Genomic DNA, 144,179 nt, shown 5'->3' on the forward strand with positions numbered 1-144,179 from the left:
TAATCTAGTCTAGGAAGTGACGTAGTCTTCCAGTACCTATGGAGTAGTGACATTGACCACCACCACCGGAATATCTTTGATTTATTTCATTACAGCACGTCCCTAAACGTTCAAGCATAATCTAGTCTAGGAAGTGACGTAGTCTTCCAGTACCTATGGAGTAGTGACATTGACCACCAACACCGGAATATGTTTGATTTATTTCATTACAGCACGTCCCTAAACGTTCAAGCATAATCTAGTCTAGGAAGTGACGTAGTCTTCCAGTACCTTTGGAGTAGTGACATTGACCACCACCACCGGAATATCTTTGATTTATTTCATTACAGCACGTCCCTAAACGTTCAAGCATAATCTAGTTTAGGAAGTGACGTAGTCTTCCAGTACCTATGGAGTAGTGACATTGACCACCACCACCGGAATATCTTTGATTTATTTCATTACAGCACGTCCCTAAACGTTCAAGCATAATCTAGTCTAGGAAGTGACGTAGTCTTCCAGTACCTATGGAGTAGTGACATTGACCACCAACACCGGAATATGTTTGATTTATTTCATTACAGCACGTCCCTAAACGTTCAAGCATAATCTAGTCTAGGAAGTGACGTAGTCTTCCAGTACCTATGGAGTAGTGACATTGACCACCACCACCGGAATATCTTTGATTTATTTCATTACAGCACGTCCCTAAACGTTCAAGCATAATCTAGTCTAGGAAGTGACGTAGTCTTCCAGTACCTATGGAGTAGTGACATTGACCACCACCACCGGAATATCTTTGATTTATTTCATTACAGCACGTCCCTAAACGTTCAAGCATAATCTAGTCTAGGAAGTGACGTAGTCTTCCAGTACCTATGGAGTAGTGACATTGACCACCAACACTGGAATATGTTTGATTTATTTCATTACAGCACGTCCCTAAACGTTCAAGCATAATCTAGTCTAGGAAGTGACGTAGTCTTCCAGTACCTATGGAGTAGTGACATTGACCACCAACACTGGAATATGTTTGATTTATTTCATTACAGCACGTCCCTAAACGTTCAAGCATAATCTAGTCTAGGAAGTGACGTAGTCTTCCAGTACCTATGGAGTAGTGACATTGACCACCAACACTGGAATATGTTTGATTTATTTCATTACAGCACGTCCCTAAACGTTCAAGCATAATCTAGTCTAGGAAGTGACGTAGTCTTCCAGTACCTATGGAGTAGTGACATTGACCACCACCACCGGAATATGTTTGATTTATTTCATTACAGCACGTCCCTAAATGTTCAAGCATAATCTAGTCTAGGAAGTGACGTAGTCTTCCAGTACCTATGGAGTAGTGACATTGACCACCACCACCGGAATATGTTTGATTTATTTCATTACAGCACGTCCCTAAACGTTCAAGCATAATCTAGTCTAGGAAGTGACGTAGTCTTCCAGTACCTATGGAGTAGTGACATTGACCACCAACACCGGAATATGTTTGATTTATTTCATTACAGCACGTCCCTAAACGTTCAAGCATAATCTAGTCTAGGAAGTGACGTAGTCTTCCAGTACCTATGGAGTAGTGACATTGACCACCACCACCGGAATATCTTTGATTTATTTCATTACAGCACGTCCCTAAACGTTCAAGCATAATCTAGTCTAGGAAGTGACGTAGTCTTCCAGTACCTATGGAGTAGTGACATTGACCACCACCACTGGAATATGTTTGATTTATTTCATTACAACACGTCCCTAAACGTTCAAGCATAATCTAGTCTAGGAAGTGACGTAGTCTTCCAGTACCTATGGAGTAGTGACATTGACCACCAACACTGGAATATGTTTGATTTATTTCATTACAGCACGTCCCTAAACGTTCAAGCATAATCTAGTCTAGGAAGTGACGTAGTCTTCCAGTACCTATGGAGTAGTGACATTGACCACCAACACTGGAATATGTTTGATTTATTTCATTACAGCACGTCCCTAAACGTTCAAGCATAATCTAGTCTAGGAAGTGACGTAGTCTTCCAGTACCTATGGAGTAGTGACATTGACCACCACCACCGGAATATGTTTGATTTATTTCATTACAGCACGTCCCTAAATGTTCAAGCATAATCTAGTCTAGGAAGTGACGTAGTCTTCCAGTACCTATGGAGTAGTGACATTGACCACCACCACCGGAATATGTTTGATTTATTTCATTACAGCACGTCCCTAAATGTTCAAGCATAATCTAGTCTAGGAAGTGACGTAGTCTTCCAGTACCTATGGAGTAGTGACATTGACCACCACCACCGGAATATGTTTGATTTATTTCATTACAGCACGTCCCTAAACGTTCAAGCATAATCTAGTCTAGGAAGTGACGTAGTCTTCCAGTACCTATGGAGTAGTGACATTGACCACCAACACCGGAATATGTTTGATTTATTTCATTACAGCACGTCCCTAAACGTTCAAGCATAATCTAGTCTAGGAAGTGACGTAGTCTTCCAGTACCTATGGAGTAGTGACATTGACCACCACCACCGGAATATCTTTGATTTATTTCATTACAGCACGTCCCTAAACGTTCAAGCATAATCTAGTCTAGGAAGTGACGTAGTCTTCCAGTACCTATGGAGTAGTGACATTGACCACCACCACTGGAATATGTTTGATTTATTTCATTACAACACGTCCCTAAACGTTCAAGCATAATCTAGTCTAGGAAGTGACGTAGTCTTCCAGTACCTATGGAGTAGTGACATTGACCACCAACACTGGAATATGTTTGATTTATTTCATTACAGCACGTCCCTAAACGTTCAAGCATAATCTAGTCTAGGAAGTGACGTAGTCTTCCAGTACCTATGGAGTAGTGACATTGACCACCAACACTGGAATATGTTTGATTTATTTCATTACAGCACGTCCCTAAACGTTCAAGCATAATCTAGTCTAGGAAGTGACGTAGTCTTCCAGTACCTATGGAGTAGTGACATTGACCACCAACACTGGAATATGTTTGATTTATTTCATTACAGCACGTCCCTAAACGTTCAAGCATAATCTAGTCTAGGAAGTGACGTAGTCTTCCAGTACCTATGGAGTAGTGACATTGACCACCAACACTGGAATATGTTTGATTTATTTCATTACAGCACGTCCCTAAACGTTCAAGCATAATCTAGTCTAGGAAGTGACGTAGTCTTCCAGTACCTATGGAGTAGTGACATTGACCACCACCACCGGAATATGTTTGATTTATTTCATTACAGCACGTCCCTAAATGTTCAAGCATAATCTAGTCTAGGAAGTGACGTAGTCTTCCAGTACCTATGGAGTAGTGACATTGACCACCACCACCGGAATATCTTTGATTTATTTCATTACAGCACGTCCCTAAACGTTCAAGCATAATCTAGTCTAGGAAGTGACGTAGTCTTCCAGTACCTATGGAGTAGTGACATTGACCACCACCACCGGAATATCTTTGATTTATTTCATTACAGCACGTCCCTAAACGTTCAAGCATAATCTAGTCTAGGAAGTGACGTAGTCTTCCAGTACCTATGGAGTAGTGACATTGACCACCACCACTGGAATATGTTTGATTTATTTCATTACAACACGTCCCTAAACGTTCAAGCATAATCTAGTCTAGGAAGTGACGTAGTCTTCCAGTACCTATGGAGTAGTGACATTGACCACCAACACCGGAATATGTTTGATTTATTTCATTACAGCACGTCCCTAAACGTTCAAGCATAATCTAGTCTAGGAAGTGACGTAGTCTTCCAGTACCTATGGAGTAGTGACATTGACCACCAACACCGGAATATGTTTGATTTATTTCATTACAGCACGTCCCTAAACGTTCAAGCATAATCTAGTCTAGGAAGTGACGTAGTCTTCCAGTACCTATGGAGTAGTGACATTGACCACCACCACCGGAATATCTTTGATTTATTTCATTACAGCACGTCCCTAAACGTTCAAGCATAATCTAGTCTAGGAAGTGACGTAGTCTTCCAGTACCTATGGAGTAGTGACATTGACCACCACCACTGGAATATGTTTGATTTATTTCATTACAACACGTCCCTAAACGTTCAAGCATAATCTAGTCTAGGAAGTGACGTAGTCTTCCAGTACCTATGGAGTAGTGACATTGACCACCAACACTGGAATATGTTTGATTTATTTCATTACAGCACGTCCCTAAACGTTCAAGCATAATCTAGTCTAGGAAGTGACGTAGTCTTCCAGTACCTATGGAGTAGTGACATTGACCACCAACACTGGAATATGTTTGATTTATTTCATTACAGCACGTCCCTAAACGTTCAAGCATAATCTAGTCTAGGAAGTGACGTAGTCTTCCAGTACCTATGGAGTAGTGACATTGACCACCACCACCGGAATATGTTTGATTTATTTCATTACAGCACGTCCCTAAACGTTCAAGCATAATCTAGTCTAGGAAGTGACGTAGTCTTCCAGTACCTATGGAGTAGTGACATTGACCACCACCACCGGAATATCTTTGATTTATTTCATTACAGCACGTCCCTAAACGTTCAAGCATAATCTAGTCTAGGAAGTGACGTAGTCTTCCAGTACCTATGGAGTAGTGACATTGACCACCACCACCGGAATATCTTTGATTTATTTCATTACAGCACGTCCCTAAACGTTCAAGCATAATCTAGTCTAGGAAGTGACGTAGTCTTCCAGTACCTATGGAGTAGTGACATTGACCACCACCACCGGAATATCTTTGATTTATTTCATTACAGCACGTCCCTAAACGTTCAAGCATAATCTAGTCTAGGAAGTGACGTAGTCTTCCAGTACCTATGGAGTAGTGACATTGACCACCACCACCGGAATATCTTTGATTTATTTCATTACAGCACGTCCCTAAACGTTCAAGCATAATCTAGTCTAGGAAGTGACGTAGTCTTCCAGTACCTATGGAGTAGTGACATTGACCACCACCACCGGAATATCTTTGATTTATTTCATTACAGCACGTCCCTAAACGTTCAAGCATAATCTAGTCTAGGAAGTGACGTAGTCTTCCAGTACCTATGGAGTAGTGACATTGACCACCACCACCGGAATATCTTTGATTTATTTCATTACAGCACGTCCCTAAACGTTCAAGCATAATCTAGTCTAGGAAGTGACGTAGTCTTCCAGTACCTATGGAGTAGTGACATTGACCACCACCACCGGAATATCTTTGATTTATTTCATTACAGCACGTCCCTAAACGTTCAAGCATAATCTAGTCTAGGAAGTGACGTAGTCTTCCAGTACCTATGGAGTAGTGACATTGACCACCACCACCGGAATATCTTTGATTTATTTCATTACAGCACGTCCCTAAACGTTCAAGCATAATCTAGTCTAGGAAGTGACGTAGTCTTCCAGTACCTATGGAGTAGTGACATTGACCACCACCACCGGAATATCTTTGATTTATTTCATTACAGCACGTCCCTAAACGTTCAAGCATAATCTAGTCTAGGAAGTGACGTAGTCTTCCAGTACCTATGGAGTAGTGACATTGACCACCACCACCGGAATATCTTTGATTTATTTCATTACAGCACGTCCCTAAACGTTCAAGCATAATCTAGTCTAGGAAGTGACGTAGTCTTCCAGTACCTATGGAGTAGTGACATTGACCACCACCACCGGAATATCTTTGATTTATTTCATTACAGCACGTCCCTAAACGTTCAAGCATAATCTAGTCTAGGAAGTGACGTAGTCTTCCAGTACCTATGGAGTAGTGACATTGACCACCAACACCGGAATATGTTTGATTTATTTCATTACAGCACGTCCCTAAACGTTCAAGCATAATCGTCACCATTGAACACAGCGTCCAGCAGTGGAAACGTTGCTTTATTTACTATCAAGTTCCTTTTTTTAATTGTTGAAATGAAATCAGCAGTGACGGGCTGGTTGTTGTTTGATAGCGGCTAAATTAGCATGTGGCAATATTTGTAGATGGGATCACGTCTGCACCGAGTGGATGCTCAAAGGCTTGAAACAGCGCTTGTGTCTTCTTCCTTACGTTTACTTGAACATCATCATCCAGCACCAACTGCTGCTCACAGTCACTTGAACTGCATGCCATGACACCTACTAACTCAAAAGTGCAGATTTGAACCATTGGAATCATTTCTATAGTTTGAAAACAACCAGCAGGCAGCATTTAAGTGTTAATTATGTTGTATTATCCCCAGGCAGCAAAGTTAATTGCCTTGTTTGTGCTGTTTTGCAAGACCCGTGTCACATGACTTCAAACTTGACACCTCATTGGCTGACAGTCTTCTTTTAACGGAAGTGAGTCTTGCTTTTTGAAGCAGTACATTTTTCAGCACTGCATTTTTTTACTGAATTTTTATGCACTGAATTTTTAACTAACTGTATCGTTTCGGATCAAAAAGGCATTCTAAAAAAAGATCATTCCTGAATCCAAATACACAAAAATAGGTACCAACAAGAAAGACAAGCAGGTTTTGTATTATAGGATCCCAAACTAAGAGGGGTTTTGAGACAATAACAAAATTAAAAGCCTTGAAATTAATATAAGAAAAATCCAATTAAATCTCCATTTAAAAAAAAAAAAGTGCCCTGGTTTAAGAGAACACGTTTAAGTGTCAGCAACAACATGAAAATAACTGACCTTTAACTATGATATTTTTATACGCGAACATGATTATAGGACATACACACAATAAACATGATTATAGGACATACACACAATAAACATGATTATAGGACATACACACAATAAACATGATTATAGGACATACACAAAATAAACATGATTATAGGACATACACACAATAAACATGATTATAGGACATACACACAATAAACATGATTATAGGACATACACACAATAAACATGATTATAGGACATACACACAATAAACATGATTATAGGACATACACACAATAAACATTATTATAGGACAAACACACAAACAATATTATGGGCATCCACAAAATTTAAAATTGCAATTTAGTAAACTAAAAAGGCCGTGTTGGCATGTGTTGCAGTGTTAATATTTCATCATTGATATATAAACTATCAGACTGCGTGGTCGGTAGTAGTGGGTTTTAGTAGGCCTTTAAATAAAGAATCAAAGATGTATTTTATATGACGTAAATATTGCAAACTGGAGAACAAATAATAAGACTGACTTATAAGCGTCCTGTCTTTTTTTCTCCGTCAAAGTGCTGTCACGACAGTTAGCACACTTGATGTTACAAGGCAGTACTGCTCATATATATCCCACTGCCTTTTAACGTCAAGTGTGCTAACTGTCGTGAAAGCACTTCGACGAAGAAAGAAGTGAGCAGGACGCTAATAAGTCAGTCTTATTTTTGTTCTCCACTTTGAAATATTTACGTCGTATAAAATACATCTTTGATTCTTTATTCAAGGATAAACATCGTCTGGATGCGCTAGAAATGGGCGCCTCAAGAACGGGACGGTTGCATGTTTCATAGTAATAGTCGTTGTGACGTGTAGAGGACGAGGAAGTTTATTACTATTGTGGGGGAGTTTTCTGTGTCTACGTACCTTGGACACATCCGTACACCCACCGGAGTGACGCCACGCTCTCTCCGCCGTGTGTTTGAGGAGCCTGCAAAACACTTGCACATACATGTAACAATCTTGTTCAATCAACAATACGGTTTGGTATAAACCTAAAAAAAAACAAAAAACAATACAACCATAAAGGAAAAAAGTTGGCTTTTGCGCCACTAGCTTAATGCTAACCTACAATGAACGACCACATTGATAGGCTAACAAAAATTAGCATTGCGATCGTTTTAAATTTGTACAAAGGTTTAACAAGTAATATTTTAGTTTAACAAAAGTGACATAAGACAACAGTCAACAGATGAATTGTTCTTCCATCCATCCATCCATCTATTTTCCATCCGGGGGTCGCTGGAGCTTATCTCAGCTGCAATCAGGCAGGAGGTTGTCACGTTCGGAACACATTGTGATGCGTGGGGATGTCAACTCAAGATGCACGGGACCAGACAAGCAAGTTAGCAGGTAGGAGCTGGATTTGATATATAAAATAATAAAAGAACACTGATACAAAGGCAAAAGAAAGCGCGTGCAACTCACCGGGAGCTAGGCTAAACGCTAACACTGAGTAAAAAGTCCACAGAAGCGTGTGTCGAGCGCACAGAAGCTAAGAAGGAACGTAGCAAGCCAGAACAGGACAAACTTAACCAAACGTGAGTGTTGCATAAAGCAAGTGAAGAACTCAGACCCAACAAAGGCAGGTATAAATACAGAAATGGTCATCAAAGACAGGTGTGCGCCAGGTCTTCTTGTATCGCGAAATTGTGAAATTACATTTTTTCCACTCACAAAGACCCCAAACGTCCAGATTTTTAACCGCTGATTTGTATTTTTGATGTTCAGTTGGCCGAGCAGAGGAATTAGTTGTCACGACAGCAAACTGTGTCTTCTTCCATCACACCTTCAACCATCCTCCATTGCAGCAAATACATTACATTTCCTACAGGTATTATTATCACTGAAGGACTGTAGAACATGTCTAAACATGTTACACACAAAGGACGGGCAAGCTAAGAGCTAAGCTAGCCACTAAAGTAGCTTGAAACAAGAATAAATAAGTGCTTAGTCATTTTTCCAATTCAAAATGAATTGGCTGTTTTTCAAACTTCCACCATTTCCACTTTTTTCAAGTGATTCAAATCATTCCATCTTCAACAAATTTCACTTAACCTGGACATTCAAACTATCATTTTTCCAAGTTCAAAACATTTCCAAGAATACCCAGAATTTCCGTTTTTTCAAACCCTTTTTTCTACTTTTTTTGTGTTGACCACATTTTTAGAACCACTTCAACCGTTCCATCAGCAAATAATTCTTCCTAATGAGGACAAAAAACTTTTTTTTTCTCTGGAAAAATTCCTGATTTTCCCAAAATTCCAGGAATTCCATAATACTATTTCACAACAAAAAAATGTTACTACTGCAACATTTTTCGACCGATTTGAAAAATTCCAACTCATTCAAAACATTCATATATTTTAGCATTTTCTAAAAGTATTTAGATTTTCCCAAATTTCCCAATTTTAATGAAATTCTCATTGAAAATAATGGTACGTTTTCCAAAGTTCCACATCTCCAACATTTTTCATCTGATTCACCATTGTCAAACTGTTCAGCCTATTCGGTAATCACGGGGTTTCCTTGACCAATTCCAAAAATTCCCAGAATTCCACGTTTTCTGTGACATTTTTCCCCGTTCAAAATTAATTTGCCAATTTTCAAAATGCCACCATTTCCACATTTTTCAACCGATTCAAACAATTCCACCTTCAAACTATTCCACACTGTCAAATCAATCCTTTTAATCCGGACAGAAAACAAAGTTGTTTTTTTGAATTGGAAAAATTCCCAGTTTTCTCGAAATTCAAGGAATTCCCAAAAATGATTTCTCAATCAAGTATGTTACGACTTCAACATTTCTCAACCGATTTGAAAAATTCCAACACCCCCCATTTCAACTCATCCAGAACATTCACATTTTTTTTTAGCATTTTCAAACTGGTGTCCCTGTGAAGAGTGAAGATGATGAGGTGAAAGGTGAAAGTGAGGAGAGGGGAGGGGGGGAGCCTCCAAGCAGCAGCTCAACACAACACATGACAACAGAAGCTGATGGAGACCACTGTGGAGGATCACAAGCAGACAAGCTCTTAGCTCCACTATCAGATAGTGAGGACACAACGTCACACTCTCCTGACACTGATGATGAAGACTCTAAAGATGATAAGACATGTCACACTGACAACACACACTTCACATGTCCTCACTGTCACAAAACCTTTCAATACCGTCGTAATCTGAAAAGACACATGAGAAGACACACCGGAGAAAAACCTTTTTCTTGCTCAGAATGTGGTAAAGGTTTTACACGAAGTCAACATTTGAAAGTACACATGAGAACACACACTGGAGAAAAACCTTTTTCTTGTTCACTCTGTAGTAAAGGTTTTACACAACGTCATGATTTGAAAGTACACATGAGAACACACACTGGTGAAAAACCTTTTTCTTGTTCAACCTGTGGTAAACGTTTTCTTGTAAGTCACAATTTGAAAGTACACATGAGAACACACACTGGTGAAAAGCCTTTTCCTGTTCAATCTGTGGTAAAGGTTTTACAACATGTACATATGTGAAAGTACACATTAAAACACACACTGGTGAAAAATCACATTCCTGTTCAATCTGCAACAGAAGCTTTTGTGACCGATCGACCCTTGTAAGACACATGAGAAGACACCCAGGAGAGAAAGTGTTGAGTTGCAGTGTGTGTGGTGAAAGATTGTCTTCTAAGTACCAGTGTAAGAAACACAAGTGTGCTGGTGAGAACAGCAGCAGCAAATGAAACTGCAGGATTTGAAATAAACTGTCCAGACTTTCATTTTGACTTCCTAACAACATCAGCACATATAACATGTGTGACATTGTTGTTTGTGTAACAATATTTTTAAATTTCTTCTACATTTATTGCTGAGATATTTTATGACAGTGCTTTTTTCAGTCAAATACATGCATAAATATGCAACATTGTGTACTTTTATTAAAACACGGACAGAACAATTTAAGTAAAAAGGTGGGAGTAAATAGTACGGGAAATATTTTACATGCAATAAACATTTTATATGTGTGTGTGTATATATATATATTGTGTATATTCCAGATATAATTTTAGACTTATTCATATGAAATATTGAAGTATTACATATTTGTATTTGTAATTGTTAATAATCCCATAGATTATCACCTTTATATGATATACATATGTACTGGTTCACATCTGAAACATCTTCTGGACCACTTCAGGAAGCATATTATTATTTACTTTATACATCATTTCAACAATACAATTTTAAAATGTGTGACTTTTTGAATCATCTGTTGGGTCTCTTTAATCTATTTTATTCATTATATTTTTTACTCTGTATTATGATGATTGTGTTGTGATTGTTATATATGTATGTCCCCAGGCCTTTATGTAATATAAAAGTGAGAGAAAATGACTGAATTATTTGTGGAAGGATGGTTTTGTTTTTACTTACATTTGTGGATATATTAAATAAATCCAGTATTGTGTTTTAAATATTTTTTATGTTTTTTTGCTTTATTTTAACATCCCCAAAACATCAATATCAGTCAAAGTTTGGAGTGTCAGACAAAAGCCAATATTGTACATCATCCCACAGAGATTTACTTTGCATACATTCATAAAATAAACTGTTTATTTTGTTTCCCTATCACAAAAACGAACAAGTGTTCTCTGGCACTGCAGATCAACAGTGGGGCACGTGCCCCAGTAAAATATGTCTGGCGACGCCCCTGACCTATCCATGAGTAAAGTGCACGAAGCGCAGGAAGCCATACTCACAGAAACTTTCCGTCGCCGAGTGGAGTGCCAGCTGTCTTCGGGAAGTGGTGGTCACGGTGGCGGGGGAGTAGCTTCCTTCAGACCGGCGCTGCCTTTCTCCGCTAGCCTCGTTAGCTTAGCAGCTAGCTAGCTGAGGGCGGAGTGGTGAGACAGAGATCGGGTGATTTGCAAATAAAGCTGCAAAACAGTTAAAAGCACACAAATAGAACGATACTTAGCTTTTTTGCAACAAGAGCAGTCAGCGAGCAGTCATTCACGTTGACCCGGAACCGGAAGTTCAACCGGAATTATATGCATCAAGTGTTCCACTACCTCCAAATCAATACCAAGCCTCAACAGCACGACTTCTTGGTACTTTTGTGTGAGTTAATAATATTGATTGTTTGTGATAAATTTGTATTGCAACATTTAAAAACAAGATTATTATTGATAACTGTGGTCCTTTTGCTACCCTTTGTTTTTTTTTGTTTTCATATCATCATTTACATGTAGGTTTATTTACATTTGCAAGTCCAGTACGCTAGATGGCTGTAGTGTAAATTCATAATGGTTTTTGTAGAGCCCAAAAAAGTGTTAATACTGTAAATATTGGATTTATTATGCAACAGCTGTTTGATTCTAACATTCATCTTAGTTTTAGTTTTTATTAACTCATTTGGTGGGTGTTAACGTCATGAGAAATTGCTAATGCTAATCAGTAGCATGTCAATAGCAAAGCCAATGTATATTAGCATCAAGCTACCATAACTTTTATAGCGTTTTTTTGAGTCCATTTCTTTGTTGGCATTGACAATTGCAACATTTATCTCAAGGTAGTTTGACTCCGACTGCTCTCAGTGCTGCTGGAGTGATCTCCAAATGCCAAACAGAGGTCAAATGAGTTTCAAATTGGATATTCAACAGACATTCAACATCCAGCCAGGCTGACTGTTTGTGTCCGGCACTGAAAACTCATGCCACGTCTGTCAGTCCCTGCTGACAAGTGCTTTAGTTTAAGGGACCGTCAATAAAGTACTTGACATTGGCTCACTAAATAAATGATAAATGGGATGTACTTGTATAGCGCTTTTCTACCTTCAAGGTACTCAAAGCGCTTTGACACTACTTCCACATTTACCCATTCACACACACATTCACACACTGATGGAGGGAGCTGCCATGCAAGGCGCCAACCAGCACCCATCAGGAGCAAGGGTGAAGTGTCTTGCTCAGGACACAACGAGGTTGGTTCTAGGTGGGATTTGAACCAGTGACCCTCGGGTTTCGCACGGCCACTCTGCCACTGCGCCACGCCGTCCCTACAACTAAGAAGATTTCAATTGTCAGTAGCTTCAGTCATGTGACCTAGAACCTCAAACCTACTTTCATATTGTTTGTTCATCACTGCTGTAGTCGGCTCATGCCTTGAATTGTCCAGTTTTAAGTGATAAGCAGTAGAAAATGGATGGATGGATGTTTAGTGACAGAGTGGAAACTGTCAAACCTCAAGCCCACCAAGTGCTCGAACCCAAAGCAGTTTTGGGAGAAAAGTTTACAGGTCAGATGAGACTTTGCCTCACCTCCAATCAAGAGTGAAAAGGCTGATCTTTGTACACAAGCAGCTTTTCCAACAAGACAACAATATTAAACACACATGAAAACTGTTTTCAAAGGGTTTCAGGCAGGTTTCTGGAATGTCCGTTCCAGAGACTGGACCTTAACCCTGCTAAACATTTGAGAACATTGCTTTGAACTGGCTCTGTGTCAAGAAAGCAACACATTTCAATCAAATCTACCAGTATTTCCAAGACCGGGGTCAAATATTCAAGCAAAATGTTGCCAGAAGCATCTTGCTTCATTTTTATTTATTTTTACGTGTTGTGAAGAAACCCTGAATTGCTCCGTCGTAAGAACATCAGACTTTCATTCTGACTTCCAGGATTCAAGTCCACAACATTTATGGACAGAATTTCGAGGCGCAGTCAAAGCGTTGAGGGGACCCGGTTTGGTGACTGCAGGATTAGGTTTCTGTTTTTTGCAGATGATGTGGTCCTGATGGCTTCATCTGGCCAGGATCTTCAGCTCTCACTGGATCGGTTCGCAGCCGAGTGTGAAGCAACTGGGATGAGAATTGGCACCTCCAAATCCGAGTCCATGGTTCTCGCCCGGAAAAGGGTGGAGTGCCATCTGCGGGTTGGGGAGGAGACCCTGCCCCAAGTGGAGGAGTTAAAGTACATCGGAGTCTTGTTCACGAGTGAGGGAAGAGTGGATGGTGAGATCGACAGGCGGATTGTAATGCGGACGCTGTATCGATGAAGAAGGAGCTGAGCCGAAAGGCAAAGCTCTCAATTTACCGGTCGATCTACATTCCCATCCTCACCTATGGTCATGAGCTTTGGTTTGTGACCGAAAGGACAAGATCACGGGTACAAGCGGCCCAAATGAGTTTCCTCCGCCTGGGTGGTGGGGCTCTCCCTTAGAGATAGGGTGAGAAGCTCTGTCATCCGAGGGGACCTCAAAGTAAAGCCGCTGCTCTTCCACATGGAGAGGAGCCAGATGAGGTGGTTCGGGCATCTGGTCAGGATTTAGGGCACGTCCAACCGGTAGGAGGCCACGGGGAAGACCCAGGACACGTTGGGAAGACTATGTCTCCCGGCTGGCCTGGGAACGCCTTGGGTTTCCCCGGGAAGAGCTGGACAAAGTGACCGGGGAGAGGGAAGTCTGGGCTTCCCTGCTTAGGCTGCTGCCCCCGTGACCTGACCTCGGATAAGCCGAAGAAGATGGATGGATGGATTAAGTAATGAAGTTAAACATTGTACTGATATGATCCATGAGCTTATAATGCAATTTTACCAAGTGATAAAGTAACAGCACAAAGCACACATCAGTCATACTAAATGATGCATCAAGGACAATACTGTAATGACATAAAATAGATATTTTTAATTTCGCCAGAGTACCTGGTTGGTTTCACATCTTGTTCAATACCTCTTTTTTCAAAAGTTATCCTGCCACCGTCACCGTGTGGGTTGCCGTGACACTGGACACAAGACGCATCATAGCAGGTTTGACTGTTTATTATTTCAATAAAGCAGTCTTCTTCTGGCCATCCGATCGCGTCACTTTTCAGCGCGCGGGCTCTTCCTGCTTGCCGCCGCCGCACGCCTTTCGGCATCCGGCGTTTGCGTCCGTTGCGGGGGTCGTCATCTCACTCTCTCGTCCTTGATCGTCGTGCTCGTTTTCTGTTTGCCGTGGTGTCCTCGCCTACTCCTCCTCGCTCGTTCCTCCTTCCCCTCTTTTGTGCTGCAACAATAGATGAGCAGATTGAGCGCAGGTGTGTGGTGAACGCACCTGACTTGGCTGGCTGGGGGCGTCGCTCTGAGTGCGTCCCGCCTCCTCTCTCCGCCGCACGCCCCGCCTCCTGGCCGCCATTGCGGGTAGGACCGGCATTTGTCCGACCCTGCTGTTGGCTCCTCTGCTCCGTCTCTCCACACATCCAAAAAAGTACAGGAAGGGTATGGTGCCATGACCCGGAGTCAAACCAGGGTTACTACAGCCACAACACAGAGTACTAACCACTATACCATCACGGCTGTAACAAACCATCCAGACTGAGAATGTGTTTGCTTCCCTGTTCATGTTCATAGACAGAATAGTCACATCTAGTTTGAATGCTAGTGACCAAGCCCCAACAATTTTTACTCTAACAAGAGGAAGGCGTGCTCAGGTAAGATTTGTTGTGTTTCACCTTTTTCCTCACCCACTTTATTCTAAATGAATGTCATGAGTATACCAACAGATACAACTTCCAGTTATCTATTCACAATGATAACAAGACAAAAAAAATGCATGTTCCAGTTAGTAGATATTTATTTTAAATGGAGAAAAACACTCTCAAAGAAACAGCACTGAATTTTGTTTCAGTTCAATTAACAAAAACCAATGAGCTAGCCAGGAGTTGAACCATGAATATTCTTATCTGTAGTTAGACGTGTTATCCATTGCACCACTAGCCCTATGTGAAGAAAGGTTTTACTGTCGTACAGGTTGTATATCGTAAACATCTTACTCCAAAGGAACACACAGTTTACATGAGGCTTACTACCAAAACAGGGCTTTACTGACTGCTTATGTTGGACTTTAAAATCTAGTGACCTTCTATTTGTTGCCGCCTGGGCCTTCACCAGCTCTACCTGTTGCAGCTAACCTCCACTAAAAATTAAAACAAAATGCTTCTGGCAAAATTTTGGGGAGCATCCAAGTTAAATGCAGCTCAGAGTTGGCAACTTTGGGAGAGGAGCTTCTTTTTTGGTCAAAACCTTCTTTGTTGATGACGATGTAAAACTGGCCTATCTGTCAAAAATGAGCTTTGGGTTCAAGCACTTGGGGAGCTTGAACTTTGACAGTTCCCAGCTTGTCACTGAACATGCTGACTAATTCACTTTCACCTGAGATTGCCAATATGGATGTTATCTCAGATGTTGGACATATCAGCATATCAAAGGTCCTGGGTAGCTCAGTCGGCAGAGCATCAGACTTTTAATCTGAGGGTCCAGGGTTCAAGTCCCTGTTCAAGTGGCTGATGCTGACCTCCATACATTTCTCAAAAAATGTCCCTTTGCCCCCCTGCAGCAGTCCTTCGAATCTATATTTAATTTAAATAGTTCAAAAACATCCCTCACATCCACTTTAGTTCAGGTGGGAGAGCGTTAATGTGATCATCTGAAGGTTTAACCGCAATACCTTAAACACAAATAGTTAGACAGTGTATCTGTATGAAAAAGTTGTGGTTAATATTTTGCTGTAGGTGTGTTAGATGCACCTTCACCTCACACTGAGCACAGCTTTATTACTCTCAGTTTCAAGTTATTCAGTCCAAGACAAACCCTTAAGGCAACAAATTTGTGTTTGAAACAGCCCGATGTAAGGCTCAGTTAAAGACCGTTAAACCACGTAACGGTTGTCCAAATTAAAAATGGAGGAAATGTTTGTAACAACTGGTACTAGGACTCCACCAGCAAGGCTGGCAGGCCAGGGAGACCATTTCAGTATTGTAAGAGCCACAGAAGGCTTATTAACAATAGCTACCATTTTAGAAGCACACATATTTATGCTGAAACCCAGGATCGATCTAGGGACCTTCAGATCTCCAGTCTGACTCTCTCCCAACTGAGCTATTTCATCTATACGAATGCTTTGGGTTTTCTTATTCAAATGTAACCAAGGTCTGCCCTATTGGTGACTTTTGAGGGGTGGAAGGAGGTCTTTCCAAGGGGGTCTCAAAGTCTAGTATCGGTCAGCAGAACAGGTACTTGAATCCCGGAAGCTCAAAAAGAATATCTTACGCTCCATGACTGAGCATTTCAGGCTCTCTAAAAAATGTACCTAAATGCTTCTGAAGAATGTTTTACTACCGAGAATGTTATGATTACTGCAAACATTTGGCAGATTTTTCAGAAATTTTCAAAAGTTCTTAGCAGGCTAATAAATAAGTCTTCAAGTGTAGATGAAAAATGCTGAAAAGAAAAGCAGTTTAAGCGTCATGACCCGGAATTGAACCAGGGTTGCTGTGACCACAACACAGAGTACTAACCACTATACCATCACGGCTGTTCCTACTCATCTTGATTGATAATGTGTTTGCTCTCCTGATGTCTAATGTTAAACCATCTGCTCAAGCCACATTCTGTTTGAACGACATCATGGAAGAGAATCTCAATCAGTGTGCTAATACTTGATGTTCTGGGGAAATATTTAGGTTTTACTCCATTGTGGTGTAAAGAACAACTGCTAAGATGTAAAATAGTCACATTTATATTGTTGTGCTCACCTTTTTCCTCACCCACTTTATTCTGATTGAAAGCCCCGAGTATAAGAACAGATACAACTACCAGTTATACATTCACAATAATAAAGAGAAAAACAACACATTTTTCAGTTTGTAGATTTAGAAAAGCCAAAGCAAAATAAACTCCCCCCAAAAATTGTACAGAATATTGTTTCAGTTCAGTTAACAAACAACAGCACGCTGGCCAGGAGTTGAACCTAGAATCTTCTAGTCCGTAGTGAGACACATAATCCATTGCATCACTATCCCTACAGAAAGAAACATCTTACTGTAGGACAGGTTGTGTTTCGTAAATATCTTACGCCAAAACAACACACAGTTTACATCCTCAGGATGTAAGACATTATTTGGATTCTTATTTGAACCACGTCACACAGAAATGTAATGTATGAATGAGTGAGAATGAGGGAGGGACAGTTTTTGGGTTGGTGCACTAATTGTAAGTGTATCTTGTGTTGTTTGTATTGATTTAATTTTTAAAAAAAAAGCGTAACGGGTGATCCTTCGAGCCGGATTTGAACCAGCGACCTAAGGATTTCAGCATGAGCAACTACAGTCCTCCGCTCTACCAACTGAGCTATCGAAGGTTAGGATCAAACAATACTAATTCTGATTTTTGAGTCACATTATTATCAAGCAATTAATCAATCAAAGTTGACTTCTATAGCCCTAAATCACAAGTGTCTCAAAGGGCTGCACAAGCCACAACGACATCCTGGGCTCAGATCCCACATCAGGGCAAGAAAAAACTCAACCCAATGGGATGACAATGAGAAACCTTGTAGAGCAGTGGTCCCCAACCACCGGGCCGCGGCCACAGAATAAATTTTTATTTATTTATTTTTTAATCACAGTCAGATTTTTACTGCATGCCACTGGTAAGCGCACGGGTGAGAAGAGGTTTTAAAATGATTAGCTCCTGCTTACTTTTACCGCATGCCTTGATTAAGCGCAGGAGTGAGAAGAGGATTTAAATTAATTAGCGCCCCGGCGCCTATTCAAGGAACTACGGTATATTATCACACAACTCTTATGCTTAAAGGCTGTTGCTATGGTTATTATCAAGTGTGCTGAAATTATTTTTTCTTTGTCTGTGCAAAGCTGGCAATCCACAAGATTGCAAGCAAGTCTCTTATCAGTGTTTGTTTCCAGAACCGGCCTGCTGACTGCCAAGACCGAACATCGAGTACCGTGACGTAGACAGAACAGAGACAAGGTGATATCACGAGTGTCAGCACATTTGCATTTATGTATAATTATATATTGTGTCTAGCTGGAGCTGTGAAGATGACCCCCTTCCCTCAGCGACAGCCTCGGTGATGTAACCAGGGACCTCCCAAATAAATAGAGGCAGCACGTGGGCTGGACTTTTAGAACGTAGTTTGGATCTGTAACTAGAGTACAGCCCAAAACACATCTCTCCTCCATCCATCCATTTTCTACCGCTTATTCCCTTTTGGGGTCACGGGGGGCGCTGGCGCCTATCTCAGCTACAATCGGGCGGAAGGCGGGGTACACCCTGGACAAGTCGCCACCTCATCGCAGGGCCAACACAGATAGACAGACAACATTCACGCTCACATTCACACACTAGGGCCAATTTAGTGTTGCCAATCAACCTATCCCCAGGTGCATATCTTTGGAAGTGGGAGGAAGCCGGAGTACCCGGAGGGAACCCACGCATTCACGGGGAGAACATGCAAACTCCACACAGAAAGATCCCGAGCCTGGATTTGAACCCAGGACTGCAGGACCTTCGTATTGTGAGGCAGACGCACTAACCCCTCTGCCACCGTGAAGCCCCCACATCTCTCCTCAATTGAGCAAAATGTAACTCTGTCTGTGCATGATTTCTTCCTTCTCGTCTGTTTAATAGACGCATCAGTGTTTGAACCTGACACCACTATAATCTTTTTCCTCTTTTCTACTCTTTTAGCACTCGACTTACCTTCATGACCTTCTCTCCCCTCTAGTCCTATCCATGTCCATACCTTCCTCATACATCAGCTCACTGTCCCCTTCCATCTCCTTTTAAGCAGCTACCAGAAATCCATAGCTGGATAATGGAGAGGTTTTGTGAAAAAATAATAATACAAAATAATTGCCTAAAACCAAAAATTAAAATGAAATACATCTCCTCTGTTCTGTACATCATTGTCCAAGTGACATTATATTGTCATCTTCTTCTTTATGCCATTTCCTCAAGGTGACAGAAAAACATGATACAACCTGCCTATCATGTGATTCTACCATGTTGGCAAAATACAAACACACAATATATTGACATATATAACACATAAAACATGGAATTAGAAGTGAACAGTACCCATCCCTACCAGCAAGTGTTGTTGTACTGGAAACTAATTTACAAACACAACTTCATCACACACAATACTCCACTATGGAATTGTTCTTATATTAAAATGAGAAACAAATCCATCTTTGAACAGCAATGGTTTGAAAAAGGCATTTGGTCACTGATGCACTTATTGACTGATAAAACTATTTTAATATTTCAAGATTTAATTAAGTATGACCTGCAAATAAGAAATATTACAAAATTTAAATAGGCTTTTATTTGAAATATTCTAGTTACTGCATCTTTTTTAATTGTTTTCTATTTCTTCTTCTTCTTATTTTCTCTGAAACAAAAAAATACTTAAAAGTTTCCATTCTTTCTGAGATAAAAGAGTTAATCTAAATTTAAAAAAAGCATGGAATTGAGCACTTAAAATTATATTATAGATGTTATTTTGCAATTGAAGACAACACTTGTTCGATCTGTGACTGAGAAACACAATAAACAGTTTATTTTAAGAATGTACGCAAAGTAAATCTCTGTGGGATGATGTACAATATTGGCTTTTGTCCGACACTCCAAACTTTGACTGATATTGATGTTGTTTTGGGGATGTTGAAAAAAGAAAAAAATACATAAAAAAATGTTTAGAACACAATACTGGATTTATTTGATGTATCCAGAAATGTAAGTTTGTAAAAACAAAATCCTTTCACAAAAACAAAAAAAAAAAATCTGCTATTTTCTCTCACTTGTATATTGCATAAAGGTCTGGGGACATACATATAAAACAATCACAACACAATCATTATAATACAGAGTAATAACGATAATGAATAAAATAGATTATAGAGACCCAACAAATGAATCATAAAGTTGTTAGAAAGTCAAAATGAAAGTCTGGACAGTTTATTTCAAATCCTGCAGTTTCATTTGCTGCTGCTGTTCTCGCCAGCACACTTGTGTTTCTTACACTGGTACTTAGAAGACAATCTTTCACCACACACACTGCAACTCAACACTTTCTCTCCTGGGTGTCTTCTCATGTGTACTAAAAGGTTTGATCGGTCACAAAAGCTTCTGTTGCAGATTGAACAAGAATGTGATTTTTCACCAGTGTGTGTTCTAGTGTGTACTTTCAAACTGTTACTTTGTACAAAACCTTTACTGCAGATTGAACAGGAAAAAGGTTTTTCGCCAGTGTGTGTTCTCATGTGTACTTTCAAATAGCTACTTTTTACAAAACCTTTACTACGGATTGAACAAGTAAAAGGTTTTTCTCCAGTGTGTGTTCTCATGTGTCTTTTCAGATCACAATGGTTTTTAAATGTTTTGTGACAGGTAGAACATGTGAAGTGAGTGTTGTCAGTGTGACATGTCTTATCATCTTTAGAGTCTTCATCATCAGTGTCAGAAGAGTGTGACGTTGTGTCCTCACTATCTGATAGTGGAGCTAAGAGCTTGTCTGCTTGTGATCCTCCACAGTGGTCTCCATCAGCTTCTGTTGTCATGTGTTGTGTTGAGCTGCTGCTTGGAGGCTCCCCCCCTCCCCTCTCCTCACTTTCACCTTTCACCTCATCATCTTCACTCTTCACAGGGACACCAGTCACTGGGAACTCCTCCAGTCCTTCAAGATGATCTCCCTCTTGAGTGATGCTGTGTTCCTCCTCTTCCTCTTTAATGTGGGGCGTCAGTGAGTCTTCCTCTTCCTTTTTACAGGGAAGGGTCTGTGTCAAAGAGGAAAAGGAGACGCCAGAGGGTCCGTGGCGCCTGGTCTTCCTCTTTGAAGGATCCTCCTTCACCATCCTGAAGCTACACTCCTTTTTTCAGGCAGACGTTGTTCTCCACAGACGTCTGCAGGACACACAATGACAAACATGCTTGAGAAATGTCCAGATTTGCTCAGTCACATGAGGCATTCAGTAAGTTTACATGTACTTAAAATAACAAGTGATTATATTAATTGGCCTGAAAACAAACACATTGCTCTTTACAACATTATTCACAGGAATAGAAGACCACTTTTTACGAGGGGTGGGCAATATGGCCTAAAATCTATATTGCCATATATACCAATCTCCCTGAGTGCAGCTGGGATAGGCTCCAGCGCCCCCTGTGATGTTAATGTCAGTTACTGATGTATAAACTTGGAGAAAAGATGAGGTTGTTTACAGTGTAAATCTGTATTCTGTATTGTTGTCTCAGCTATGATGCCATCTTGTGGTCGAGTTTGCTCACTGCGAGTGCTGTGGGTTTAAAGTGTATTTCCTTTTGCTTCATGCCTTGAACCTGAAGTAATGTTTCGTCATTTATCTCGCCAAGCAACGTTTGTATGTGAAACCGGGGATTTCCATTGGATGTGGAACGGCGCCCCCATAGCGACAAACTTGTTCCGTTTTTTGTTTTCAAGTCAATGTGTCAGTTTCCACCACCTGGCTTCTATATTTAGTGGTCGACACAACAAAGTGGTTCAATTGAGCTAAAATCTGCTCGTGTGGGACAGGAAGTCATGTATGAACACAAAATAAATGATCCAGTTTACTTTCAAAGTAGAATATTCTGTTTAAGGCGGATGGTATTTTACACTTTGAAAAGTCCTAATGGACATGAAGTCAACTTGTCAAAAGGTTGTCAGACCTAATTTCACTTAATTGACACAAAGGGATGAAAACATTCTGATTCTAAAAGGCCCAAAATTAAAGAATCATAAAACAGGCATATCCTGGGCAGCTATACGGAGGTCTGTACTACAGCGTTGTATTAAAATGACTATTTCCATCTCCAACATGAAAGTGAGTGTCGCTAACACTACTGCACACAGGAAATCATGTGGAGGAGAATTGCAAGTAGTTGAAACAAAGATTGTGAATGACTGACAAGAGGCCCACTTTGTTCATGTAAGTCTACTGTGGAATAAACATACTCAGGTGCTGAGAGGGATGCACAAAGTAAGACCTCTTAGTCCAGTTTAAAATCCACAGACCAAGAAGGAAACACTTGGATATAGCAATATATTGATGAGGACAAGAATTAAGTTATTAGGTTTATTTTCATTTATATCGGTCCCGGCCTTCGATTGTGTGAATATTTTAATGCCTCTGGACATTGTATTTAATTCTTTTTAATACCATTTAAGGCCTTAATTTAGGCAAAGTCCATTCAATTAATTTTAATGCTTTTTAATGTCACAAAGAAACCCTGCTAAAGCTCTTAAATTTAAACAAATGTGGACCGATCCATACAAAAATCAACAATAACAATACCAAGCATAATATCAATATAAGGTAATTATAGCAGTTTGATCGATATTTTGTATTATATATATTTTGTTGAGTTTTTTTACTGTTTACAAACTCAGTAAAAGGGAAGACTTTAAGGGCATAAACCTAATGATTTAATTCAGAGCCATATTTAAATATTCAATTGATATTCTAACACCAGCATCCTGTGTTTTTGTCTGATTATGATTGCCAACAAAAATGTAATCATTCAATTATCCTGATGACTTTAAATACCAGTATCCGCATTGGTACGACCGATACTGCCCTGAAACTATTTGGTACTGGATCGATACCAACATTTGTAGTATCCGCCAAAACTAAAGTATCAAACAACAAAAACAGTGATTATTACATTTGAACAAAAGAGAAGACTAAGTGATTATTACATTTTAACAGAAGTGTAGAATGAAAGACGTTACATTAGAAGGTTCCTAAATAAAAATATTCTTCATGGAATTATTGAGACATTTCTAGGATGTATTTACGATTTTTACGAGATTTTGATAGAATTTAATACAGTCTAAGGCAACTCGACAGTTTCAGGTTCGATTCTACTCACTGCCGTTGTGTCCTTGAGCAAGGTACTTTACCCACCTGCTCCCAGTGCCACCCACACTGGTTTAAATGTAACTTAGATCATGGGTTTCAATATGTAAAGCGCTCTGAGTCACTAGAGAAACGCGCTAAATAAATATACTTCACTTCATTTAAAAGGAAACCGCACTTTTGTAATTTATTTTGCCTATCAAGAACATATATTTTTCTTTTTTATGCATTCTAAATAGTAATAAATGCGATCACAATCTGTTTACAATAGAGGCTATTAGAGTCGCACTATTCTGCCTAAAAATAACTTAAAAAGCATCCAAACACCTCCATTAAGGTTTTATGTACATGCAGTAGGTATATATGTCATTTAGTAACAGGTACTTTTTTAAAAAGATGGAATATTTACGTATGTTTGCTTATTAGCGCATTACTTTCAAAAAAGCATCACTATATGTGCTTTTTTTTCAACATCACTAAATATTACACACTGCAGACTTTCTGAGAGCCAACAAACATAATAAAACATCACATACTGTACAATGTCTGCTGTCACTATGACGCAGACTGATAGACTCTTGTTATATTCCCGTTTAGATGAGGAAAGACTCATAATCGTCGCACGGTATGGGGAGTGAAGCCAAGCGTCTTTTCGGGCCTAAATTGGCTGTCAAAGGGAATCAATTCGTCAGAGTACGTCCTCATCCTTCTACTACCCAGGTGAGAGGCCACTTATAATAACAACATCACTAATACTTGGTTGGTATTCAAGCCACAAAATGCAAATGGAGTATTGTTGGCGCTTTTTGGATGGTTATAGAGGACCTCTCATTGGCTCCATTGCAAGTGGACTTTTATTTACATTTATGAGTTAGAATGGGATTTAAAAATATATATATCAATTGTCATGTATTTCATAATGATTGTGAAGAATAGAAAAAATTCCCCCAAAAAGTGCAGTTGTCCTCTAAATTCAAACGATTAGATTTAAAGGCCTACAGAAATGAGATTTTATTTAAACGGGGACAGCAGGTCCATTCTATGTGTCATACTTGATCATTCACGATATTGCCATATTTTTGCTGAAAGGATTTAGTAGAGAACATCCACGATAAAGTTCGCAACTTTTGGTCGCTAACAGAAAAGCCCTGACTTTACAGGAAGTTGCAGACGATGACGTCACCCGTGTGATGGCTCCTCACATATTCACATTGTTTTTAATGAGAGCCTCCAACAAAAAGTGCTATTCGGACCGAGAAAACGACAATTTCCCCATTAATTTGAGCGCGGATGAAAGATTTGTGTTTGTAGATATTGATAGCGACGGACTAGAAAAAAAAAAAAAACGCGATTGCATTGGGACGGATTTTGATGTTTTTAGACATATTTACTAAGATAATTCTGGGAAATCCCTTATCTTTCTATTGTGTTGCTTGTGTTTTAGTGAGTTTAATAGTACCTGATAGTCGGAGGTGTGTCTCCACGGGTGTCTTGACGCCAATGTCTCAGGGGAGTCGACGGCAGCTATGGATGGCACAAGCTCAGCTTTTCTCCGGTAAGAAGCGACTTTTTAACCACAATTTTCTCACCGAAACCTGCTGGTTGACATTCTGTCGTGATTCATGTTCGCTTGACCGCGCTCTGATCCATAGGAAAGTTTCACCTCCAGGAATTTTAAACAAGGAATCACCGTGTGTTTGTGTGGCTAAAGGCTAAAGCTGTTGCGATCTGTGACTCAGATCTTCACATGTTTATTTTTCCATCTTTGTTTCATTCTCTTCTGACCCACTTACTTCCTGTTTAGTCCGTTACCATGGTTACACATTGATTTCACCTGCTCCTCGTTTTCTACACACCTGGTTCTCCTTGATTTCTCCCTATATAAGCTTTCCTCTTTTCTTTGTTCAGTCTCGGATCCTAATTTGCCCACGCGCAACAGTGACGACTCTCGACCTTCATCTTTGTATGTATATTCTCGCTAGCTTTTACGCTAAGCCATTTGTTTTATTCCAGCTCACATGCTGAGGAAGTGTTTTTCTGTTTTTGGTTTGCTTTCTCTTTACAGCAGTGTTTTTGTTCCTAGCCTTTTATTATTTAATAAATCCATTTATAACTTACCTTGTTGTGTTCATCGCTTCGACGCATCCCCGGAAGAACCAATCCGGCATTACAATGCCACACAAGCGTCACAGTAGGATCCGAGCATCAAAATGTTTTTCCGCGTCGAAACCACGGGAGGAACCCTTCGACTTGGGTTTGTGGTTGGAGCTCATGGCTTGGGAGCAGGAAAGACTTGACTGTGGGCCTGAAGTCCCCTCCGAAGCCGTTCGCGCTGCCCCGAAGAGGCGGGGGGTCCAGTGGAGAGGTCCCCCGCACGGCAGTAATTATCCAGCACCACTTCATCCTTCCTACGAACACAGCAAGATTCACCCCGACCAGGATTCACCTTCCACTACCGGTAATCCAGCTTGTTTTTTTTCCCCTGACTCTAGCAGTCACGACATTTGGGGTACGCCCACCGGTGACGCAACACCGCCCCCTGTTGTTGACATTTTTTCAGAAGATTTTTATATTGTGGACAGTACTTTTCATTCCCAACCTTTTTCGAAGACCAATAACATTTATGATAAAATACGTAATTATCAGGATATTTTTTCTCATTATTCTAGTCAACCTCAGTCACCTAATTTTTCTTCAACTCCACCTGTAAAACCTCATTCCCAGCCCAAGTCCAAGGTTTTTTCTCCCTTTTCAAAGGGACACTCTGGACAATATAGAGGGGAGGAGTCTGCCCGCCTCCAAACCTCCCACCACCCTCCCTTATGGTCAGTCCCTGACCACAGGGAACGGGTCTGGGATTCCCGTCTGGAGGGGGGGGCTATGGCCTATAGCTGTGTTGCGGAGGTAGCGCAGACGCTACCATTTCTTAAAACTGTCAAACCGCAACCTCCTATGAGGCCACCCTTACCTGTTTTTCGGCCCGTTAAACCGCTAGCTCCTCCTAGACCTCCTCCACCTGTGTTTCCCCCGGCCAAGTCTCAACGGCCTTGTAGACCTCCTCCACCTGTTTTTCCCCCGGCCAAGTCTCAACGGCCTTGTAGACCTCCTCCACCTGTGTTTCCCCCGGTCAAATCACAACGACCAAGTAGACCTCCTCCACCGGTGTTCAGACTTGCGAGGTCATTACCTCCAGCACGTCCTCCACCACCGATGTTCGGCACTGTCCCTAACCTGGTTTTCACACCAGAAGAGGTTCCTAACCTTGTTCCCACACCAGCTTCGGTCTCTCGCCTGGTTCACACACCAGCACCGAATCCTAGTCTGGTTCTCACGCCAGCAATCGACTCTTTCCTGGTCCTCACACCAGCACCTGTTCCTAGCCTAGAGCCCACTCCAGTACCAGCTCCAGAGCTGGAGCCTACTCCAGTACCAGCTCCACGCCGCCAAGCGCCGGTACCAGCTCCGCGCCGCCAAGCACCGCCGACGACGGGGCTGGAGCCCACACCAGCGTCGACGACGGGGCTGGAGCCCACACCAGCGTCGACGACGGGGCTGGAACCTTCACCTATGTCGACAGGGCTGGAGCCCACTCCAGTGCCAGCTCCTCGACAAGCGCCGGTACCAGCTCCACGCCGCCAAGCACTGCCGACGAAGAAGCTGGAGCCCACACCGGCGTCGACGATGAGGCTGGAGCTCACACCAGTCACGACTCCTGCGGCTCCCAGGCCGCCTCCGACGACTCCTGCGGCTCCCAGGCCGCCTCCGACGACTCCTGCGGCTCCCAGGCCGCCTCCGACGACTCCTGCGGCTCCCAGGCCGCCTCCGACGACTCCTGCGGCTCCCAGGCCGCCTCCGACGCCTTCTTCGGCTGCAGCACCCGCATCATCCTCGCCAGCTGCACTCGGGCCTGCTTTGGCTGCAGTCCCCGCACCCTCGTCTGCTGCTTCCAAGCCTGCTGGGATTTCGGTGCTGAGGCGTCGTCCACCACGTCGATCACGGGCGTGGCCTCTGCGAGGTCATCCTCCTCGCCAGACACTCCCTCCTCCATGTCGGCCACGGATGTGGCCGTGCCCGGGTCGTCCGCCTCGCCGGGCACCTCATCCTGCGATGCGGCCACTAATGTGGCCTTTTCGAGGTCGCCCGCCAAAACTTTTTCGGCAGCGGCGTTCCATCCGCCGCCGCCACTTGACTTGTCCTCGGTGGATTCGGGGACACACGACTTGGCGACCCTCCACCGTGGCCTCCCTCCGCCCTCCCTTCGTTTGTGGACTCTGTTTTTGGGGAGGGGGTTCAAGTTGTTTCTTATTTGTTTTTGTTTTCTTTGAGACATCTGGAATCTGTCTTTTTGGGGGGGGGAATACTGTTGCGATCTGTGACTCAGATCTTCACATGTTTATTTTTCCATCTTTGTTTCATTCTCTTCTGACCCACTTACTTCCTGTTTAGTCCGTTACCATGGTTACACATTGATTTCACCTGCTCCTCGTTTTCTACACACCTGGTTCTCCTTGATTTCTCCCTATATAAGCTTTCCTCTTTTCTTTGTTCAGTCTCGGATCCTAATTTGCCCACGCGCAACAGTGACGACTCTCGACCTTCATCTTTGTATGTATATTCTCGCTAGCTTTTACGCTAAGCCATTTGTTTTATTCCAGCTCACATGCTGAGGAAGTGTTTTTCTGTTTTTGGTTTGCTTTCTCTTTACAGCAGTGTTTTTGTTCCTAGCCTTTTATTATTTAATAAATCCATTTATAACTTACCTTGTTGTGTTCATCGCTTCGACGCATCCCCGGAAGAACCAATCCGGCATTACAATGCCACACAAGCGTCACAAAAGCTTCCCAACTCCATCTTTCTACTTTGACTTCTGCAATATTAATTGAACAAATTGCAAAAGATTCAGCAACACAGATGTCCAAAATACTGTGTAATTATGTCGTTAAAGCAGATGACTTTTAGCTGTGTGTGTGTGCAGCGCTCACACTTTTTAAAAACCTGTGACGTCTTGCGTACACGTCATCATTACACAACGTTTTTAAGACGAAACTCCCTGGAAATGTAAAATTGCAATTTAGTAAACTAAAAAGGCCGTATTGGCATGTGTTGCAATGTTAATATTTCATCATTGATATATAAACTATCAGACTGCGTGGTGGGTAGTAGTGGCTTTCAGTAGACCTTTAGGAACCAGTACTAAAAAAAAATGGTACTTGGTATACAGCTCTTATCTTCACCACTAAACCCTTGAAATATGCTGACATATGTGCTGCCAAAGGTAAATAAACAGTAGCCATATTGAATGTTTGCCTTCATTTGACCAGGTGAGGTAAGGAGGACGGCCTCTAGGTCACATGGTTACACCCCAGCAATTACACTGTTGATGATTGATGAGCATTCATTTTTAAATGGTGGTGTTAAAAAGCAAATATATCTCCATCTTTAGTGATAAATGTGTCCCCCGGATGAACATGTGTCACAAACATTGTATTAGATGATATGTGGATGTTGTGCTTACTTGGACTGTGATGAAGCTGTGAGGACTCAGGTGGTTTGTCTTCATGCTCTTCAGTCTTCACAGAGACAACAGTCAGTGGAAACTTGCTGACATCAGCCTCCTCCTGCCCTACAGGACACTCTCCCCCCTGACTGATCCACACTTCCTCCTCTTCCTCTTTAATGTGGGGGGGCTGTGGATCCTCCTGCTGCTGAAGGGGACGTTCTTCTTGACGAGCGTTCATCTGTTGGACGTCCGCAAGACAACACAAACAAACTTCAGCTGTGATGTGTCAAATATTTTTTAATCCATCAAATATAATATTTTCCAAGTGAACTGACTCCACTCTGTGGTGATGTTCTTCTACACATGGAATAATCATCAGTTATTGATTATTATGAATTGTGTAATTGATCAAAAATTAACAACTTACAGAAAACCTCCTGCTGGGATTTTAATACCGTCATGACTGCATGAAGTCAGTCTGCACGTATAAAAGTGTCATTGTGCTGCAGCATCAAGTGACGCCAACTGGCTCCTCCCACTACCAACCTACCAGCCAACCTTGACGTGCACCTCCAAAATAGTCCCACCTCACGTCAATGGTGACCAGGACTACAGAGCTGTGGTCCGTTGGCTTTACTTTTACACACAATATCCTCTCCTTGTTTTCCATTACCTCCCTGCTTGGCACTCAGCATCAAGGGTTGGAATTGGGGGTTAAATCACCATAAATGATTCCCGGGCGCAGCACTGCTGCTGCCCACTGCTCCCCTCACCTCTCAGGGGGTGATCAAGGGGATGGGTCAAATGCAGAGGACACATTTCACCACACCTAGTGTGTGTGTGACAATCATTGCTACTTTAACTTTCTTCTGCGAAAGCAACATTTTTAACCCAACAGAAAACAAACAGAAGTGCAGTGAAGCACGTGGAACAAGTGCCAGCGAGTATATATATAAATATATACATATATATATATATATATATATATATATATAAATATATATATATATATATATACAAATTCATAAATGTAAACAAATATTTACAATATTTGGGTACCTCATGTTTCGACTACATACAAAATATTGATGCAAATTCATTTTGTGTGCAGTATATTAAAGCTATTTTTAATATTTAACATTTATTTAATTAAATATTTATTTTAGTCCGACTGAATAAGCATTAATCGCTTACAATTGTGCAAATAGTGTATTCTTAATAACAAACATCAGTTGATTTAATTTCCATGATATGTCCACCCAATGCAGCTGAGATAGGCTCCAACACCCCCCCCCCCCTCGCAACACCAAATAGGGACAAGCGGTAGGAAAATGGATGGATGGATGTTATCAAGGTAATAGAAGTGCGTGCAAACATCATTTGTATTTATTGCATAAAGTTGACACCAACATAAAGCAGACCACTGCAATAATACATTATATTACACTGTCATTACAATAACAATAATATTTTTTTCATCCTGTAAAGCATCTTTGAGTACACTGAAAAGCGCTATACCAAATAAAATGTATTATTATTATTATTATTATTATACCATGTGACTTATTCCAGACTTAAATTACAAGACGTTTGTTTCTTTCTAGTAACAAATATTTAATGATGTTAAGCGTGACTGTAATATACAACAAAAAACAGTTAAATTATTAAATAAGTCAATATAATTCTCATAGAGAACATATAAAATACACTCCTCAAGAAAAACGCTCGCATTTGCTACAAAGGCCTGCTAGCGGGCTAAAGCTAGCACGTTAGCTTCGAACAACATATGAGGTAAATAAGATAAATAATATGAAAATATATCATGTATATTACCTCATAAGCCGCGTGTACAAGAGAGGAGTGGAATATATTCTTCCTATTGTTACACCAGCAACTCTTTTTTGTCTTCTGTGGCCGGGCGAAGGAAGTGTGCACCACTCACTATTGTCCCAGTGAAACACGTGTTTGAAGGAAGTGTGCACCACTCACTATTGTCCCAGTGAAACACGTGTTTGAAGGAAGTGTGCACCACTCACTATTGTCCCAGTGAAACACGTGTTTGAAGGTGTGCACCACTCACTATTGTCCCAGTGAAACACGTGTTTGAAGGAAGTGTGCACCACTCACTATTGTCCCAGTGAAACACGTGTTTGAAGGTGTGCACCACTCACTATTGTCCCAGTGAAACACGTGTTTGAAGGAAGTGTGCACCACTCACTATTGTCCCAGTGAAACACATGTTTGAAGGAAGTGTGCACCACTCACTATTGTCCCAGTGAAACACGTGTTTGAAGGAAGTGTGCACCACTCACTATTGTCCCAGTGAAACACGTGTTTGAAGGAAGTGTGCACCACTCACTATTGTCCCAGTGAAACACGTGTTTGAAGGAAGTGTGCACCACTCACTATTGTCCCAGTGAAACACGTGTTTGAAGGAAGTGTGCACCACTCACTGTTGTCCCAGTGAAACACGTGTTTGAAGGAAGTGTGCACCACTCGCTGTTGTCCCAGTGAAACACGTGTTTGAAGGAAGTGTGCACCACTCACTATTGTCCCAGTGAAACACGTGTTTGAAGGAAGTGTGCACCACTCACTATTGTCCCAGTGAAACACGTGTTTAAAGGAAGTGTGCACCACTCACTGTTGTCCCAGTGAAACACGTGTTTGAAGGAAGTGTGCACCACTCACTATTGTCCCAGTGAAACACGTGTTTGAAGGAAGTGTGCACCACTCACTATTGTCCCAGTGAAACACGTGTTTGAAGGAAGTGTGCACCACTCACTATTGTCCCAGTGAAACACGTGTTTGAAGGAAGTGTGCACCACTCACTGTTGTCCCAGTGAAACACGTGTTTGAAGGAAGTGTGCACCACTCGCTGTTGTCCCAGTGAAACACGTGTTTGAAGGAAGTGTGCACCACTCACTATTGTCCCAGTGAAACACGTGTTTGAAGGAAGTGTGCACCACTCACTATTGTCCCAGTGAAACACGTGTTTAAAGGAAGTGTGCACCACTCACTGTTGTCCCAGTGAAACACGTGTTTGAAGGAAGTGTGCACCACTCACTATTGTCCCAGTGAAACACGTGTTTGAAGGAAGTGTGCACCACTCACTATTGTCCCGGTGAAACACGTGTTTGAAGGAAGTGTGCACCACTCACTATTGTCCCAGTGAAACACGTGTTTGAAGGAAGTGTGCACCACTCACTATTGTCCCAGTGAAACACGTGTTTGAAGGAAGCGTGCACCACTCACTATTGTCCCAGTGAAACACGTGTTTGAAGGAAGTGTGCACCACTCACTATTGTCCCAGTGAAACACGTGTTTGAAGGAAGTGTGCGCCACTCACTATTGTCCCAGTGAAACACGTGTTTGAAGGAAGCGTGCACCACTCACTATTGTCCCGGTGAAACACGTGTTTGGCCAACATTTGTTCCGCGGTTGAGAACACCTCGATGACGTCACACAGGAGGAAAAACAAAACAAGATGGCGTCTGGCGGAGAATACGTTGTTTTGGTTATTATGGTTTCTAGGTCTTAATTACAACGTACATGTGCACATTTGTGTCGTTTAACAGAGTAAACGTCCTTATTAATTGTTTGTATGCGGATACATTAGTCTGAGTGCACTTTGACGTGCTAGCCTAGCCTGCTGGTTAGCTTAGCTTGTTAGCTGCTAACAAAGAGAGGCGGAAGTGATCGACACATCAAAGCAGAGATCCAATGTAAGTGTAAAGTGTTTTTATTGTGTGAACATGTCTACATTACAAATGATGTGAGTGTTGCTGAATCAGCGACTAACTGCTGCCATTGAAGAAATATTTGTGATGTTAGAAAAAAAAAAAAAACGATAGCAGAGTACAAGGAGGAACTTTGTCCAACAAAAGAGGAGAAGGAGCGACAACATCAACTACTGGACGCTGTTTTCAAGAAACATCAAGTTGTGTTACACATCCAGCCTTCCATCCCTCTTCTTCTGCTTGTCTGAGGTCGGGTCGCGGGGGCAGCAGCCTAAGCAGGGAAGCCCAGACTTTCCTCTCCCCAGTCGCTTCGTCCAGCTCTTCCCGGGGGATCCCAAGGCGTTCCCAGGCCAGCTGGGAGACATAGTCTACCCAACGTTTCCTGGGTCTTCCCTGGGGCCTCCTACCGGTCGGATGTGCCCTAAACACCTCCCTAGGGAGGCGTTCGGGTGGCATCCTGACCAGATGCCTGGACCACCTTATCTGGCTCCTCTCGATGTGGAGGAGCAGCGGCTTTACTTTGAGTTCCTCCCGGATGACAGAGCTTCTCACCCTATCTCTAAGGGAGAGCCCCGCCACACGGCAGAGGAAACTCATTTAAAATAGAATAGAATAGACTTGATTGTCATTATATTTGCGTATAACTAGATCAAAGACTAAAGGTGCGGTAGGGGGGAACAAATATAGGGTCAAATAAATACCACAAGAGCTAATAAGGGAAAACTAACACTTGAAATAAACAGACCGCTTCGGCCACTTGTACTAGTGATCTTATCCTTTCGGTCATGACCCAAAGCTCATGACCATAGGTGAGGATGGGAACGTAGATCGACCGGTAAATTGAGAGCTTTGCCTTCCGGCTCAGCTCCTTCTTCACCACAACGGATCGATACAGCGTCCCCATTACTGAAGACGCCGCACCGATCCGCCTGTCGATCTCACGATCCACTCTTCCCTCGCTTGTGAACAAGACTCCTAGGTACTTGAACTCCTCCACTTGGGGCAGGGTCTCCTCCCCAACCCGGAGATGACACCCCACCCTTTTCTGTACGAGAACCTTGAACTCGGATTTGGAGGTGCTGATTCTCATCCCAGTCGCTTCACACTCTGTTGCAAACCGATCCAGTTAGAGCTAAAGTTCCTGGCCAGATGAAGAGACCTCATCGTGCAGCCACCAAACCAGATCCCCTCAACGCCTTGACTGCGCCTAGAAATTCTGTCCATAAAAGTTATGAACAGAATCGGTGACAAAGGACAGCCTTGGCGGAGTCCAACCCTCACTGGAAAAGTGTTCGACTTACTGCCGGCAATGCGGACCAAGCTCTGACACTGATCGTACAGGGAGCGGACCGCCACAATCAGACAGTCCGATACCCCATACTCTCTGAGCACTCCCCACAGGACTTGCCAAGGGACACGGTTGAATGCCTTCTCCAAGCCCACAAAGCACATGTAGACTGGTTGGGCAAACTCCCATGCACCCTCAAGAACCCTGCCCAGAGTATAGACCTGGTCCACAGTTCCACTGCCAGGATGAAAACCACACTGTTCCTCCCGAATCCCAGGTTCAACTATGCGGCATAAACTCCTCTCCAGTACTTCTGAATAGACCTTCCCGGGAAGGCTGAGGATGCTTCTACATATTGACACAAATATATAAAAAACACTAACCTTGTGACGGATGCTTTTGCAATTGTTTTATTTGATCTTTCACAACACCTGGTGGCCACAATAATTCATGAAGTCAAGCTCATGGCGCAGAATGTTGAATGATGCGGACATGTTTGTTACTGGATACTTTCTATCAGACTTTTGTTTTGGAGACTTTGTGTACGTATTAAGCAACTATAATTATTTGATATGCTTAAAAGTGCTGTTTTAGCTTAGCTGTTGTGTAGCTGCTCGCTCCTTGTAGCTTACAGCAGGTGTGTCCAAAGTGCAGCCCATAACTATGTTTTTAATTGACAACGGGGAGTTTTGAAAATGTGGTATTTGCGTGTCGGTCCAATCAGCAGCAGTTACACCCTGTTTCATCATTAAATGGGTTGTACTTGTATAGCGCTTTTCTACCTTCAAGGTACTCAAAGCGCTTTGACACTACTTCCACATTTACCCATTCACACACACATTCACACACTGATGGAGGGAGCTGCCATGCAAGGCGCCAACCAGCACCCATCAGGAGCAAGGGTGAAGTGTCTTGCTCAGGACACAACGGACATGACGAGGTTGGTTCTAGGTGGGATTTGAACCAGTGACCCTCGGGTTGCGCACAGCCACTCTCCCACTGCGCCACGCCGTCCCTATTGGACCTAAGTCTTTGGCTTGGTAGGCGGGTACGAGGCTACCAAGCCAGGTGGTACGAGCACGAGCACGGAGGTGCCTTTGTAGTGGTGTCGCAGCTCAGTGGTCGTGCCGTCAGGTAACACCAGGAAGGTTCCTTCTGTGCGATATTGACTGGTGCTTTTTTTCTCCCTGGACTCTGACTTCATATCTGGTGTTGTCCCTCAGACCTCGGCCAAGAAGCCACGTAAACAGTGTGAAGAATGTGGGCGATAAGAGTGTGTGTGCGTGGGCATGAACTTGCACCCACTTTCAACTGGAACTCAGGACATATGATTAGTTGCACGGCCTATTCTAATCTATATTAAACAGCGTCCGGGGCTTGCGTCCACTGCGGGGGTGCGTCATCGCTCTCTCGGTGTGGGTCGTTGCGCTCTTCGTCTGCTGGCCGTTGTTTCCTCCTCCGTGCTGCTCTCCCGCTCGTTCCTCCCTCGCCCTTTTTGTACTCTAGCAGCAGATAGACAGATTGTAAGCAGGTGTGTAATATACGCACCTGGCTCAGATTGCCGCTGCAGTGTCGCTTCGCGTGTGTCATGCCTCTCCTCGCCGCCGCATGCCCCGCCTCCTGGCCTCCAGGTGGGCCCGCGCTGCTGCTTTCCGCCCATTGTCGGCCCGTCGGCTGTGTCTCTCCACACATACAATGTCTGCTTTCACTGGGATGCCGACTGATGGGATGTTCATATCTTCCCGTTTAGATGAAGAATTAATCATCGCAAACGGTTAAAAAGGGTGGGTGCAAAAGAGCATATTACTTAATCTTTCTAGCCATCTCCAGGTCTAAGTTGGATGTCAGTGTTGACCAAGTTCTCGGTTTATGTCCACAACCTTCTACTAAATAAGTGAGAAGCATGATTTATATTCTAGAATTAGCTTTCACCATCTTAGAGGTGAGGAAGCAGCTCAGTATGTCAATATAGCAGCATAAGCTAGTTACTTCTGTGATCAATGCGCCGCTAAAAGTAGGTCCTTAGCGTTAGCGCTTATAATAACAATATCACTAATACTTGGTTAATATTCAGGTCACAAAATGTAAATGGAGTATGGTTGGCAGTTTTTTTGGAGGACTTTGTGGGTCAAATAGAGGAACTCCCATTGACTCCAATGTTAACTGATTTTTGCTCACGTTTATTTAATAATTACATTCATAAAAGTTTGAAACAAATGTCTTACATAAGGATTGTGAATGATAGGTGACATTTTAAAAAAGTGCAGTTTCCTTTGAATTTGTCAGATAAGTAAACAGTCCTTCAAATTAAAGATGTAAAACAATTGAGGTTGTTTATAGATATTATCCACTATGAAGTTACAGTCAAACTAAGCACACAAGGGAAAGTACATTCATATACACATGAAGTACACACATGTGTAAGAATCATGTTAACCACCAAAATATTGTCTTGTTCTCCCAAAGCCAATATCGAGTATCCTTTGGTGAGCTGACCGTATCGTCACACCCTTAGTTGAAAGCACACCATCCCCATGACATGACACTTCCACGTGATGTAGAACAGTAGTCCCACATTTTAGACATACACACACATCTGAAGAATATAAAAAATTAAATATATTTGGTGGGCCAAACAAAAGACTCGGCAAACCAATGTTTGGTATGGGCGATATGACCTCAAATATATATCCTAATAACAATACATGTCACGATATATAATTTGGTGTATAATTGATACTAGAAGAATTTTAAAGTGGGTTACAAAAGCTCCTAATTTGGCAGCTGACATATGCAGTAACATATTGTGTCATTCATAATTGTATTATTTTGTTGAAAAAAATATTTTTAATGTACTTGTTTATTTACTGTTAATATCTGGTTACTTTATTTGGGAAAATAATACTGGAAATGATGTAATATTTTACTGCATATTTCAACAACTAAATTAACGCGGGTGCAGGAAGAGACCAGGTACCGGACCATACCTCCTTCGGGAAGCCACGGAAAGGCGGGCCAGGAGTGCCCTAACTCTCACCAGCTGGCCGCCACGTTTGCCGCGGCGCCGGTGGCGCTTTCGCCGGGGGGGAGGAGCCAGTGGGCGAAAAAGGAAAGGAGGAATCTGGCCAGGTGAGAACGCTGACTTGGACGTCGAAAAACCAACGTCCAAGATGATCATGTCCGTGTGAGAGGGACACAGATCCAACAGCGTTTGGCGATCATACACCAACAGTGAGTTGACAGGGACAACAAAAAACGTGAACAGCACAAAAACAAACAGAACTGACAGCGAGAGATGGCAGGCCACAGCACACACTGGCGCCATCTTGGATTGTTATAACTGCGGCTCAATTACTATTATTAATAAGGTAAACAAGTTATCTTTTGAAGGTGTAGTCAGTAATTTAAAAACTTCTTCCCGGTTTAACTGTGGTGACGCTATCTAAATGAAAGCAAAACAGATGTCTTCTTTCTTGGCCAACATGTTGACTGTGCTCATGCTTCTTTTATAACAGACATGTCTCTAAAGATGAATGTGAAACTCACAGTAAATATTGTCCACCAGCAGGGGGAGCTCATCACTAGTACTACTGTGTGGAAGCTGGCATGTGGTACATTATTTCCTGTGTGTGTATGACTTATTCAGAGGGAGAACAGCACACTTTCATGTATGGCGTCTACCATTAAGGATTGCAGGAATGACTTTTAGGATGTTTTTATATGAATAAGGTGGATTGGATGTTGGCCTGGGAAGACATTCCCCTGAAAGTCTTCTTCATGTGTCAGCTGGAAGTACCCTGACTGCTGTGAGGGGAAATTGATGAGATTGTGAGATCATATGTTGGTGCAGGACATTGTCTCATGTGACTGAGCAAAACTGGACTTTTCTAAAGAATGTTTGTTTTCTCCTGTCCCGCAGACCTCAATGAAGCACATCGTCCTCGTGAGCAGGAGGAGGAACCACAGTCCTCCAACATACACGAGGAAGAAGAGGTACCACATTCCCAACATATCAAAGAGGGAGGAGAGGAGCCACAACCCCCCACATTAAAGAGGAAGACGACACGCCACAGACCCATAATGTTAAACTGACCCTTCACATTAAAGGGCAAGCGGAGGACCCACTCATCTTACACATCAAAAATGCAGAGGAGGACCCACTGAACCCTCACATTAAAGAGGAAGAGGAGGAGCAAGAGCCGCCGCACATTAAAGAGGAAGAGGAGGAAGAGGGCATCAGTCAGCCTAAATGGTTGGAGGAGTTCCCAGTGACTGGTGTCCCTGTGAAGAGTGAAGATGATGAGGTGAAAGGTGAAAGTGAGGAGAGGGGAGGGGGGGAGCCTCCAAGCAGCAGCTCAACACAACACATGACAACAGAAGCTGATGGAGACCACTGTGGAGGATCACAAGCAGACAAGCTCTTAGCTCCACTATCAGATAGTGAGGACACAACGTCACACTCTCCTGACACTGATGATGAAGACTCTAAAGATGATAAGACATGTCACACTGACAACACTCACTTCACATCTTCTCTCTCTCACAAAACTTTTAAATACCATTGTAGTCTGAAAGTACACATGAAAACACACACTGGAAAAAAAACCTTTTTCATGTTCTATCTGTGGTAAAGATTTTACCCAGAGGCCAGATTTGAAGGTACACATGAGAACACACACTGGAGAAAAATCCTTTTCATGTTCAATCTGCGGTAAAGATTTTACTCGAAGGGAAAATTTCAAAAAGCATATGAGAATACACACTACAGAAAAACCTTTTTCCTGTTCAATCTGCAGTAAATATTTTGCGCAACGGCACTATTTGAAAGAACACGTGAGAACACACTGGAGAAAAACCTTTTACATGTTCAGTATGTTGTAAAAGTTTTTTACAAAGTCAGCATTTGAAAAGACACATGAGAAGACACCCAGGAGAGAAAGTGCTGAGTTGCAGTGTGTGTGGTGAAAGATTGTCTTCTAAGTACCAGTGTAAGAAACACAAGTGTGCTGGTGAGAACAGCAGCAGCAAATGAAACTGCAGGATTTGAAATAAACTGTCCAGACTTTCATTTTGACTTTCTAACAACATCAGCACATAGTTTCTAACATTTATAGATGAGCTATTTTAGATTATTTCCTTTTTTCAGTCAAGTACATGTTTTAATATACAACATTGTGAACACAACACTTTGACTGTAAAGGTGAGAATAAACAGGACAAAACATGTTGCAAATACTTTTTGTGTATAGAGGTATTCAGAAATGATTTTTCATTATTAATGATGTTATAAAGAACTCCTTTATATGATATATATATTTGTTTTACATTTTTTTCACACCTTTGCTTTTGAGTACACATAAATCCCTCTTAGTTCATATTTACTGGTTCACATCTGAAACATCTTCTGGACCACTTCTGGAAGCATATTATTATTTACTTTATACATCATACGAACAATTGTCTTTTATACAATTTTAAAATGTGTGACTATGAATCCTTTTTTGTGTCTCAATAATCCATTCTTTAAATTATCTTTATTACTCTCTTTTGTAAATGAATATTGTTATATATGCATGTCCCCTTTATGCAATACATAGATTAGAGAAAATGGCAACATTATATGTGTGAGGTTATGAAGGATAGTTTTGTTTTTAATGATCTACTTTTCTTATTATAAAACTACACATGACAAGTGTTTTTTAAAGTTGCTCATGATTTATCCCCCTTGTTTAGAATTCCTCAAACATTATCAATTTCAGAAAACATGGGAACGTTTGGGAAAAGTTAATTATGTACATCATCCCACAGAACTTTACTGTACATCCATCCATTTGTTCTACCACTTGTCTCTTTCATTTTATATGTATAGCCTTTAATCACATACTTGTCCCCCGTGTAATGGAATCGCCGAGTGCCATCCAGCTGTCAAGGTGCTGCTTAAGTAGCACCAGGGTCAATTGGAAGCAGCTGTGCACGTCCCACAACTCCGCCCACAAAGGCAACACAGGAACTCTAGGAGGAAGGAGAAATGTAAGAACAAGGTCAACTGCACCAAAAGAGGAAAACTGACTGTTGGAACCAAATTTCCTTATTTGTTTATATTGTTTTTATTTTGTTTTCTCTGATTGATTGCTGGCTTCAGTTCATGCTGAGTTTCCCTTTCAGCACGCGTCAAACTGGTCAACAGTATCAGCCCAAAGATAAGTGCTGTACAATGAGAATAAAATGCCTCATAGCCGATTATACAAATGTGATGGATTCATCTTGATACTGTCCTGCCACAGTGAATAGGTTTCCCTGTGAAAGGGCAAAGTCCTTGCAGGGTCTTTTGTCCTAAAGACTGTCTGGATAAAGTGAGGAGAATATAATATAGGAAAACAATTTATTTTACAAATAAACTAGAATAACTATAACATTTTTACAGGTAGCTAAATTGGACAGAACACCTGCATCATCTTCTCAACAACACCCACATTCTTACATTAAGAATGGTGGTGTTAAATACAAAGTGCATTCAGATACAAACAATTATTTTTGATCTTTACTCTATTAAAGGACACATATGTGCACATGTATGCACTGATTACAAATACAGAACAATAATGCCCACGTTTAGACTTTCTCCATCAAACGCCATCTTGCTTTCTCCTTCTTCTTTCTATTTCCAGCAGACTAGTAGAACATCTTAGGTGTATTGCTGCCCTCCACAGTCTATTAACAGTCTGTCCTATGGCCCACACTACAGACTTGGACACAAACAGGAGAGAAAGTAAAAAGCAGCTTTAAGGAGGTCAAAACAAAATGTATGCATTCTTTCCAACGGCCGCTGGGTGGCAGCAGAGGCTCCATGTATTACCTGAAGAAACATTTGACTTCTGACCTTTCCACATTATTTATCTCATCTTTACTGCTGGAGTTCAGCTCACTGAGGATGTAAGCTACATTTTGGTATCTTAATTATCTTTAATTATTCATAAACAGGCTTAAAACAAACCATTATTATCATTAATACCTCATTTGTTTTCACTCTCTACTAATTAAAACTATTCTAGCATGAAAACATTCAGGATGTTCATACACACAATATTACACATCCCCAAACGTACCATTTTATTATGGTATTAATATCATACATTATTACTTTGAATATTCACATGTTTATAACAGTGCTGACAATTTAAATTCCCTGTGGGGATTAATAAAGTATTTCTGATTCTGATAATTACATCACTCCCATAAAGCCTTTAATGCTGAATATTTTTTTACCATAGCTCAGCTTCACCATGTTGGAATATTGACTGCTGATATTATTTTTCTATTGTTTAGAATATTACTCGCTACTCTTTTTCTTTGCTCAAATGAACAGGATGAAAGTGTCTTTAATTGTCACTACTATCTATATATAATTATGTATATAATAATCTTCCATTCTTCACCTTCATTACCGCTTGATTTAACTCTCATTTTATTTTATCCATAGAGAACTTAACCATAAAAAGATGGCTGCACATCAATAAACCGTCACTAAACTTCAATAAAACTAAATATTATCATATTTGGAGTTTGTAAAAATGTAAAACACAAAATATGAGGGATAATATTGAAATCAAAGGAATTAAGGTAATCGCATTTTTCTGAGTTAATATAGATGATGAAGTAAGCTGGACACTACATGTAAGTCATATAAAGAAAACAATAAAACAATGGAGTGCAATACGAAATAGAATAAAATACATACTTACAAATATTAACTAGAATTATTGTACCCAACTTTAGTTGAAACATACATTGTTTATTACATAAAAGTCTGGGGACATACATATAAAACAATCACACATCAATATTCATATTACAAAAGAGAGTAATAAAGACAATTAATAGAATGGATTATAGAGACCCAACAAATGATTCATAAAGTCACACATTTTAAAATTAAATGATCTTGTATAAAAGACAATTGTTCAAATGATGTATAAAGTAAATAATAATATGCTTCCAGAAGTGGTCCAGAAGATGTTTCAGATGTGAAGCAGTAAATATGAACTAAGAGGGATTTATGTGTACTCAAAAGCAAAGGTATGAACACATGTAAAACAAATATGTACATCATATAAAGGAGTTCATCTATGGAATCATCTAGAATTAGAAAATAAAATATGTAACACGTCATTCTTCAAAAAACATATAAAACACTATTATGAATAAGTATAAAGGTAAATTATGGATATTTACACATACAATGTTTATTGTCCATCCATCCATCCATTTTTTACCGCTTATTCCCTTTCGCCTATCTCAGCTACAATCGGGCGGAAGGCAGGGTACACCCTGGACAAGTCGCCACCTCATCGCAGAATGTTTATTGTATGTAACATAATTTTATGTACTGTTTATTCGCACCCTTTCAGTCAAATTGTTCTGTTCATTTCAAAGTACACAAATGTGTATATTAAATCATGTATTTGACTGTAATAAAATCGCTAATCTGAAGTGTCTAATCTATAAATGTTAGAATCATATTAACAAGATTGTTAGACAAACAACAATGTCACACATGTTATATGTGCTGATGTTGTTAGAAAGTCAAAATGAAAGTCTGGACAGTTTATTTCAAATCCTGCAGTTTCATTTGCTGCTGCTGTTCTCACCAGCACACTTGTGTTTCTTACACTGCTACTTAGAAGACAATCTTTCACCACACACACTGCAACTCAACACTTTCTCTCCTGGGTGTCTTCTCATGTGTACTTTAATAGATCTTAGGTGAGATAAGCGTTTATTGCAGATTGAACAGAAGTATGGTTTTTCACCTGAGTGCGTTCTCATGTGTGATTTTAATTGCTGACTTTCTATTTAACTTTTACCACATACTGAACATATAAAAGGTTTTTCACCAGTGTGTGTTCTCATGTGTACTTTTAAACTACAATTTATACAGCACGTTTACCACAATCTTAGCAGGAAAAAGTTTTTTCTCCAGAGTGTACTCTCATGTGTTTTTTCAAATTGTTCCTTCGAGTAAAATCTTTACCGCAGATTGAACATGAAAACGCTTTTTCTCCAGTGTGTGTTCTCATGTGTACTTTCAAACTGTGATTTCTTACAAAACTTTTACCACATTCTAAACAGGAGAAAGTTTTTTCTTTAGTATGTATTCTCATGTGTTCTTTTAAATTTTGATTTAGTACAAAACTTTTACCACATTCTGAGCAGGAAAAAGGTTTTTCTCCAGTGTGTGTTCTCATGTGTACTTTTAAATTGTGATTTCTTACAAAACTTTTACCACATTCTAAACAGGAAAAAGTTTTTTCTGTAGTGTGTATTCTCATGTGTTCTTTTAAACTTTGATTTAGTACAAAACTTTTACCACATTCCGAGCAGGAAAAAGGTTTTTCTCCAGTGTGTCTTCTCATGAGTACTTTCAACTGTTGACTTACAACAAAACCTTCACTACAGATTGAACAAGAAACAAGGTTTTTCTCCAGTGTATCTTCTCATGTGTGCCTTGAAATAATCCTTTTGAACAGAATTTTTACCGCAGATTGAACATGAAAAAGGTCTTTCTCCAGTGTGTATTCTAATGTGTAATTTTAAACTTTGATTTAATACAAAACTTTTACCACATTCTGAGCAGGAAAAAGGTTTTTCTCCAGTGTGTCTTCTCATGTGTGCCTTGAAATGGTCCCTTTGAGTAAAACCTTTACCACATTCTGAGCAAGAAAAAGGTTTTTCACCAGTGTGTGTTCTCATGTGTCTTTTCAAATGGTGACTTTGTGTAAAACCTTTACCACAGAGTGAACAAGAAAAAGGTTTTTCTCCAGTGTGTGTTCTCATGTGTACTTTCAGACTACAATGGTATTTAAAAGTTTTGTGAGAGTGAGAACATGTGAAGTGAGTGTTGTCAGTGTGACATGTCTTATCATCTTTAGAGTCTTCATCATCAGTGTCAGGAGAGTGTGACGTTGTGTCCTCACTATCTGATAGTGGAGCTAAGAGCTTGTCTGCTTGTGATCCTCCACAGTGGTCTCCATCAGCTTCTGTTGTCATGTGTTGTGTTGAGCTGCTGCTTGGAGGCTCCCCCCCTCCCCTCTCCTCACTTTCACCTTTCACCTCATCACCTTCACTCTTCACAGGGACACCAGTCACTGGCATCTTGGTGACATCAACCTCCTCCAGTCCTTCTAGATGCTCTCCCTGCTGACTGATGCTGTGCTCTTCCTCTTCCTCTTTAATGTGAGGGGTCAGTGGGTCCTCCTCTTCCTTTTTAATGTGAGGGGTCAGTGGCTCTTCCTCTTTAATTTGAGGGCTCAGTGGGTCCCCCTCTTTCTCTTTAAAATGGCTTATCAGTGGCTCCTCCTCTTTCTTTTTAAAATGGGGGGTCAATGGGTCCTCCTCTTCCTCTTTGATGTGAGTGGTCAGTGGGTCATCCTCTTCTGCTTTAAAATGGGGGATTAGTGGGTGTTCCTCTTCCTTTTTAATGTCGGAGGGCTGTGGCTTCATCCTAAAGCTCAACATCTGTTGCTCAGGGAGAAGATGTTCTTCACAGACATCTGCAGGCCACAAGAAGACAAACACGTTTTAGAAACATCCATGTCTGCTCAGTCACACAAAGCATTCAGTACTTTTACATGCACTTAGGAAAAACAAGTTATTGTATGTACTTTCTTGAAATCTCAGTGACGCACAAACACGCTGCTCTTTACAACATTATTCACAGGAAAAGAAAAACAAACCAGGACAACAAGACTTTATACTATGGATAGACGGTTGATGGTTTATAATTGATTTTGTGATATATTATTTTGAATAGAATTATTAATAAAACTGTTTTAAAACAGGCTACACAGGCTCCTAATTTAGTTGATGAAATATGCAGTAAAATATTTAATCATTTCTAGTAGTATTTTCTCAAATAAAGCAACCAGATATTAACAGTAAATAAACAAGTACATTAATAATAATTATTTTGACAAAATAATACAATTAGAAATGACACAATATGTTACTGCATATGTCAGCTGCCAAATTAGGAGCCTTTGTAACCCGTTTTGAAATTCTTCTATTATCAATCATATACCAAATGATATATCGTGACATATATTGTTATTAAGATATAGATTTTAAGTCGTATGGCCCATACCAAACATTGTTTCCCCGAGTCATTTTGTTTGGCCCACCAAATATATTTCATTTGTATATTCTTTGGATGTGTGTGTATGTTTAAAATGTGGTACTACTGTTCTACATCACGTGGAAGTGTACATTTAAACCAATGTGGGTGGCACTGGGAGCAGGTGGGTAAAGTGTCTTGCCCAAGGACACAATGGCTCAGATGGCAGAAGCTGGGATTGAACCTGGAACCCTCAAGTTGCTGGCATGGCCGCTCTATCCATCCATCCATCCATCGTCTTCCGCTTATCCGAGGTTTGGTCGCGGGGGAAACAGCCTAAGCAGGGAAACCCAGACTTCCCTCTCCCAGCCACTTCGTCTAGCTCTTCCCGGGGGATCCCGAGGCGTTCCCAGGCCAGCCGGGAGACATAGTCTTCCCAACGTGTCCTGGGTCTTCCCCGTGGCCTACTAAAGGTTGGACGTGCCCAAAACACCTCCCTAGGGAGGCGTTCGGGTGGCATCCTGACCAGATGCCCGAACCACCTCATCTGGCTCCTCTCCATGTGGAGGAACAGCGGCTTTACTTTGAGTCCCTCCCGGATGGCAGAGCTTCTCACCCTATCTCTAAGGGAGAGCCCTGCCACCCGGCGGAGGAAACTCATTTCGGCCGCTTGTACCCGTGATCTTATCCTTTCGGTCATGACCCAAAGCTCATGACCATAGGTGAGGATGGGAACGTAGTTCGACCGGTAAATTGAGAGCTTTGCCTTCCGGCTCAGTTCCTTCTTCACCACAACTGATCGGTACAACGTCCGCATTACTGAAGACGCCGCACCGATCCGCCTGTCGATCTCACGATCCACTCTTCCCTCACTCGTGAACAAGACTCCTAGGTACTTGAACTCCTCCACTTGGGGCAGGGTCTCCTTCCCAACCCGGAGATGGCACTCCACCCTTTTCCGGGCGAGAACCATGGACTCGGACTTGGAGGTGCTGATTCTCATTCCGGTCGCTTCACACTCGGCTGCGAACCGATCCAGCGAGAGCTGAAGATCCCGGTCAGATGAAGCCATCAGGACCACATCATCTGCAAAAAGCAGAGACCTAATCCTGCGGTCACCAAACCGGAACCCCTCAACTCCTTGGCTGCGCCTAGAAATTCTGTCCATAAAAGTTATGAACAGAATCGGTGACAAAGGACAGCCTTGGCGGAGTCCAACCCTCACTGGAAAAGTGTTTGACTTACTGCCGGCAATGCGGACCAAGCTCTGACACAGATCGTACAGGGAACGGACCGCCACAATAAGACAGTCCGATACCCCATACTCTCTGAGCACTCCCCACAGGACTGCCCGAGGGACACGGTCGAATGCCTTCTCCAAGTCCACAAAGCACATGTAGACTGGTTGGGCAAACTCCCATGCACCCTCAACAACCCTGCGGAGAGTATAGAGCTGGTCCACAGTTCCACGACCAGGACAAAAACCACACTGTTCCTCCTGAATCCGAGGTTCGACTATCCGGCGTAGCCTCCTCTCCAGTACACCTGAATAAACCTTACCGGGAAGGTTGAGGAGTGTGATCCCACGATAGTTGGAACACACCCTCCGGTCCCCCTTCTTAAAGAGAGGAACCACCACCCCGGTCTGCCAATCCAGAGGTACCGCCCCCGATGTCCACGCGATGCGCCCCACAGCATCCAGAGCCTTAAGGAACTCCGGGCGGACCTCATCTACCCCTGGGGCCTTGCCACCGAGGAGCTTTTTAACTACCTCAGCGACCTCATCCCCAGAAATAGGAGAGTCCACCACAGATTCCCCAGGCACTGCTTCCTCATAGGAAGACGTGTTGGTGGGATTGAGGAGGTCTTCGAAGTATTCCTTCCACCTATCCACAACATCCGCAGTTGAGGTCAGCAGAACACCATCCGCACCATACACGGTGTTGATAGTGCACTGCTTCCCCTTCCTGAGGCGGCGGACGGTGGTCCAGAATCGCTTCGAAGCCGTCCGGAAGTCGTTTTCCATGGCTTCCCCGAACTCCTCCCATGTCCTAGTTTTTGCCTCCGCGACCACCGAAGCCGCACACCGCTTGGCCTGTCGGTACCTGTCCACTGCCTCCGTAGTCCTATGAGCCAAAAGGACCCGATAGGACTCCTTCTTCAGCTTGACGGCATCCCTCACCGCTGGTGTCCACCAAGGGGTTTTAGGATTGCCGCCCCGACAGGCACCAACTACCTTGCGGCCACAGCTTCGATCAGCCGCCTCGACAATAGAGGTGCGGAACATGGTCCACTCGGACTCAATGTCCAGCACCTCCCTCGTGACATGTTCGAAGTTCTTCCGGAGGTGTGAATTTAAACTCTCTCTGACAGGAGACTCTGCCAGACGTTCCCAGCAGACCCTCACAATGCGTTTGGGCCTCCCAGGTCTGTCCGGCATCCTCCCCCACCATCGCAGCCAACTCACCACCAGGTGGTGATCGGTAGAAAGCTCCGCCCCTCTCTTCACCCGAGTGTCCAAAACATGAGGCCGCAAATCCGATGACACAACTACAAAGTCGATCATGGAACTGCGGCCTAGGGTGTCCTGGTGCCAAGTGCACATATGGACACCCTTATGTTTAAACATGGTGTTTGTAATGGACAAACTGTGACGAGCACAAAAGTCCAATAACAAAACACCACTCGGGTTCAGATCCGGGCGGCCATTCTTCCCAATCACGCCTCTCCAGGTTTCACTGTCGTTGCCAACATGAGCGTTGAAGTCTCCTAGTAGGACAAGGGAATCACCCGGGGGAGCACTTTCCAGTACTCCCTCGAGTGTTCCCAAAAAGGGTGGGTACTCTGAACTGCTGTTTGGTGCATAAGCACAAACAACAGTCAGGACCCGTCCCCCCACCCGAAGGCGGAGGGAGGCTACCCTTTTGTCCACTGGGTTGAACTCCAACGTACAGGCTTCTTTGAGCCGGGGGGCAACAAGAATTGCCACCCCAGCCCGTCGCCTCTCACTGTCGGCAACGCCAGAGTGGAAGAGGGTCCAGTCCCTCTCGAGAGAACTGGTTCCAGAGCCCTTGCTGTGCGTCGAGGTGAGTCCAACTATATCCAGCCGGAACTTCTCTACCTCGCGGACTAGCTCAGGCTCTTTCTCCCCCAGTGAGGTGACGTTCCACGTCCCAAGAGCTAGCTTCTGTAGCCAAGGATCGGACCGCCAAGTGCCCTGCCTTCGGCTGCCGCCCAGCTCACAATGCACCCGACCTCTATGGCCCCTGCTATGGGTGGTGAGCCCATTGGAGGGGTGACCCACGTTGCCTCTTCGGGCTGTGCCCGGCCGGGCCCCATGGGAACAGGCCCGACCACCAGGCGCTCGCCATCGTGCCCCACCTCTGGGCCTGGCTCCAGAGGGAGGCCCCGGTGACCCGCGTCCGGGCGAGGGAAATCTGGGTCTATGTTTTTTCTTCTTCATAAAGGTCTTCGAAAAAAAATAATATATGTATATATATATATACATATATTTTTTTTTTTACACACATATATATATATATATATATATATATATATATATATATATATATATATATATATATATATATATATATATATATATATATATACATCTAAATGTGCATATACAGGCAGTTTTGTCTATGTTTTCTTCCTAGGGGGCGCTAGAGCGCAATTTTTAGTTTTGGGGTTAGGTTTTTTGATTAAATCGCAATGTTCGCCAGTCCTGATGTGTGTGTCAAATTTGGTGATTTTTGAAGCATGTTAAGGGGGTCAAATTACAACTCAAAGCTGTGGAATACTAATAAAGAAAGAAAGAAAGAATAAAACGCTAGAAATTCCATAGGGTCCTCTGTCCCAAAGGGACATTCGGTCCCTAACAATGTCAACTTCCTAAAGTTGGGTTATGGTTATTTATCTAAGTGCAAGTGCATTTCAAATGAGACTAATGTCATTGATTGATTGATTGATTGATACTTTTATTAGTAGATTGCACAGTACAGTACATATTCCGTACAATTGACCACTAAATGGTAACACCTCAATAAGTTTTTCAACTTGTTTAAGTCAGGGTCCAAGTTAATCAATTCATGGTATATGAAAAACTTATTGGGGTGTTACCATTTAGTGGTCAATTGTACAGAATATGTACTGAACTGTGCAATCTATTAATAAAAATATCAATCAATCAATCAATCAATCAATGACATTAGTCTCATTTGCAGTGCACTTGCACTTCCAAGACCATTAGATGGCAGCACTGTATAGCTATTTATGCTATGTTGTCAAACTAGAAACTAGCTTTTTTTCCAGGAAGAATAATTAGTTAGGTTGCGCCCTACAAAGTGTCAATACTTTAAGAATAGTTCTCATTACACAAAACCGTACATCAAAAAAGAAGATATAACAACTGGACAGCAGTTCTCATAATCAACATTCTTAAATGTTACATCAAAAACAATTAACATTAACATACAACAGTACTGAAAAAATGGTACTAATGTTGCAAAATATTGTTAAAAATAATGATGAGATGTGACACAAGGTGATATTCACTGATAAGCAGCTGTCTATTGGTTTGAAAAGGAAAGAAGAAATCCTTGTCAATGTGATGACACATGAGCCCCAAATGATGACATCACAACTACATGGACACAAAGATCAACATGATTCACTGGCAAAATATTGTTGAAAGATGCAGATTGAAGGTGTTTTCTCAGCCTTAAACAGCCAAAGAAGACATGATGTAAATTGTGCAGATGTGAAAGAAAAGTCCAAGTGTGATGAGGTCCCTCAGCGATGGAGACATCTCTCTGTGTTCCAGTGCACAAAGCATCCTGGAGGAAGAAGATGACTCAGCACATTCCCAACAAAAGCAGGTGCAGATGTTAGCAGAGTGAACATCATCTTCACACAAAGTCAGAAGAACATTTGGAGGTGCGTGAAAAAGCAAAGTCCTCACTGTGCCGTGTGTCACTCAGCCTTCAGCCTTCAGCCTTCAGCCTTCACGTCTCTCTGAGAGCTGGTTACCACCGTCACCAGCTGGCGGAGCACAAAACGCACCGTGAGCTGCTTACGCTGCTCATGCTAAGCCCACACCTCACTCTGGTGAAGGAAGTCCATCTTCACTCATATCACATCTTTGAACCTGGGAATTCTGCTCTTCTACTTCCTCACTAGTCCAAGACTAAGTCTCCAAACAGGTTCAGCTTGGCTTCAAGGCTCATGTGCAAGCAGCCCTCCAGTGTCTTAGTCAGGTACGGTCATGGTCCAAAGTTTACATACACCTGTAAAGAACATCATGTCATGGCTGACTTCAGTTTCCAATTATTTCTACAACTCTTATTTTTTTGTGATGGAGTGATTGGAGCACATACTTGTTGCTCACAAAAAACATTCATGAAGTTTGCTTCTTTTATGAATTTATTATGGGTCTACTGAAAATGTGCTGGGTCAAAAGTATACGTACAGCAATGTTAATATTTGCTTACATGTCCCTTGGCAAGTTTACCTGCAATAGGGCGCTTGTGGTTTTTGACCCCTCCTCTTGACAAAATTGGTGCAGTTCAGCTAAATGTGTTGGTATTCTGACATGGACTTGTTTCTTCAGCATTGTCTACACATTTAAAGGCCTACTGAAATTTGATTTTCTTATTTAAACAGGGATAGCAGGTCCATTCTATGTGTCATACTTGATCATTTCGCGATATTGCCATATTTTTGCTGAAAGGATTTAGTAGAGAACATCCACGATAAAGTTCGCAACTTTTGGTGCTAAGAGAAAAGCCCTGCCTTTACCGGATGTCGCAGACGATGACGTCACATTTTTGATGGCTCTTCACATATTTGCATTGATTTTAATGGGAGCCTCCAACAAAAAGTGCTATTCGAACTAAGAAAACGACAATTTCCCCATTAAATTCAGCGAGGATGAAAGATTTGTGTTTGAGGATATTGATAGCGACGGACTAGAAAAAAAAAAAAAACGCGATTGCATTGGGACGGATTCCGATGTTTTTAGACACATTTGCTAGGTTAATTCTGGGAAATCCCTTATCTTTCTGTTGTGTTGCTAGTGTTTTAGTGAGTTAAATATTACCTGATAGTCGGAAGGGTGTGTCAACGGCCGGGTGTTGACGCCCAGTGTCTCAGGGGAGTCGACGGCAGCTTTATGGACGGCACAAGCTCAGCTTTTCTCCGGTAAGAGGCGACTTTTTAGCCACAATTTTCTCACCGAAACCTGCTGGTTGACATGTGGTCGGGATCCATGTTCTCTTGACCGCGCTCTGATCCATAGGAAAGTTTCACCTTCAGGAATTTTAAACAAGGAATCACCGTGTGTTTGTGTGGCTAAAGGCTAAAGCTTCCCACTCCATCTTTCTACTGTGACTTCTCCAATATTAATTGAACACATTGCAAAAGATTCAGCAACACAGATGTCCAAAATACTGTGTAATTATGCCGTTAAAGCAGGCGACTTTTAGCTGTGTGTGTGTGCAGCGCTCATACTTCCTAAAAACCTGTGACGTCTTGCGTACACGTCATCATTACACGACGTTTCGAAGACGAAACTCCCAGGAAATTTAAAATTGTAAATTAGTAAACTAAAGCGGCCGTATTTGCATGTGTTGCAATGTTAATATTTCATCATTGATATATAAACTATCAGACTGCGTGGTGGCTAGTAGTGGCTTTCAGTAGGCCTTTAAGTCAGGACTTTGGGAAGGCCATTCTAAAACCTTAATTCTAGCCTGATTTAGCCATTCCTTCACCACTTTTGACGTGTGTTTGGGGTCATTGTCCAGTTGGAACACCCAACTGCGCCCAAGACACAAAGTCTGGGCTGATGATTTTAGTTTTTCCTGAAGAATCTGGAGGTAATCCTCCTTTTTCTTTGTCCCATTCGAAGCACCAGTTCAATTAACAGCAAAACAGGCCCAGAGTACAATACTACCACCACCATGCTTGACGGTAGGTTGGTGTTCCTGGGATTAAAGGCCTCACCTTTTTTCCTCCAAATATATTGCTTGATATTTAGGCCAAACAGCTCAATTTTTTGTTCCATCTGACATCACAAGGACAAAGATAAGACTTTCTGGAGGAAATTTCTGTGGTCAGATGAAACAAAAAGTGAACTGTTTGGCCACAATACCCAGGAATATGTTTGGAGGCGAAAAGGTGAGGCCTTTAATCCCAGGATTCCTGTCCTCAAGCGTGATGGTGGTATTGTTATGCTCTGGGCCTGTTTTGCTGCCAATGGAACTGCTGCTTTACATCGAGTGAATGGGAAAATTAAAAAAAAGAGGATTTGCTCCAAATTCTTCAGGACAATCTAAAATCATCAGCCCAGAGGTTGGGTCTTGGGTGCAGTTGGGTGTTCCAACAGGACAATGACCCCAAACACACGTCAAAAGTAGTAAAGGAATGGCTAAATCAGACTAGAATTAAGGTTTTAGAATGGCCTTCCCAAAGTCCTGACTTAAACGTGTGGACAATGCTAAAGAAACAAGTCCATGTCAGAAACCCAACACATTTAGCTGAACTGCACCAATCTTGTCAAGAGAAGTGGTCAAAAATTCAAGCAGAAGCTTGTGGATGGCGACCAAAAGCATCTTATTGCAGTGAAACTTGCCAAGGGACATGTAAGCAAATATTAACATTGCTGTATGTACACTTTTGACCCAGCACATTTGCTCACATGTACAGTAGACCCATAATAAATTCATAAAAGAAGCAAACTCCATGAAAGTTTTTAGTGAGCAACAAGTATGTGCTCCAATCACTACATCACAAACACATAAGGGTTGTAGAAATGATTGGAAACTGAAGTCAGCCATGACATTATGTTCTTTACAAGTGTATGTAAACTTTTGAGCACGACTGTACATGAAGACAGACACACTAAATGGATTGCGCTCTCTATTTTGCTCATTTCAGAGACTCTGGGCATAAGTTAAGTAGATGAGGTTTGCACATGTTTTAATACACACAAATCTTTAGTACAAACCCCGTTTCCATATGAGTTGGGAAATTGTGTTCGATGTAAATATAAACGGAATACAATGATTTGCAAATCATTTTCAAGCCATATTTAGTTGAATATGCTACAAAGACAACATATTTGATGTTCAAACTCATAAACTTTGTTTTTTTGTTGCAAATAATCATTAACTTTAGAATTTGATGCCAGCAACACGTGACAAAGAAGTTGGGAAAGGTGGCAATAAACACTGATAAAGTTGAGGAATGCTCATCAAACACTTATTTGGAACATCCCACAGATTTGCAGGCTAATTGGGAACAGGTGGGTGCCATGATTGAGTATAAAAGCAGCTTCCATGAAATGCTAAGTAATTCACAAACAAGGATGGGGTGAGGGTCACCAATTTGTAAGCAAATTGTCGAACAGTTTTAGAACAACATTTTTCAACGAGCTAATGCCAGGAATTTAGGGATTTTACCATCTACGGTCTGTAAAATTATCAAAAAGTTCAGAAAATTTGGAGAAATCACTGCACGTAAGCGATGATATTACGGACTTTTGATCCCTCAGGCGGTACTGCATCAAAAAACGACATCAGTGTGTAAAGGATATAACCAGATGGGCTCAGGAACACTTCATAAAACCACTGTCAGTAACTACAGTTGGTCGCTACATCTGTAAGTGCAAGTTAAAACTCTACTATGCAAAGCCAAACCCATTTATCAACAATATCCTGAAATGCCACAGGCTTGGCTGGGCCCGAGCTCATCTAAGATGGACTGATGCAAAGTGGAAAAGTGTTCTGTGGTCTGACGAGTCCACATTTCAAATTATATTTGGAAACTGTGGACGTGTTGTCCTCCAGAACAAAGAGGAAAAGAACCATCTGGATTGTTATAGGCGCAAAGTTGAAAAGCCAGCATGTGTGATGGTATGGGGGTGTATTAGTGCCCAAGGCATGGGTAACTTACACATCTGTGATGGAATGGGGGTGTATTAGTGCCCAAGGCATGGGTAACTTACACATGTGTGATGGTATGGGGGTGTATTAGTGCCCAAGGCATGGGTAACTTACACATGTGTGATGGTGTGGGGGTGTATTAGTGTCCAAGGCGTGGGTAACTTACACATGTGTGATGGTGTGGGGGTGTATTAGTGCCCAAGGCATGGGTAACTTACACATCTGTGATGGTATGAGGGTGTATTAGTGTCCAAGGCATGGGTAACTTACACATCTGTGATGGTATGGGGGTGTATTAGTGCCCAAGGCATGGGTAACTTACACATCTGTGATGGTATGGGGGTGTATTAGTGCCCAAGGCATGGGTAACTTACACATGTGTGATGGTATGGGGGTGTATTAGTGCCCAAGGCATGGGTAACTTACACATGTGTGATGGTGTGGGGGTGTATTAGTGCCCAAGGCATGGGTAACTTACACATCTGTGATGGTATGGGGGTGTATTAGTGCCCAAGGCATGGGTAACTTACACATGTGTGATGGTATGGGGGTGTATTAGTGCCCAAGGCATGGGTAACTTACACATGTGTGATGGTGTGGGGGTGTATTAGTGTCCAAGGCATGGGTAACTTACACATGTGTGATGGTATGGGGGTGTATTAGTGCCCAAGGCATGGGTAACTTACACATGTGTGATGGTATGGGGGTGTATTAGTGCCCAAGGCATGGGTAACTTACACATGTGTGATGGTATGGGGGTGTATTAGTGTCCAAGGCATGGGTAACTTACACATGTGTGATGGTATGGGGGTGTATTAGTGCCCAAGGCATGGGTAACTTACACATGTGTGATGGTATGGGGGTGTATTAGTGCCCAAGGCATGGGTAACTTACACATGTGTGATGGTATGGGGGTGTATTAGTGTCCAAGGCATGGGTAACTTACACATGTGTGATGGTATGGGGGTGTATTAGTGCCCAAGGCATGGGTAACTTACACATGTGTGATGGTATGGGGGTGTATTAGTGCCCAAGGCATGGGTAACTTACACATCTGTGATGGTATGGGGGTGTATTAGTGCCCAAGGCATGGGTAACTTACACATGTGTGATGGTATGGGGGTGTATTAGTGCCCAAGGCATGGGTAACTTACACATGTGTGATGGTATGGGGGTGTATTAGTGCCCAAGGCATGGGTAACTTACACATGTGTGATGGTATGGGGGTGTATTAGTGTCCAAGGCATGGGTAACTTACACATGTGTGATGGTATGGGGGTGTATTAGTGCCCAAGGCATGGGTAACTTACACATGTGTGATGGTATGGGGGTGTATTAGTGCCCAAGGCATGGGTAACTTACACATCTGTGATGGTATGGGGGTGTATTAGTGCCCAAGGCATGGGTAACTTACACATGTGTGATGGTATGGGGGTGTATTAGTGCCCAAGGCATGGGTAACTTACACATGTGTGATGGTATGGGGGTGTATTAGTGCCCAAGGCATGGGTAACTTACACATGTGTGATGGTATGGGGGTGTATTAGTGCCCAAGGCATGGGTAACTTACACATCTGTGAAGGCACCATTAATGCTGAATGGTCCGTACAGGTTTTGGAGCAACATATGTTGTCATCCAAGCAACGTTAACATGGACGTCTCTGCTTATTTCAGCAAAACAATGCCAAGCCACGTGTTACAACAGCGTGGCTTCGTAGTAGAAGAGTGCGGGTACTTTCCTGGCCCGGCTGCAGTCCAGACATGTCTCCCATCGAAAATGTGTGGCGCATTATGAAGCGTAAAATACGACAACAAGACCCCGGACTGTTGATTATTTCTGCCCCTATATATGCCTGACTTTGTTTGCCTTTTGTTCTCGGACTTTAGTTTGCTACACACAACAGATGACGTCGCATTTCCCGATTGTGGTAAAAGACTTTTTGTTATACGATTAGCTTCCATGCTATTTTGTTTGTTTGCTTGTCCCTAGTTTATATACTAGCGCTTTTTGTTCCTTTTATCTTCCACGTTAGTTCTGTTTGTTTTGTCTTTAGTGCCTAATGCAAGTGTTTTTTGTTCAAAAATTGTTTTTGTAGTGTATAACAAATCATTATCCTTACCCTCACGCTGTGTTCCATCCTCCACTGCACCCACGAGAGAACAGCTTTTCACCACGATACCAGCAAGACGTCACAGTAAAGTCCGAGTTAATGAAGCTTCTCTCGCAGCGGAAGTCGAAGAATTCGACAGGATAACGTGGACGTTAGCCTAAGCAATGCAGGCTGGGACATTCCGCGGCGCGCCGGATGTGATGATCTTGGGGCTTGGAGGTCTCCAAGTCCCGCTTGACTCCACTGGGTCCAGCAACACCCCGTCTCACCCCCTCGCATGCGTCGGCAGAGGCGGAAGCCGCGGCGAAGGGCATCGCCTAGCGACAGAGACACGCTAACTCCACCGTCACCCCTTCACAGACACAGCCACTTTCAACTCGTCCAGGACTCACCATACACGCCTGGTAATCCTTTTTGTTTTTCTTCTATTGACTCCCCCGGAGTCAATAGAAGAAATCTGATCTGGTGACGTCAGCCCTCTTACGTCCCCAGAACATAGTGGGGATTAAGAATTTTTTTTAGAGCAGGCACTTCCTCAGTCGTCCACAGGGGACATAAATGACAATCTTACACTCCTTAAAGACATTTGTGTTCAATCACAGTATAAGTCTTTATTTTCTGAATTTGATTGCTTGATTGATTTATACTTTTATTAGTAGATTGCACAGTTCAGTACATATTCCGTACAATTGACCACTAAATGGTAACATCACCATTAAGTTTTTCAACTTGTTTAAGTCGGGGTCCATGTTAATCAATTCATGGTACAAATATATACTATCAGCATAATACAGTCATCACACATGTTAATCATCATAGTATATACATTGAATTATTTACATTATTTACAATCCGGGGGTGGGATGAGGAGCTTTGGTTGATATCAGAACTTCAGTCATCAACAATTGCATCAACAGAGAAATGTGGACATTGAAACAGTGTAGGTCTTATTTAGTAGGATATGTACAGCTACCAGAGAACATAGTGAGTTCAGATAGCATAAGAACAAGTATATACATTAGAAGAACATTTGATTATTTACATTAGGTTATTTATAATCCGGGGACATGGGATGTGAATGGAGGAGGGTATTAGTAAAGGGTTGAAGTTGCCTGGAGGTGTTGTTTTAGAGCGGTTTTGAAGGAATATAGAGATGCACTTACTTTTACACCTGTTGGGAGTGCATTCCACATTGATGTGGCATAGAAAGAGAATGAGTTAAGACCTTTGTTAGATCGGAATCTGGGTTTAACGTGGTTTGTGGAGCTCCCCCTGGTGTTGTGGTTATGGCGGTCAGGAAGTAGTTGGACATGTACTTCGGTATCAGGGAGGTGTCGCGGATTTTATAGACTAGGCTCAGTGCAAGTTGTTTTACTCTGTCCTCCACCCTGAGCCAGCCCACTTTGGAGAAGTGGGTTGGAGTGAGGTGTGATCTGGGGTGGAGGTCTAAAAGTAACCGGACTAGCTTATTCTGGGATGTTTGGAGTCTAGATTTAAGGGTTTTGGAGGTGCTAAGGTACCAGGAGGAGCAAGCGTAATCAAAAAAGGGTTGAATGAGAGTTCCCGCTAGAATCTTCAAGGTGCTTTTGTTGACCAGAGAGGAGATTCTGTAGAGGAATCTCGTTCTTTGGTTGACGTTTTTGATGACCTTGGTTGCCATTTTATCACAGGAAAGATTAGCTTCTAGAATGGAACCTAGGTAGGTGATCTCATCTTTCCTGGTGATAACAATGTCACCCACTTTTATAGTGAAATCACTGACTTTCTTAAAGGGGAACATTATCACAATTTCAGAAGGGTTAAAACCAATAAAAAACAGTTCCCAGTGGCTTATTTTATTTTTCGAAGTTTTTTTCAAAATTTTACCCGTCCTGGAATATCCCTAAAAAAAACCTTTAAAGTGCTTGATTTTGGCTATGTGCGAAGCCACTGTTCATTTTCCTGTGACGTCACATAGTGATGCCAATACAAACAACATGGCGGTTACCACAGCAGGATATAGCGACATTAGCTCGGATTCAGCCTCGGATTTCAGCGGCTTAAGCGATTCAACAGATTACGCATGTATTGAAAGGGATGGTTGGAGTATGGAGGCAGATAGCGAAAACGAAATTGAAGAAGAACTTTTCTTTTTATTTATTAACTTTTATTTTTTATTATTGTAAAACTGAAATACACACAATGACAATGTATAAGCTATATGATTCAATTAACATACTGAAATGTTATGCACAATATCTAAACATTAGCTTCACACAAATATACAGCATTATCGCCAAACAAATACTGCTGAGTGTTGAAACTATTTCGATGGTGGAAATATGCGACCAGCAGCCATTTTAAATCCTCAAACATTCATTAAATTAGTGCCCAAAAATCGTTTTTCAATACACATCTTACTATCAAACTTAGCAACTTTCCACCTTAGTATTGAGTTACATAAACAAGTTAAACAGTTTACTTACAGACTTATCTTTTCCAAGGCTTGTAAGAGTTAACACAACTCGACTACTTCTTATTGTTTATGAACTAGACAAACATCGTAAACCGGAAGTGCCCAAAGTAAACCGGAAGTGCCCAAACTAATGACGCGCAGCATTTCCCATCGCCACAAGGTGTCAGTAATAGTCCACAATCAAACGGGCATAACACTCCCCGCTTGGTATAATGTTTTATACCACTATACAGTCTCTTTACGAAGGAGCAACACAACCTCTGAAACAGGTCTAGTGTAGATTATTGGAGTACCTTGTCGGATGATCTTAACATCTACTTTTCTTACTTTGTTGTCATGGCTGTTGATAGACTTGACGATGAGTCCAGTGGGACATTCATTTCTTCTCACCTGGCCGTCTTTCAGTAGTACTAGGTCTCCAATTTGCAGGTTAGGCCTTTCTGCATACCATTTTCTCCTAGTTTGTATGGTTGACAGGTATTCTTGTTTCCATCGCTTCCCGGATCTATCAGAGAGAGATTGGACTTGCCGCCATTGTTGTGAGTGGATGTCTTTCACGTTGAAGTCTCCTGGCGGTGCAGATATGACGTCTCTCTTCAGTGTCAGCAAGGTTGCAGGTGTTAGTATTGCTGGCATCTCTGGTTTAGTTGAAACTGGAATGAGAGGTCTTGCGTTTATAATTGCCATGACCTCAGCCATGAGAGTGGTGAGCACCTCATGAGAAAGGTGAGAGCCTCCCTCCTTAAGGAGCAATGCATCCAGGATACGGCGAGTGATGCCAATTAGTCTTTCCCACACTCCTCCAATGTGGGAAGAGTTTGGCGGATTGAAGATCCAAGTGCACACTTAGTCCTGCAGGTAAGTTTTCAACTCTTTTTCCAACGACTCTTCCTCTTTTTCCGACCACTTGTCCCTCGCCGTCACCTTCTCTTCCTCGTCATGCTTCTCGTCGTCTGTGCTGGAGTCCATGACGATGGCCTTGGACTTGCTCCCCGCTCTGGACTTCTTGGGGCTGGACGAGGAGCGTCCTGCTTGGGCGTCGCTCTTCTTGCCCTTGGCGGCCGACACTTTTTTCTTGGCCCTCTTCTTTTTCTTGGCGGGAAGCTGTTTGCCGCTGTTCTGTCTCTGAGGATCTCATCAGTCCCCACGTTGACTTTCAAGATGTCAAAACCATACGGTACATCAGGGAAGCAATACAAAAACTCATGAAAAAAATAAACACAGCTGTAAAACACTTACATACAAACAAGACAGCTGCTTGTACACCCGAAAGAGAACAAAGAACAGTGTCTAAGAGGAGCATCAACATTTGCATTTAAACTGTAAAATCCTGTTTATGATTTATTTACTCTACTTATTTAAATATGAACATTTTCCTTTAGGAAACTTTTATGATTTGTGTGTTGTTGTAGCTGGTATGCTGCAATTTTTTTTATTTTTTTCCCCCAAGATGGTGACCCTGTAGTGGCTGCTGTTGGCAGGAGCTCTGTGCTCTTGTGTCATCCTTTTGTGTTTCCTTCTTCTTTTTATGTTTATATATATACATATATATATATATATTTTTTTGCCTTTTGGTCCGGACCTTTTGGGACTGTGTGACAAGGGGTGGCACTTTCGTGACTTCTGCGGTGCTTTTTTGTGAACTTCTGGATCTGCCTCCCGAGAGCCTTTTGGCCATGGAGACCAGCTGCTGGGTTTCTGCCACACCAGAGTCCGTTTGGAGAGACTGGAGGAGATGCAGATGAAGAGACAGGACTGCGGAGCTAGCACTGAGCGCCGGGACGGAAAAGCTTCACAGTGTCTTGGCTGAATGAGCAGGTATCGGACACCTCGGTCTCTTTGGACATATCCTCACTCATCCATGCGGACTGGACACTGGCCGAGACTTGGTTTGGCGGCCGAGAGTGGAGTCGGCTCTCTTGGTTGCTTTGTTGGGTCTGCTCCCGTCTCTGGCCAAGCTCCCTCCACCCCAGCAGACGATGGCGTGGGACACCGCAAAAGCCACCACAGTGTATTTGTTTCTTTTACTTTTTATTCATGTATGTATGTAGAAGTGTCTGGTTGCATCAGCTCTGCTCTTTTAATGTCCTTTGTCTTCTTTGAAGTTTCCCTCTTCCACACATGAAAGAGGAATGTGTGCTATGGCAATAAGTTGTTTTCTTCCCTTGGCCTCAGTCTGGACCCCCTCTCCAGGGGCCCAGGCTTAGACCGATTTTTTTTTTCTCTCTCATTGCCCCCACTTGTTTACCTGTATGTATCTCACCTTTTTTGCAAGGGGCGCCGCAAGTTGGCAGACCCGTCAGCGATCCTGTTCTGTCTCCCTAGAATGTTTGTCTGACCTTGAATGGGATTCTGCTGAACATTTTAATTTCCCCTCGGGGGTTAATAAAAATGTGTCTGATTCTGATGTTTAACATCAACAAAACATAGCTAATTAGTAAAAATAAACTACATTAATTCATCTCTCAACGGTGTTGAGACATTGTTGGACAGCGGAGTAGTAACTAAATCCAAATAAAAAATGATTTTATTTTTTTAAGATATCTGGCTTGTATTTTCAGTAGGGATGTAAATTTATAGATTCATGGATATGATACCCTAATAAATATTCCTTATCGATACCAGTATTTATCAGTACTCTTGTCGGTACTACATGTCATTTGTGGAAATAAAAACCTGAAAAAAAGGCATTTTAAATAGCATTTCTATTAGCACCAGAGTTTGAACACCTCCAACATGATGTTCTGTAACATTTTAAAGCAGGGAAGTCTTTTATCAGCAGCTGTTTATTTGAAGTCTTAAATAGATAGATAGATAGTACTTCATTGATTCCTTCAGGAAAATTAAAAGAAGTCAACTATGTGTGCAGTGCAAGGTGAAATGCAGTAATGTCATCTTCTTCTCAATAACACACACATCAAACTTTTGCGCGTAGTTGCTTCCTTATTTGTCATCATTCAAAGCTGATTGTAATGTGTAGCAGCGGCAGCTGAACTCAATGTGAAAATGTATCATAGTTATGTCAGTCAGCTGGAATTAAAAATACAAATAGTTGTGCCGTTAGTCCAGAATCTTCACGGTCCTCATGGACAACATAATTAGGAACCATCCATCCATCCATCCATCATCTTCCGCTTATCCGAGGTCGGGTCGCGGGGACAGCAGCCTAAGCAGGGAAGCCCAGATTTCCCTATCTCCAGCCACTTCGTCTAGCTCTTCCCGGGGGATCCCGAGGCGTTCCCAGGCCAGCCGGGAGACATAGTCTTCCCAACGTGTCCTGGGTCTTCCCCGTGGCATCCTACCAGCTGGACGTGCCCTAAACACATCCCTAGGGAGGCGTTCGGGTGGCATCCTGACCAGATGCCCGAACCACCTCATCTGGCTCCTCTCGATGTGGAGGAGCAGCGGCTTTACTTTGAGCTCCTCCCGGATGACAGAGCTTCTCACCCTATCTCTAAGGGAGAGCCCCGCCACACGGCGGAGGAAACTCATTTCGGCCGCTTGTACCCGTGATCTTATCCTTTCGGTCATGACCCAAAGCTCATGACCATAGGTGAGGATGGGAACGTAGATCGACCGGTAAATTGAGAGCTTTACCTTCCGGCTCAGCTCCTTCTTCACCACAACGGACCGGTACAACGTCCGCATTACTGAAGACGCCGCACCGATCCGCCTGTCGATCTCACGATCCACTCTTCCCTCACTCGTGAACAAGACTCCTAGGTACTTGAACTCCTCCACTTGGGGCAGGGTCTCCTCCCCAACCCGGAGATGGCACTCCACCCTTTTCTGGGCGAGAACCATGGACTCGGACTTGGAGGTGCTGATTCTCATTCCGGTCGCTTCACACTCTGCTGCGAACCGATCCAGTGAGAGCTGAAGATCCCGGTCAGATGGAGCCATCAGGACCACATCATCTGCAAAAAGCAAAGACCTAATCCCGTGGCCACCAAACCGGAACCCCTCAACGCCTTGACTGCGCCTAGAAATTCTGTCCATAAAAGTTATGAACAGAATCGGTGACGGAGTCCAACCCTCACTGGAAACGTGTCCGACTTACTGCCGGCAATGCGGACCAAGTTCTGACACTGATCGTACAGGGAGCGGACTGCCACAATAAGACATTCCGATACCCCATACTCTCTGAGCACTCCCCACAGGACTTCCCGAGGGACACGGTCGAATGCCTTATCCAAGTCCACAAAGCACATGTAGACTGGTTGGGCAAACTCCCATGCACCCTCAAGAACCCTTCCGAGAGTATAGAGCTGGTCCACAGTTCCACGACCAGGACGAAAACCACACTGTTCCTCCTGAATCCGAGGTTCGACTATCCGGCGAAGCCTCCTCTCCAGTACACCTGAATAAACCTTACCGGGAATGCTGAGGAGTGTGATCCCACGATAGTTGGAACACACCCTCCGGTCCCCCTTCTTAAAGAGAGGGACCACCACCTCGGTCTGCCAATCCAAAGGTACCGCCCCCGATGTCCACGCGACGCTGCAGAGTCTTGTCAACCAAGACAGCCCCACAGTCCCCAGAGCCTTAAGGAACTCAGGGCGGGTCTCATCCACCCCCGGGGCCTTGCCGCCGAGGAGCTTTTTAACTACCTCAGCAACCTCAGCCCCAGAAATACGAGAGCCCACCACAGAATCCCCAGGAACCGCTTCCTCAAAGGAAGACGTGTTGGTGGGATTGAGGAGGTCTTCGAAGTATTCCCTCCACCGATCCACAACATCCGCAGTCGAAGTCAGCAGTCATACACGGTGTTGACAGTGCACTGCTTCCCCTTACTGAGGCGGCGTATGGTGGTTCAGAATCGCTTCGAAGCCGTCCGGAAGTCGTTTTCCATGGCTTCCCCGAACTCTTCCCATGTCCGAGTTTTTGCCTCCTCGACCGCTAAAGCTGCACACCGCTTAGCCCGTCGGTACCTGTCCACTGCCTCCGGAGTCCTATGAGCCAAAAGAACCCGATAGGACTCCTTCTTCAGCTTGACAGCATCCCTCACTGCTGGTGTCCACCAACGGGTTCTGGGATTACCGCCACGACAGGCACCAACAACCTTGCGGCCACAGCTCCAATCAGCCGCCTCGACAATAGAGGTTCGGAACATGGTCCACTCGGACTCAATGTCCCGCACCTCCCTCGTGACATGTTCAAAGTTCTCCCGGAGGTGTGAATTGAAACTCTCTCTGACAGGAGACTCTGCCAGACGTTCCCAGCAGACCCTCACAATGCGCTTGGGTCTGCCAGGTCTGTCCGGCATCCTCCCCCACCATCGCAGCCAACTCACCACCAGGTTGTGATCGGTAGAAAGCTCCGCCCCTCTCTTCACCCGAGTGTCCAAAACATGAGGCCGCAAATCCGATGACACAACTACAAAGTCGATCATGGAACTGCGGCCTAGGGTGTCCTGGTGCCAAGTGCACATATGGACACCCTTATGTTTGAACATGGTGTTTGTTATGGACAATCCGTGACGAGCACAAAAGTCCAATAACAAAACACCACTCGGGTCAGATCCGGGCGACCATTCTTCCCGATTACGCCTCTCCAGGTTTCACTGTCGTTGCCAACGTGAGCGTTGAAGTCCCCCAGTAGGACAAGGGAATCACCCGGGGGAGCACTTTCCAGTACTCCCTCGAGTGCTCCCAAAAAGGGTGGGTACTCTGAACTGCTGTTTGGTGCATAAGCACAAACAGTCAGGACCCGTCCCCCCACCCGAAGGCGGAGGGAGGCTACCCTTTCGTCCACTGGGTTGAACTCAAACGTACAGGCTTTGAGCCGGGGGGCAACGAGAATTGCCACCCCAGCCCGTCGCCTCTCACTGCCGGCAACGTCAGAGTGGAAGAGGGTCCAGTCCCTCTCGAGAGAACTGTTTCCAGAGCCCTTGCTGTGCGTCGAGGTGAGTCCGACTATGTCCAGCCGGAACTTCTCTACCTCGCGGACTAGCTCAGGCTCTTTCCCCCCCAGTGAGGTGACGTTCCACGTCCCAAGAGCTAGCTTCTGTAGCCGAGGATCGGACCGCCAAGTGCCCTGCCTTCGGCTGCCGCCCAGCTCACATTGCACCCGACCTCTATGGCCCCTCCTATGAGTGGTGAGCCCATTGGAGGGATGACCCACGTTGCCTCTTCGGGCTGTGCCCGGCCGGGCCCCATGGGGAGAGGCCCAGCCACCAGACGCTCGCAATCGTGCCCCAACTCCGAGCCTGGCTCCAGAGCGGGGCCCCGGTGACCCACGTCCGGGCGAGGGAAATCTGGGTTCATTTCGTTGTAATTCCATAGAAGTCTTTGAGCTGCTCTTTGTCTGATCACTCACCTAGGACCTGTTTGTCTTGGGAGACCCTACCAGGGGGCATGAAAACCCCCAGACAACATAGCTCCTAGGATCATTGGGACACGCAAACTCCTCTACCACGGCAAGGTAGCAGCTCAGAGAGGAGCAAGGTTTGTGTTTGAGGATATTGATAGCGACGGACAAGAAAAAAAAAAAAAAAAAAGTTTAAAAAAAAAAAGTTTTAAAAAAAAACGCGATTGCATTGGGACAGATTAGACAATTCTGGGAAATCCCTTATCTTTCTATTGTGTTGCTAGTGTTTTAGTGAGTTTAACAGTACCTGATAGTCAGATGTGTGTGTTCACGGGTGTGTTGACGCCAGTGTCTCAGGGAAGTCGACGGCTGCTTTATGGGCGGCACAAGCTGACCTAAGAAGAGACTTTTTACCACAATTTTCTCACCGAAACCTGCTGGTTGACATTGGGTCGGGATCCATGTTCGCTGTGATCCATAGTAAAGTTTCACCTCTGTGAATTTTAAACAAGGAATCACCGTGTGTTTGTGTGGCTAAAGGCTAAAGTTTCCCAACTCCATTTTTCTACTTTGACTTCACCAATATTAATTGAACAAATTGCAAAAGATTCAGCAACACAGACGTCCAAAATACTGTGTAATTATGCGATTAAAGCAGACGACTTTTAGCTGTGTGTGTGTGTGTGTGTGTGTGTGTGTGTGTGTGTGTGTGTGTGTGTGTGTGTGTGTGTGTGTGTGTTTGCAGCGCTCATATTTCCTAACAGCCTGTGACGTCAAGCATACACGTCATCATTACGTGGCGTTTTCAGGAAAAAACTCCCGGGAAATTTTAAATTGCAATTTAGTAAAGTAAAGCGGCCGTATTGGCATGTGTTGCAATGTTAATATTTCATCATTGATATATAAACTATCAGACTGCGTGGTGGGTAGTAGTGGCTTTCAGTGGGCCTTTAGGTCGGGGTCTGATCGTCTAGTCATTGATATCGACACCTAAATCGCCCCCTTGTGGTGGAAAATTATAACAGTCATAACTTCCTTCCACATGCTCCAATCTTCCTGATTTGTTTATTTATAGTGGGTCGAGATCATCGTCATTCAACATCCTGTACGCATATTCAAAATGACTTTTTTCATACTCAGCACATTTTCTAACAGAATCTTGTTAATATGCTCAATAAGGTTCTATTCAAATGTAATACAAGTAATACGTAAGACTTTATTTGCACACTTAAGGAGATAAGTTTCCAGGTAAAAAAGATTAATTGTTTATCTATTTATTTTCCATGCATTAATTTAGATCCAGAACACACATTGTTATATATCTTATTATATTATAATCATTACTATAATTGAATGTAAGTTTGTGTAAAATATTTTCACACAACAAAGTGTGAATACATGTTATAAAGTGTGGGGTTGAGTTATAATTGATATAATACATTTAGGTATGGCAAATGCATTTTGTTTACTTGCCAACTATTCAAATTATATTTAATATACATATTTGTATAATGTCATGTAATATGAATTCAACATTATTTATGTTAACATAAGAGTTTATTTGCTAACCAGTTCTACTTCTGAGTATTTATTTTATTTTCTTATTGAACAATTAAACACACATAAACAATGTTTAGACACATTAAGGTACTTTCAATACAATATGAGTCAATGTTTTTTCAATATTTTACTCAGCAATATAAAAAACATCACATTAAATCCAATCCTCTTACAAACAAAACCCGTTAAAGAAAGTAAAAGTAAATATGAGAGACCATTCCAATAAGATTAAAATAAAATATATATAAATAAATGATAAACTTAAACTATTTCAGTAAATATAATAAAGGCTTTTTCTATTTTGTACAATCTTCCAAGATTGAATTAATAAATTCAAATCATTAACACAATGATAGAATTTGGATTTCACTTTAAGAAAGACACTTTTGTGTATGAGAGCAAATATTTCACACTTTTTAAAAATTGATATAAATTCACGACACGATCGGTCCACGCATGCTCGAAGATTACGTCACTTCCTGCATTTACAATTTGTTTTATGTCAGAGTTCGTGCGAAATCACGTTCTGTGATATTTGAATGTTTTATTAATGTTTTGTAGGAAAATATATTATCTTGGAGAAAAAGGGAACAACAATAAAAACATGTGGAATCTGGCAGTAATATCGCTACAATTTCTAGCACTTTCACTCTTGTCATTGCAATGAATGTCGCACGGGGGCGCCACTGAACCCCAACATTAAAGCTTTGTTTGATATACTTTGAATTTATTTTTGAAAAACAAGACACTCGTTTATATCACATTGTATTTCAAACAAATATTACAGGTTATAAAAGCATGGTAACAGTGACAGCAGGCAATATCTTATATAGAGCTACCTCTTCCACCGCTCAGCTGTGACGTCATTCCCAGCTTCCGGGGTAAACGGAAAGCAGCAGAAGAGAGCAGTACTGCCTTGTAACGTCAAGTGTGCCAAGTGAGCAGGACGCTAATAAGTCAGTCTTATTATTTGTTATCCAGTTTATAATATTTACGTCGTATAAAATACATCTTTGATTTTTTAGTTAAGGATAAAGTGGTCTCGATGCGCTAGAAGCACTGTGCCGCTTCTCGTGCTATCTTTGCTTGTTAGTTAGCTTAGCTGGCTAGTTAGCTTAGCTTGTTAGCTGCTAACAGAAGACACAGAAGTTATCAACACATCGCTAAGTAGAGATCAAGTGTGAGAGTAAAGTGTTGTGATTGTGTGAAAATGTACGAAAGAAGGATAGCAAAGTATGAGGAGGAACTTTGTCCAACAAAAGAGGAGAAGGAGCGACAACATCAACTGCTGGATGTTTATTATAAGAAACATCATCAAGTTGTGTTACACAGAACAGGTTTGTTTACTTCTTACTCTCACATCTTTACTAACTTTACATTTATTAATAACACTATGTTTAATATATTGTGTATAAGAAGTTGTGTTGTCTTGTGAGGATGATGCATTCCGTCTGCTACTTGCAACGTGGTCTTGCAACCACGTGGTTGTCTGTGTTCTGTGGAATGTAACTACTAAAGATGAGTTACATATCCCAGTCCATTTGTACTACAAACTGTCAGTGGTGGAACAAGTCAGAGATGTGCTGTGGACGAGCTCCATGACATGGCCCCCTAAACCCAAATAATAAAGGTAGCTCTACCATCATTTTATAACACACAATCATCTCTGGGTTTACTACAAACAATCTCTAACCAGGTTTTAAAAAGTTTGTCAGCCATTTTTGCTAAAATTTGCATTTCCTGATATTTACTTATTTTCTCCCTTTCACCACAGCATCAGCCCGTTCGCAGGATGTAGAACAATTATCAAAGGTCAAGACAAGTGTTGCCTTAAAGGAGGGTTCATATTTTAGGGCACCAAGGCAAATGCTATTTTATTTCCAGTTTGTTAATTGAATGCAGAATCGCTCACATTTATTTGTGCATTAAATCTTTAGACAATTTTGCCCCGTACTTTGGGTCAAAGCATAATAATTGTGTAAATGCATCAATAAGTTCATTATACTTGTTTAAGGTGCTTTTTTTTTTTAAACCTTTATTTTGTTAACACAGTCAAACCTATTATTGTGAAGGGGGAAGTGTGTTGCTGTTCTCAGAACGATGTGTGGAGGTGAAAGTTGCAACTATTGTCCTGTTTGTACATTATTCCAACATTGATGATGTCGTTCACAACAACACAAGCAGATGAGATGTGTTGTGGGTGTATGAATTTTCCTTGCCATCTGTAGCTTTGTAGTTTAGTCGCTATTTTGAATGACAGCGTGTTTAAAGGATGAATGAGTGATCCAGAACACATTTTTCATCCATCTGTCTTCTTCCGCTTAGCCGAGGTCTGGTCTTGGGGGCAGCAGCCTGAGCAGGGAAGCCCAGACTTCCCTCTTCCCAGCCACTTCATCCAACTCCTCCCGGGGGATCCCGAGGCGTTCCCGGGCCAGCCGGGAGACATAGTCTTCCCAACGTGTCCTGGGTCTTCTCCGTGACATCCTACCGGTCGGACGTGCCCTAAACACCTCCCGAGGGAGGCGTTCGGGTGGCATCCTGACCAGATGCCCCAACCACCTCATCTGGCTCCTCTCCATGTGGAGGAGCAGCGGCTTTACTTTGAGTTCCTCCTGGATGGCAGAGCTTCTCACCCTTTCTCTGAGGGAGAGCCCCGCCACTCGGTGGAAGAAACTAATTTGGGCCGCTTGTACCCGAGATCTTGTCCTTTCGGTCATAACCCAAAGCTCATGACCATAAGTAAGGTTGGACCTTTGAGCGACCGATAAAGAGAGCTTTGCCTTCCGGCTCAGCTCCTTCTTCATCATAACTGATCGATACAGCGTCTGCATTACTGAAGACGCCGCACCGATCCGCTTGTCGATCTCACGATCCACTCTTCCCTCACTCGTGGACAAGACCCCTAGGTACTTGAACTCCTCCACTTGGGGAAAGATCTCCTCCCCAACCCCGAGATGGCGCTCCACCCTTTTCCGGACGAGAACCATGGACTTGGAGGTGCTGACTCTCATTCCGGTCGCTTCACACTCTGCTGCAAACCGATCCAGTGAGAGCTGAAGATCTTGGCCGGATGAAGCCATCAGGACCACATCATCTGCAAAAAGCAGAGACCTAATCCTGCTGCCACCAAACCAGATCCCCTCAACGCCCTGACTGCGCCTACAAATTCTATCCATAAAACAGAATCGGTAACCAAGGGCAGTCTTGGCGGAGTCCAACCCTCACTAGAAACGGGTCCGACTTACTGCCGGCAATGCGGACCAAGCTCTGACACTGATCATACAGGGAGCGGACCGCCACAATAAGACAGTCCCATACCCCATACTCTCTGAGCACTCCCCACAGGACTTCTCGGGGGACACGGTCGAATGCCTTCTCCAAGCCCACAAAACACATGTAGACTGGTTGGGCAAACTCCCATGTACCCACAAGGACCCTGCCCAGAGTATAGAGCTGGTCCACAGTTCCACGACCAGGACGAAAACCACACTGTTCCTCCTGAATCCGAGGTTCGACTATCTGGCCTAGGGTCCTCTCCAGTACACCTGAATAGACTTTACCGGCAAGGCATTATTTTCCCGAACAAATGTTGCTTCTTCTAAGAATGACAACATTGCTCTTACATTTATGTCAATTTCCCTGATATTGTGCAATGAAAAGCAGATTTTGTTATATTAGCCAATTCTGTGACACCGGAAGTCATTGTTGAAATAATCCATCCATCCATTTCCTACCGCTTATTCCCTTTTGGGGTCGCGAGGGGCGCTGGCGCCTATCTCAGCTACAATCGTGCGGAAGGCGGCATACACCCTGGAAAGTCGTTACATCATCGCAGATTGTTGAAATAATATGCCTTTTTTTGTTGAGTTAAGTGATTATTGATTGGATTATTACTTTGGGAAGGTCAGAGAAGAGGAGTTGTAAGAATTTTCTCATAAGTCACCTGCTAATGTTAGCCAAGTTAGCTGAGGGGAGTCGTGTATGAAACAAGCTCAGCTTCCTCATGAACATGACATGATGATGTCACATAAGGACTACACTCACAAAAGAATGGCAACGTTTGGGCCCCCAGACCCGCTTTATTTGTGCCGTATCAAGGCAGCACTTTTTTACGCTTTCAGACCAAACGAACAAAAGAAGACCTTTTGTATGCAGTTTGAGAGCCGCAGCCGGAGAAAATAAACACAACAGACTGCAAAGTTCATTGACCGGTTGTTTGATTGATTGACTAATGTTTTAATACCTCTGGACATTGACTTGAAATATTTATATCCATCACACAAACATGCTTGTGGGGGAGTTTTCTGTGTCTACGTACCTTCCACACATGCGTACACCCACCGGAGTGACACTTTTCCAAGTTGCACCATCCCCACATTTTTCAACCTATTCAAACCATTCCAACATCAACACATTCCACTCATCCTGGACATTCAAACTAACACTTTCCCAAGTTCCAAACCAAATTCCGGTTTTCCTGGAAATTTAAACTCTTCAACATTTAAGCCATTCCAACATTCAAACTATTCTTACATTCATACTACATTCTGTCAGCATTTCAGTTCAATTTCAGCATTGCAGCATTCACACACAATTCCTTGAACAATTGCCTCATCTACTTATTATTATTATTATTATTATTATTAAATGTAGCTTACCATATTGCTGAAAATTTTAACTTCCCCTTGGGGATTAAATAAAGTACCGTATTTCCTTGAATTTCCATCGGGGTGATAATTAATTTAAAACCTCTTCTCACACCGTCGTTTACCAAAGGCATGCGGTAAAGGCAAGCATGCGCTAATTATTTTAAAACCTCTTCTCACTCCGGCATTTACAGAAGGCATGCGGTGAAACTAGTCCTGCGCTTAAAAATTTGAGTGTGATGTAAGGATGCCATCATGAAAATCACATTTAATAAAAAAAAACTTTATTATGGTCTTACCTTTACTTATAAATGAAGTCCATGCGCAGCTCCCTCTGATCAAAAGCATCGATAACTTGTTTATAGAAGTCTTCCTTTCTTCAGTTTTAAAAGTTTCTCTGTCTCGATGGAGATTTTCCTTTATTACCTCCTGCTTCGATTGAAAGTCCAGTTTAGAAAACTGTTTTATTTTAGATATGTAATCCTCCATGTTAAAAGTGCAAGCGAGAGGAAAAAATAAACACACGCTGCTCACTCTTGCTGCTTGTTGTCACTTCTTCTGCAGCCGAGTAGTCGCAAGAAGGATCAGTAGCGCCCTCTACCACCAGGAGGCGAGAGTCATTTAATGACTCATATTTGACACACGCAGCTACGGTATATTAATAAAACATAGCTGCTTACTGTTCTTTTTAGCATATTCAATAGCTTGGACCTTAAATCCTATTGAATAGCTCTTAATCGTCTTCCCTTTATGCGATTTCAAATTATTGAAATCAGTCTCCTCCATTTTGAAAATGATGACAGGTGAAGTGTCACTCGTGACGTGACGAGTTTGACCCGGCGGAAATTCTAGGCATATGCTAATTATTTGGCGAAGCGAGTTTGACTCGGCGTTAATCATGAGCCGGCGGTAATGCTAAGCACGCGCTAAATAGTTTGCGAAACAAGTTTGACCCGGCAATAATTCTAGGCAGGCGCATACTATATACCCGTGAACTGATTTTGATTGAATGTGTGGACTGCAAGAATGATGCCTTCTCAGTTCTCACTCTTAACACAATTTGAGTGTCTAGAAATGCAGTAAATTAATATAATCCATTATTAATAATGTAAACAAGTTATCTTTTGAAGGTGTAGTCAGTAATCTGATTACTTCTTCCCAGTTTAACTGTGGTGACACTATCTAAATGAAAGTAAAACAGATGTCATCTTTCTTGGCCAACATGTTGACTGTGCTCATGCTTCTTTTATGACAGACATGTCTCTAAAGATGAATGTGAAACTCACAGTAAATATTGTTCACCAGCAGGGGGAGCTCATCACTAGTACTACTGTGTGGAAGCTGGCATGTGGTACATTATTTTCTGTGTGTGTATGACTTATTCAGAGGGAGAACAGCACACTTTCATGTATGGCATCTACCATTAAGGATTGCAGGAATGACTTTTAGGATGTTTTTATATGAATAAGGTGGATTGAACGTTGGCCTGGGAAGGCATTCCCCTGAAGGTCTTTTTATGTGTCAGCTGGAAGTACCCTGACTGCTGTGAGGGGAAACTGATGAGATTGTGAGATCATATGTTGGTGCAGGACATTGTCTCATGTGACTGAGCAAAGCTGGACTTTTCTGAAGAATGTTTGTTTTCTCCTGTCCCGCAGACATCGATGAAGAACATCTTCCTCATGAGCAGGAGGAGGAACCACAGTCCCCCCACATACACGAGGAAGAAAAGGTACCACATTCCCAACACATCAAAGAAGGAGGAGAGGAGTCAAAGCCCCCCCACATTAAAGAGGAAGACGAGACGCCACACACCCATAATGTTAAACTGACCCTTCACATTAAAGGGCAAGCGGAGGACCCACTCATCTTACACATCAAAAAGGAAGAGGAGGACCTACTGACCCCTTATTTTAAGGGGCAAAAGAACCAGCTGACCCCTTACATTAAAAGGAAAGAGGAAGAAGAGGACCAAGAGCCGCCACACATTAAAGAGGAAGAGGAGGAAGAGGGCATCAGTCAGCCTAAATGGTTGGAGGAGTTCCCAGTGACTGGTGTCCCTGTGAAGAGTGAAGATGATGAGGTGAAAGGTGAAAGTGAGGAGAGGGGAGGGGGGGAGCCTCCAAGCAGCAGCTCAACACAACACATGACAACAGAAGCTGATGGAGACCACTGTGGAGGATCACAAGCAGACAAGCTCTTAGCTCCACTATCAGATAGTGAGGACACAACGTCACACTCTCCTGACACTGATGATGAAGACTCTAAAGATGATAAGACATGTCACACTGACAACACTCACTTCACATCTTCTCACTGTCACAAAACTTTTAAATACCATTGTAGTCTGAAAACACACATGAGAACACACACTGGAGAAAAACCTTTTTCTTGTTCACTCTGTAGTAAAGGTTTTACACAAAGTATCCATTTGAAAAGACACATGAGAACACACACTGGGGAAAAACCTTTTTCTTGTTCACTCTGTAGTAAAGGTTTTACACAAAGTATCCATTTGAAAATACACATGAGAACACACACTGGTGAAAAACATTTTTCCTGTTTAATCTGTGGTAAAGGTTTTACAGAAAGTCAGAGTTTGAAAGTACACATGAGAAGACACACTGGTGAAAAACCTTTTGTCTGTTCAATCTGTGGTAAAGGTTTTACTAGCAGTCAATGTTTGAAAAGACACACAAGAACACACACTGGTCAAAAACCTTTTCCCTGTTCAATTTGTGGTAAAAGTTTTAGAGAAAGTCGCAATTTGAAAGTACACACGAGAACACACGCTGGTGAAAAACCTTTTCCCTGTTCAATTTGTGGTAAAAGTTTTATAGAAAGTCAGAATTTGAAAAGACACATGAGAAGACACACTGGTGAAAAACCTTTTTCCTGTTCAACCTGTGGTAAAGGTTTTACACAAAGTCACGATTTGAAAGTACACATGAGAAGACACACTGGTGAAAAACCTGTTTCTTGTTCAACCTGTGGTAAAGGTTTTACTGCAAGTCAGAATATGAAAAGACAATGAGAACACACACTGGTGAAAAATCACATTCCCGTTCAATCTGCAACAGAAGCTTTGGTGACCGATCAACCCTTGTAAGACACATGAGAAGACACCCAGGAGAGAAAGTGTTGAGTTGCAGTGTGTGTGGTGAAAGATTGTCTTCTAAGTACCAGTGTAAGAAACACAAGTGTGCTGGTGAGAACAGCAGCAGCAAATGAAACTGCAGGATTTGAAATAAACTGTCCAGACTTTCATTTTGACTTTCTAACAACATCAGCACATATAACATGTGTGACATTGTTGTTTGTCTAACAATCTGTTTAATATGATCTTTACATTTATAGATTAGATATTTTATATTAGTGCTTTTTTCAGTCAAGCACATACATTAATATGCAACATTGTGTACTTTTATTAAAAAATGGACAGAACAATTTAAGTAAAAAGGTGGGAGTAAACAGTACGGGAAATATTTTACATGCAATAAACATTTTATGTGTGTGTGTGTATATATATTCTGTATATTCAACATATAATTTTAGACTTATTCATATGAAATATGAAATTATTACATGTTTGTATTTCTAATTGTTAATAATCCCATAGATTAGCACCTTTATATGATATACATATGTACTGGTTCACATCTGAAACATCTTCTGGACCACTTCAGGAAGCATATTATTAATTACTTTATACATCGTTTCAACAATACAATTTTAAAATGTGTGACTTTTTGAATCATCTGTTGGGTCTCTTTAATCTATTTTATTCATTATATTTTTTACTCTGTATTATGATGATTGTGTTGTGATTGTTATATATGTATGTCCCCAGACCTTTATGCAGTATAAAAGTGAGAGAAAATGGCAGATTTATTTGTGGAAGGATGGCTAAGTTTTTACATTTGTGGATATATTAAATAAATCAAGTATTGTGTTTTAAATATTTTTTAGGTTTTTTGTTTTATTTTAACATCCCCAAAACATCAATATCAGTCAAAGTTTGGAGTGTCAGGCAAAAGCCAATATTGTACATCATCCCACTTTGCATACATTCATAAAATAAACTGTTTATTTTGTTTCCCTATCACAAAAACGAACAAGTGTTGTCTTCAATTGCAAAAGAACATTGTAAAAATAATTTCAAGTGGTTAATTCCGTTTTGTTTTTTCTTAAATTAACTCCTTTGCCTTAGGAAGAATGGAAACTTTCAAGTTATGAGTTTTGTTTTGTTCCAGAGAAAATACAGTAAAACAGAAATAGTAAATAATTTAAAAAGATAATATGCAGCAAGTAGAATATTTTTAAAGAAAAAGCCTTTATACATTTTGTAATAATTTTTTATTCACAGGTCGTACTTAATAAAATCTTCAAATATTGAAATATTTTTTATCACTCAATAAGTGCATCAGTGACCAAATGCCTTTTTCAAACCATTGCTGTTCAAAGATGGATTTGTTTCTCATTTTAATATAAGAACAATTCCATAGTGGAGTATTGTGTGTGATGAAGTTGTGTTTGTAAATTAGTTTCCAGTACAACAACACTTGCTGGTAGGGATGGGTACTGTTCACTTCTAATTCCATGTTTTATGTGTTATATATGTCAATATATTGTGTGTTTGTATTTTGCCAACTTGGTAGAATCACATGATAGGCAGGTTGTATCATGTTTTTCTGTCACCTGTCATGGCACACACACTGTCTGCTGTGGGAACACCAAGAGGCTCCACTGTGAGCCAAGCAGGACACGCCCCCATGCTCGTTGCGCAGACCGCGCCGACACAGCAGGTGGCAATCTACCAACGACACACCTGGGACTAATGAGAGGCGACAGAATAAAGAGCTTCGTCGCTGACTGCTTCTCGTGGGAACGTAGCCCTGGTTACAGTAAGTTCTCGCGTCTCTGGCTCCCCTCTTGTGCTTTCTCTCTTGTCTGTTGTTGCCTTCCTTGTGCCTGGCCCTGATTTTGTCCTTTTGTCTTCTCCTGTTCCCACAGCCTTCGTGCCTCAGTCGTTGCCTTGCACTTCTACCCGGATTCTGATTGCCTCCCTTGATTCTCGACCCCACACCCGGATTTGGACCTCGGACGCCTCTCTCCTGCCCCACGGACCTTGCTTGGATCACGAACTCTTTGGGATCTTCCTCTCTGGACTTGGACGCTGCCACAACCAACACACACCTTCAACAAACCCACGGTAATTCACATTGTGTTAAAGGGGAACATTATCACAATTTCAAAAGGGTTAAAAACAATAAAAATCAGTTCTCAGTGGCTTGTTTTTTTCAAAATTTTACCGGTCCCGGAATATCCCTAAAAAAAGCGTCAAAGTGCCTTTTTTTCGCTCCTTGCCTTGACACTGTTCATTTTCCTGTGACGTCATACAGTGCTGCCAATACAAACAAACCATGACGAATATCACAAGAAGATATAGCGACATTAGCTCGGATTCAGACTCTGATTTCAGCGGCTTACGCGATTCAACAGATTACGCATGTATTGAAACAGATGGTTAGAGTATAAAAGTATTGAGATAAAAACTGAAGCTATTGAGCGAATAGCTATTGACGCTACTCATAACCATAGCATGGCCGAATAGCTGCGTTAGCATTGCCGGTAAAATGTGCGGACCAAACTATCAGGACGTTCCCATCTTGTGACACTGGAGCAACTTAAATCCGTCGATTGGTAAGTGTTTTTTTCGCATTAAATGTGGGTGGAAGGAAACGTAATATTGTTGCAAATGCATCTGCAGGTTATCCATACATCTCTGTGCCATGTCTGCTTTAGCACCGCCGGTAAATAGCATGTTAGCATCGATTAGCTGGCAGTCACGCTGCGACCAAATATGTCTGATTAGCACATAAGTAAACAACATCAACAAAACTCACCTTTGTGATTTCGTTGACTTTATCTTTGCAAATGCATCTGCAGGTTATCCATACATCTCTGTGCCATGTCTGCCTTAGCATCGCCGGTAAAATGTGCAGACACTCTGGCACATTCAATGGGGGTCTGGCGGCAGACACTATCGCATCTTCGGGCCAGTGGTGCAACTTGAATCCCTCCCTGTTAGTGTTGTTACACCCTCCAACAACACACCGACGAGGCATGATGTCTCCAAGGTTCCAAAAAATTGTCGAAAAAACGGAAAATAACAGAGCTGAGACCCAATGTTTGCAATGTGTTGAAAATTAAAATGGCGGCTTTATTACCTCGGCGATGTTAAGTTCTGACGTCATCACCACAGAGCGATAAACAGAAAGGCGTTTAATTGGCCAAAATTCACCCATTTAGAGTTCAGAAACCGGTTAAAAAAATGTATGGTCTCTTTTTCTGCACCATCAAGGTATATATTGACACTTAAGTCTGGTGATAATGTTCCCCTTTAATTTCCACACATAGTCTAACATCCACACACATAGTTGCATACACACTCCACGTATTCATTAAAGACTCAATAAACCCATTGAGCTATACCTCCTGTTGTTGTGCGGTCTCCTTCCCCCTTGTCGATACATAACATCACCTTGAGGAAATGGCATAAAGAGGAAGATGACAATATAATGTCACTTGGACAATGATGTACAGAACAGAGGAGATTTAGTTCATTTTTATTTTTGCTTTTAGGTGAATATTTTTTTTTTATTATTTCACAAAACTTCTCCATTACCCAGCTCTGGATTTCTGGTAGCTGCTTAAAAAGAGATGGAAGTGGATATATGGAGGGGATGTGTGAGGAAGGTATGGACGTGGATAGGAACAGAGGGGAGAGAGGAAAGAAGCGGAGAGGAGGTCATGAAGGAAAGTAGCGCACTAAAAGAGTAGAAAGGTGGAAAAAGATGATGGTGGATAATTGCAAGATTATATATACATTGAAGTCAGATGAAGACATGAAGGATATTAATGTGATGACACAGGTTAATGGTTGAAAGAAGGACATTGGAGAGGTGGAGATGGCCACGTGTTACGATTCATTTGTTGTTTGCTTTTGTGTATTTTCTTATTATGTTTGGACTCCGCTGATCCCATTGTTTGAGCACTTCCTTGTTTGTTTTTGTCACCATGGCTACTTCATTCGCTCCACCTGCTCTTACTTTCGGACGCACACCTGCTTTTGATTGTTGTGTTAGTATTTAAGTCCGCCTGCTACCTGAGTTCATTCTGGACGTTTTGCTTGCTCAATGCAACAGTTAGGTTGTTTCCTCCCGGGCCTTTTGTTTGTTCCTCGCTAAGTTTTAGCTTAGCCTCTGCGCGCTCGGCTCGCGCTGCTTTGGACTTTGAACTCAACCCTTGCTAAGATTAGCATTTTACTTCCCGTGCTTTGGCGCACCTTTATTTTACCCTTTTGTCATGTGTTATTTTGGATTTCTATATTAGAACCAGTTCCTACCTTCATCCTGCTTGCTCCGGGTCCTTTGGCATCAAGAGGTGGCCCTCCTCCCACATCCACGATGCGACCACACCGTAACAGAGGGTGTGTGAAGTGTAAATAGTGACAGGTTGTAGAACATGTTTAAATGCAATGTGAATACTAAACACCTGAAAAGCTCTAGAAAGGCCAGTGCAGTCTCTAAACGTTTTGACTCGAGGGCCACAATTGGATAATATATATATATAATATTCCACAGAACTCAGCAAGTACATTTGGAACCTCAAAGACAATAATGTTGAATATTCAACAACATGGCAAACTCTTGCATCCAGCACACCTTACAACAGTGGTAATAAAAGATGCAACCTATGCTTAAAAGAGACACTGTTTATTATACATCACCCAGACCCGTCATCACTCAACAAGCGCAGTGAAATCATCTCAGCATGCCGTCACAGACGGAAACACCTCCTAGGTAACACATGAGCCAATCACCACACCCTACGCCTGCCTGTACCCACCCACTCTGTGCCCTATATAAACCATTGTATGTGAATACTTCCATTAAAATCTCCTGATGATTGAGGGAACCCCTCATGAAACAGTTCTGTAGAGATGAAGTAGTCTTGTGATTTTTCCCACACCTACATATTGCGCTCTACCACGGTATCGAGCACTATTCTCTGGATAATCCAATCAAGATATATATATATATATATATGTGTATATGTCCCCACCTTCTACCATCCTAGTTACGTCCATTGTGTCCTTAAGCAAGACACTTCACCCTTGCTCCTGATGGAACCTGGTTAGCGCCTTGCATGGCAGCTCCTGCCATCAGTGTGTGAATGTGTGTGTGAATGGAGAAATACTATCAAAGCGCTTTGGGCTCCTTAAAAAGAGGTAGAAAAGCGCTATACAAGTACAAACATTTACCATTTATATATATATATATATATATATATATATATATATATATATAAATCCCATACATGTGTATATTCATGTATATATACACATATATTGATATACTATACATAATATTAACGGGACGGTGTGGCGTTTCCAGTCACGGTTGGACTTTGTCACCCATCCTGTTCAAAACTTTCATGGACATAATTTCTAGGCGCGGTCAAGGTGTTGAGGGGATCTGGTTTGGTGGCTGCAGTATTAGGTCTCTGCTTTTTGCAGATGATGTGGTCCCGATGGCTTCATCTGGCCAGGATCTTCAGCTCTCACTGGATCGGTTCACAGCCGAGTGTGAAGCGACTGGGATGGGAATCAGCACCTCCAAATCCGAGTCCATTGTTATCATTCGGAAGAGGGTGGAGTGCCATCTCCAGGTTGGGGAGGAGACCCTGCTCCCAAGTGGAGGAGTTCAAGTACCTCGGAGTCTTGTTCACGGTGTGGTGTCTTCAGTAATGCGGACGTGGTGAAGAAGGAGCTGAACCGGAAGGCAAAGCTCTCAATTTACTGGTCGATCTACGTTCCCATCCTCACCTATAGTCATGAGCTTTGGGTTAGGACCAAAAGGACAAGATCATGGGTAAAAGTGGTCGGAATGAGTTTCCTCCGCCTGGGTGGTGGGTCTCTCCCTTAGAGATAGGGTGAGAAGCTCTGTCATCCGGGAGGAACTCAAAGTAAAGCCGCTGCTCCTCCACATGGAGAGGAGCCAGATGAGGTGGTTCGGGCATCTGGTCAGGATGCCACCCGAACGTCTCCCTATGGAGGTGTTTTGGGCACATCAAACCGGTACACTTTAAATAAAAAAAAAAGTTGAGAAAACAAACATTTTCAAGGTAACTTGATGCAACAAGATTTTAGCGTTTTACTATTGTTGACTTAACTAAGATTTACAAGTTGAGATAAGAGTTATGTCAACTCAGATCTTCTTGTTCACCAAATTATTATATTCACGTCGGACCAACAATAAAGTTCATGCTTCAATTCCATGTATTTTTACCTTCAACAAACTCATATATTCTTGTTGAACTTTGACTACTGTTCTTGACTTAACTAAGATTTCAAAGTTTAGAAAATAGTTTTACCAACTCGATCTTGTTCACCAAATTATTATATTCACGTCGGACCAACAATAAATTTCATGCTTCAATTCCATGTATTTTCACCTTCAACTAACTCGGAAATTCTTGTTACTTCAGTTAGTAAAATTCCTTTACAAGTCAAGTAACATTTATGTTGCGATAATTTTTTTTTTAAATGCTGAATGAATAAATAAAATAAAGAGCAGACATCAAAATATATCCAAAACCTTGTTTATTTCTCATTTAGAAACATGTTTAACATAAGGGTTCAATTGGGTGTGTCAGAGACCTTGACACTTTCCCAGCTATTTTCTTTAAAGTGAATAAACCAGCTAAGAAAGTTAAAAGCTAAGAAATAAATGCTTTTACAGCAGCCAGGCAATATAATTGTGTAATGATTTGATGATAGAATTATCATCATAGATAGAGAAAATGTGTTTAGTAAATTAGAAGAGTTGACAAACTTGATCAGTTGACAGTGAATATGCACCTCTTGTCAACCTCACTTAAATGTAAAGAAAAAGATATATCTACATTTAAGTGAGATTCACAAAATACCAATATGCTACATGACAAATGGCAGTACCGAGTTCTGGCGGGTTATGTGGCATAATGGCGTTTTGTGAATCTCACTCAATTTTAAATACATTTTGAAAAAAAAAAAAATTCAAAAAATGGTGTATCTGACTTAATTGTAAATACATTTTGAAAATAAATATAATTGTTTTCCGTGTGGCCTTGCATGTTTTAAATCACTGGCCGTGAAGTTTTATATGAGCACCAACCACAATGCACTCGAACAGGCAGAAAACATAGGTTGGCTTCCACATTAAGAGTCACAGCAAAAGCTTTGTTTTCAGAGACCTTGTCCGCTGAGAGCACTGAGAGCCCATCCATCCATCCATTTTCTACCACTTATTCCCTTTTGGAGTCACGGGGGGCGCTGGCGCCTATCTCAGCTACAATCGGGCAGCAGGCAGGGTACACCCTGGACAAGTCGCCACCTCATCGCAGGGCCGCACTGAGAGCCAAGCTGGAAAAAGATAGACTGAATTGCTTCAAAGGTGTACGTCATCTCCTTTGGATAATCAATGTTGATGGCATACAGTAGGCCAAAGAGGTATGCAAAGGCGGTACCGAGGTCTGGCAGGTCATGTAGCACCATGGAACCTTCCAACACAACAGCCCAGTCCCGTAAGTTGGGTGATACAGCAGGATCATCTTCTTCAATGATTGTAAGGATGCCAACAGACACGCCTCTGAGCACTCTTTCTTCAGGGTCACTTTCCTGAGGGTAAGTAACACATGCATGATTGAGTGTTAGGTCCAACAAAAGGATGTAATTAGGGCCCCACTTGTGTGGATCTTCTGGGAACGATTACAATTTTACAATGTTCAAAAAAATGGAAAAAACCCTTAAATTACTTTCAAATGAATTGAAGGTAGAACATTAACCATTAAATATAAAAAAAAAATTGGGGCAGGAACTTTTCTTTATGGTTAAATGCTTTGGCTAAAGAATATGACATTTGGGCTTTCAAAAACAAATCTGGGCACAAAATGAAATCTACACAAAGTGTATTATGCATAAAATCTTTGTCATCAGCTATGAGATCCTACTCCATTCATCCATCCATTTTGTACCGCTTATTCCCTATGGAGTCGCGGGGGTTGCTGGTGCCTATCTCAGCTACAATCAGATCCTACTCAAAATGTTAAAATAGTAATAGTTTTTTAGCTTGTTGCTCCACTCTCTGGTTCAAGGCAAGGCAACAGAAATCATTCATTTTAACTGTTTGTGCATTTTGGAAGGAATAGGCGAAGATTGTTCATCGCAAGTAAGCTTAGCTCAAAAACTAGCAGTCAATTGTAAGTGTTAGTATGCCGCTGCCGACTGTGAGCCAGGGTGAATTTAGTTTATATTCAACAGACATTCATCAGCAATGTCGTTTTCTCTTCTGCAACTTAAAACTAACAGCATGTCGTCGGAATAGAGTTGTAAAGTTTATCTTCTGACTGTTGGCGAAGGCAGGCTACCAATAGACTACCAGTATTTGAGCTAATCTAACAAGCGATGAGGAAACATTGGCTGATTCTTCTTCAAAAATACATCCACAGTTAAAGGAATGGTTTCTATCGACGGATCTTAAACCAGAGAGCAGGGCAACAAGCTAGAATATGAAAATGTTGAACTATTCCATTGAAGCTACATTAGGCCAAATTACTTTTAATTTTCAAGTAAATGTCCTATTATTATTATTACTTACCAAATGCTGCAGGAAAAACGTATGTGACAAACTCCCAGCCGTCCTCGTGTGGGTTGCTGTGACATTGAACACACGACGCATCGTAGCAGGTTTGATTCCCATTTATTGGTTCAAACAACCTTTCTTCGGGCCAGTCGGGCGCACCCATTTCTAGTGCGCTGGCACCTCTTCCTGGTCGCTCTGCACCCTTTGGTGCTCGCCTGCTGCGTCTGTGGCGGGGACTCATTGCGGACTGCTCTCTGTCGTCGGGCTCGTGGTCGGGCTGCCGTGGTTTCCTTTCCTTTCCTGTCTTCCCTCTCGCAATCGTGCCCCCTTCGCCTCTCTTAAAGTCTAGGAGCAGATGCGCAGATTGTGAGCAGATGTGTGTCCTACGCACCTGACTCCGATGGCCGTCCTCCTGCCGCTCCGCGTGCGTCACGCCGCATGCCCCGCCTCCTGGCCTTCATCTTGGTCCAGAACGCCTCTGTCCGCCCGCTGTCGGCCCGTCGGCTGCGTCTCTCCACACTTAGTTGTGTCGTCCCAGACAAAAACGGGGAGGCATCTCAGTGATGTCATCTTTCGGTGAGACACAATGTCTGATGTCTATAGAGTATACAGTGGAAGACATAAGCATGTACATTAGTGAAGCGCCATAGTGGATTTATACAAATGGCAAAATCAAAAGTTGTTTTTAGTAATGACCAGTAGACCGCAAGTCTGACCAGTAGCATGCTCAAGAAAAGGGGAAAAAAACACTTCAAGCCTTCAGACTAAAGCATTTTCTACTTTTGCAAATTAAACATTGTTATAATTATCAAATAGCACAAACTAAGAACATATAGCAATGACTGATAAGATCCATTTTACTGACACATGTCCATCACTTACTTGTTCATCAAGCTTATCCAGGAAGTCTTCTATTTGCTGACCAATAGCTTCCTTTCTAGCCCGGTACAGTCTGAGCAGGCGAGGCACATAATTCTCAAGGCACTCATTGAAAGTCTTCAGGAGGTCTTTGCTGGTGATGCCATGACATTTTTCAGATATCTGAAAAACACAATCAGCGGAGCAATGGCATTTAACTTTAATCACAATGTGAGCTTTTGACTTGAGATTTCAGGGCTGATGGTATAGTGGGGTGCTTTATGTTGGAGGAGCATGTAGTGGAGTGGGGGGGCAGGTATAGTGCAGTGTGTCAATAAATGCGTACACTCCTACACCTATTCCATACAGTGCAATGAACATATAAGTACCACAGTTAATAAATAAATGACAGCCATACCTCTTGATTGGAGCTTTCCAATTTGCAATATTTGCACTGCATTCAATCCTCCCCTGAAACACAAGAGACATGAAATGGAAATATTTAGTTTCACTAAAAGCATTTAGCTGCAGACAATAATCCATTTTTTTCCCACCACCTCTATCTTCAACAGATACTTCATACACCTTATATTACACATAAATAGTATAGGCTACACCACACAGACATGCTACACTTACCATACTCAGTATTATATCAGTTACTTTGTCTACATATTCATGGTAAGTACTCAAATACATGTTAACTTTACTCAAATACATGTTAACTTTACTCAACAGGTCCTACAGGTAAGTATTAGCAAGTAATATTAGCTATGGAAATACTGTGTTTAGTGTAGAGTCACCCCTTTGAACATAAGTGTGCCACGATCCGTGGTCCGGATCATGTTTTGTTTAGTTATGCTCGGTTAGTTTTGGACTTCTTTTAGTTCCTGGTTGCACTTCCATGTTTGTTCTGTCTCCATGGTTACCTCATTTGTTCCACCTGCACTGACCGTTTGACGCACACCTGTTTATGATTATTGTTTCTGTATTTAACCAGACTGAATAATTGTATTAACGTGTCTTAATACTCTCTTGTTCTCAGTTGATCTGCTTTTCCAGCAGGGCACAGACTTGTGGAAGTGAATTACAGTGAGCCGTTTGGGACGGGAGAACAAAGATAAATAGGCGGTCAATAGTAGAACAACCCATCGGCTAAAAAAAAAAAGGCCTTTTCATGGTCGACTATCTTGAAAATATAGAGAAATAAAGGGCGGCGGTGTTAATTGATACGCCTACGTTACGCTCATGTCTCTCTCTCGCCCACCATGAATTGATTAACGTGGACCCAGACTTAAACAAGTTGAAAAACTTATTGGGGTGTTACCATTTAGTGGTCAGTTGTACGGAATATGTACTGTGCAATCTGTGAATAAAAGTTTCAATCAATCAATCAAAACCGTGTGAATTCCTAGCCAACTAATCACGGCAGCACTAGTACCCACAACACATTTGAACGGGGGGGATATCCCCGGCCTACGGCTAGAGCAGAGGTGTCACACTCACTTTAGATCGGGGGTTACATGGAGAAAAATTGCCGGACTGGTAAAATCACAGCACGATAACTTAAAAATAAAAACAACTTCAGACTGTTTTTCATTGTTTGAAAATAGAACAAGTGTAAAAAGTTTTTTTTACATTGACATGCTGTGGTTAATCATTTTGTTTGTTGTTATTTATATTTTCTGAATACATTATGTGATAATGTTCATCAGTCAACTCATTGGTGTCTTTCAAGATAAAACAAATTATATCAAAGTCAAATTACAGGATGTTATTCGTGTAGTTTGCTCATTTTCCTCGACTGATGTACTAACATCATGTGCTTTATTTTGTACATATGTTGCATCATCTACAAAGAATTGCTATTGCAACATCCAGTGGACACATTTAGAACAGCTGTTTCTTTCATTTAAAAATGTCAGGTACATTTTTATACTTTAACTCATCCTGCGGGCCGGATACAATTTGTTAGCGGGCCTTAAGCGGCCCTCGGGCCGGACGTTTGACACCCCTGGGCTAGAGCATTCTGGCGGGATAATAATTAGCTTAGCTCTTCCGTCAATACACACTGCTCATTCAGCATCCCAAAATATTTAGCCGGTTCATCATTCACACAGTTTGTTATGTCCACAATGTCTTAAGCATACATAGCTATAAACACGGATTAGCCTGGTTTGGACCCACACAGAAAGTGATCAGCTTTACATGTAGCAGTCATTGCTAACGGCGACCGCCATCTTGGGCATTGAACAGGCCACACACACACACGACAGACGCTTAACCACGGTCATGACTTAATGTCACTGGCAAAATAAAACTGGAATAAAAACATAAGTGATGTATATTACACAGGTGTCGATTATAAACAGGGTATCTGTTGTTCACAGTCTCTGCTCCGGTGGCGCTCTCTCTCTCTCTCTCTCTCTCTCTATATATATATATATATATATATCTATTTATACACTAAACATGTATTTAATATTATACACTAAACGCATTTTTTAATATTCATATATTAAACAGTTGTTTAATTAATACTTATACACTAAACATGTAAAGGAGGAATTGGAAGTCTGGGACACTAAATAAGGCACACTTGGAAGTAATGAAGTTCTTTGTGTGTGCAGTTGCAGCAGAAGTCCACAGGAGGGCGCACGTTCCCTCTTAATAAATCTGGTCTCTATCTCTCTATCTCTCTCTCTCTCTCTCTCTCTCTCCCTTTCTCTCTCTCTCTTTCTCTCTCTCTTTCTCTCTCTCTCTCTCTCTCTCTCTCTCTCTCTCTCTATATATATATATATATATTTATTTATTTATACACTAAACATGTATTTAATATTATACACTAAACGCATTTTTTAAAATTCATCTATTAAACAGTTGTTTAATTAATACTTATACACTAAACATGTAAAGGAGGAATTGGAAGTCTGGGACACTAAATAAGGCACACTTGGAAGTAATGAAGTTCTTTGTGTGTGCAGTTGCAGCAGAAGTCCACAGGAGGGCGCACGTTCACTCTTCATAATTCTGGTCTCTATCTCTCTATCTCTCTCTCTCTCTCTCCCTTTCTCTCTCTCTTTTTCTCTCTCTCTCTCTCTCTCTCTCTCTCTCTATATATATATATATATATATATATATATATTTATATGTATTTATTCATACACTAAACATGAATTTAATATTTATACACTAAGCACATTTTTTAAAATTCATATATTAAACAGTTGTTTAATTAATACTTATACACTAAACATGTAAAGGAGGAATTGGAAGTCTGGGACACTAAATAAGGCACACTTGGAAGTAATGAATTTATTTCTGTGTGCAGTTGCAGCAGAAGTCCACAGGAGGGCGTACGTTTCCTCTTAATAAGTCTGCTCTCTCTCTCTCTCTCTCTCTCTCTCTCTCTCTCTCTCTCTATCTATCTCTGTCTTTCTCTCTTTCTCTCTCTCTCTCTGTCTCTCTCTCTCTATATATATATATATATATATATTGTTTAATTAATATTTATACACTAAACATGTATTTAATATTTATACACTGAAATATTCGTACACTAAACATGTATTTAATATTCATACACTGAGCATGTATCTAATAATCATATACTAAACACATTTGATATTCATATACTAATCATATTTTTTAATATTCATACAGTAAACATGTATTTATTATTCTCTAAATAAGGCACACTCTGAAATAATTAATTTATTTGTGTGCAGTTAAGGCAGATTTCCACTGGAGGGCGAATAATTCCCTCTTAATAAGTCTGGTCATGCATACACTAAACATAGTTTTTAATATTTATACACTAAACATATTTTTACTATTTGTGCACTAAACATATATTTGATATTTACACACTAAACATGTATTCAATATCAATACAAAAAAATGTATTTAATTTTAATAAACTAAACATATATTTAATATTAATACACTAAACATGTATTTAATATTAATACAATAAACATGTATTTATTAATTGTACACTAAACATGTATTTAATATTAATACACTAAACATGTAATTAATATTTATACACTAAATATGTATTTAATATTAACACACTAAACATGTATTTAATATTAATACATTGAACATGTATTTAATATTTATACACCAAACATGTATTTAATATGAATACAAAAAACATGTATTTAATTTTAATAAACTAAACATATATTTAATATTAATACACAAAACATGTATTTAATATTAATACACTAAACATATATTTAATATTTATACACTAAACATGTATTTAATATTCATACATGAAACATGTATTTAATATTCATACACTAAACATGTATTTAATATTCATACAAAAACATGTATTTAATATTAATACACTAAACATGTATTTAATATTAATACACTAAACATGCATTTAATATTAATACAAAAACATCAAATTAATTTTAATAAACTAAACATATATTTAATATTAATACACTAAACATGTATTTAATATTTATACACTAAACATTTATTTAATATTTATACACTAAACATGTATTTAATATTTATACACTAAACATTTATTTAATATTCATACACTAAACATGTATTTAATATTCATACACTAAACATGTATTTAATATTAATACAAAAAACATGTATTTAATATTCATACACTAAACATGTATTTGATATTCATACAAAAACATGTATTTTTGATATTCATACACTAAACATGTATTTAATATTAATACAAAAAAATCTAATTAATTTTAATAAACTAAACATATATTTAATATTAATACACTAAACATGTATTTAATATTTATACACTAAACATGTATTTAATATTTATACACCAAACATGTATTTAATATTTACACACTAAACATGTATTTAATATTAATACAAAAAACATGTATTTAATTTTAATAAACTAAAGATATATTTAATATTAATACACTAAACATGTATTTAATATATTACAAAAAACATGTATTTAATTTTAATAAACTAAACATATATTTAATATTAATACAACAAACATGTATTTAATTTTAATAAACTAAACATATATTTAATATTAATACACTAAACATGTATTTAATATTAATACAACAAACATGTATTTAATTTTAATAAACTAAACATATATTTAATATAAATACACTAAACATGTATTTAATATTAATACAATAAACATGTGTTTATTAATTATACACTAAACATGTATTTAATATTAATACACTAAACATGTAATTAATATTTATACACTAAACATGTATTTAATATTAATACACTAAACATGTATTTAATATTAATACATTGAACATGTATTTAATATTAATACAAAAAACATGTATTTAATTTTATTAAACTAAACATATATTTAATATTAATACACAAAACATGTATTTAATATTAATACACTAAACATGTATTTAATATTAATACATTGAACATGTATTTAATATTAATACAAAACACATGTATTTAATTTTATTAAACTAAACATATATTTAATATTAATACACTAAACATTTATTTAATATTCATACACTAAACATCTATTTAATATTTATACACTAAACATGTATTTAATATTTATACACTAAACATGTATTTAATATTTATACACTAAACATGTATTTAATATTCATACACTAAACATGTATTTAATATTTATACACTAAACATGTATTTAATATTCATACACTAAACATGTATTTAATATTTATACACTAAACATGTATTTACTATTTCTAAACTAAACATGTATTTAATATTAATACATTGAACATGTATTTAATATTTATATACCAAACATGTATTTAATATTAATACAAAAAACATGTATTTAATTTTAATAAACTAAACATATATTTAATATTAATACACTAAACATATATTTAATATTTATACACTTAACATGTATTTAATATTAATACACTAATCATGTATTTAATTGTAATAAACTAAACATATTTAATATTAATACACTAAACATGTATTTAATATTTATACACTAAACATTTATTTCATATTTATACACTCAACATGTATTTAATATTAATCCACTAAACATGTATTTAATATTAAGACAAAAACATGTATTAAATTTTAATAAACTAAACATATATTTAATATTAATACACTAAACATGTATTAAATATTTATACACTAAACATGTATTTAATATTCATTCAATATACATGTAGTTATTATTCTTACACTTAATATGTATTTAATATTAATACAAAAACATGTATTTAATTTCAATAAACTAAACATATATTTAATTTTAATACACTAAACATGTATTTAATCTTTTTACACTAAACGTGTATTTAATATTTATACACAAAAAGTGTATTTAATATTAATACACTAAACATGTATTTAATATTCATACACTAAACATGTATTTAATATTTATACACTAAACATGTATTTAATATTAATAAAAAAACATGTATTTAATTTGAATAAACTAAACATGTATTTAACATTTATACACTAAACATGTATTTAATATTCATACACTAAACATGTATTTAATATTCATAAACTAAACATGTATTTAACATTTATACACTAAACATGTATTTAATATTCATACACTAAACATGTATTTAATATTAATACAAAAACATGTATTTAATTTTAATAAACCAAACACATATTTAATATTAATAGACTAAACATGTATTTAATATTTATACACTAAACATGTATTTAATATTAATACAAAAACATGTATTTAATTTTAATAAACTAAACATATATTTAATATTAATACACTAAACATGTATTTAACATTTTTACACTAAACATGTTTTTAATATTAATACACTAAACATGTATTTAGTTTTAATAAACTAAACATATATTTAATATTAATACACTAAACACGTATTTAATATGAATACACTAAACATGTATTTAATATTTATACACTAAACATATATTTAATATTAATACAAAAACATGTATTTAATTTTAATAAACTAAATATATATTTAATATTAATACACTAAACATTTATTTATTATTAATACACTAAACATTTATTTAATAATTATACACTAAAATGGAATTTAATAATAGACTAAACATGTATTTAATATTTTCACACTAAACTTGTATTTAATATTCATACACTAAACATGTATTTAATATTCATACACTAAACATGTATTTAATATTTATACACTAAACATGTAGTTATTATTCATACACTAAACATGTATTAAATATTAATACACTAAACATGTATTTAATATTTATACACTAAACATGTATTTAATATTAATACAAAAACATGTATTTAATTAAAAAAAAACTAAATATAAATGTAATATTAATACAGTAAACATGTATTTAATATTCATGAACTAAACATGTATTTAATATTCATACACTAAACATGTGTTTAATATTCATACACTAAACATGTAGTTATTATTCATGTTTAGTGTATAAATATTTAATACATGTTTATTGTATTAATATTAAATACATGTTTAGTGTATGAATAATAACTACATGTTTAGTGTATGAATATTAAATACATGTTTAGTGTATAAATATTAAATACATGTTTAGTGTATTAATATTAAATATATGTTTAGTTTATTAAAAATTAAATACATGTTTTTGTATTAGTATTAAATACATGTTTAGTGTATAAACATTAAATACATGTTTAGTGTATTAATATCAAATACATTTTTACTGTATAAATGTTAAATACATGTTTAATGTATAAATATTGAATATATGTTTAGTTTATTAAAATTAAATACATGTTTTTGTATTAATATCAAATACATGTTTAGTGTATAAATGTTAAATACATGTTTAGTGTATTAATATTAAATATATGTTTAGCTTATTAAAATTAAATACATGTTTTTGTATTCATATTTAATACAAGTGTACTGTATTAATATTAAATACATGTTTAGTGTATAAATAATAACTACATGTTTAGTGTATGAATATTAAATACATGTTTAGTGTATAAATATTAAATACATGTTTAGTGTATTAATATTAAATAAATGTTTAGTTTATTAAAATTAAATACAAGTTTTCGTATTAATATTAAATACATGTTTAGTGTATAAATATTAGATACATGTTTAGTGTATTAATATTAAATACATGTTTAGTGTATAAATGTTAAATACATGTTTAGTGTATAAATATTAAATATATGTTTAGTTTATTAAAATTAAATACATGTTTTTGTATTAATATTAAATACATGTTTAGTGTATGAATATTAAATACATGTTTAGGGTATTAATATTAAATACATGTTTAGTGTATAAATGTTAAATACATGTTTAGTGTATTAATATTAAATATATGTTTAGTTTATTAAAATTAAATACATGTTTTTGTATTAATATTAAATACATGTTTATTGTATTAATATTAAATATATGTTTAGTGTATTAAAACTAAATACATGTTTTTGTGTTAATATTAAATACATGTTTAGTGTATTAATATTAAAAACATGTTTAGTGTATAAATGTTAAATCAATCAATCAATCAATGTTTATTTATATAGCCCCAAATCACAAATGTCTCAAAGGACTGCACAAATCATTACGACTACAACATCCTCGGAAGAACCCACAAAAGGGCAAGGAAAACTCACACCCAGTGGGCAGGGAGAATTCACATTCAGTGGGACGCCAGCGACAATGCTGACTATGAGAAACCTTGGAGAGGACCTCAGATGTGGGCAACCCCCCCCCCCTCTAGGGGACCGAAAGCAATGGATGTTTAGTGTATGAATGTTAAAAAAAATACATGTTTAGTGTATGAATGTTAAATACATGTTTAGTGTATTAATATTAAATATATGTTTAGTTTATTAAAATTAAATAAATGTTTTTGTATTAATATTAAATACATGTTTAGTGTATTAAAATTAAATACATGTTTTTGTATTAATATTAAATACATGTTTAGTGTATAAATATTAAATACATGTTTAGTGTATTAATATTAAATACATGTTTAGTGTATTAATATTAAATACATGTTTAGTGTATAAATATAAGTGTATGAGAAACCAAACTTATGTAAAAAAAAATAAAAGAAACAAAAAAAAGGAAAGAGAGAGAGAGAGAGACGGAGAGGATCGGACTTATTAAGAGGGAACGTGCGCCCTCCTGTGGACTTCTGCCGCAACTGCACACATAAAGAAATTCATTATTTCCAAGTGTGCCTTATTTAGAGGATAATAAATACATGTTTACTGTATGAATATTAAATATATGATTAGTATATGATTACATATACGTTTAGTATATGATTATTAAATACATGTTCAGTGTATTAATATTAAATACATGTTTAGTGTATGAATATTAAATACATATTTAGTTTATGAATATTAAATACATGTTTAGTGTATTAATATTAAATATATATTTAGTTTATTAAAATTAAATACATGTTTTGTATTAATATTAAATACATGTTTAGTGTATAAATATTAAATACATGTTTAGTGTATTAATATTAAATACATGTTTAGTGTATGAATATTAAAAACATTTTTAGTGTATAAATGTTAAATACATGTTTAGTGTATAAATATTAAATATATGTTCAGTGTATTAAAACTAAATACATGTTTTTGTGTTAATATTAAATACATGTTTAGTGTATAAATATTAAATACATGTTTAGTGTATTAATATTAAATACATGTTTAGTGTATAAATATAAGTGTATGAGAAACCAAACTTATGTAAAAAAAAAAATAAAAGAAACAAAAAAAAAAGGAAAAAGAGAGAGAGAGAGACGGAGAGGACCGGACTTATTAAGAGGGAACGTGCGCCCTCCTGTGGACTTCTGCCGCAACTGCACACATAAAGAAATTCATTATTTCCAAGTGTGCCTTATTTTGAGGATAATAAATACATGTTTACTGTATGAATATTAAATAAGTGATTAGTATATAATTACATATACGTTTGGTATATGATTATTAAATACATGTTCAGTGTATTAATATTAAATACATGTTTAGTGTATGGATATTAAATACATGTTTAGTGTATGAATATTAAATACATGTTTAATGTATGAATATTAAATACATGTTTGGTGTATAAATATTAAATACATGTTTAGTGTATGAATATTAAATACATGTTTTGTGTATAAATATTAAATACATGTTTAGTGTATTAATATTAAATATATGTTTAGTTTATTAAACTTAAATACATGTGTTTGTATTAATATTAAATACATGTTTAGTGTATGAATATTAAATACACGTTTAGTGTATGAATATTAAATACATGTTTAGTTTATGAATATTAAATACATGTTTAGTGGATAAATAATAAATAAATATTTAGTGTATTAATATTAAATACATGTTTAGTGTATAAATATTAAATACATGTTTAGTGTATAAATATTAAATACATGTTTAGTGTATTAATATTAAATATGTATTTACTTTATTAAAATTAAATACATGTTTTTGTATTAATATTAAATACATGTTTAGTGTATAAATATTAAGTACAGGTTTAGTGTTCTAATATTAAATACATGTTTAGTGTATGAATAATAACTACAGGTTTAGTGTATTAATATTAAATACATGTTTAGTGTATAAAAATGTAATACATGTTTACTGTATTAATATTAAATACATATTTAGTGTATAAATAATAACTACATGTTTAGTGTATGAATATTAAATACATGTTCAGTGTATAAATGTTAAATACATGTTTAGTGTATAAATATTAAATATATGTTTAGTTTATTAAAATTAAATACATGTTTTTGTATTAATATTAAATACATGTTTAGTGTATAAATATTAAATACATGTTTAGTGTATTAATATTAAATACATGTTTAGTGTATAAATGTTAAATACATGTTTAGTGTATTAATATTAAATATATGTTTAGTTTATTAAAATTAAATACATGTTTTTGTATTCATATTAAATACATGTTTAGTGTATTAATATTAAAAACATGTTTAGTGTATAAATGTTAAATACATGTTTTTGTATTAATATTAAATACATGTTTAGTGTATAAATATTAAATACATGTTTAGTGTATTAATATTAAATACATGTTTAGTGTATTAATATTAAATACATGTTTAGTGTATAAATATAAGTGTATGAGAAACCAAACTTGTGTAAAAAAAAAAAAAAGAAACAAAAAAAAGGAAAAAGAGAGAGAGAGAGACGGAGAGGACCGGACTTATTAAGAGGGAACGTGCGCCCTCCTGTGGACTTCTGCCGCAACTGCACACATAAAGAAATTCATTATTTCCAAGTGTGCCTTATTTAGAGGATAATAAATACATGTTTACTGTATGAATATTAAATATATGATTAGTATATGATTACATATACGTTTGGTATATGATTATTAAATACATGTTCAGTGTATTTATATTAAATACATGTTTAGTGTATGAATATTAAATACATGTTTAGTTTATGAATATTAAATACATGTTTAGTGTATTAATATTAAATATATATTTAGTTTATTAATATTAAATACATGTTTAGTGTATAAATATTAAATACATGTTTAGTGTATTAATATTAAATACATGTTTAGTGTATGAATATTGAAAAAATGTTTAGTGTATAAATGTCAAATACATGTTTAGTGTATTAATATTGAATATATGTTTAGTGTATTAAAACTAAATACATGTTTTTGTGTTAATATTAAATACATGTTTAGTGTATTAATATTAAAAACATGTTTAGTGTATGAATGTTAAATACATGTTTAGTGTATAAATGTTAAATACATGTTTAGTGTATTAATATTAAATATATGTTTAGTAAATTAAAATTAAATACATGTTTTTGTATTAATATTAAATACATGTTTAGTGTATAAATATTAAATACATGTTTAGTGTATTAATATTAAATACATGTTTAGTGTATAAATATGAGTGTATGAAAAACCAAATTTATGTAAAAAAAAAAAAGAAACAAAAAAAAGGAAAAAGAGAGAGAGACGGAGAGGACCGGACTTATTAAGAGGGAACGTGCGCCCTCCTGTGGACTTCTGCCGCAACTGCACACATAAAGAAATTCATTATTTCCAAGTGTGCCTTATTTAGAGGATAATAAATACATGTTTACTGTATGAATATTAAATATATGATTAGTATATAATTACATATACGTTTAGTATACGATTATTAAATACATGTTCAGTGTATTAATATTAAATACATGTTTAGTGTATGGATATTAAATACATGTTTAGTGTATGAATATTAAATACATGTTTAGTGTATGAATATTAAATACATGTTTAATGTATGAATATTAAATACATGTTTGGTGTATAAATATTAAATACATGTTTAGTGTATGAATATTAAATACATGTTTGGTGTATAAATATTAAATACATGTTTAGTGTATTAATATTAAATATATGTTTAGTTTATTAAACTTAAATACATGTTTTTGTATTAATATTAAATACATGTTTAGTGTATGAATATTAAATACACGTTTAGTGTATGAATATTAAATACATGTTTAGTGTATGAATATTAAATACAGGTTTAGTGTTCTAATATTAAATACATGTTTAGTGTATGAATAATAACTACAGGTTTAGTGTATTAATATTAAATACATGTTTAGTGTATAAAAATTTAATACATGTTTACTGTATTAATATTAAATACATATTTAGTGTATAAATAATAACTACATGTTTAGTGTATGAATATTAAATACATGTTCAGTGTATAAATATTAAATACATGTTTAGTGTATTAATATTAAATGAATGTTTAGTTTATTAAAATTAAATACATGTTTTCGTATTAATATTAAATACATGTTTAGTGTATAAATATTAAATACATGTTTAGTGTATTAATATTAAATACATGTTTAGTGTATAAATGTTAAATACATGTTTAGTGTATAAATATTAAATATATGTTTAGTTTATTAAAATTAAATACATGTTTTTGTATTAATATTAAATACATGTTTAGTGTATAAATATTAAATACATGTTTAGTGTATTAATATTAAATACATGTTTAGTGTATAAATGTTAAATACATGTTTAGTGTATTAATATTAAATATATGTTTAGTTTATTAAAATTAAATACATGTTTTTGTATTAATATTAAATACATGTTTAGTGTATAAATATTAAATACATGTTTAGTGTATTAATATTAAATACATGTTTAGTGTATAAATGTTAAATACATGTTTAGTGTATAAATATTAAATACATGTTTAGTGTATTAATATTAAATACATGTTTTTGTATTAATATTAAATACATGTTTATTGTATTAATATTAAATATATGTTTAGTGTATTAAAACTAAATACATGTTTTTGTGTTAATATTAAATACATGTTTAGTGTATTTTATTAAAAACATGTTTAGTGTATTAATATTAAATAGATGTTTTTGTATTAATATTAAATACATGTTTAGTATATAAATATTAAATACATGTTTAGTGTATTAATATTAAATAAATGATTAGTATATAATTACATATACGTTTGGTATATGATTATTAAATACATGTTCAGTGTATTAATATTAAATACATGTTTAGTGTATGGATATTAAATACATGTTTAGTGTATGAATATTAAATACATGTTTAATGTATGAATATTAAATACATGTTTGGTGTATAAATATTAAATACATGTTTAGTGTATTAATATTAAATATATGTTTAGTTTATTAAACTTAAATACATGTTTTTGTATTAATATTAAATACATGTTAAGTGTATGAATATTAAATACACGTTTAGTGTATGAATATGAAATACATGTTTATTTTATGAATATTAAATACATGTTTAGTGGATAAATAATAAATACATATTTAGTGTATTAATATTATATACATGTTTAGTGTATAAATATTAAATACATGTTTAGTGTATAAATATTAAACACATGTTTAGTGTATTAATATTAAATATGTGTTTACTTTATTAAAATTAAATACATTTTTTCGTATTAATATTAAATACATGTTTAGTGTATAAATATTAAATACATGTTTAGTGTATTAATATTAAATACATGTTTAGTGTATAAATGTTAAATACATGTTTAGTGTATAAATATTAAATATATGTTTAGTTTATTAAAATTAAATACATGTTTTTGTATTAATATTAAATACATGTTTAGTGTATGAATATTAAATACATGTTTAATGTATGAATATTAAATACATGTTTGGTGTATAAATATTAAATACATGTTTAGTGTATTAATATTAAATATATGTTTAGTTTATTAAACTTAAATACATGTTTTTGTATTAATATTAAATACATGTTAAGTGTATGAATATTAAATACACGTTTAGTGTATGAATATGAAATACATGTTTATTTTATGAATATTAAATACATGTTTAGTGGATAAATAATAAATACATATTTAGTGTATTAATATTATATACATGTTTAGTGTATAAATATTAAATACATGTTTAGTGTATAAATATTAAATACATGTTTAGTGTATTAATATTAAATATGTGTTTACTTTATTAAAATTAAATACATTTTTTCGTATTAATATTAAATACATGTTTAGTGTATAAATATTAAATACATGTTTAGTGTATTAATATTAAATACATGTTTAGTGTATAAATGTTAAATACATGTTTAGTGTATAAATATTAAATATATGTTTAGTTTATTAAAATTAAATACATGTTTTTGTATTAATATTAAATACATGTTTAGTGTATAAATATTAAATACATGTTTAGTGTATTAATATTAAATACTTGTTTAGTTTATGAATATTAAATACATGTTTAGTGTATTAATATTAAATATATATTTAGTTTATTAAAATTAAATACATGTTTTTGTATTAATATTAAATACATGTTTATTGTATTAATATTAAATATATGTTTAGTGTATTAAAACTAAATACATGTTTTTGTGTTCATATTAAATACATGTTTAGTGTATTAATATTAAAAACATGTTTAGTGTATAAATGTTAAATACATGTTTAGTGTATTAATATTAAATATATGTTTAGTGTATTAAAATTAAATACATGTTTTTGTATTAATATTAAATACATGTTTAGTGTATAAATATTAAATACATGTTTAGTGTATTAATATTAAATACATGTTTAGTGTATTAATATTAAATACATGTTTAGTGTATAAATATAAGTGTATGAGAAACCAAACTTATGTAAAAAAAATAAAAGAAACAAAAAAAAAGGAAAAAGAGAGATAGAGAGACGGAGAGGACCGGACTTATTAAGAGGGAACGTGCGCCCTCCTGTGGACTTCTGCCGCAACTGCACACATAAAGAAATTCATTATTTCCAAGTGTGCCTTATTTAGAGGATAATAAATACATGTTTACTGTATGAATATTAAATATATGATTAGTATATGATTACATATACGTTTAGTATATGATTATTAAATACATGTTCAGTGTATTAATATTAAATACATGTTTAGTGTATGAATATTAAATACATGTTTAGTTTATGAATATTAAATACATGTTTAGTGTATTAATATTAAATATATATTTAGTTTATTAAAATTAAATACATGTTTTGTATTAATATTAAATACATGTTTAGTGTATAAATATTAAATACATGTTTAGTGTATTAATATTAAATACATGTTTAGTGTATGAATATTAAAAACATTTTTAGTGTATAAATATTTAATACATGTTTAGTGTATTAATATTAAATACATATTTAGTGTATAAATAATAACTACATGTTTAGTGTATGAATATTAAATACATGTTCAGTGTATAAATATTAAATACATGTTTAGTGTATTAATATTAGATAAATGTTTAGTTTATTAAAATTAAATACATGTTTTTGTATTAATATTAAATACATGTTTAGTGTATAAATGTTAAATACATGTTTAGTGTATAAATATTAAATATATGTTTAGTTTATTAAAATTAAATAAATGTTTTTGTCTTAATATTAAATACATGTTTAGTGTATGAATAATAACTACAGGTTTAGTGTATTAATATTAAATACATGTTTAGTGTATAAATATTTAATACATGTTTAGTGTATTAATATTAAATACATATTTAGTGTATAAATAATAACTACATGTTTAGTGTATTAATATTAAATATATGTTTAGTAAATTAAAATTAAATACATGTTTTTGTATTAATATTAAATACATGTTTAGTGTATAAATATTAAATACATGTTTAGTGTATTAATATTAAATACATGTTTAGTGTATAAATATGAGTGTATGAGAAACCAAATTTATGTAAAAAAAAATAAAAGAAACAAAAAAAAGTAAAAAGAGAGAGAAAGAGACGGAGAGGACCGGACTTATTAAGAGGGAACGTGCGCCCTCCTGTGGACTTCTGTCGCAACTGCACACATAAAGAAATTCATTATTTCCAAGTGTGCCTTTTTAGAGGATAATAAATACATGTTTACTAAATGAATATTAAATATATGATTAGTATATAATTACATATACGTTTGGTATATGATTATTAAATACATGTTCAGTGTATTAATATTAAATACATGTTTAGTGTATGGATATTAAATACATGTTTAGTGTATGAATATTAAATACATGTTTAGTGTATGAATATTAAATACATGTTTAATGTATGAATATTAAATACATGTTTGGTGTATAAATATTAAATACATGTTTAGTGTATGAATAATAACTACAGGTTTAGTGTATTAATATTAAATACATGTTTAGTGTATAAATATTTAATACATGTTTAGTGTATTAATATTAAATACATGTTTGGTGTATAAATATTAAATACATATTTAGTGTATAAATAATAACTACATGTTTAGTGTATGAATATTAAATACATGTTCAGTGTATAAATATTAAATACATGTTTAGTGTATTATTATTAGATAAATGTTTAGTTTATTAAAATTAAATACATGTTTTTGTATTCATATTAAATACATGTTTAGTGTATAAATATTAAATACATGTTTAGTGTATAAATATTAAATACATGTTTAGTGTATTAATATTAAATACATGTTTAGTGTATAAATGTTAAATACATGTTTAGTGTATAAATATTAAATATATGTTTAGTTTATTAAAATTAAATACATGTTTTTGTATTAATATTAAATACATGTTTAGTGTATAAATATTAAATACATGTTTAGTGTATGAATATTAAATACATGTTTAGTGTATGAATGTTAAATACATGTTTAGTGTATTAATATTAAATATATGTTTAGTTTATTAAAATTAAATACATGTTTTTGTATTAATATTAAATACATGTTTATTGTATTAATATTAAATATATGTTTAGTGTATTAAAACTAAATACATGTTTTCGTGTTAATATTAAATACATTTTTAGTGTATTAATATTAAAAACATGTTTAGTGTATAAATGTTAAATACATGTTTAGTGTATAAATGTTAAATACATGTTCAGTGTATTAATATTAAATATATGTTTAGTGTATTAAAATTAAATACATGTTTTTGTATTAATATTAAATACATGTTTAGTGTATAAATATTAAATACATGTTTAGTGTATTAATATTAAATACATGTTTAGTGTATAAATATAAGTGTATGAGAAACCAAACTCATGTAAAAAAAAAATAAAAGAAACAAAAAAAAGGAAAAAGAGAGAGAGAGACGGAGAGGACCGGACTTATTAAGAGGGAACGTGCGCCCTCCTGTGGACTTCTGCCGCAACTGCACACATAAAGAAATTCATTATTTCCAAGTGTGCCTTATTTAGAGGATAATAAATACATGTTTACTGTATGAATATTAAATATATGATTAGTATATAATTACATATACGTTTAGTATATGATTATTAAATACATGTTCAGTGTATTAATATTAAATACATGTTTAGTGTATGAATATTAAATACATGTTTAGTTTATGAATATTAAATACATGTTTAGTGTATTAATATTAAATATATATTTAGTTTATTAAAATTAAATACATGTTTTGTATTAATATTAAATACATGTTTAGTGTATAAATATTAAATACATATTTAGTGTATAAATATTGAATACATGTTTAGTGTATTAATATTAAATACATGTTTAGTGTATAAATAATAACTACATGTTTAGTGTATAAATGTTAAATACATGTTTAGTTTATGAATATTAAATACATGTTTAGTGTATTAATATTAAATATATATTTAGTGTATTAAAACTAAATACATGTTTTTGTGTTAATATTAAATACATGTTTAGTGTATTAATATTAAAAACATATTTAGTGTATAAATATTAAATACATGTTTATTGTATAAATATTAAATACATGTTTAGTGTATTAATATTAAATATATGTTTAGTTTATTAAACTTAAATACATGTTTTTGTATTAATATTAAATACATGTTTAGTGTATGAATATTAAATACACGTTTAGTGTATGAATATTAAATACATGTTTAGTTTATGAATATTAAATACATTTTTAGTGGATAAATAATAAATAAATATTTAGTGTATTAATGTTAAATACATATTTAGTGTATAAATATTAAATACATGTTTATTGTATAAATATTAAATACATGTTTAGTGTATTAATATTAAATATGTGTTTACTCTATTAAAATTAAATACATGTTTTTGTATTAATATTAAATACATGTTTAGTGTATAAATATTAAATACAGGTTTAGTGTATTAATATTAAATACATGTTTAGTGTATAAATAATAACTACATGTTTAGTGTATGAATATTAACTACATGTTTAGTGTATAAATGTTAAATACATGTTTAGTTTATGAATATTAAATACATGTTTTGTATTAATATTAAATACATGTTTAGTGTATAAATATTAAATACATGTTTAGTGTATTAATATTAAATACATGTTTAGTGTATTAATATTAAATACACTTTTAGTGTATAAATATTAAATACACGTTTAGTGTAAAAATATTAAATACATGTTTAGTGTATTAATATTAAATATATGATTAGTTTATTAAAATTAAATACATGATTTTGTATTAATATTAAATACTTATTAAGTGTAAGAATAATAACTACATGTTTATTGAATGAATATTAAATAAATGTTTAGTGTATGAATATTTAATACATGTTTAGTGTATTAATATTAAATATATGTTTAGTTTATTAAAATTAAATACATGTTTTTGTATTAATATTAAATACATGTTTAGTGTATTAATATTAAATATATGTTTAGTTTATTAAAATTAAATACATGTTTTTGTACTAATATTAAATACATGTTTAGTGTATTAATATTAAATACATGTTTAGTGTATAAATGTTAAATACATGTTTAGTGTATGAATATTAAATATATGTTTAGTTTATTAAAATTAAATACATGTTTTTGTATTAATATTAAATACATGTTTAGTGTATAAATATTAAATACATTTTTAGTGTATTAATATTAAATACATGTTTAGTGTATAAATATAAGTGTATGAGAAACCAAACTTATGTAAGAAAAAATAAAAGAAATTAAAAAAAAGGAAAAAGAGAGAGATAGAGAGACGGAGAGGACCGGATTTATTAAGAGTGAACGTGCGCCCTCCTGTGGACTTCTGCCGCAACTGCACACATAAAGAAATTCATTATTTCCAAGTGTGCCTTATTTAGAGGATAATAAATACATGTTTACTGTATGAATATTAAATATATGATTAGTATATGATTACATATACGTTTACTATATGATTATTAAATACATGTTCAGTTTATTAATATTAAATACATGTTTAGTGTATGAATATTAAATACATGTTTAGTGTATAAATATTAAATACATGTTTAGTGTATAAATATTAAATACATGTTTAGTGTATGAATATTAAATAGATGTTTAGTGTATAAATATTAAATACATGTTTAGTGTATGAATATTAAATACATTTTTAATGTATGAATATTAAATACATGTTTAGTGTATAAATATTAAATACATGTTTCGTGTATAAATAATAAATACATGTTAAGTGTATAAATATTAAATACATATTTAGTGTATAAATATTAAATACATGTTTACTGTATGAATATTAAATATATGATTAGTATACGATTACATATACGTTTACTATATGATTATTAAATACATGTTTAGTGTATAAATATTAAATACATGTTAAGTGTATAAATATTAAATACATATCTAGTGTATAAATATTAAATACATGATTAGTGTATGAATATTAAATACATGTTTAGTGTATAAATATTAAAAACATGTTTAGTGTATTAATATTAAATATATGTTTAGTTTATTAAACTTAAATACATGTTTTTGTATTAATATTAAATACATGTTTAGTGGATGAATATTAAATACACGTTTAGTGTATGAATATTAAATACATGTTTAGTTTATGAATATTAAATACATTTTTAGTGGATAAATAATAAATAAATATTTTGTGTATTAATATTAAATACATATTTAGTGTATAAATATTAAATACATGTTTATTGTATAAATATTAAATACATGTTTAGTGTATTAATATTAAATATGTGTTTACTCTATTAAAATTAAATACATGTTTTTGTATTAATATTAAATAAATGTTTAGTGTATAAATATTAAATACAGGTTTCGTGTATTAATATTAAATACATGTTTAGTGTATGAATAATAACTACAGGTTTAGTGTATGAATGTTGAATACATGTTTAGTTTATGAATATTAAATACATGTTTTGTATTAATATTAAATACATGTTTAGTGTATAAATATTAAATACATGTTTAGTTTATTAATATTAAATACATGTTTAGGGTATAAATATTAAATACATGTTTAGTGTATAAATATTAAATACATGTTTAGTGTATTAATATTAAATACATGTTTAGTGTATGAATAATAACTACAGGTTTAGTGTATTAATATTAAATACATGTTTAGTGTATGAATATTAAATACATGTTTTGTATTAATATTAAATACATGTTTAGTGTATAAATATTAAATACATGTTTAGTTTATTAATATTAAATACATGTTTAGGGTATAAATATTAAATACATGTTTAGTGTATTAATATTAAATACATGTTTAGTGTATTAATATTAAATACATGTTTAGTGTATGAATAATAACTACAGGTTTAGTGTATTAATATTAAATACATGTTTAGTGTATAAATAATAACTACATGTTTAGTGTATGAATATTAAATACATGTTTAGTGTATGAATATTAACTACATGTTTAGTGTATGAATGTTGAATACATGTTTAGTTTATGAATATTAAATACATGTTTTGTATTAATATTAAATACATGTTTAGTGTATAAATATTAAATACATGTTTAGTGTATTAATATTAAATACATGTTTTGTATTAATATTAAATACACTTTTAGTGTATAAATATTAAATACACATTTAGTGTAAAAATATTAAATACATGTTTAGTGTATTAATATTAAATATATGATTAGTTTATTAAAATTAAATACATGTTTTTGTATTTAATATTCATACAGTAAACATGTATTTATTATCCTCTAAATAAGGCACACTTGGAAATAATGAATTTCTTTATGTGTGCAGTTGCGGCAGAAGTCCACAGGAGGGCGCACGTTCCCTCTTAATAAGTCCGGTCCTCTCCGTCTCTCTATCTCTCTTTTTCCTTTTTTTTATTTCTTTTTTTTTTTTTTACATACGTTTGGTTTCTCATACACTTATATTTATACACTAAACATGTATTTAATATTAATACACTAAACATGTATTTAATATTTATACACTAAACATGTATTTAATATTAATACAAAAATATGTATTTAATTTTAATAAACTAAACATATATTTAATATTCATACACTAAACATGTATTTAACATTTTAACACTAAACATGTATTTAATATTAATACACTAAACATGTATTTAATATTAGTACAAAAACATGTATTTAATTTTAATAAACTAAACATATATTTAATATTAATACACTAAACATGTATTTAATATTAATACAAAACATGTATTTAATTTTAATAAACTAATCATATATTTAATATTAATACACTAAACATGTATTTAATATTTTTACACTAAATGTGTATTTAATATTTATACACTAAAAGTGTATTTAATATTAATACACTAAACATGTATTTAATATTAATACACTAAACATGTATTTAATATTTATACACTAAACATGTATTTAATATTCATACACTAAACATGTATTTAATATTAATACACTAAACATGTATTTAATATTAATACACTAAAGATGTATTTAATATCAATACAAAACATGTATTTAATATTCATAAACTAAACATGTATTTAACATTTATACACTAAACATGTAGTTAATATTCATACACTAAACATGTAGTTTTTATTTATACACTAAACATGTATTTAATATTAATACACGAAACCTGTATTTAATTTTAATAGAGTAAACACATATTTAATATTAATACACTAAACATGTATTTAATATTTATACAATAAACATGTATTTAATATTTATACACTAAATATGTATTTAATATTAATACACTAAATATTTATTTATTATTTATCCACTAAAAATGTATTTAATATTCATAAACTAAACATGTATTTAATATTCATACACTAAACGTGTATCTAATATTCATACACTAAACATGTATTTAATATTAATACAAAAACATGTATTTAAGTTTAATAAACTAAACATATATTTAATATTAATACACTAAACATGTTTTTAATATTAATACACCAAACATGTATTTAATATTCATACACTAAACATTTATTTATTATTTATACACTAAACATGTATTTAATATTCATACACTAAACATGTATTTAACATTTATACACTAAACATGTATTTAATATTAATACACTAAACATGTATTTAATTTTTATACAATAAACATGTATTTAATATTTATACAAAAACATGTATTTAATTTTAATAAACTAAACATATATTTAATATTAATACACTAAACATGTATTTAATATTTATACACTAAACATGTATTTAATATTCATACACTAAACATGTAGTTATTATTCATACACTAAACATGTATTTAATATTAATACAGTAAACATGTATTAAATATTTATACACTAAACATGTATTTAATATTCATTCAATAAACATGTAGTTATTATTCTTAGCCTTAATATGTATTTAATATTAATACAAAAACATGTATTTAATTTTAATAAACTAAACATATATTTAATATTATTACACTAAACATGTATTTAATATTAATACACTAATCATGTATTAATATTAAATACATATTAAGTGTAAGAATAATAACTACATGTTTATTGAATGAATATTAAATAAATGTTTAGTGTATGAATATTTAATACATGTTTAGTGTATCAATATTAAATACATGTTTAGTGTATTAATATTAAATACATGTTTACTGTATAAATATTAAAAACATGTTTATTGTATTAATATTAAATATATGTTTAGTTTATTAAACTTAAATACATGTTTTTGTATTAATATTTAATACATGTTTAGTGTATGAATATTAAATACACGTTTAGTGTATGAATATTAAATACATGTTTAGTGTATGAATATTAAATACATGTTTAGTTTATGAATATTAAATACATGTTTAGTGTATTAATATTAAATATATATTTAGTTTATTAAAATTAAATACATGTTTTGTATTAATATTAAATACATGTTTAGTGTATAAATATTAAATACGTGTTTAGTGTATTAATATTAAATACATGTTTAGTGTATGAATATTAAAAACATATTTAGTGTATAAATGTTAAATACATGTTTAGTGTATGAATGTAAAATACATGTTTAGTGTATTAATATTAAATATATGTTTAGTGTATTAAAACTAAATACATGTTTTTGTGTTAATATTAAATATGTTGGGATGTCGCATGGCTGCAGTTGTGTGACCTCAAGTATGCAAAAATCCAGGAGAGCAGAAAGCAGGTAAGATGATTTTAATTTCATCAAAGTAAAAGATATAAACAGAAAGCAGTCTTGCATGGAGATGTTCCCAACATAGGTTTAACTTCGAGCACTGAGGAGTGCTCGAGTGAAACATAAATAGACCTATGTTGATTGACCGCAGCTGAGGACCGCTGCCAATCAACGGCGAGTGTGACAAAAACAGTGCTCAGCGGAGTAAACAGGAAGTATGACAAAATAAGAGCACTGAACAGGAAACAAAGTACAAAACACGAAAAACTATCAGAAAGTAAGTGACAGATCGTTACAGGACCTCCCCCTCAAGGAACAGATACCAGATGTTCCCTGGAAAAGAAAAATGGAAAAAAATGTCCACAAAGTAAGGGAGGATGGAAGGAGGATTTGGTGGAAGGTCGCCAAACCTCGTGTCCCCGCAGCCAGCGAGGGAAAGTCAGGTGGCGACGGCGCGTAGAGCGCCGCTGGAACTGGCGGGGCGGGCGGCCACGGAACAGCCACATCATTGGCCGAAAAAGAGACGAGTGCATCCCGCGAGGAGGACGCCCAGGGCACGGCCACATCCGCGGCTGACGTGGAGGCGGGCGCGCTGAAGCAGGCCCGGAGACAGCAGACAAAGCGGCGGGGGCTGCAGCCAAAACAGATACCTCTGCAGGAGGCGGCTGAGGAGCCGATGTTGGTGCCGGCGTGGAAGCGGCAGACGTCATCAACGGCGTGGAAGCGGCAGACGTCATCAACGGCGTGGAAGCGGCAGACGTCATCAACGGCGTGGAAGCGGCAGACGTCATCGGCGGCGTGGAAGCGGCAGACGTCATCGGCGGCGTGAAAGCGGCAGACGTCATCGGCGGCGTGAAAGCGGCAGACGTCATCGGCGGCGTGAAAGCGGCAGACGTCATCGGCGGCGTGAAAGCGGCAGACGTCATCGGCGGCGTGAAAGCGGCAGACGTCATCGGCGGCGTGAAAGCGGCAGACGTCATCGGCGGCGTGAAAGCGGCAGACGTCATCGGCGGCGTGAAAGCGGCAGACGTCATCGGCGGCGTGAAAGCGGCAGACGTCATCAACGGCGTGGAAGCAACAGACGTCATCGGCGGTGTTGAAGCGGCAGGCGTCATCGGAGGCGTGATTGTTGCAGATGTCATCGGCGGCGTGAAAGCGGCAGATGACGCCGGGCGAGGAGCAGCAAATGCTGGCCGAGGAATAGCGGATGCCGGCGGTGACGAAGCCCGGCGTGGTGCTGCTCTTGGCGGCGTTGGGGCTCGGCGTGGAGCCGGCGTTGGGGCTCGGCGTTGGGGCTCGGCGTGGAGCCGGCGTTGGGGCTCGGCGTGGAGCCGGCGTTGGGGCTCGGCGTGGAGCCGGCGTTGGGGCTAGGCGAAAGCCCGCCAGGGACGTAGATGTCTCCGTGGAAGGAGACGCTGGCGGGGATGACAGCGGTGTGTGCCTGGCTGCACCGCAGTGTATAGTGGGCCCCCCTCCACTAGGTGGCTGCCAGACACCGTTCACACATGCGGGAAAACGTGCCTGCTCGTCGGAGTCCCCCGGTGCGAAAACCAGGGACGGGCGGGAGGGGACCAGGAGGAGGGACGAAGACACGTCCCGTGCCGAGTCCCAGCAGGAGGACAAAAGCGACCTCACTGTGGGCTCCACTGGAGCTCTCGGCGAACCAAAAAAGAGAGCGGGAGCTGGCAAAAAGAGCAGCCGGGGAGCAGCCGCTGGAAGCTGCGTAGGAGCAGGGAGAAGCAGCTCAGCAGACGACGGGAAGGATGGCGGCGGCGGACGTGCCGGTCGGAGAGCCGCAGTCGGCGACGGAGCCGCAGGAGCCGCGAGACGTGAAGGAGGAGGCGGGCGCGCCGGTCGGTGAGCCGTAGCCGGCAGCGTTGCCGAGAGGAAGGATGGCGGCGGAGGACGCGCCGGTCGGAGAGCCGTAGCCGGTAGCGTTGCCGCGGGAGCCGCGAGGCATGCAGGAAGTGGCGGACGTGCTGGTCGGAGAGCCGTAGCCAGCCGTTGAGCCGAGAGGAAAGATGGCGGCGGGGGACGCGCCGGTCGGAGAGCCGAAGCCGGTGGCGTTGCCGCGGAGAGAGGGTCCGCGTCTGTAGGCTGGTACCGCACAAACCTGGCCTTCAAGTCCTCCAGGAATTGTGCGGTCCAGAACGTCGGCTGAGGATTGCCGACAGGGATTCTCGCGAGGTCACAATTTTCTGGCTCGAAGTTACTGTTGGGATGTCGCATGGCTGCAGTTGTGTGACCTCAAGTATGCAAAAATCCAGGAGAGCAGAAAGCAGGTAAGATGATTTTAATTTCATCAAAGTAAAAGATATAAACAGAAAGCAGTCTTGCATGGAGATGTTCCCAACATAGGTTTAACTTCGAGCACTGAGGAGTGCTCGAGTGAAACATAAATAGACCTATGTTGATTGACCGCAGCTGAGGACCGCTGCCAATCAACGGCGAGTGTGACAAAAACAGTGCTCAGCGGAGTAAACAGGAAGTATGACAAAATAAGAGCACTGAACAGGAAACAAAGTACAAAACACGAAAAACTATCAGAAAGTAAGTGACAGATCGTTACAAAATACATGTTTACTGTATTAATATTAAAAACATGTTTAGTGTATAAATGTTAAATACATGTTTAGTGTATAAATGTTAAATACATGTTTAGTGTATTAATATTAAATATATGTTTAGTGTATTAAAATTAAATACATGTTTTTGTATTAATATTAAATACATGTTTAGTGTATAATTACTAAACACATGTTTAGTGTATTAATATTAAATACATGTTTAGTGTATTAATATTAAATACATGTTTAGTGTATAAATATAAGTGTATGAGAAACCAAACTTATGTAAAAAAAAATAATAGAAACAAAAAAAGGAAAAAGAGAGAGAGAGACACGGAGAGGACCGGACTTATTAAGAGGGAACGTGCGCCCTCCTGTGGACTTCTGCCGCAACTGCACACATAAAGAAATTCATTATTTCCAAGTGTGCCTTATTTAGAGGATAATAAATACATGTTTACTGTATGAATATTAAATATATGATTAGTATATAATTACATATATGTTTGGTATATGATTATTAAATACATGTTCAGTGTATTAATATTAAATACATGTTTAGTGTATGAATATTAAATACATGTTTAGTTTATGAATATTAAATACATGTTTAGTGTATTAATATTAAATATATATTTAGTTTATTAAAATTAAATACTTGTTTTGTATTAATATTAAATACATGTTTAGTGTATAAATATTAAATACATGTTTAGTGTATGAGTATTAAAAACATTTTTAGTGTATAAATGTTAAATACATGTTTAGTGTATTAATATTAAATATATGTTTAGTGTATTAAAACTAAATACATGTTTTTGTGTTAATATTAAATACATGTTTAGTGTATTAATATTAAAAACATGTTTACTGTATAAATGTTAAATACATGTTTAGTGTATAAATATTAAATATATGTTTAGTTTATTAAAATTAAATACATGTTTTTGTATTAATATTAAATACATGTTTAGTGTATAAATATTAAATACATGTGTAGTGTATTAATATTAAATACATGTTTAGTGTATAAATATAAGTGTATGAGAAACCAAACTTATGTAAAAAAAAATAAAAGAAACAAAAAAAAGGAAAAAGAGAGAGAGAGAGACGGAGAGGACCGGACTTATTAAGAGGGAACGTGCGCCCTCCTGTGGACTTCTGCCGCAACTGCACACATAAAGAAATTCATTATTTCCAAGTGTGCCTTATATAGAGGATAATAAATACATGTTTACTGTATGAATATTAAATATATGATTAGTATATAATTACATATATGTTTGGTATATGATTATTAAATACATGTTCAGTGTATTAATATTAAATACATGTTTAGTGTATGAATATTAAATACATGTTTAGTGTATGAATATTAAATACATGTTTAGTGTATAAATATTAAATACATATTTAGTGTATGAATATTTAATACATGTTTGGTGTATAAATATTAAATACATGTTTAGTGTATGAATATTAAATACATGTTTGGTGTATAAATATTAAATATATGTTTAGTTTATTAAACTTAAATACATGTTTTTGTATTAATATTAAATACATGTTTAGTATATAAATATTAAATACACGTTTAGTGTATGAATATTAAATACATGTTTAGTTTATGAATATTAAATACATGTTTAGTGGATAAATAATGAATAAATAATTAGTGTATTAATATTAAACACATGTTTAGTGTATAAATATTAAATACATGTTTAGTGTATAAATATTAATTACATGTTTAGTGTATTAATATAAAATATGTGTTTACTTTATTAAAATTAAATACATGTTTTTGTATTAATATTGCATACATGTTTAGTGTATAAATATTAAATACAGGTTTAGTGTATTAATATTAAATACATGTTTAGTGTATGAATAATAACTACAGGTTTAGTGTATTAATATTAAATACATGTTTAGTGTATAAATAATAACTACATGTTTAGTGTATGAATATTAACTACATGTTTAGTGTATAAATGTTAAATACATGTTTAGTTTATGAATATTAAATACATGTTTAGGGAATAATATTAAATATATATTTAGTTTATTAAAATTAAATACATGTTTTGTAGTAATATTAAATACATGTTTAGTGTATAAATATTAAATACATGTTTAGTGTATTAATATTAAATACATGTTTAGTGTATGAATATTAAATACATGTTTTGTGTATCAATATTAAATATATGTTTAGTTTATTAAAATTAAATACATGTTTTTGTATTAATATTAAATACATGTTTAGTGTATTAATATTAAATACATGTTTAGTGTATGAATAATAACTACATGTTTATGAATATTAAATACATGTTTAGTGTCTGAATATTAAACCAAGTTTAGTGTGAACATATTAAATACATGTTTAGTCTATTATTAAATTCCAATTTAGTGTATAATTATTAAATACATGTTTAGTGTATTAATATTAAATACATGTTTAGTGTATTAATATTACATATATATTTAGTTTATGAATATTAAATACATGTTTAGTGGATATATAATAAATACATATTTAGTGTATTAATATTAAATACATGTTTAGTGTATGAATATTAAATACATGTTTAGTGTATGAATAATAACTACATGTTTAGTATATTAATATTAAACACATGTTTAGTGTATGAATATTAAATACACTTTTAGTGTATGAATATTAAATACACGTTTAGTGTATGAATAATAACTACATGTTTAGTATATTAATACTAAACTCATGTTTACTTTTTTAATATTAAATACATGTTTAGTGTATAAATAATAACTACATGTTTAGTGTATGAATATTAAATACATGTTTAGCGTATAAATATTAAATACATGTTTAGTGTATTAATATTAAATATATGTTTAGTTTATTAAAATTAAATACATGTTTTTGTATTAATATTAAATACATATTAAGTGTAAGAATAATAACTACATGTTTATTGAATGAATATTAAATACATGTTTAGTGTATAAATATTTAATACATGTTTACTGTATGAATATTAAATACATGTTTAGTGTATGAATAATACCTACATGTTAAGTGTATGAATATTAAATACATGTTTAGTGTATAAATATTAAATACATGTTTAGTGTATTAATATTAAATAAATGTTTAGTTTATTAAATTTAAATACATGGTTTTGTATTAATATTAAATACATGTTTAGTGTATAAATATTAAATACATGTTTAGTGTATTAATATTAAATACATGTTTAGTGTATAAATATTAAATATATGTTTAGTGTATAAATATTAAATATATGTTTAGTGTATTAATATCGAATACATTTTTACTGTATACATTTTAAATACATGTTTAATGTATAAATATTAAATATATGTTTAGTTTATTAAAATTAAATACATGTTTTTGTATTAATATTAAATACATATTAAGTGTAAGAATAATAACTACATGTTTATTGTATGAATATTAAATACATGTTTAGTGTATAAATATTTAATACATGTTTACTGTATTAATATTAAATACATATTTAGTGTATAAATAATAACTACATGTTTAGTGTATGAATATTAAATACGTGTTCAGTGTATAAATATTAAATATATGTTTAGTGTATTAATATTAAATAAATGTTTAGTTTATTAAATTTAAATACATGGTTTTGTATTAATATTAAATACATGTTTAGTGTATAAATATTAAATACATGTTTAGTGTATTAATATTAAATACATGTTTAGTGTATAAATGTTAAATACATGTTTAGTGTATAAATATTAAATATATGTTTAGTTTATTAAAATTAAATACATGTTTTTGTATTAATATTAAATACATGTTTAGTGTATAAATATTAAATACATGTTTAGTGTATTAATATTAAATAAATGTTTAGTGTATAAATGTTAAATACATGTTTAGTGTATTAATATTAAATATATGTTTAGTTTATTAAAATTAAATACATGTTTTTGTATTAATATTAAATACATGTTTAGTGTATAAATATTAAATACATGTTTAGTGTATTAATATTAAATACATGTTTAGTGTATTAATATTAAATACATGTTTAGTGTATAAATATAAGTGTATGAGAAACCAAACTTATGTAAAAAAAAAATAAAAGAAACAAAAAAAAAGGAAAAAGAGAGAGAGAGAGACGGAGAGGACCGGACTTATTAAGAGGGAACGTGCGCCCTCCTGTGGACTTCTGCCGCAACTGCACACATAAAGAAATTCATTATTTCCAAGTGTGCCTTATTTAGAGGATAATAAATACATGTTTACTGTATGAATATTAAATATATGAGTAGTATATAATTACATATATGTTTGGTATATGATTATTAAATACATGTTCAGTGTATTAATATTAAATACATGTTTAGTGTATGAATATTAAATACATGTTTAGTGTATGAGTATTAAATATATGTTTAGTGTATGAATATTAAATACATGTTTGTGTATAAATATTAAATACATGTTTAGTGTATTAATATTAAATATATGTTTAGTTTATTAAACTTAAATACATGTTTTGTATTAATATTAAATACATGTTTAGTGTATGAATATTAAATACACATTTAGTGGATGAATATTAAATACATGTTTAGTTTATGAATATTAAATACATGTTTAGTGGATGAATAATAAATTAATATTTAGTGTATTAATATTAAATACATGTTTAGTGTATAAATATTAAATACATGTTTAGTGTATGAATATTAAATACATGTTTAGTGTATTAATATTAAATATATGTTTACTTTATTAAAATTAAATAAATGTTTCTGTATTAATATTAAATAAATGTTTAGTGTATAAATATTAAATACAGGTTTCGTGTATTAATATTAAATACATGTTTAGTGTATGAATAATAACTACAGGTTTAGTGTATGAATGTTGAATACATGTTTAGTTTATGAATATTAAATACATGTTTTGTATTAATATTAAATACATGTTTAGTGTATAAATATTAAATACATGTTTAGTTTATTAATATTAAATACATGTTTAGGGTATAAATATTAAATACATGTTTAGTGTATAAATATTAAATACATGTTTAGTGTATTAATATTAAATACATGTTTAGTGTATGAATAATAACTACAGGTTTAGTGTATTAATATTAAATACATGTTTAGTGTATGAATATTAAATACATGTTTTGTATTAATATTAAATACATGTTTAGTGTATAAATATTAAATACATGTTTAGTTTATTAATATTAAATACATGTTTAGGGTATAAATATTAAATACATGTTTAGTGTATTAATATTAAATACATGTTTAGTGTATTAATATTAAATACATGTTTAGTGTATGAATAATAACTACAGGTTTAGTGTATTAATATTAAATACATGTTTAGTGTATAAATAATAACTACATGTTTAGTGTATGAATATTAAATACATGTTTAGTGTATGAATATTAACTACATGTTTAGTGTATGAATGTTGAATACATGTTTAGTTTATGAATATTAAATACATGTTTTGTATTAATATTAAATACATGTTTAGTGTATAAATATTAAATACATGTTTAGTGTATTAATATTAAATACATGTTTTGTATTAATATTAAATACACTTTTAGTGTATAAATATTAAATACACATTTAGTGTAAAAATATTAAATACATGTTTAGTGTATTAATATTAAATATATGATTAGTTTATTAAAATTAAATACATGTTTTTGTATTTAATATTCATACAGTAAACATGTATTTATTATCCTCTAAATAAGGCACACTTGGAAATAATGAATTTCTTTATGTGTGCAGTTGCGGCAGAAGTCCACAGGAGGGCGCACGTTCCCTCTTAATAAGTCCGGTCCTCTCCGTCTCTCTATCTCTCTTTTTCCTTTTTTTTATTTCTTTTTTTTTTTTTTACATACGTTTGGTTTCTCATACACTTATATTTATACACTAAACATGTATTTAATATTAATACACTAAACATGTATTTAATATTTATACACTAAACATGTATTTAATATTAATACAAAAATATGTATTTAATTTTAATAAACTAAACATATATTTAATATTCATACACTAAACATGTATTTAACATTTTAACACTAAACATGTATTTAATATTAATACACTAAACATGTATTTAATATTAGTACAAAAACATGTATTTAATTTTAATAAACTAAACATATATTTAATATTAATACACTAAACATGTATTTAATATTAATACAAAACATGTATTTAATTTTAATAAACTAATCATATATTTAATATTAATACACTAAACATGTATTTAATATTTTTACACTAAATGTGTATTTAATATTTATACACTAAAAGTGTATTTAATATTAATACACTAAACATGTATTTAATATTAATACACTAAACATGTATTTAATATTTATACACTAAACATGTATTTAATATTCATACACTAAACATGTATTTAATATTAATACACTAAACATGTATTTAATATTAATACACTAAAGATGTATTTAATATCAATACAAAACATGTATTTAATATTCATAAACTAAACATGTATTTAACATTTATACACTAAACATGTAGTTAATATTCATACACTAAACATGTAGTTTTTATTTATACACTAAACATGTATTTAATATTAATACACGAAACCTGTATTTAATTTTAATAGAGTAAACACATATTTAATATTAATACACTAAACATGTATTTAATATTTATACAATAAACATGTATTTAATATTTATACACTAAATATGTATTTAATATTAATACACTAAATATTTATTTATTATTTATCCACTAAAAATGTATTTAATATTCATAAACTAAACATGTATTTAATATTCATACACTAAACGTGTATCTAATATTCATACACTAAACATGTATTTAATATTAATACAAAAACATGTATTTAAGTTTAATAAACTAAACATATATTTAATATTAATACACTAAACATGTTTTTAATATTAATACACCAAACATGTATTTAATATTCATACACTAAACATTTATTTATTATTTATACACTAAACATGTATTTAATATTCATACACTAAACATGTATTTAACATTTATACACTAAACATGTATTTAATATTAATACACTAAACATGTATTTAATTTTTATACAATAAACATGTATTTAATATTTATACAAAAACATGTATTTAATTTTAATAAACTAAACATATATTTAATATTAATACACTAAACATGTATTTAATATTTATACACTAAACATGTATTTAATATTCATACACTAAACATGTAGTTATTATTCATACACTAAACATGTATTTAATATTAATACAGTAAACATGTATTAAATATTTATACACTAAACATGTATTTAATATTCATTCAATAAACATGTAGTTATTATTCTTAGCCTTAATATGTATTTAATATTAATACAAAAACATGTATTTAATTTTAATAAACTAAACATATATTTAATATTATTACACTAAACATGTATTTAATATTAATACACTAATCATGTATTAATATTAAATACATATTAAGTGTAAGAATAATAACTACATGTTTATTGAATGAATATTAAATAAATGTTTAGTGTATGAATATTTAATACATGTTTAGTGTATCAATATTAAATACATGTTTAGTGTATTAATATTAAATACATGTTTACTGTATAAATATTAAAAACATGTTTATTGTATTAATATTAAATATATGTTTAGTTTATTAAACTTAAATACATGTTTTTGTATTAATATTTAATACATGTTTAGTGTATGAATATTAAATACACGTTTAGTGTATGAATATTAAATACATGTTTAGTGTATGAATATTAAATACATGTTTAGTTTATGAATATTAAATACATGTTTAGTGTATTAATATTAAATATATATTTAGTTTATTAAAATTAAATACATGTTTTGTATTAATATTAAATACATGTTTAGTGTATAAATATTAAATACGTGTTTAGTGTATTAATATTAAATACATGTTTAGTGTATGAATATTAAAAACATATTTAGTGTATAAATGTTAAATACATGTTTAGTGTATGAATGTAAAATACATGTTTAGTGTATTAATATTAAATATATGTTTAGTGTATTAAAACTAAATACATGTTTTTGTGTTAATATTAAATATGTTGGGATGTCGCATGGCTGCAGTTGTGTGACCTCAAGTATGCAAAAATCCAGGAGAGCAGAAAGCAGGTAAGATGATTTTAATTTCATCAAAGTAAAAGATATAAACAGAAAGCAGTCTTGCATGGAGATGTTCCCAACATAGGTTTAACTTCGAGCACTGAGGAGTGCTCGAGTGAAACATAAATAGACCTATGTTGATTGACCGCAGCTGAGGACCGCTGCCAATCAACGGCGAGTGTGACAAAAACAGTGCTCAGCGGAGTAAACAGGAAGTATGACAAAATAAGAGCACTGAACAGGAAACAAAGTACAAAACACGAAAAACTATCAGAAAGTAAGTGACAGATCGTTACAGGACCTCCCCCTCAAGGAACAGATACCAGATGTTCCCTGGAAAAGAAAAATGGAAAAAAATGTCCACAAAGTAAGGGAGGATGGAAGGAGGATTTGGTGGAAGGTCGCCAAACCTCGTGTCCCCGCAGCCAGCGAGGGAAAGTCAGGTGGCGACGGCGCGTAGAGCGCCGCTGGAACTGGCGGGGCGGGCGGCCACGGAACAGCCACATCATTGGCCGAAAAAGAGACGAGTGCATCCCGCGAGGAGGACGCCCAGGGCACGGCCACATCCGCGGCTGACGTGGAGGCGGGCGCGCTGAAGCAGGCCCGGAGACAGCAGACAAAGCGGCGGGGGCTGCAGCCAAAACAGATACCTCTGCAGGAGGCGGCTGAGGAGCCGATGTTGGTGCCGGCGTGGAAGCGGCAGACGTCATCAACGGCGTGGAAGCGGCAGACGTCATCAACGGCGTGGAAGCGGCAGACGTCATCAACGGCGTGGAAGCGGCAGACGTCATCGGCGGCGTGGAAGCGGCAGACGTCATCGGCGGCGTGAAAGCGGCAGACGTCATCGGCGGCGTGAAAGCGGCAGACGTCATCGGCGGCGTGAAAGCGGCAGACGTCATCGGCGGCGTGAAAGCGGCAGACGTCATCGGCGGCGTGAAAGCGGCAGACGTCATCGGCGGCGTGAAAGCGGCAGACGTCATCGGCGGCGTGAAAGCGGCAGACGTCATCGGCGGCGTGAAAGCGGCAGACGTCATCGGCGGCGTGAAAGCGGCAGACGTCATCAACGGCGTGGAAGCAACAGACGTCATCGGCGGTGTTGAAGCGGCAGGCGTCATCGGAGGCGTGATTGTTGCAGATGTCATCGGCGGCGTGAAAGCGGCAGATGACGCCGGGCGAGGAGCAGCAAATGCTGGCCGAGGAATAGCGGATGCCGGCGGTGACGAAGCCCGGCGTGGTGCTGCTCTTGGCGGCGTTGGGGCTCGGCGTGGAGCCGGCGTTGGGGCTCGGCGTTGGGGCTCGGCGTGGAGCCGGCGTTGGGGCTCGGCGTGGAGCCGGCGTTGGGGCTCGGCGTGGAGCCGGCGTTGGGGCTAGGCGAAAGCCCGCCAGGGACGTAGATGTCTCCGTGGAAGGAGACGCTGGCGGGGATGACAGCGGTGTGTGCCTGGCTGCACCGCAGTGTATAGTGGGCCCCCCTCCACTAGGTGGCTGCCAGACACCGTTCACACATGCGGGAAAACGTGCCTGCTCGTCGGAGTCCCCCGGTGCGAAAACCAGGGACGGGCGGGAGGGGACCAGGAGGAGGGACGAAGACACGTCCCGTGCCGAGTCCCAGCAGGAGGACAAAAGCGACCTCACTGTGGGCTCCACTGGAGCTCTCGGCGAACCAAAAAAGAGAGCGGGAGCTGGCAAAAAGAGCAGCCGGGGAGCAGCCGCTGGAAGCTGCGTAGGAGCAGGGAGAAGCAGCTCAGCAGACGACGGGAAGGATGGCGGCGGCGGACGTGCCGGTCGGAGAGCCGCAGTCGGCGACGGAGCCGCAGGAGCCGCGAGACGTGAAGGAGGAGGCGGGCGCGCCGGTCGGTGAGCCGTAGCCGGCAGCGTTGCCGAGAGGAAGGATGGCGGCGGAGGACGCGCCGGTCGGAGAGCCGTAGCCGGTAGCGTTGCCGCGGGAGCCGCGAGGCATGCAGGAAGTGGCGGACGTGCTGGTCGGAGAGCCGTAGCCAGCCGTTGAGCCGAGAGGAAAGATGGCGGCGGGGGACGCGCCGGTCGGAGAGCCGAAGCCGGTGGCGTTGCCGCGGAGAGAGGGTCCGCGTCTGTAGGCTGGTACCGCACAAACCTGGCCTTCAAGTCCTCCAGGAATTGTGCGGTCCAGAACGTCGGCTGAGGATTGCCGACAGGGATTCTCGCGAGGTCACAATTTTCTGGCTCGAAGTTACTGTTGGGATGTCGCATGGCTGCAGTTGTGTGACCTCAAGTATGCAAAAATCCAGGAGAGCAGAAAGCAGGTAAGATGATTTTAATTTCATCAAAGTAAAAGATATAAACAGAAAGCAGTCTTGCATGGAGATGTTCCCAACATAGGTTTAACTTCGAGCACTGAGGAGTGCTCGAGTGAAACATAAATAGACCTATGTTGATTGACCGCAGCTGAGGACCGCTGCCAATCAACGGCGAGTGTGACAAAAACAGTGCTCAGCGGAGTAAACAGGAAGTATGACAAAATAAGAGCACTGAACAGGAAACAAAGTACAAAACACGAAAAACTATCAGAAAGTAAGTGACAGATCGTTACAAAATACATGTTTACTGTATTAATATTAAAAACATGTTTAGTGTATAAATGTTAAATACATGTTTAGTGTATAAATGTTAAATACATGTTTAGTGTATTAATATTAAATATATGTTTAGTGTATTAAAATTAAATACATGTTTTTGTATTAATATTAAATACATGTTTAGTGTATAATTACTAAACACATGTTTAGTGTATTAATATTAAATACATGTTTAGTGTATTAATATTAAATACATGTTTAGTGTATAAATATAAGTGTATGAGAAACCAAACTTATGTAAAAAAAAATAATAGAAACAAAAAAAGGAAAAAGAGAGAGAGAGACACGGAGAGGACCGGACTTATTAAGAGGGAACGTGCGCCCTCCTGTGGACTTCTGCCGCAACTGCACACATAAAGAAATTCATTATTTCCAAGTGTGCCTTATTTAGAGGATAATAAATACATGTTTACTGTATGAATATTAAATATATGATTAGTATATAATTACATATATGTTTGGTATATGATTATTAAATACATGTTCAGTGTATTAATATTAAATACATGTTTAGTGTATGAATATTAAATACATGTTTAGTTTATGAATATTAAATACATGTTTAGTGTATTAATATTAAATATATATTTAGTTTATTAAAATTAAATACTTGTTTTGTATTAATATTAAATACATGTTTAGTGTATAAATATTAAATACATGTTTAGTGTATGAGTATTAAAAACATTTTTAGTGTATAAATGTTAAATACATGTTTAGTGTATTAATATTAAATATATGTTTAGTGTATTAAAACTAAATACATGTTTTTGTGTTAATATTAAATACATGTTTAGTGTATTAATATTAAAAACATGTTTACTGTATAAATGTTAAATACATGTTTAGTGTATAAATATTAAATATATGTTTAGTTTATTAAAATTAAATACATGTTTTTGTATTAATATTAAATACATGTTTAGTGTATAAATATTAAATACATGTGTAGTGTATTAATATTAAATACATGTTTAGTGTATAAATATAAGTGTATGAGAAACCAAACTTATGTAAAAAAAAATAAAAGAAACAAAAAAAAGGAAAAAGAGAGAGAGAGAGACGGAGAGGACCGGACTTATTAAGAGGGAACGTGCGCCCTCCTGTGGACTTCTGCCGCAACTGCACACATAAAGAAATTCATTATTTCCAAGTGTGCCTTATATAGAGGATAATAAATACATGTTTACTGTATGAATATTAAATATATGATTAGTATATAATTACATATATGTTTGGTATATGATTATTAAATACATGTTCAGTGTATTAATATTAAATACATGTTTAGTGTATGAATATTAAATACATGTTTAGTGTATGAATATTAAATACATGTTTAGTGTATAAATATTAAATACATATTTAGTGTATGAATATTTAATACATGTTTGGTGTATAAATATTAAATACATGTTTAGTGTATGAATATTAAATACATGTTTGGTGTATAAATATTAAATATATGTTTAGTTTATTAAACTTAAATACATGTTTTTGTATTAATATTAAATACATGTTTAGTATATAAATATTAAATACACGTTTAGTGTATGAATATTAAATACATGTTTAGTTTATGAATATTAAATACATGTTTAGTGGATAAATAATGAATAAATAATTAGTGTATTAATATTAAACACATGTTTAGTGTATAAATATTAAATACATGTTTAGTGTATAAATATTAATTACATGTTTAGTGTATTAATATAAAATATGTGTTTACTTTATTAAAATTAAATACATGTTTTTGTATTAATATTGCATACATGTTTAGTGTATAAATATTAAATACAGGTTTAGTGTATTAATATTAAATACATGTTTAGTGTATGAATAATAACTACAGGTTTAGTGTATTAATATTAAATACATGTTTAGTGTATAAATAATAACTACATGTTTAGTGTATGAATATTAACTACATGTTTAGTGTATAAATGTTAAATACATGTTTAGTTTATGAATATTAAATACATGTTTAGGGAATAATATTAAATATATATTTAGTTTATTAAAATTAAATACATGTTTTGTAGTAATATTAAATACATGTTTAGTGTATAAATATTAAATACATGTTTAGTGTATTAATATTAAATACATGTTTAGTGTATGAATATTAAATACATGTTTTGTGTATCAATATTAAATATATGTTTAGTTTATTAAAATTAAATACATGTTTTTGTATTAATATTAAATACATGTTTAGTGTATTAATATTAAATACATGTTTAGTGTATGAATAATAACTACATGTTTATGAATATTAAATACATGTTTAGTGTCTGAATATTAAACCAAGTTTAGTGTGAACATATTAAATACATGTTTAGTCTATTATTAAATTCCAATTTAGTGTATAATTATTAAATACATGTTTAGTGTATTAATATTAAATACATGTTTAGTGTATTAATATTACATATATATTTAGTTTATGAATATTAAATACATGTTTAGTGGATATATAATAAATACATATTTAGTGTATTAATATTAAATACATGTTTAGTGTATGAATATTAAATACATGTTTAGTGTATGAATAATAACTACATGTTTAGTATATTAATATTAAACACATGTTTAGTGTATGAATATTAAATACACTTTTAGTGTATGAATATTAAATACACGTTTAGTGTATGAATAATAACTACATGTTTAGTATATTAATACTAAACTCATGTTTACTTTTTTAATATTAAATACATGTTTAGTGTATAAATAATAACTACATGTTTAGTGTATGAATATTAAATACATGTTTAGCGTATAAATATTAAATACATGTTTAGTGTATTAATATTAAATATATGTTTAGTTTATTAAAATTAAATACATGTTTTTGTATTAATATTAAATACATATTAAGTGTAAGAATAATAACTACATGTTTATTGAATGAATATTAAATACATGTTTAGTGTATAAATATTTAATACATGTTTACTGTATGAATATTAAATACATGTTTAGTGTATGAATAATACCTACATGTTAAGTGTATGAATATTAAATACATGTTTAGTGTATAAATATTAAATACATGTTTAGTGTATTAATATTAAATAAATGTTTAGTTTATTAAATTTAAATACATGGTTTTGTATTAATATTAAATACATGTTTAGTGTATAAATATTAAATACATGTTTAGTGTATTAATATTAAATACATGTTTAGTGTATAAATATTAAATATATGTTTAGTGTATAAATATTAAATATATGTTTAGTGTATTAATATCGAATACATTTTTACTGTATACATTTTAAATACATGTTTAATGTATAAATATTAAATATATGTTTAGTTTATTAAAATTAAATACATGTTTTTGTATTAATATTAAATACATATTAAGTGTAAGAATAATAACTACATGTTTATTGTATGAATATTAAATACATGTTTAGTGTATAAATATTTAATACATGTTTACTGTATTAATATTAAATACATATTTAGTGTATAAATAATAACTACATGTTTAGTGTATGAATATTAAATACGTGTTCAGTGTATAAATATTAAATATATGTTTAGTGTATTAATATTAAATAAATGTTTAGTTTATTAAATTTAAATACATGGTTTTGTATTAATATTAAATACATGTTTAGTGTATAAATATTAAATACATGTTTAGTGTATTAATATTAAATACATGTTTAGTGTATAAATGTTAAATACATGTTTAGTGTATAAATATTAAATATATGTTTAGTTTATTAAAATTAAATACATGTTTTTGTATTAATATTAAATACATGTTTAGTGTATAAATATTAAATACATGTTTAGTGTATTAATATTAAATAAATGTTTAGTGTATAAATGTTAAATACATGTTTAGTGTATTAATATTAAATATATGTTTAGTTTATTAAAATTAAATACATGTTTTTGTATTAATATTAAATACATGTTTAGTGTATAAATATTAAATACATGTTTAGTGTATTAATATTAAATACATGTTTAGTGTATTAATATTAAATACATGTTTAGTGTATAAATATAAGTGTATGAGAAACCAAACTTATGTAAAAAAAAAATAAAAGAAACAAAAAAAAAGGAAAAAGAGAGAGAGAGAGACGGAGAGGACCGGACTTATTAAGAGGGAACGTGCGCCCTCCTGTGGACTTCTGCCGCAACTGCACACATAAAGAAATTCATTATTTCCAAGTGTGCCTTATTTAGAGGATAATAAATACATGTTTACTGTATGAATATTAAATATATGAGTAGTATATAATTACATATATGTTTGGTATATGATTATTAAATACATGTTCAGTGTATTAATATTAAATACATGTTTAGTGTATGAATATTAAATACATGTTTAGTGTATGAGTATTAAATATATGTTTAGTGTATGAATATTAAATACATGTTTGTGTATAAATATTAAATACATGTTTAGTGTATTAATATTAAATATATGTTTAGTTTATTAAACTTAAATACATGTTTTGTATTAATATTAAATACATGTTTAGTGTATGAATATTAAATACACATTTAGTGGATGAATATTAAATACATGTTTAGTTTATGAATATTAAATACATGTTTAGTGGATGAATAATAAATTAATATTTAGTGTATTAATATTAAATACATGTTTAGTGTATAAATATTAAATACATGTTTAGTGTATGAATATTAAATACATGTTTAGTGTATTAATATTAAATATATGTTTACTTTATTAAAATTAAATAAATGTTTCTGTATTAATATTAAATACATGTTTAGTGTATAAATGTTAAATACATGTTTAGTTTATGAATATTAAATACATGTTTAGTGTATTATTATTAAATATATATTTAGTTTATTAAAATTAAATACATGTTTTGTATTAATATTAAATACATGTTTAGTGTATAAATATTAAATACATGTTTAGTGTATTAATATTAAATACATTTTTAGTGTATGAATATTAAATACATGTTTAGTGTATAAATATTAAATACATGTTTAGTGTATTAATATTAAATACATGTTTAGTGTATTAATATTAAATACACTTTTAGTGTATAAATAGTAAATACACGTTTAGTGTAACAATATTAAATACATGTTTAGTGTATTAATACGAAATATATTTTTAGTTTAATAAAATTAAATACATGTTTTTGTATTAATATTAAATACATGTTTAGTGTATTAATATTAAATATATGTTTAGTTTATTAAAATTACATACATGTTTTTGTATTAATATTAAATACATGTTTAGTGTATAAATATTAAATACATGTTTAGTGTATTAATATTAAATACATGTTTAGTGTATAAATATAAGTGTATGAGAAACCAAAGTTATGTAAAAAAAAATAAAAGAAATTAAAAAAAAGGAAAAAGAGAGAGAGAGAGACGGAGAGGACCGGACTTATTAAGAGGGAACGTGCGCCCTCCTGTGGACTTCTGCCGCAACTGCACACATAAAGAAATTCATTATTTCCAAGTGTGCCTTATTTAGAGGATAATAAATACATGTTTACTGTATGAATATTAAATTATGATTATATATGATTACATATACGTTTAGTATATGATTATTAAATACATGTTCAGTGTATTAATATTAAATACATGTTTAGTGTATGAATATTAAATACTTGTTTAGTGTATGAATATTAAATACATTTTTAATGTATGAATATTAAATACATGTTTAGTGTATAAATATTAAATACATGTTTCGTGGATATATAATAAATACATATTTAGTGTATTAATATTAAATACATGTTTAGTGTATAAATATTAAATACATGTTTAGTGTATTAATATTAAATACATGTTTAGTGTACAAATAATAACTACATGTTTAGTGTATGAATATTAAATACATGTTTAGTGTATAAATGTTAAATACATGTTTAGTGTATTAATATTAAATATATATTTAGTTTATTAAAATTAAATATATGTTTTTGTATTAATATTAAATACATGTTTAGTGTATTAATATTAAATACATGTTTACTGTATTAATATTAAATACATGTTTAGTGTATAAATCATAACTACATGTTTAGTGTATGAATATTAAATACATGTTTAGTGTATAAATATTAAATACATGTTTAGTGTATGAATATTAAATACATGTTTAATGTATGAATATTAAATACATGTTTAATGTATGAATATTAAATACATGTTTAGTTTATGAATATTAAATACATTTTTAATGTATGAATATTAAATACATGTTTAGTGTATAAATATTAAATACATGTTTCGTGTATAAATATTAAATACATGTTAAGTGTATGAATATTAAATACATACTTAGTGTATAAATATTAAATACATGATCAGTGTATTAATATTAAATACATGATTAGTGTATAACTATTAAATACATGTTTATTGTATAAATAATAACTACATGTTTAATGTCTAAATATTAAATACATGTTTAGTGTATAAATATTAAATACATGTTTAGTGTATTAATATTAAATACATGTTTACTGTATAAATATTAAAAACATGTTTAGTGTATTAATATTAAATATATGCTTAGTTTATTAAACTTAAATACATGTTTTTGTATTAATATTAAATACATGTTTTGTGTATGAATATTAAATACACGTTTAGTGTATGAATATTAAATATATGTTTAGTTTATTAAACTTAAATACATGTTTTTGTATTAATATTAAATACATGTTTAGTGTATGAATATTAAATACACGTTTAGTGTATGAATATTAAATACATGTTTAGTTTATGAATATTAAATACATGTTTAGTGGATATATAATAAATACATATTTAGTGTATTAATATTAAATACATGTTTAGTGTATAAATATTAAATACATGTTTAGTGTATTAAGATTAAATACATGTTTAGTGTATAAATATTAAATACATGTTTAGTGTATTAATATTAAATACATGTTTATTGTATAAATAATAACTACATGTTTAATGTATGAATATTAAATACATGTTTTTGTATTAATATTAAATACATGTTTAGTGTATTAATATTAAATACATGTTTACTGTATTAATATTATATACATGTTTAGTGTATAAATAATAACTACATGTTTAGTGTATGAATATTAAATACATGTTTAGTGTATAAATATTAAATACATGTTTCGTGTATCAATATTAAATACATGTTAAGTGTATTAACATTAAATACATATTTAGTGTATAAATATTAACTACATGATTGGTGTATTAATATTAAAAACATGATTAGTGTGTAACTATTAAATACATGTTTAGTGTATAAATATTAAATACATGTTTAGTGTAATAATATTAAATATATGTTTAGTTTGTTAAAATTAAATACATGTTTTTGTATTAATATTAAATACATGTTTAGTGTATAAATATTAAATACATGTTTAGTGTATTATTATTAAATACATGTTTACTGCATAAATATTAAAAACATGTTTAGTGTATTAATATTAAATATATGTTTAGTTTATTAAACTTAAATACATGTTTTTGTATTAATATTAAATACATGTTTAGTGGATGAATATTAAATACACGTTTAGTGTATGAATATTAAATACATGTTTAGTTTATGAATATTAAATACATGTTTAGTGGATATATAATAAATACATATTTAGTGTATTAATATTAAATACATGTTTAGTGTATAAATATTAGATACATGTTTAGTGTATTAATATTAAATACATGTTTAGTGTATAAATAATAACTACATGTTTAGTGTATGAATATTAAATACATGTTTAGTGTATTAATGTTAAATACATGTTTAGTTTATTAATATTAAATACATGTTTAGTGTATTAATATTAAATATATATTTAGTTTATCAAAATTAAATACATAATTTTGTATTAATATTAAATACATGTTTAGTGTATTAATATTTATTATATGTTTAGTTTATTAAAATTAAATACAAGTTTTTGTACTAATATTAAATACATGTTTAGTGTATAAATATTAAATACATGTTTAGTGTACAAATAATAACTACATGTTTAGTGTATGAATATTAAATACATGTTTAGTGTACAAATAATAACTACATGTTTAGTGTATGAATATTAAATACATGTTTAGTGTATAAATGTTAAATACATGTTTAGTTTATGAATATTAAATACATGTTTAGTGTATTAATATTAAATATATATTTAGTTTATTAAAATTAAATATATGTTTTTGTATTAATATTAAATACATGTTTAGTGTATTAATATTAAATACATGTTTACTGTATTAATATTAAATACATGTTTAGTGTATAAATCATAACTACATGTTTAGTGTATGAATATTAAATACATGTTTAGTGTATAAATATTAAATACATGTTTAGTGTATGAATATTAAATACATGTTTAATGTATGAATATTAAATACATGTTTAATGTATGAATATTAAATACATGTTTAGTTTATGAATATTAAATACATGTTTAGTGTATGAATATTAAATACATGTTTAGTGTATAAATATTAAATACATGTTTCGTGTATAAATATTAAATACATGTTAAGTGTATGAATATTAAATACATACTTAGTGTATAAATATTAAATACATGATCAGTGTATTAATATTAAATACATGATTAGTGTATAACTATTAAATACATGTTTATTGTATAAATATTAAATACATGTTTAGTGTATGAATATTAAATACAAGTTTAGTGTGAAAATATTAAATACATGTTTAGTCTATTATTAAATTCCATTTTAGTGTATAATTATTAAATACATGTTTAGTGTATTAATATTAAATACATGTTTAGTGTATTAATATTAAATACAGGTTTAGTGTATTAATATTAAATACATGTTTAGTGTATTAATATTAAATACATGTCTAGTGTATTAATATTAAATACTTGTTTAGTGTATGAATATTAACTACATGTTTAGTGTATAAATGTTAAATACATGTTTAGTGTATTAATATTAAATATATATTTAGTTTATTAAAATTAAATACATGTTTTGTATTAATATTAAATACATGTTTAGTGTATGAATATTAAATACATGTTTAGTGTATTAATATTAAATACACTTTTAGTGTATAAATATTAAATACACGTTTAGTGTAAAACTATTAAATACATGTTTAGTGTATTAATATTAAATATATGATTAGTTTATTAAAATTAAATACATGTTTTTGTATTAATATTAAATACATATTAAGTGTAAGAATAATAACTACATGTTTATTGAATGAATATTAAATAAATGTTTAGTGTATGAATATTTAATACATGTTTAGTGTATTAATATTAAATATATGTTTAGTTTATTACAATTAAATACATGTTTTTGTATTAATATTAAATACATGTTTAGTGTATTAATATTAAATACATGTTTAGTGTATGAATATTAAATACATCTTTAGTGTATTAATATTAAACACATGTTTAGTGTATTAATATTAAATACACTTTTAGTGTGTAAATAGTAAATACACGTTTAGTGTAACAATATTAAATACATGTTTAGTGTAATAATATTAAATATATGTTTAGTTTATTAAAATTAAATACATGTTTTTGTATTACTATTAAATACATATTAAGTGTAAGAATTATAACTACATATTTATTAAATGAAAATTAAATACATGTTTAGTGTATGAATATCTAATACATGTTTAGTGTATTAATATTAAATATATGTTTAGTTTATTACAATTAAATACATGTTTTTGTATTAATATTAAATACATGTTTAGTGTATTAATATTAAATACATGTTTAGTGTATGAATATTAAATACATGTTTAGTGTATGAATATTAAATACATGTTTAGTGTATTAATATTAAATATATGTTTAGTTTATTAAAATTAAATACATGTTTTTGTATTAATATTAAATACATGTTTAGTGTATAAATAATAACTACATGTTTAGTGTATGAATATTAAATACATGTTTAGTGTATGAATATTAAATACAAGTTTAGTGTGAAAATATTAAATACATGTTTAGTCTATTATTAAATTCCATTTTAGTGTATAATTATTAAATACATGTTTATTGTATTAATATTAAAAACATGTTTAGTGTATAAATATTAAATATATGTTTAGTGTATTAAAATTAAATACATGTTTTTGTATTAATATTAGATACATGTTTAGTGTATAAATATTAAATACATGATTAGTGTATTAATATTATATACATGTTTAGTGTATGAATGTTAAATACATGTTTAGTGTATTAATATCAAATATATGTTTAGTTTATTAAAATTAAATATATGTTTTTGTATTAATATTAAATACATGTTTAGTGTATGAATATTAAATACATGTTTAGTGTATGAATATTAAATACATGTTTAGTGTATAAATATTAAATACATGTTTAGTGTATTAATATTAAATATATGTTTAGTTTATTAAAATTAAATACATGTTTTTGTATTAATATTAAATACATGTTTAGTGTATAAATATTAAATACATGTTTAGTGTATAAATATTAAATACATGTTTAGTGTATTAATATTAAATACATGTTTAGTGTATAAATATAAGTGTATGAGAAACCAAACTTATGTAAAAAAAAATAAAAGAAACAAAAAAAAGGAAAAAGAGAGAGAGAGAGACGGAGAGGACCGGACTTATTAAGAGGGAACGTGCGCCCTCCTGTGGACTTCTGTCGCAACTGCACACATAAAGAAATTCATTATTTCCAAGTGTGCCTTATTTAGAGGATAATAAATACATGTTTACTGTATGAATATTAAATATATGATTAGTATATAAATTACATATATGTTTGGTATATGATTATTAAATACATGTTCAGTGTATTAATAATAAATACATGTTTAGTGTATGAATATTAAATACATGTTTAGTGTATGAATATTAAATACATGTTCAGTGTATGAATATTAAATACATGTTTAGTGTATTAATATTAAATACATGTTTAGTGTATGAATATTAAATACATGTTTAGTGTATAAATATTAAATACATGTTTAGTGTATAAATATTAAATACATGTTTACTGTATGAAAATTAAATATATGATTAGTGTACAATAACATATACGTTTAGTATATGATTATTAAATACATAATCAGTGTATTAATATTAAATACATGTTTAGTGTATGAATATTAAATACATGTTTAGTGTATGAATATTAAATACATGTTTAGTGTATAAATATTAAATACATGTTTAGTGTATGAATATTAAATACTAGTTTAATGTATGAATATTAAATACATATGTAGTGTATAAATATTAAATACAAGTTTCGTGTATGAATATTAAATACATGTTTAGTGTATAAATATTAAACACATGTTTAATGTATGATTATTAAATACATGTTTAGTGTATGAATATTGAATACATGTTTAGTGTATAAATATTAAATACGTGTTTCGTGTGTAAATATTAAATACATGTTAAGTGTATTAATATTAAATACATATTTAGTGTATAAATATTAAATACATGATTAGAGTATTAGTATTAAATAGATGATTAGTGTATAAATATTGAATACATGTTTAGTGTATTAATATTAAATACATGTTTAGTATATTAATATTAAATACATGTTTAGTGTATAAATAATAACTAAATGTTTAGTGTATGAATATTAAATATATATTTAGTTTATTAAAATTAAATACATGTTTTTGTATTAATATTAAATACATGTTTAGTGTATAGATATTAAATACATGTTTAGTGTATTAATATTAAATACATGTTTAGTGTATGAATATTAAATACAAGTTTAGTGTATGAATATTAAATACATGTTTAGTGTATGAATATTCAATACATGTTTACTGTATACATATTAAATAGATGTTTAGTGTATTAATATTAAATATATGTTTAGTTTATTAAACTTAAATACATGTTTTTGTATTAATATTAAATACATGTTTAGTGTATGAATATTAAATACATGTTTAGTTTATGAATATTAAATACATGTTTAGTGGATATATAATAAATACATATTTAGTGTATAAATATTAAATACATGTTTAGTGTATAAATATTAAATACATGTTTAGTGTATTAATATTAAATACATGTTTAGTGTATAAATATTAAATACAGGTTTAGTTTATGAATATTAAATACATGTTTAGTGTATTAATATTAAATACATGTTTAGTGTATGAATAATAACTACATGTTTAGTGTATGAATATTAAATACATGTTTAGTGTATAAATATTGTTTAGTTTATGAATATTAAATACATGTTTAGTGTATTAATATTAAATTTATATTTAGTTTATTAAAATTAAATACATGTTTTTGTATTAATATTAAATACATGTTTAGTGTATAAATAATAACTACATGTTTAGTGTATGAATATTAAATACATGTTTAGTGTATAAATATTGTTTAGTTTATGAATATTAAATACATGTTTAGTGTATTAATATTAAATTTATATTTAGTTTATTAAAATTAAATACATGTTTTTGTATTAATATTAAATACATGTTTAGTGTATAAATATTAAATACATGTTTGGTTTGTAAATATTAAATACATGTTTAGTGTATACATATTAAATACATGTTTAGTGTATGAATAATAACTACATGTTTAGTGTATGAATATTAAATACATGTTTAGTGTATGAATATTAAATACAAGTTTAGTGTGAAAATATTAAATACATGTTTAGTCTATTATTAAATTCCATTTTAGTGTATAATTATTAAATACATGTTTAGTGTATTAATATTAAATACATGTTTAGTGTATTAATATTAAATACAGGTTTAGTGTATTAATATTAAATACATGTTTAGTGTATTAATATTAAATACATGTTTAGTGTATTAATATTAAATACTTGTTTAGTGTATGAATATTAACTACATGTTTAGTGTATAAATGTTAAATACATGTTTAGTGTATTAATATTAAATATATATTTAGTTTATTAAAATTAAATACATGTTTTGTATTAATATTAAATACATGTTTAGTGTGTAAATATTAAATACATGTTTAGTGTATGAATATTAAATACATGTTTAGTGTATAAATATTAAATACATGTTTAGTGTATTAATATTAAATACACTTTTAGTGTATAAATATTAAATACACGTTTAGTGTAAAACTATTAAATACATGTTTAGTGTATTAATATTAAATATATGATTAGTTTATTAAAATTAAATACATGTTTTTGTATTAATATTAAATACATATTAAGTGTAAGAATAATAACTACATGTTTATTGAATGAATATTAAATAAATGTTTAGTGTATGAATATTTAATACATGTTTAGTGTATTAATATTAAATATATGTTTAGTTTATTACAATTAAATACATGTTTTTGTATTAATATTAAATACATGTTTAGTGTATGAATATTAAATACATGTTTAGTGTATGAATATTAAATACATGTTTAGTGTATGAATATTAAATACATGTTTAGTGTATTAATATTAAATATATGTTTAGTTTATTAAAATTAAATACATGTTTTTGTATTAATATTAAATACATGTTTAGTGTATAAATATTAAATACATGTTTAGTGTATAAATATTAAATACATGTTTAGTGTATTAATATTAAATACATATTTAGTGTATAAATATAAGTGTATGAGAAACCAAACTTATGTAAAAAAAAATAAAAGAAACAAAAAAAAAGGAAAAAGAGAGAGAGAGAGACGGAGAGGACCGGACTTATTAAGAGGGAACGTGCGCCCTCCTGTGGACTTCTGCCGCAACTGCACGCATAAAGAAATTCATTATTTCCAAGTGTGCCTTATTTAGAGGATAATAAATACATGTTTAGTGTATGAATATTAAATACATGTTTAGTGTATGAATATTAAATACATGTTTAGTGTATGAATATTAAATACATGTTTGTGTATAAATATTAAATACATGTTTAGTGTATTAATATTAAATATATGTTTAGTTTATTAAACTTAAATACATGTTTTTGTATTAATATTAAATACATGTTTAGTGTATGAATATTAAATACATGTTTAGTTTATGAATATTAAATACATGTTTAGTGGATAAATAATAAATACATATTTAGTGTATTAATATTAAATACATGTTTAGTGTATAAATATTAAATACATGTTTAGTTTATAAATATTAAATACATGTTTAGTGTATAAATATTAAATACAGGTTTAGTGTATTAATATTAAATACATGTTTAGTGTATGAATAATAACTACAGGTTTAGTGTATAAATATTAAATACATGTTTAGTGTATAAATGTTAAATACATGTTTAGTTTATGAATATTAAATACATGTTTAGTCTATTAATATTAAATATATATTTAGTTTATTAAAATTAAATACAGTTTTGTATAAATATTAAATACATGTTTAGTGTATACGTATTAAATACATGTTTAGTGTATTAATATTAAATACATCTTTAGTGTATTAATATTAAACACATGTTTAGTGTATTAATATTAAATACACTTTTAGTGTGTAAATAGTAAATACACGTTTAGTGTAACAATATTAAATACATGTTTAGTGTAATAATATTAAATATATGTTTAGTTTATTAAAATTAAATACATGTTTTTGTATTACTATTAAATACATATTAAGTGTAAGAATTATAACTACATATTTATTAAATGAAAATTAAATACATGTTTAGTGTATGAATATTTAATACATGTTTAGTGTATTAATATTAAATATTTGTTTAGTTTATTAAAATTAAATACATGTTTTTGTATTAATATTAAATACATGTTTAGTGTATTAATATTAAATATATGTTTAGTGTATTTAAATTAAATACATGTTTTTGTATTAATATTAAAAACATGTTTAGTGTATGAATGTTAAATACATGTTTAGTGTATTAATATTAAATATATGTTTAGTGTATTAAAATTAAATACATGTTTTTGTATTAATATTAAATACATGTTTAGTGTATAAATATTAAATACATGTTTAGTGTATTAATATTAATCAATCAATCAATCAATGTTTACTTATATAGCCCTAAATCACTAGTGTCTCAAAGGGCTGCACAAACCACTACGACATCCTCGGTAGGCCCACATAAGGGCAAGGAAAACTCACACCCAGTGGGACGTCAGTGACAATGATGACTATGAGAACCTTAGAGAGGAGGAAAGCAATGGATGTCGAGCGGGTCTAACATGATACTGTGAAAGTTCAATCCACAATGGATCCAACATAGTCGCGAGAGTCCAGTCCAAAGCGGATCCAACACAGCAGCGAGAGTCCCGTTCACAGCGGAACCAGCAGGAAACCATCCCAAGCGGAGGCGGATCAGCATCGCATCTCCACAAGGGAGAGTGGGACATGGAAGAAAAAGAAAAGAAACGGCAGATCAACTGGTCTAAAAAGGGAGTTTATTTAAAGGCTAGAGTATACAAATGAGTTTTAAGGTGAGACTTAAATGCTTCTACTGAGGTGGCATCTCGAACTGTTACCGGGAGGGCATTCCAGAGTACTGGAGCCCGAACGGAAAACGCTCTATAGCCCGCAGACTTTTTTTGGGCTTTGGGAATCACTAATAAGCCGGAGTCCTTTGAACGCAGATTTCTTGCCGGGACATATGGTACAATACAATCGGCAAGATAGGATGGAGCTAGACCGTGTAGTATTTTATACGTAAGTAGTAAAACCTTAAAGTCGCATCTTAAGTGCACAGGAAGCCAGTGCAGGTGAGCCAGTATAGGTATATATGTATGTATATATGTATATAAAGGTATATACAGTACAGGCGTAATGTGATCAAACTTTCTTGTTCTTGTCAAAAGTCTAGCAGCCGCATTTTGTACCAACTGTAATCTTTTAATGCTAGACATGGGGAGGCCCGAAAATAATACGTTACAGTAGTCGAGGCGAGACGTAACAAACGCATGGATAATGATCTCAGCGTCTTTAGTGGACAGAATGGAGCGAATTTTAGCGATATTACGGAGATGAAAGAAGGCCGTTTTAGTAACGCTTTTAATGTGTGCCTCAAAGGAGAGAGTTGGGTCGAAGATAATACCCAGATTCTTTACCGTGTCGCCTTGTTTAATTGTTTGGTTGTCAAATGTTAAAGTTGTATTATTAAATAGAGTTCGGTGTCTAGCAGGACCGATAATCAGCATTTCCGTTTTTTTGGCGTTGAGTTGCAAAAAGTTAGCGGACATCCATTGTTTAATTTCATTAAGACACGCCTCCAACTGACTACAATCCGGCGTGTTGGTCAGCTTTAGGGGCATGTAGAGTTGGGTGTCATCAGCATAACAGTGAAAGCTAATACCGTATTTGCGTATGATGTCACCTAGCGGCAGCATGTAGCTGCTGAAGAGTGCAGGGCCAAGGACCGAACCCTGGGGAACTCCACACGTTACCTTAACGTAGTCCGAGGTCACATTGTTATGGGAGACACACTGCATCCTATCGGTAAGATAAGAGTTAAACCAAGGCAGGGCTAAGTCTGACATACCAATTCGTGTTTTGATATGTTCTAATAAAATATTATGATCGACGGTATCGAAAGCAGCTCTAAGATCGAGGAGCAGCAACATAGATGACGCATCAGAATCCATCGTTAGCAATAGATCATTAGTCATTTTTGCGAGGGCTGTCTCCATGGAGTGATTTGCCCTGAAACCGGATTGAAAGGTTTCACATAGATTGTTAGACGCTAAGTGTTCATTTAACTGCTCCGCAACAATTTTTTCGAGGATTTTTGAAATAAAGGGAAGGTGAGACACCGGTCGGTAGTTTACCATGAGGTCAGGATCGAGGTTAGGTCTTTTAAGAAGAGGATGAATAACCGCTTTTTTGAATGCTAGGGGAACAGTGCCCGAGGAGAGTGATAAGTTTATAATATTTAGCACTGATGGACCTAATAATACAAAGAGCTCCTTGATCAGTTTCCCAGGAAGAGGGTCAAGTAAACATGTTGTCTGTTTTATTCCATTTACACGTTGTAACAATTCCTCTAATGTTATTTCCTCAAAACGAGAGAAACTATTTTGGAGGGCAGTATCCGTCGTATATACATTCGTGTCAGTGTTAATAGAACCCCGTTGTAGCTGGGACGCATTGTCTTTAATCTCCTTTCTAATGACTTCAATTTTCTTACTAAAGAATTGCATAAAGTCATCAGCTGAGTGGGTGGAGCTACTGGAAGGAGTCCCTTGTTGGGTTTGCGATGCTACCGTACTAAACAAAAATTTAGGATCGTTTTTATTACGGTGGATGAGATTTGAGTAATATTTAGCTTTAGCTAAGGTAAGCATGCGTTTATAAGTTATTAAACCATCACTCCATGCTTGATGGTGCACCTCAAGTTTAGTCGTGCGCCATTTGCGTTCCAGCTTTCTACATAATAATTTCTGAGCTCTAGTTTCTTCTGTAAACCACGGGGTGCGCTTTTTTGGAGCCTTTTTTAACTTTAGAGGTGCTATGTTATCAATGGTTTCGCGCAGGGCGTCGTTAAAGTTGTTAGTGAGGTTATCAATAGAGCCCACATACTTTGGGAATGGTGCCATAACCGAGGGCAGTAGGTCAGCAAGAGTTGTCGTTGTGGCCGTATTAATGTTGCGGCTGCTATAGCAGTTATTATTATTATTAGTTTGACGAACATGCGTCTGAACCTCGAATTTTATAAGGTAATGATCGGACAATACTTTAGTATACGGGAGTATCGTAACTTTGGAAACGGTGATGCCCCTGACAAGCACTAGGTCTATCGTATTACCGTTGCGATGCGTGGGTTCATTTATTATTTGTGTGAGACCACAGCTATCAAATACAGTCTGGAGCGCTACGCACGGTGGGTCCGATGGGGTATTCATATGGATATTAAAGTCCCCCATTATGATTATATTATCGGCGTGTGTCACTAGATCAGCAACAAACTCTGAGAATTCATTGATAAAGTCCGAATAGGGCCCTGGGGGGCGGTAGATAACAGCCAGGTGTAGAGGCAGCGGTGTGACAGACCTCATAGTAAGCACCTCAAACGATTTATATTTATTATTTATGTTAGGACTAAGGTTAAAGTTTAAATACATTAAATACATGTTTAGTGTATAAATATAAGTGTATGAGAAACCAAACTTATGTAAAAAAAATAATAAAAGAAACCAAAAAAAAGGAAAAAGAGAGAGAGAGAGACGGAGAGGACCGGGCATATTAAGAGGGAACGTGCGCCCTCCTGTGGACTTCTGCCGCAACTGCACACATAAAGAAATTCATTATTTCCAAGTGTGCCTTATTTAGAGGATAATAAATACATGTTTACTGTATGAATATTAAATATATGTTTAGTATATAATTACATATATGTTTGGTATATGATTATTAAATACATGTTCAGTGTATTAATATTAAATACATGTTTAGTGTATGAATATTAAATACATGTTTAGTGTATGAATATTAAATACATGTTTAGTGTATGAATATTAAATACATGTTTAGTGTATGAATATTAAATACATGTTTGTGTATAAATATTAAATACATGTTTAGTGTACTAATATTAAATATATGTTTAGTTTATTAAACTTAAATACATGTTTTTGTATTAATATTAAATACATGTTTAGTGTATAAATATTAAATACAGGTTTAGTGGATGAATAATAAATACAGTAAATATTTAGTGTATTAATATTAAATACATGTTTAGTGTATAAATATTAAATACATGTTTAGTGTATAAATATTAAATACATGTTTAGTGTATTAATATTAAATATGTGTTTACTTTATTAAAATTAAATACATGTTTTTGTATTAATATTAAATATATGTTTAGTTTATTAAAATTAAATACATGTTTTTGTATTAATATTAAATACATGTTTAGTGTATTAATATTAAATACATGTTTAGTGTATGAATATTAAATACATGTTTAGTGTATGAATATTAAATACATGTTTAGTGTATTAATATTAAATACATGTTTAGTTTATTAAAATTAAATACATGTTTTTGTATTAATATTAAATACATGTTTAGTGTATAAATATTAAATACATGTTTAGTGTATAAATACTAAATACATGTTTAGTGTATAAATATTAAATACATGTTTCGTGTACGAATATTAAATACATGTATAGTGTATAAATATTAAATACATGTTTAATGTATGAATATTAAATACATGTTTAGTGTATGAATATTAAATACATGTTTAATGTATGAATATTAAATACATGTTTAGTGTATGAATATTAAATACATGTTAAGTGTATGGATATTAAATACATATTTAGTGTATAAATATTAAATACATGATTATTGTATTAATATTAAATAAATGTTTAGTGTATTAATATTAAATACATGTTTAGTGTATTAATATTAGATACATGTTTAGTGTATTAATATTAAATACATGTTTAGTGTATAAATAATAACTAAATGTTTAGTGTATGAATATTAAATACATGTTCAGTGTATAAATATTAAATACATGTTTAGTGTAATAATATTAAATATATGTTTAGTTTATTAAAATTAAATACATAATTTTGTATTAATATTAAATACATGGTTAGTGTATAAATATTAAATACATTTTTAGTGTATTAATATTAAATACATGTTTAGTGTATGAATATTAAATACATGTTTAGCGTATGAATATTAAATACATGTTTAGTGTATGAATATTCAATACATGTTTACTGTATAAATATTAAATACATGTTTAATGTATTAATATTAAATACATGTTTAGTGTATTAATATTAAATACATGTTTAGTGTATAAATAATAACTACATGTTTAGTGTATGAATATTAAATACATGTTTAGTGTATAATTGTTAGATACATGTTTAGTTTATGAATAATAAATACATGTTTAGTGTATTAATATTAAATATATATTTAATTTATTACAATTAAATACATGTTTTTGTAATAATATTAAATACATGTTTAGTGTATTAATATTAAATACATGTTTAGTGTATGAATAATAACTACATGTTTAGTGTATGAATATTAAATACATGTTTAGTGTATGAATATTAAATACAAGTTTAGTGTGAAAATATTAAATACATGTTTAGTCTATTATTAAATTCCATTTTAGTGTATAATTATTAAATACATGTTTAGTGTATTAATATTAAATACATGTTTAGTGTATTAATATTAGATATATATTTAGTTTATTAATATTAAATACATGTTTAGTGTATTAATATTAAATATATATTTAGTTTATTACAATTAAATACATGTTTTTGTATTAATGTTAAACACATGTTTAGTGTATGAATATTAAATACACTTTTAGTGTACGAATATTAAATACACGTTTAGTGTAAAAATATTAAATACATGTTTAATGTATTAATATTAAATATATATTTAGTTTATTAAAATTAAATACATGTTTTTGTATTAATATTAAATACATGTTTAGTGTATTAATATTAAATACATTTTTAGTGTATAAATATTTAACACATGTTTACTGTATTAATATTAAATACATGTTTAGTGTATGAATAATAACTACATGTTTAGTGTATGAATATTAAATACATGTTTAGTGTATAAATATTAAATACATGTTTAGTGTATTAATATTAAATATATGTTTAGTTTATTAAAAATTAAATACATGTTTTTGTATTAATATTAAATACATGTTTAGTGTATTAATATCAAATACATTTTTACTGTATAAATGTTAAATACATGTTTGATGTATAAATATTAAATATATGTTTAGTTTATTAAAATTAAATACATGTTTTTGTATTAATATTAAATACATGTTTAGTGTATTAATATTAAAAACATGTTTAGTGTATAAATGTTAAATACATGTTTAGTGTATTAATATTAAATATATGTTTAGTTTATTAAAATTAAATACATGTTTTTGTATTAATATTTAATACAAGTTTACTGTATTAATATTAAATACATGTTTATTGTATAAATAATAACTACATGTTTAGTGTATAAATATTAAATACATGTTTAGTGTATTAATATTAAATATATGTTTAGTTTATTAAAATTAAAAACATGTTTTTGTATTAATATTGAATACATATTAAGTGTAAGAATAATAACTACATGTTTATTGTATGAATATTAAATACATGTTTAGTGTATGAATATTTAATACATGTTTACTGTATTAATATTAAATACATGTTTAGTGTATGAATAATAACTACATGTTTAGTGTATAAATATTAAATACATGTTTAGTGTATTAATATTAAATATATGTTTAGTTTATTAAAAATTAAATACATGTTTTTGTATTAATATTAAATACATGTTTAGTGTATAAATAATAACTAAATGTTTAGTGTATGAATATTAAATACATGTTCAGTGTATAAATATTAAATATATGTTTAGTTTATTAAAATTAAATACATCATTTTGTATTAATATTAAATACATGTTTAGTGTATGAATATTAAATACATGTTTAGTGTATAAATATTAAATACATGTTTAGTGTATTGATATTAAATATATGTTTAGTTTATTAAAAATTAAATACATGTTTTTGTATTAATATTAAATACATGTTTAGTGTATAAATAATAACTAAATGTTTGGTGTATGAATATTAAATACATGTTCAGTGTATAAATATTAAATACATGTTTAGTGTAATAATATTAAATATATGTTTAGTTTATTAAAATTAAATACATAATTTTGTATTAATATTAAATACATGGTTAGTGTATAAATATTAAATACATGTTTAGTGTATTAATATTAAATACATGTTTAGTGTATTAATATTAAATACATGTTTAGTGTATAAATAATAACTACATATATAGTGTATGAATATTAAATACATGTTTAGTGTATAAATGTTAGATACATGTTTAGTTTATGAATATTAAATACATATTTAGTGTATTAATATTAAATATATATTTAGTTTATTACAATTAAATACATGTTTTTGTATTAATATTAAATACATGTTTAGTGTATTATTATTGAATACATGTTAAGTGTATGAATATTAAATACATATTTAGTGTATAAATATTAAATACATGATTAGTGTATTAATATTAAATACATGATTAGTGTATAACTATTAAATACATGTTTAGTGTATAAATATTAAATACATGTTTAGTGTAATAATATTAAATATATGTTTAGTTTATTAAAATTAAATACATTTTTTTGTATTAATATTAAATACATGTTTAGTGTATAAATATTAAATACATGTTTAGTTTATGAATATTAAATACATGTTTAGTGTATTAATATTAAATATATATTTAGTTTATTAAAAATAAATACATGTTTTGTATTAATATTAAATACATGTTTAGTGTATAAATATTAAATACATGTTTAGTGTATTAATATTAAATACATGTTTAGTGTATAAATATTAAAAACATATTTAGTGTATAAATGTTAAATACATGTTTAGTGTATAAATGTTAAATACATGTTTAGTGTATTAATATTAAATATATGTTTAGTGTATTACAACTAAATACATGTTTTTGTGTTAATATTAAATACATGTTTAGTGTATTAATATTAAAAACATGTTTAGTGTATAAATGTTAAACCCATGTTTAGTGTATAAATGTTAAATACATGTTTAGTGTATTAATATTAAATATATATTTAGTTTATTAAAATTAAATACCTGTTTTTGTATTAATATTAAATACATGTTTAGTGTATTAATATTAAATACATGTTTAGTGTATAAATATTTAACACATGTTTACTGTATTAATATTAAATACATGTTTAGTGTATGAATAATAACTACATGTTTAGTGTATGAATATTAAATACATGTTTAGTGTATGAATATTAAATACATGTTTATTGTATTAATATTAAATATATGTTTAGTTTATTAAAAATTAAATACATGTTTTTGTATCAATATTAAATACATGTTTAGTGTATAAATATTAAATACATGTTTAGTGTATTAATATCAAATACATTTTTACTGTATA

At 34.5% G+C, this 144,179-nt stretch overlaps 3 protein-coding genes, 1 long non-coding RNA gene and 3 other non-coding genes across 8 annotated transcripts; 3 read left to right on the forward strand and 4 right to left on the reverse strand.

Moving 5' to 3' along the window:
• The first annotated feature begins 15,955 nt into the window (after window positions 1-15,955).
• Window positions 15,956-16,028, forward strand: trnak-uuu (transfer RNA lysine (anticodon UUU)). The gene has a single exon. It is a non-coding gene; the product is annotated as a tRNA-Lys (tRNA).
• Window positions 16,029-16,561: 533 nt separating this feature from the next.
• On the reverse strand, window positions 16,562-16,634 carry trnas-gga (transfer RNA serine (anticodon GGA)). The gene has a single exon. It is a non-coding gene; the product is annotated as a tRNA-Ser (tRNA).
• A 1,164-nt stretch (window positions 16,635-17,798) lies between these two features.
• Window positions 17,799-17,885, reverse strand: trnay-gua (transfer RNA tyrosine (anticodon GUA)). Its single transcript is given in 2 exon segments — window positions 17,799-17,834; window positions 17,849-17,885. It is a non-coding gene; the product is annotated as a tRNA-Tyr (tRNA).
• Window positions 17,886-18,447: 562 nt separating this feature from the next.
• Window positions 18,448-20,881, forward strand: LOC133547130 (uncharacterized). Its single transcript, XR_009805346.1, has 2 exons — window positions 18,448-18,514; window positions 18,572-20,881. It is a non-coding gene; the product is annotated as an uncharacterized LOC133547130 (long non-coding RNA).
• Window positions 20,882-41,852: 20,971 nt separating this feature from the next.
• LOC133547129 (oocyte zinc finger protein XlCOF8.4-like) lies at window positions 41,853-58,624 on the reverse strand. Its single transcript, XM_061892954.1, has 2 exons — window positions 58,580-58,624; window positions 41,853-44,498 (listed from the first exon to the last, which is right to left on the reverse strand). Exon 2 carries the CDS (start codon window positions 44,461-44,463, stop codon window positions 43,399-43,401), a length of 1,065 nt encoding a protein of 354 aa, XP_061748938.1. The 5' UTR covers window positions 44,464-44,498; window positions 58,580-58,624; the 3' UTR covers window positions 41,853-43,398.
• A 161-nt stretch (window positions 58,625-58,785) lies between these two features.
• LOC133547125 (uncharacterized) lies at window positions 58,786-59,406 on the reverse strand (the record flags this gene model as incomplete). The annotated part of the gene is made up of 1 exon (XM_061892950.1): window positions 58,786-59,406. A coding segment is annotated over one exon (612 nt), but the record flags the coding sequence as incomplete, so codon positions are not given.
• Window positions 59,407-67,308: 7,902 nt separating this feature from the next.
• LOC133547126 (zinc finger protein 25-like) lies at window positions 67,309-75,047 on the forward strand. Of its 2 annotated transcripts, XM_061892952.1 has the most exons (3): window positions 67,309-67,775; window positions 72,743-72,816; window positions 72,932-75,047. In XM_061892952.1, the coding sequence occupies exons 1-3, from the start codon at window positions 67,649-67,651 to the stop codon at window positions 72,986-72,988; spliced, it is 258 nt and encodes an 85-aa protein (XP_061748936.1). In that variant the 5' UTR covers window positions 67,309-67,648; the 3' UTR covers window positions 72,989-75,047. The 2 variants fall into 2 exon arrangements, with proteins under 2 accessions (XP_061748936.1, XP_061748935.1); XM_061892951.1 differs by having other exon boundaries at window positions 72,743-75,047.
• Window positions 75,048-144,179: the final 69,132 nt, after the last annotated feature.

The sequence above is a fragment of the Nerophis ophidion genome, unplaced genomic scaffold, assembly GCF_033978795.1.
Source record: "Nerophis ophidion isolate RoL-2023_Sa unplaced genomic scaffold, RoL_Noph_v1.0 HiC_scaffold_65, whole genome shotgun sequence".
Classification (NCBI taxonomy): Eukaryota; Metazoa; Chordata; class Actinopteri; order Syngnathiformes; family Syngnathidae; genus Nerophis; species Nerophis ophidion.

Coding starts and splice junctions, on each gene's coding strand:
- LOC133547129 (XM_061892954.1), bottom strand. CDS start 44,463: ATGTTGAGCTTTAGGATGAAGCCACAGCCCTCCGACATTAAAAAGGAA.
- LOC133547126 (XM_061892951.1), top strand. CDS start 67,649: ATGTACGAAAGAAGGATAGCAAAGTATGAGGAGGAACTTTGTCCAACA. Junction 67,776..72,742: donor AGTTGTGTTACACAGAACAG/GTTTGTTTACTT, acceptor CCTGTCCCGCAG/ACATCGATGAAGAACATCTT.